General features: G+C 39.4%; 2 protein-coding genes across 10 annotated transcripts; both read right to left on the bottom strand.

The window, feature by feature from the left end:
• Nucleotides 1-9031: 9031 nt before the first annotated feature.
• Nucleotides 9032-52461, bottom strand: MKX (mohawk homeobox). 8 transcript variants are annotated; one of them, XM_048951787.1, is made up of 7 exons: nt 52266-52461; nt 51298-51546; nt 49738-49897; nt 44547-44700; nt 43011-43346; nt 12126-12159; nt 9032-11672 (listed from the first exon to the last, which is right to left on the bottom strand). In XM_048951787.1, exons 2-7 carry the CDS (start codon nt 51477-51479, stop codon nt 11486-11488), a joined length of 1053 nt encoding a protein of 350 aa, XP_048807744.1. In that variant the 5' UTR covers nt 51480-51546; nt 52266-52461; the 3' UTR covers nt 9032-11485. The 8 variants fall into 8 exon arrangements, with proteins under 8 accessions (XP_048807744.1, XP_048807745.1, XP_048807743.1 ...); XM_048951788.1 differs by lacking the exon at nt 52266-52461 and adding an exon at nt 51948-52016; XM_048951786.1 differs by lacking the exon at nt 52266-52461 and adding an exon at nt 51679-51735.
• A 16003-nt stretch (nt 52462-68464) lies between these two features.
• ODAD2 (outer dynein arm docking complex subunit 2) lies at nt 68465-143914 on the bottom strand. Of its 2 annotated transcripts, none has more exons than XM_048951806.1 (20): nt 143733-143914; nt 142374-142625; nt 141207-141364; nt 139790-139985; nt 139132-139238; nt 138555-138691; nt 137474-137590; nt 133622-133839; nt 132567-132680; nt 132218-132362; nt 116467-116613; nt 115940-116149; nt 115553-115789; nt 113711-113821; nt 113048-113202; nt 110043-110285; nt 104428-104542; nt 90698-90886; nt 89905-90126; nt 68465-68893 (listed from the first exon to the last, which is right to left on the bottom strand). In XM_048951806.1, exons 2-20 carry the CDS (start codon nt 142595-142597, stop codon nt 68780-68782), a joined length of 3159 nt encoding a protein of 1052 aa, XP_048807763.1. In that variant the 5' UTR covers nt 142598-142625; nt 143733-143914; the 3' UTR covers nt 68465-68779. The 2 variants fall into 2 exon arrangements, with proteins under 2 accessions (XP_048807763.1, XP_048807764.1); XM_048951807.1 differs by lacking the exon at nt 68465-68893 and adding an exon at nt 89050-89384.
• Between the last annotated feature and the right edge of the window lie 265 nt (nt 143915-144179).

Raw genomic sequence — 144179 nt, 5'->3', positions numbered from 1 at the left:
TACAGAGCTTCAGAGACCCTTCAGGAGTTGTTCCATTGCACCTAACTGGAAATTTCCTAGCTTTCTTCTGGCAATTTTAACTTTCATGTTAAATGTACATCCTTCTCTGTCAGCTTCTATGTTTATCAAGTCCGTTGTTGTCTTCCGTATGGGAACCACCTTTGTCCTTTATGTTAGGCTGGAAAAGTTAAACAGCCTCCAATGGATGGCTGCCCAGTCTCCTCTGCTGGCTGGTGGGATCAGAACTCGCTGTCCTTCCCCTCCACTCTTACGCTTGGAATGTAAACACACCTCCTAAAAACAGCGGAATAAACCAGCTGCTATTCACTCTTTTAACCATCTATTGAGCAGCAGACTACTATGCCATGTTTATAAGGCAGACTGCTGAAATGGAAAATAAGAGTGAGGAGGCAACCTCAAGAGGCCAATCTGCCCCTAAGCAGGATCAATTACACCTATTTAACTCTTGATTAATATGTCTCTAACTTGTTCTTAAGAAAAAACTTCAGCAATGGAAAGTCTACCACCCACATAGGCAACGTATTCCAATGCTTCTCCATCTAATACCTCTTCTTCCATTGGCATAACCTACTCAGTAATGAACCTACAGTCTCTTTTGCTGCAATTAAAGCCCATTGTTTCTCAGCAGTAATTCAAAGAATAACCCCTTCATCTTCCTGCTGGCCACATGTATTTGAAGATTTTCATGTTCTCTACACTTAATAATCCAAAAATCAATCAATTTTTCCTCCTAGATCTTGTTTGTTCCTAATCTAATGACTATAGGCTCCTCCTGTTGGTGTTTTACCTCCATTAAGAGCAATGCTAAACACTTGTGGTTCAACACAACCTCAACAGAACTCACTAGAGTGGAATAGTTGATTTACATGTCTTATAAACCTAAAAATACAATTTCTTGTGACATTTCTTTTATTTATTTGTTTTTTAACAACAGGATGATTTCAGATCCTGTTCAATTCATGATCAGCTGTAAATTTCTGAAGAATTACCAGCTATCTCCCCAAGCTTTGAGCACTTTACTAATTTTTTCCCCTCAGGCCTTCTCTATCTAGTTTATCAATTCTGTTATTTCTCAGGTCATTCCTGTATTTTGTCAGGGTGATTTTGAATAACACTGCCTTCTCATGTACTGTGAAGGAGCACCCATTTGGGAACAAAAAAATAACAAGTTTCTTCTGTGCAGCAACTCTGCTTTGTTCTAGACCACCATGACAAACATGCAGAGGCAGAGGGAGTACATCCTAGCAGCAGCAGAGATATTTTCAGAGCTGTATGTTCCCTATAAACTGGTTTTATGAAATGAATAGCACATATCCTGCAGCCAGGGATCCCCTGCTTTACTCTACTAACCAAGCTATTGTTGAAAATATTGAACAAAACCAACAAAGGACAGATCTCTGTACAAGCCTTTCATCCATACTTCCACATATGCCATAGATGTGCGTATAATCAAAGAATATTAGGATGTTATAATCACAAAGTAAACAAGAGAGTTAGGCAAAGTAGACTATGATAACAAAAGAGAATAAACAAAAGGCTTACCCTTATCCTGGGCTCACCCACAAAACACCAGTAGAGGCGATCTCCAGAAGAGATCCTTCCACCCTGGTAGCCAGCTCTTAAATAGGTCTAGGAGGGGTGGAGCCTTGCTCCACCCGTTCCAGCAGCACAGGTGAATTGCCTTCACCTGAGCTCCTCTGGCTGACTCATGGCTCACCTCAGGTGATCAATTAGAGGTTCAGGCCATGACTCAGCAGTTCCCATACACTCCACCCCTTCATGGCATGAACCAATGATCAGGTTAACTAAAGGGTAAGCTTTCCCTAACACAGAGATCCGCTATATTGAGACGCTTATACAATTTTTATCACGACACGTGTTGGTACAATTCAAGATGAGTGATGATCAGTGGATGTCCATATTCTTCTGTGGGCCAGTGCTCGATGATGTAACTGGAGGCATGTGGTCCTGAGGTGCAGGTCCGTTCTATGTTCCATCAGTCCCATGCAGACCATCACCAGGTATTGCACATGATCTGACAGCAACACTGGAATGCTTGATGGCATTTTGTTCCTTCTGGTGGTCCTGAAGGCTCATAGACTCACAGGGAGTAATACAGATGTGTCAGAGGTACCAGGAGGGGAAGGTCTGCTCTCCAGATACAGGCTGTATTTCTATCCAGGTTCAACACTTCCGCCTGTACTGGGGCACATCCTGGCTGCCTGTACCACACCTTCTGGCCAGATGTCTGTGGCTCCATAACGATATCAGGCACCAAAGGAGGTGTCCTGATCTGCCACAGGGACACGATGGGGGTCCCTTTAGCAATGAAGGTTGGAGTGTTGACCACAATATCAATAGGCCATGTACCCATTACTGGAGGGACTACTGAGCCTCCCACCTCCAACAATCTCCCCCAAGGTGCAAGTAGGCCACACCACTTGGGTCCTACCTGCACCTTCCAGGGCCATTTTATTTTGTGAGTACCCAGATCTAAAGTCTCAGGGGCAGGGAGCAGAAGATTATTTTCGTTACCAACCTGGGGTCTTACCTGATGATCAGTGCCTGTAATTTGGATCCTAAGTGGGGTGGCCCATGTTGTCTGCAACATTTTCAGGGCACTGGGTCTGCCGTCTCGAGGTCTTTCATTCAGGTCCGCAGGTCTTTCATACAGTCTTTTCATCCAACCCTGCAGGGACTGGGAGTCTGTCTTCAGGGCAGCCTTAAGAATACCATTATAACGTTCGATGAGGCCTGCCCCTGCTGGATTATACAGTAGGTGGAATCACCATTCAATGTTATTTTCTTCTGCCCAGCGCTGTATTGTTGCACCATTGTTGTTCTAGTTTTTCAATACAGTCTTTCAAAAGTTGATTTTCATTTTCTAAAGTATTATTTCTTATTTCCGCATGATTTAAGGCACTTTATAGTGGCCACGCCACCGTGGAGGCAGCCACTTGTCTTTCTATAGTGATGAGCACATCCTTGCTGAGTCCCTGAAAGTAATCCACCAAGTGGTAAGGGGAGATAGTGCCCATAACGCGTAAGGGACCCCATTTTTCAATGATAACCACTAGCTCATAATAGGGTGGTCCCACAAATCCAGGGATCTGCCCTGGAATCATTTTCTCTAGAGGAGTATTGTTCTCCCCCTTGACGCATTTATAGGAATTCCAAAGAAAAGACATGATGTAAATTTTAGTATATTTGGCCTGCTTGGCACACCATGAAAAAATTCACCTGTGCTCCTCTGGCTGACTCATGGCTCGCCTCAGGTGATCAATCAGAGGTTCAGGCTGTGACTCAGCAGTTCCCATACAGATGTGGTACTTAGGGACATGGTTTAGAGGACATGGTGGTGATGGGTTGATCTAAGAGGTTTTTTGCAACCTTAATGATGCAATGATTCTATGATTTTTGACCATGAGCCCCTGATAACCTCTCTGAGTAAGAGTTTTCAGGGTTTTTTTTAACACTCTGAGTGGTAATTTCAGCTACAAGTTACGTCCTCTGCTTAGTTATGAGAATAGCATGTAAAACTGCCGAAAGCCAACCAGAGCCAGAGTGGTTGTCAACATAGTAGTAGGGGAATGCAGATGAGCAGGACTTGGCCGCATCTTAGAGCCATTTGCTCTCTGGGTTCATGCAGCAGTGCTTGATGATGAATCACCAGCACTTGCAGTCTTGTTGCTCTGCCTGTTTCTGAACTACAGCCTCTCTGAAGTGTGTGTTCTACGTGAGAGGTGGGAGTCGTCAGAGTGACATTCTAACATCGAATCCATTGGTTTTGTTGAACTCAGCCCAGGGGTTGTGACATTTAAACCTTCACAAATGAAAAGGCAGTGAGTCTTCCTCATGCTACACAGGATTGTTTTTCTTTTCATTCTCACAGACCAGGTTTAAAAAAATTACACTTGGTATTTGGTTTCCATGCTACCATTCTGTTGCTGTTGAGGGAATGGAGCAAGAAGTAGCTAAGTATTAGTTTACATAATAACATTTCCACATGCTTGTATTTGATTTCCAGTTGTAAATCCAGGTTCCACCAGATCCCACTCTCATGCTGGTACATGTCCTCATGAAACAAATATAGGGAGTATTTCATCTTATGAATTGGGTATAGAGTTCCCAATTCAGCTGCCCATTAGGAAACTGAAAGGAGATTGTAACCTTCCTCTATTTTTGTTCCTGAAAGGAAATATAATTGATGCTTCTTGGAAGTTATTTAATATCAATTGCATCATGTAAAAAAATATTTACAGTTACAATATTTACTTCTATTGCAAGTAGCCTTGGAGATAGCAGTTACAGAAATGTGTTGAAATCTTTAATCCTTGCTCAAAGGATGGCTTCATATACACTTCAGAGTGACAAAAGCACCAGCCTTTCTAGTCAAAGTACCCTCTGATCTAGCCCTGGACATCACTCAATGATGCCAGCCTGGGCAAGCTGCCCTCAAGAAGATTCTTCTACTGCCCACACATGTCAGAAGCAGACACCAGTTTCAGGAAAATAGCCAGGGGACTGGAGGACTAGAAAGGGCTAACATTTTCTTGCTTCACATCTCAAAATGTGGAGGGTCACTGACATTTGTTTCCACATTTTAAAAATTTGGTTTCACCATGAACAAAATGTTGTGTCCAATCTTGGATTCTGAATTTTCTGGTTTCCTTTACACCAGCTAAGAAATATATTTTTATTGCTATTACATTCTCTCTTTAAAGCAGATGCCATCTTCAGCTTTCTCTTGCTTTCTCTGTTATTTGCAATCAACAGGCATGAGCAAGCATCACCATGCAGATGCCTCCTCTCCAAGGATGCAGAGTTCCAGTAAATGCTGCACCTGCCTGCTGTCTTAATTTTCTGGCCACATGAAAATTCTCTTCATTAACACAAAAAGTAAGAGGAAAAGTCCCACAGTTGTTCCTCAAGCAGTATTTTTCTGAAGGCAAAACTGGCAGAAGAATGTCCTTCAGCAAAAACAGCATGGTGTTTGCTGAAATGTTCAGCACCAAAACTCGTACTCCAAAATGAAGTATCTAGATACAAATTGATATTCACAGATGACTGTGCAAAATTGCTCTGGTTTTGTGAATACTGAGCATTAGAAGTCCTTCCATACCACACTGGGGGATATTTTTTTGTGTGTTCTGTGGAAATTTTTGATCTGTCAAAACTTTCTTTTTTTATGTGGGATTGGAGAGTGTAAACATATAAACAAATAAATATAAAGAGCCAAAAGAACACTTTTTAAAAGTCAGTAAACATAATTTGGTAACCTCAATATTTTTGTAAGTTTCAATAATTTCTGTGTGGCTTTGATTGCAACCTTTTTTGCAATAATTGTGTTGCATTTCAACACAAAATAAAATCTAGAAAAAAAAATAAAAAGGAAGAAATACAGAGTTTTGATACTCTCCAAACTTTCTTAAAATAAATTTTAAAAATAAATTAAATAGAATATTCCTGTTACAGAAAGCTTCCATTTTGCTGACTAGGCATTTAATTTGCAAAGGTTGAGCTGAAACATTGCTGACAACTCTTCATAACTACACCAACTGCTGTTGAGTACCTGGAAGTTTTAAAATCTGATCACATATTTTGTGACCATTTCACAAAATTAATGGATCTCAGGGTCTGGCTGTCAATTTACTAAAAGGGCATGAAAAAGGAACACATCATTTCTTAGAGTGACAATTATTATCCTCACACCCATGAGGAAGATGAGACAGCTTTGTTGAACATTTCCAAGTCACAAGGATTCTCCTTTGTGAAACATCTCCTCTTATATCCGAACTTTTGCATCCGCAGTGTTGGACTACAATAGAACTTCCTTTTTCAGCTGGATAGAGACATTTCCCCCTTCTTAAGATGATTTTATTTTATTTTTTCCAAGTGCTTCAGTGTGCTCCTCAGCTGGTGTTACAGAGAAAGATAGATAGTGCTGACCTGAGTCCAGCAGGTCTCTTTGTGATTTAGGACTTAACATCTTGTTTCTCTTGTTTCCCCTGACTTGACCTGTGTCTGGTTTGGACATTTAGTATCAGTTAGTTTATTTTCCTTTTGCTGTCGATGAAGAAATGCAAGTGCTGCAGAAGGTGATGCCTGCTCTGTGACATGTGCCCAAGATGCAGATTTCAATTATAGTAACATCAGATACCTAAAGTTCCTTAAGTGCACCAAACTGAGGATGCCACTTACAAAACTGCCCTCTCCTACCTTCAGAGTCTCATAGCAGCAGGGTGGGCAGTGGGGGACATCTTGTTGGTATGATCCTCATCTCATCATCCACTGGTATTCCGCAGTGTTTAGAGTATCCTCAGAGGAGGGTGTCAGCCCTTGCATGTGGACCAAACCCTGGATGAGGATTCCCAAGGCTCATACTGGAAGCTTGCAACAGAGCAGGGCCTGTAGTCCAGTTTTTCACCAACAAGGTATCTTTTCTTACACTCAAGATAATGTGCGTTTACCGTAAAGAAAAAAATGTCCCTAATTTGTGGTTATTTACAGCACTGTAAATCAGGCACATGCCACGAAGTACCAATAAAAATTGTTTAAAATCAGCCTTAAATAGCTAAACTCTCAACAGCAGCTCATAAAATGAGACTTGGCAGTTCCTAGGTAGTTATGGTTAAATTGACGGTCCTTTGGGGAGTTAAGATAGCCAAAAGTAGTAGTAGTTAGGAGTGAAGTGATAGACGGTAGAGCTTGTTGGTTGAAGAGCCTCCACTACACACTCCTGAGACTTCATATGTTCACTGACCCCAGGCTGGGAGAAGGAAGATATTAGACTTCATCACTGAACACTGACTTGTTGAATCGTACACCCTTCACCTATGTAGAACTTGAAACTGCAAAGCCAGACAGAAGTATGAGCTTTGGCATGAAGGATACCATTGCTGTCTGAATGTAACAGGAGACTTTTCAGGCAGGAAGAAAGAAGGAGAAGTAAGTCCAAAACAGGCTGAAAGGAAGGTTAAGGAAAACTGAAGAAGGGACCAACACCACAAATGAAAAAAAACCCATCCATAAAGAAACCAGATCTCAGCTCCTTTTAAAAAGTCAGGTGCGTGAGTTATATTAGCCTTGAGCCAGGTCTAACTTCCGCTGCCAATAACCACTTCCACTGCCAATAACCCAAGCTGACATAACAGCAACATTAAGGAGTTTGGAGATTTTTTTTCTGTTGCATTAGGCATTGATGTATCTTTCCCAATTTTTTTTCTTGTCACAAGGGAGCCAGACTCCTTCCTTCTTGTTAAACAAGAGGAGTTTCAAGATGGGGCCCAAACCTAAACCCTGCCTCAGCACTGTGAAAGCTGCAGGGCTGGGTCTCAGTTCTGCTACTAGTGAAGACCAAGTTCACTCAGTGTCTGGCAAACCAGCTCATCCAACATGAGCTCACATTCCAGCAGTGTCAAAACTGTGCTCTCAGACAGTTCAGCCCTTTCCGTCATGCTTCATCACTTTCCTGCCTTAGGTAGCTAATATAGGTAGATATTTCACCAAAGCGGCTCCCATCTGGCCACGTCCATCTACACACAATAGTTCAGCCATGCAGGGCAGTAGTGTTATCCTCTTTGAAATGTTAACCTGAGACCAGAGAAATCTGAGGACATTGCTGTGGACAAGTGCAGGCATAGACTAAGCAATGGTCCAAAAGTTATACAGACATACTCAAACTGTCCTGAGTCCAATCCGTGCTCTGCTGAGGATCTTGGTGTAGCAGCACAGGCTTGCTGCCATATTAAGGTGGCTACTAATTTCTGAACTGGAACAGTTTTTTACACAGATAGCTCAGAGCTGGCAAACAACAGTCTGCAGTTATGTGAACAAAATCTGGCCTGCAGGTCTTTGGAAATGGTTAGATTTGTTAGATTAGGAACCTGGTTCCCTTTAAGGTTCATTCTGATTCTTCAAGAGTCTCACAGATTGTTCAAAATAAAACAAGAATAAAACTGCAATCTGCCATAATTAAAGCTAGTACTGTGACTACCAAATTGAACTTAAGAGCTTTCTGGAGTACTAGAGAGTCTGACATCCTCAGTCCAGGCTCCCTTCTCCTTCAAGTAGGAGGCCAAGTTTTAGGAAAGCATAGTCACACTAAGGACTGAGTGAAAGGGAGACTTCAGTTGAGAGACTTTATTGCAAAACGTTTGAGATTTCACAGCAGGAAAAATAGTGATATATGTGAGAAAGGTGGCTGTGCTAGGAGATGACTGTACTCTTCCCTTCTACAGAGCAAGTGGGCACCGGGGGCAGCAAAATCTCTGCTGCTGCAACTTGCTTCTTGTCAGCACTAGGATCCTTGCTTTGCCAGAGCTGCCATTTTGAATGGGGAATTTGTGAATATGGTGTGAAGCACTGGTGACTTCTGGCTGCTCACAATTATCAGTAATCCCACCCATTTTTAAAATTAAGACTGCTTTCTGTAGTAGCATCTCATGCTTGGTGTTGTGTATCTACACTGGTGGATAGTTTAGGTGGATAAAGCACCAGGGCATATTCTGAAAAATTAGCTTAATGAAGGGATGATGAAGAAATAGGTTTAAGCCCACATGTGCCTTATCTGTACCTAACTCAAAACCATTCTTTGCACAGTACAGAGGTGCTATTAACTCTTCCACATCTTCTAACCCAACAGTGCAATGGTTACTTTATGCACTCTACGTGTGGGCATCCAAATCCAGGTACCGTCCTTCACAGAAACCCCAAGTTAGAACTTAGATCCAAGACACCAAATAATCAGATGACTTCAGAATACTCTGTATGTTGGCCTGTGGCTTGCTCTCATTCTGCTTGATGGAGCTGCTTCACCGTGAGGCCACAAAGTGAGAACTATAGCTTAGTGATTGTAGCTGTTGTATGAGACATTCCTGTTTATCTTTGCCTGTCTCATGCTTATATCCCATTATAGAGCAATCCTGCCTGTAAAAGGAAACCAGAAATGCAAATGACTAAGGAGAGATAAATGAATATTTAATTCAAACCAGCAAGATGTTGTTTGCAGTTATTTATTTTACTAAAATGGTTACATATGTTGAAACAAAGAAGAGCTATAGTAATAATGTTTGTTTTTCCAATATCATAAATAATTATTGAGTCTTCATTAGCTGTTGGCTCAGCACTGATTGTGATTCTTGTTATTTAAAAAAAGACACACAAATAATTCATTAGAATTTGTGTTTTCAGAAAACTCTAAAGCAGCAGTAGAAAAAAAATAAATTAAAGGAAATGGTAACAAGAAATTATGCCAAGTATTTCTTAAATTTAAATCCACTTGATGTGTATTACAGATTATTCTTTGTGCTTTGATCATTTTAAAGAAAGAACCACGAACAAGTTGTTTATAGTATGGCTTGTCTTCTCCACTTTTGCTCCAGAGAAGTCACCAAAGGTACCATTTTTACATGACAAATGTTGTTGTCATTTATGCAGACAAAAACACTGTGAATATTCCTAACAGAAAAGTTTGTCAAAATCATCGATTTATTTTCACAAAATATTTAATACCAGAATAACTTATAATAGTATGAACAAAAGTGAAGTATTAACTCTCTGCTATTAGTTATAAACTCACATTATTATGTCAAAATCCAGTAAAGTATAAAAAATTAATGTCACGGAATCTTAGACACATAATGATGCAAGTCAGTGAAACATATACTTCAACTGTTCATACAGTCATGACAACATACATTTCTTGCTTGGCACTTTAAGTCAATGCAAATCAGCAATTTAGAAAACAAAGTAAAAATATATATGTACAAAATATTCTCATATCAAATCATTTTCATTGTACACTAAATAAACCCAACAACATGTTATGTTACATCAAGAAGTTTCCTAAGAAGTCGCACCAAGGCTGATATTTGCAATGTGTCTTGACTATTTTAGTGCAACTGGAACAGCCTATACTTGCAAGTAAGTTTAATCATTAGCACAGTACTGCTTCCAGTGAAGTGGGAATTTGGCCATTAAACTCAGTGGAAGCAGGACTGAAGTCTTATCTTGTTCACTGATGGCTCATGAAAGAGGAAAGGGGTGAGGGATAAATAGGAAAAAACCTGACAGGATAACCACAGGAAGAAAAAAATCCAATTCCTAGCAACAATCAGCTCTTTTCCAGTTTTCTGTAACTGATTCAGTATAAATCGTATTTGGCTTTGCCACTGTAAATTGCTTTCATGTACATTCCATTCAAGCACTGTAAACCTCATTAGACTATTGTTATATGATTTAAGAATAACTTGTACACCCTAGAAAACCCTTAAAATAAACTGGGCTTTATGCTAGTTATTATGCTCAACAGCAGTCAAGTATAGAATGTGACATTTAATACATTTTAGTATCTATTTAAAACCCTCCGACATCAAATGATGGGATTTTTCAATGTTTCAAGTCCCATTTGTGTTACTACTGTGGGCTTTGATAGTTTATACTACAGCTTTTTCTCACTAAAATGTGAACTGTCAATCAACTGTCCTCATCTATGCAGTACCTATAAAATAAAAAACATTTAAAACACATTGAAGTAATAATTTTCACCATGGAAACAGTTTTGAGCTCCACTGTAAATAATAAATGGCACTACAGATTCAGTTTTGTACAAGAAGAGTTCCATTTTGTTTACTTATATAAAAACTTCCGTAAGTCACTAGCAAAGCTTTAGAACAATAGAAAATGGACTTTACAGCTAGTCTGGCTAGAACCTTCTCAACTAGAAATCTTGAACAAGCAACATGTCTGGGAGCGTATGTGTAAGTTCAAAATAATCTGAACAATTAACTTATTTCCTAAATGTGTGTGTTCTAGAGTATTGCACTTTTCAAAGGAATGATTTTGGTTTTTTAATATACTGCATATACAGGTAAGAAACATGCATAACAATCTCATTGTCACTTTGACAAAACATACTGTACAATTTTTATAACACTGTTGATTAAAAAAGAGAAAAAATGATGTAACAATTTTATTAAGACTTGTCAATTCGGTCAAGTCTATTATGCACAATTCTCCAGGGCCTCCAGCAGTAATGTGTTTAGCCCTAGGCTGCTTAAGCCCACTTGGAATAATACACAAAGTTTAAGCATTATGGCATTGTCATTTTGAGGCATAATACTGTTGTACTATGCCCACGTTATAGCTTATTTTTTGAAAGCAAGGCACTTACTGTAATAGCAATGCAAACACCTTATGCGCACTTTGATTAACATAAAATAAGTTAATGTTTTGATAAAAACAGGTTTTTTTATAATTTACATGCCTTTCAAAGAAGCAATCAAACATTTCATTTAATACAATGAAAACGTCAGAATCTGTAGGAACACTGTTTTTCAAACTGACTGTACTGTAAAAGGGGACCTATTTTCCACATCTGCCTCATATCTGCAAATCTGATTTTGCTGAAAACCAATCCTGTGAGGAAAACGTCCGCTTGACAAGAAAAAAGGAACTCATCTCTTTAAAACTGCTGGACTAATGGCACTTTAACAGTCTTTACTTCTGATATATGTGAGGATTTCTGGATGATGCAGCTGGTAGTTCCCTGCAGTTTGTCCTTCCCTTGGGCGAGGTTTGTTAGGGCCATGGCTGCGTTGATCTCCTTCCAGTATGTTTCGTCTTTGCTGGTTCCTTTTCTGTTAACTGCGCTAGATTCAAGCAATAACAAACAGTTACATACATAGCTTACATAGCAGCCTTCCAGTAGCTGAAAGGAGCCTACAGGAAAACTGGAGAAGGACTTTTTATAAGGCCATGTAATGACATGACAAGGGGAAATGGGTTTAAACTGGAATAAGGCAGATTTAGACTACATATTAGGAAGACATTCTTTACGTGGTGAGACACTGGAACAGGTTGCCCAGAGGGTTTATGGATGCCCCCTCCCTGGAAGCATTGGAGGCCAGGCTGGATGAGGCTTTGAGCAACGTGGTCTAGAGGGAGGTGTCCCTGCCTATAGCAGGGGGTTGGAACTGGATGATCTTAAAGGTGTCTTCCAACCCAAACCATTCCATGATTCTATGATTCTACACAGTGGCTATGCAGTGTCAGGAAAGCTGTAAAAATAAGCATATGGGGAAATAGCACATTCCCTTACTCACCTTTCACACTTATTTGGTCCGTTCTCCAGAGTTTCTGAAAAATAATTTTAAAAAAATTACATCTATTTTCTTTCCGCAGTTTTTAAACAAACAAATTCATGAAATTGGCACATAGAAAAATGACTCCAGACTAATTCCAAAATTGACACAAAAAAAACCCCTTTGTTTGGACACATATGAAGGGTCAACTTCACTCAAGTGTCTCTCTGGAGAAATCCATTCTGAGCTTGAAGCAGACATAAATCAAAAAAACCCACTGTGGAGAAATTTCAGCCATGGAGAGGCTCCTGTGCCACAACTGTGTAAGAACAGGGTGTGCTGAGGCAGAGTTTGCTGAGCCTCTCCAGCACCACCCTGACAAGACCAGTGCCAAACTCTGCCCAGTGCACCCTGGAGTGGCCCTGTGTTTAAGTTTTATTGGCAATAGTGAGAATAATGCTGATCCTGGAGGTTCACCTACATTTTGCTGGGTGATGGAGTTTTTCCGTACATAAATCCCAAGGACATAAGGAATTACAAAAACTAAAAATAAAACCCAGTTTCATTTCCCTTTAGTGAATGCCTTCTTGTATGCACTAAAAATAGGACTTTCACCCATACACAGATGATGTGTGTGTTTTAAAGGCGACCCCTGCCTAGGCTGCACCTCAGTCCCAAAGGCAGGCTGAGCAGGACACAAGGAACAAGCACACGTGGCTAACAGCCTTCAGAGGTGAAATTGCATCACAGGAGTAAGCTACACTTTCCCATCAAGGGTCACATTTGTTCATTCATTAAGTCCTCGCATTGCAGAGAAGCCAGAAATATTTGCCAGGCAGAAATCTGTATGTGTTAGTCAGTGGGCTTCCTATCCTAACACAGAAACACATTATACGGGAATGAGAAGCTGATGCCTAACCGCAATACCTATGGAGAATGAGTCAAACAAAAGAAAGTGTTTCTGCATGAGCTCTAGTGGCTACATGACCAAAATAAGTCCTAAATCTTGTAAAGTAATGAAGCAAGATTCCCATCTGGTAGTATACCCTACAGCTAGATTTCAACCAGATTATTAATTAAAAGCTGATCTTTTCTTTAAACAGAACTTCCAGGTGAATAGGTCCCAAAGCACACTGCATCCCTTGCTAGCACCATGCTTACAAGTGGCTTTACCCGCCACCAAAGGGTGGCCAGTCTGCTCTTGCAGCCAACACACCCAACACCTTGGCACAGCCACATTCCCTAGTGCTTGCAGGTGAGCAGCAAAGACCACAGGCTCACCAGAAAAAATGCAGGCAGACCATCTGTAATTTCACTGGTCAGATGTTTGCCAAGCTGTTTGATTTAACAAAACTTCATGCTTTTGCAAAACAGCTTTATAAATGTCCACAAATGAATGAGTCCTGGGTTTATATATTGTCCCAAAACATATCTTAAGCATATCTTAAGTCAGTGTCTCTTGACCTCCTACATCATTGCATGGGGGGGGGAGTTTAATCTAGGCAGAAAAGAGAAACCGAGGATAAAAGTACATGCATATCTGTGATTTGCTGAAATGTACTGAATGACACCAAAAGTTTCCTTCTTCATAATGTACTGGGCTACAGACCATTTTTCAGCCCTGCTTCATTTAGCGCTTGCTGTTGTTTTTTTTTTTAAATAGAGACAGTGTTAAAGAGCTTTAGGACTGAATAGGTCAGTAGGTATAGAAATGGAAATGGCAAGTAACAGAACACTGCTGCCAGAGCAAACCTGGATATAAATACACCTCTCTCATGCATCTGTCAGTTTCTTTTGCTGTTGGAAAATATTTCCTATGAACAAAAAAATTGCTTGTACAAACTTCTGAGGAAAGTAGGTGTGAATGGTGACACACATTCCAATTCCAGCATTTATTTGAAGGAGTATTTGCAAATATTTTTTAGTGGTGTTTAGCCAGCTCTAAAAGAAAGCAACTTGCCCAAGGTATAAAAAAGCAGCAGTAAAGCTAAAAAACACAACACAGGACCAAAGAGTTGTCCATTCATTAATTTTACTGGAGATCTTTTTTTATTCCATTCAGATTTTATATTTTTAAAACAAATAATTTATGTCAGAGAAATATGAAACTGGGTTACAATAAAAACATAATTGATAATTTGCAAAGCTCTTGCTAATAGCTGCTGTAAAAGCATGTTAGTACAAAGAAGACTGACAATCCATCATTTCAATGCACTTTTTCTTGCCAAAAATATATTTCTGCTATACCAAACCCATGACAGCATATCTTCTTTGCACTGCCACTGCATCCAAAGAGCTCACATCTGTCTGAATAGACCTTAGTGAAGGAAATTAGTATGATCACCATCTTTGGATGAGGAGAATCATTATGAGAAAGGCAAACAACCAGTTCTGCAAGAAACGTTGGTCCCCTGTTCCTTTGCCTTCTGAGGGGAAGGAGCTTTGCCCACGCTTCCAGGTCTTGCTTGAGATCTTGAAGGTCAAGCCATAGTGACCAAACTGATAAATAAGGCTTAGCTTAGCCTAGCAGAACTGTAGTCTGGAAATGTCTGGCTTTTACTGACAAGAGAGGAAAGGTAGAAGAAAAAATCTTACTGAATTTAAAAAAATTATGTGAATCTTGCCCATTAGCTTAGTCTTCATCTTTTGCAACCTGTCTGCTCTATTTCAGTTACTAACTTAAGCTTTTGACAAATACAACTTTGACACTTCACATACATGCAAAACTATTGCAGTCTATTTTAACTGTATAAGAAGAATGGTGAGACTAGTGAATGAATGTAACCGAAGAACAGCATTTCAGGTATATAAAGTGTTTGTTCTATTATACAGGGTTGAAAAGATGCACCATAGCTGCCTTCCCCAATCACTGTGAAAATCTTTAATCCAGAGTACTTCCTAAACAAACTACAGTTGTGCTCAATCACGTATTGATTAAGGGAAAGCCAGATCTATTAGCTAATGATAAGAGTAATTTGTTCTGTCTCAAAAAGCAGTGTGGGAAAGGATGTTGGTAGGCTCTCAGCAGATCTTGAGATCCTTAACATTAAACACTAGAAAAGTCTTATTTTTGTTAGAAGTCCTGCATTTGCTTAAATAAATTTGTTACCTGCTCTACAATTGGAAAGTTTAAAGCACTGTGAAAATGGAAACGCAATCACATATAATTGGAGTGGAGACTGTCATAAATGATCTCCCTTACTGGTGCTTCATTTTGCTCCCATTGCAAGCATCCAGAGAATCAGCTTTTGCCTGGCCAGGAATGTCTCATTCTTCTCTCACCATCCACCCAAAGAAACCAGCGATGTAGGATATTTGTTCCCTCTTGTTTATAGTAGGAAGTCACTATAAATCATTCACAAATGGAATCTTGTATACCTTTCCAGTAGTATAAGTTTTCAGTATACAGTTTACCATAGCACTCAGTGCCAAGAGTGTAGACACTGGACAATACCAGCTTTGTGATACAGTATGGCATTTTTCAGGACTCACATAATTATTAATAATACAAGTAGCATACATTTATATTTCTTTTTCACCATGAAATTTCTTCATAAATATTCACTGGCTGATTCTGACAGCTCTCTTGCAAGGTTGCTTGCAGTCCCATTTTAGCAGAGATGGAAATGAGTCTCAGAAGTCCAAAGACAACATGGCTAGGCAATGCTTTGACCATTTATGTCAAAAGCATTTCAGAGCAGACTTTTCCAGGTTTTCTCCTATAGTTAAAACATTATCTTTTGTTCTTCTGCTATCAGAAAGGCTCACCCAAAGCAAATAAAACCCAGTGTTCTTGAAAGCAATGTATCCACAAACTGAACTGTAATCCACTTTCCTCCAGAGCACTGCCACTACATTTGACTGTTGTCAAAGTGATATTCAAATAATTAACCAGAAGATACATATATATATAAATACGTACACAGTGCCCTTTTAAACACCATTTCCAGTATTAGAGAAGAAACCCAGTGTATAAATGCTGCAGCACGGGTGTACTCCAATTTAGTACATAAAAAAGCTGCCTGGCTACGTGGTGTTGCAGCACATTCAACTATTTTAGAACAATTCAGACCCTCACAGTTCTCTGAGTCCAGACTCATAACTTTCATATACTTGGATGCCATTAGGGGTGTGCTAACTAATGCTAATTTCAATTACATTTTATCCCTTTGAAATAGGAATTTTGATCTAAGAACACTGCATGTGTGTGGTAATGAAATGACTTCAGCCAAAGGCCCTGCAGGGAATAGCAAAGGAAAGACTGACTGCTTACATGGGACCAAGAAGCATCCACGTTGCTCCCACACTTGGTGTTACTTCTACACTGTTCAAGCCAAACTGCAACAACTGGCACAAACCCTGCTTTGTGTTATCAGGTAACACTGACAAAGCAAAGACGGCTGGAAAGCAAAAGGGGAAAGAATGTGTGAATGAGAGAATGAGACAGAGGACAGAGAGAAAAGGGCACTGAATATTGTACAGTGGAAAAAAAATGGACATGGAAATCAAGATGCTGTAAGCTGGTTCCACATGGCTGTGATATTACTTGAAGCTACTTGAACATGTTCAGATTCCTCATGAATTACACACCACCTACTCTAGCTCAAAACGGGGGGAAAAAAAAGAACTGCTGGCCCCAAATGGTGAATACTATAAAATATTTGTTGGTTCAATAAAAGGTCCTGTATAACTTATCTTCATTTTAAAGTTGGCAGTGTTATTCAGCTGTTTCTCTCTCTGCCTTTCCTGAACTTTCTTTTGTTGGTTTTGGAGACTCTTGCTTAACATGTGTTGACCAGCATTTTCAAAACAAGCAAGAGGAAGAAAAAGAGGAGGAACAGGAAATAAATGGGGCAGCTGAATGAAAAATGAAGTTTACATGTGTGAGTAAATTAGTGGTGAGATGAGGTATTTCTGTAGGTCACACACAAAACACACACACACTGTCCCTTGAGTATCTAGTATTTTCCAAACCACAATTTCAGGGCATATATGACTTTCAGATCTCTGTTTTTCCAAGAATAAAATTGGGTCAACTGGAGCTAATACTCCCCTACTCTTCTACATTGATCCAGCTCCTTTTCTCCAAAAAGATCCCAAAGTAAACCATGGATCACACAGTATCACCAGCATTCTTTCACCTCTGAGAGGGAAACTGGCTTAGTACAGATTGCTCAGCAGTGCAAAGGAGGGAAAAGTAACAAGGATTTATTACCATGACAAGGATTTATTACCATGCCCTTTTATTGGGTAAGCTCTAGGCCTAGGCTCTAGAGAAATTTCCTTTTCAGCAAAGTTTTCATTTACCACTGCTAGTGCCTTCTTCCAGGAGGAGGTTCTGGAGCAGCCTGTAATGGTCACCCCCATGATCACGACACCTCACTTTTTTGGCTTCACATCAGTCATCATCCTTTCAGATAAGCAAGATGCACTGTGACAACAGAAGGTGATGAGGCACTGGGCACAGGTTGCCCAGAGAAGTTGTGGATGTCTGATCCCTGGAAGCATTCAAGGCTGGGTTGCATGGAGCCCTTGGCAGCCTGAGCTGCTGGGTGGGAATCCTGCCCATGGCAGAGGTGCTGGATCTAGATGGTCTTTGGGGTCCCTTCCAACCCATATCTATGATTCTATGATTCTATGATTCTGTGAAGTTATGTTCACAGCGACTGTTATGTACTTTTCTATGTTCTCTAGGGGTCTTTCAGGAACACCTCTAGCCCTGTTCTGACTTCTTCTATTAAGACCCATAGGTTGGTTCTTGCCAGTGTTGGAAATCTCCCTTTGCCATCATGCCCCAGACCAAAGTGTTTCAGGGAAAGCCTTCTCTGAAATCTTCTTCTTGTGCCAGAACATCAGATCTAAGATTGAACACCAAGGGACTGGTTTGCTCAAGTTTTTTTTCCTGAGTACCTAGGAAGCTGAAGACTTTTCCTTGTGCAGTCTGGAGACTGCTGAAGAGGGAGTAGGCATCTAGTTACATTTTAATACATGTGATCTTTATGAAATGAGTGTACATGCCCACAGAGACTGGGATAGGTGTATTTTATAAACCATAAAATAGAATTAAGTTTGCAGATCTACATTAACATTTACATTAATAAGTGCACAGAAAGCACCACATAATAGAAGGCTTGGTCCAAATGGTCTTACAGTCTTGGGCTATGCACCTGCATGTAAGAATTTATTAGTTAGCAAACTGGATACAAACCTGGTGTAAATCAATTCATTGTTCAGGCTGTCATGGCCAGCTCTGTATTTCCCATGGCTACTGACAGTGTGTTCTCTTTGCTGAGATTCAGGGCACTGTGTGAGATTTGTTTTTTCAGCCAGGCTTTAGTAGAGCTTATAATAGGAGTCAGTGCCTTGTGGCATTAGAAGCGAATTGTTAACGAACTAAAGGTTATATAGTATTATGTTCTTTTCAGGTTTGCTGCAAAGCTGACTGAATCAAATCTTTCCTCATTGAGTTGGCATGTAATTAATCGTGTAATGTTGTTGAATACCCTGGTGATAGTCTCCTGTGTGCATTTCATAATGGATAAACAAATATCTGACTTAGGTTTCTTTTTTTTGGTGTTATTTGGAAAGGGATTTACAGCATGTGCTATGCTGACTGGAAGGATGAAGTATTCAGCCCTCCTACTGCAAACCATTGTGGGTTAACATCAAGAAACAGGTTAGGCAGCAGAGAAGGGGGAGGGTGAAATAAAGGAAAGAGGAGAAAGGGAAGGGGGAAAAAAGAAATAAAGGAATGGCTATGGGAGATGTTAAAAAAGGAAGTAAGAAAATGGCAGATGAGAATTTGCTATGAAAAAGAAGAGAAAGGAGTATGGAGGGAGAAAATGAACCACAGTATTCATTTTTTTAAAATTTTAATAGAAAAATATCCTTTTCCCACCCAGGAATTTCAGTGTTGTGCAGGCAGGCACGTTCAAGCTTTTACTCTGGATCTAAAAAGTTTAATTGGAAGCTCTTAAAGCCTAAAATAAGGCTTTAAAAGTAAAAAGCTAAAGTCAAATGCAGCCAGGGTAAGCACTATTACACTCCAGCCCGATTGTTTTTCATTAAAAATGCGGGGTGAAAGGGAGGGTTTCAAAGCCATATTTCAACCCTAGGCTGACACTACAGCAGTAAAATCTGATTTTGTTATGCTAGTTGGCTGTGGGTTTGGGAGCAGACCCTACATATGCAGTGTGAGGTTATGATATAAATGCATGCACAGAGGATATTTTCAGAAGTCTCCTGCACAATTCAGAGAAATGCGTCCCCCGTCTCCCACAGCTCTGCTTGATACGACTCCAGGAGCCAGCTCCTCTCCTGCCCCCCGGGCTGCCAAGCAGGCTCAGACATGGCATGGACTGCACAAAGGCAATTTAAATTACAAGGTGCTGTATTTTCAGGCAAGTGGAAGAACTTCTACAGGAATGCCAGAACTGATTTCCAGAATGTGTTTAGCCAGCAGTACTGAGTAAAGAAAGGTTAAGTCTGTAAGTTAGAGGAAATTCACTGTTTCTTTCACTTGCCTGTAAGACAGAAACAGATAAGTATGATCTTTTTCAGCCCAGCTACTTCCAGCCAAAGCATGGGGTATTGTGTGTCCGCAATGGGATGCACACAACACTGATGTCCAACCAAATACTAAAACCCAGGTACCAAAGTTCCAGCTCAAACCAAGTCCACCGTGTGATCACAGCTACAGAAATTCAAGTATTTTGTAACGAGGTACATAGGCACATATATGTGTCCAACAGTCAAACAAACGGAAGGTCGGTTGTAGGCTGTGAAAGGGGTTCATAGTAACTCCAGACAAATGTTGCACAAAAGATTCTACAGATCAGTGGACTGCACATGAAATTTTAAAAATATATATTTATGTCTATAAGGAAATATTCAGATACTCAGATACACATCTGTATCTGTACCTGCTTCTATACTATGTGGGAATAAAGATGAGAATTCCAGGCAGTCTGCCTTCCCACCAAGCATACTGTAAGATATAACGGTACAGCTGCACGTGGCACTTGCTGTGTTTGCCACCTCCCCAGAGATGCAGAACGGACCTGCCTGGGGCCAGAACCAGGATGGGAGGTAAGACCTTTCCCCCACAACCTCAGCATTACTGTGCAGCTGCTGCAAGACCATTGCAGGAGGGAACACAAGCAGATCGTCAGTCTTACCACCACCCAGCAAATCGTGATGACAACTGACAGCCCCTCAGCTTGTGCCACAACGTTATGTGTGGGGCCAGAAAAGCTGTTCCAACAAGCCTTTTCATATATGTTCACATACCTTGTCAGTCTCTGGATTCTGACCCAAGCCTGGGTCTTCATCTTCAGCAGTGCTGAGCACTTGCAGGTGCAAATAGGGTGAACATGAGCTATGCTTTGAGCGCATGAAGAGACATGAATACATGAGAATCCATGATGTCTTAGGTATTCAAAAGTAAGCCAATATCAGAGTGGTGCAGTGCCACAGTTCCCATCTGTGAGATCCTACAGACGTGATGAAAACAACTTCATTCAGTTTTGTCAAGGACCAGATGGAATGTGTCAGAGTGCTGAACAGCACATCATTAATTACCTTCTCCTCAGAGAAGCTCAGCTGCATTCACTTTTGGCTTTACCAGTATAGAAGGGGCAATGAGCACCTGGTGAGGATCCAAGCTAGGATTTGATGCCCTTTCCAAACTGGGCTATCTCACGTTAGTCAGTAAAGTCTCTCTTTCCTCCTCTAGTTGGAGATATGATGGAAGCCCCTTTATTTTGCACATGGAGGAATTATAGGAACCTACACAGAAAACAGTAGTCACACACACCCTGACCTTACTTAGAATAGATAGCAGAAAGTGCACTGAGTGAACTGCAGGGGGAACAGTTTCCCATGGATTAATTTCATCTCCAATTGCACAAAAAACATTTTACTGTTTGAATACAAATTTTTAGTTAAGTTTCTAGTTCTGCTGCCTTTGCTTTTCCCTTGTGAAGCTACTGCGGCATTTGTGCTCCTGCCCACCACAACTCACACTGTTATTATTTCCATTACAGTATTTCTTCCCAAACCTAAACATTCCCAGACACCTTCTGAACAGGCCCTCAGAGATTCTAGTAAACTGGGAAGTATCTCAAGAAGGGCTGTGTTTCCAGTTCTCCTATTCATTGGGACAGTGCAGCAAAGCAGGCAAAAGGGGGAAGGTTCTTGGAGCAGAAGAATTGCGTGACCAGAATTATTCAGGAAGCTGTACCAATTTGCCAAGAGCTTTTGAAGAAGCAGAAACAGCTCCTTCTTCTCCAAGCATCATCTTGCATTTACAAATGGTTTGAGTCTTAGTGCAGTGCAATTTCAATTACTCAGCAGGAGAACTTTTCTTAGAAGAGCTGATAGACTGCCCTGGCTATCATGGAGATTGGTGCAGCACAACAAATCACCAAGACTGTGCTTGAATCCTCAAGGAACCGCAAAACTTTAGTGCTGCAGATGCTTGCTAATTGAAAGTTGTAAGAGCCATTCACAGCAGAGTCTGCATAAGACAGATGAGGCTCCTGCACTCCAAAGGAGCATGTGTGGGAGGTCCTGAAACAGTAGTAGGCCAGCATTTAACATTGCAAAGGCCTTGGATATGAACAGCTTTGTGGAGGAAGGCGGAATTGCTCTTTTGGCAAAACATGTGAAACCGTCTGTGATAACAGGCATATGAGCAAAGATGACTGAACAAATATTTGCACTGAATGCCTTGTCAGGACAGGGGAATTGCTACTGATAGGATCTTTACTTTCAACGTTACTGCTTCTGACAGTCTTACAGACTCTGCAGATGTTTATTGGCCACTAAATCATTCTTCAAGAATGTTGGCTCCATTCCCAAAACTGAAGAGTCTGAATGTGAAGGGGTTTGTTATTCAACACACACTGCTGCTTTTGGAGACAGCAATTTTTGAGAAACCAGCTCTCAGCAGCAGGGAAGCATCATCAACTGATAACGATGTAGGACTGGGTTCAGGCTTCTCAGAACTCAGGGCATGAGGCAGCCAGCCTCAGTGTGTCACCTACCCCAGTGTGGCACAACACCACGTGGGGTCACTGCCTGAGCTGTCGGTGCAAGGCCACGTCAATGGACCTACATTGCAGCAAGGACTGCTAGGGGAAGGCAGCACTTAGCAGCCCATGCTGACCTTGATATACTGCCTGCAGTTCTTGGTATAGCAAAAAGACTGCATGAATTCGTGGGCCTCTGTAAAACTCGCTCCATGCTGCAGAGATTGTTGCTGTTCCACTTGGCTCCTCTAGCTGTAGGATACATCGCATAGCAGCCAGGCACAGTCATACCCTCTGCTGTTGATCCCAGGAAGAGCAGTTTGCATAAATGCAGTGGCTGAGCTGTAGAGGACCATGAACCACGGGATTTCAAGCTAAGCACATTTGCTTTCAAACAGAGAGCATCTGAACCCTGGGCAGCATGCCCAGACTGTTTGTCTGAAAGAAGATGCTGATTCTCCGAGATCACTGCAAACAGCGCTCACCTGTAAAAGCTTTGCTGGCCAGTGGAAACACCAGCAGCGATAACAACCGTGACAGTGATAACACGTATCTTGTAAATAACAAGAGAAGAGAAAAATCCATGCCTTTATACAAATAAACCAATAAATTACTGAAGCATTATGTATTATCACTAGAATGGACAAATGTAGTATCTGGAAATATTAAATATATTTTTCCTAAAAAGGCAATAATTGTCTTGAGTAGTGTAGTCCATGTCATGATAGTGAATATGATCTAAGAGCATTAAAAGCCAACTGTCTTCTCTAAACCTAATTTTGTTGCCAGCTATCAGCCTCCAGCATCAAAGGCAGCGCTGCCAAAAGCATTCCCTCATAATGCGTTTTCCCCAACTCAAGTGAATATTGTTTGTTTAGAAATGTCAGGTTGCTGATGCAGACACAGCATGCTTCAAGAATATGTAAGATAGGTGCAGAAGGCATTTTCACTGCGTGCTTGTTCTACATTAGCTCATGCAAGTTTCCCTAGAAGTCAGGAGATTTCTGTTAGGGAATCATCTGTTACAATTTGCTGTAACAGGGACTTAAAAAACGCATACACGTTTATGACAAAGCCTTATGGTATTTATGGTTAAATCAAGTGACAAGCTTTGAGAAACAGCCTTTTGGCAAAATGTGAGTAATCTGAAAGATCTGTAGATCAAAAACAACTCCGAAATTTTATCAGCATGCATGAACAGTTCTCTTACCACAAATGAAAAAAATAACTTCACAAGTGAGGCTTTGGAACTGAGGGAAAGTCGGCTTACATATATGCACAAGGACATGCAAAATGTCTGCATTCACAGAATACAATTCCTCACACGGAAATCAGTATGGATTTTTTGTTCATGTAGTTACAAATGAACTTTATCCCAAAGTAACACGTATTTATGTAGCTTGCTCATATGTCTTCCCTGATCTGCTCAACTGCTTTCAAAAGGACAGGCAGCATATGCCACAATCAAATATTTGTATAAGTAGCCTTGCAAGCTCATCTTCCTTTTAAGAGTTAAAATCCTGAATTTCCACTTCTATAAAGAAAAGCATGCAACAGGAAGCCATGGCTACAGACATAAATAACATTCATATTTTTTTTAGTATCTACACTGAAAAAAATGTGAGATACTTTGATTCCCACCACACTGCACAACTCCAGGCTTTGAGCTTTTTGACAGAGGATGAGATTAGGACTCTGGGCAGCCATGCAAGCCAGACAGCTACAACACAAAGATTTCAAGCTCTGTGAATTTATATGCTTCTCTAATTATCTCACAGCTATTATTAGTAGTACTCCTGTTTCCACTTTTAGAACAATAAAAGCTTTTTCTTTCGTTTTGCAAGAGTTTTTACTTCTTACTTTGACTGGAAGCCAAAGCTCTCCTGTAGAGTGACAGTCTATACACCAGAGTTTGCAAAACTGATGCAGACCTGCAAAGGGTCTGCAAAACATACACAGCAAACCACACTCATGTACATAATGCCTGTTTTCATCCCCACTCTGCAACACTGGGCAAACAGACTGTGTCCTCATAGCAAACATTGTTTAAGGGTACAGATTCACATTTCATGTGCCCATAAAATCTACCCAGTTGGCTACCACCAACCATCTCAGTCATGCTGAAAGACAGTATGTTTCACATTAGTCATATCTGCTGAGCTTACTAGGTCGGCAAATTGCAAAGACACATCAAGACTCCAGAACGGGAGCAAGCAAAAGAAAGAGTAAAAGAACTAGATAAGCTCAAGCAAAGACAGCTGTGTTTTCATGACTGAAAGTTACCTGAGCAACCACTGAATTGAGGATGCGTGACCACCAGCTCACATTCAAGTGGAGATTGAGGTCTTGGAAAAAGGTGGACATTGCAGGGAAAGTATGAACACGTATTAGGCACATAATGAATATATACACTGTAATTGCATATAGTCATGCATGCAGAAGCAAAGGTAGAGAGCTACTTTGGGTGTTAACCCTCATTCTTTCACACACTATCATAAAGGATACCTGCTGATTACAATTGCAATTCAACTGTTAAGTTACTGGTTTAGCTTCTTGACACAATATCATCCTCCTTTCTATCGACTTCTTTCTCTTCTTCCTCATTTCCAACTTTATGCTCTCTATTCTTTAGGTGCAATGATAGGGAAAGAAAAACCTGAAGCAATAAGAGATTCCATTGCCAGTATTCATCGAGACAACCTGGTGGGACAATACATGGTGTGTGGAGACAGAGGCATACTGTAGCAACACATGACATAGGAGGCTTTGCTTGGCTACTGACATCAAGTTGTCACCATAAGGATTTGTCAGAAAGTTGACATTTTGATTGCTAGTCAAAAAGAGAAAAAGGCAGATTGGGAAATATGACTTGTGGATAACAGGCACAGGGACTTTGGAAAGTTTCCCCTGCATATAAAGTTGGGCATGTGCAATCTCCCCCTCAATTATGTGTAGGTTGGCTTAGACAAAGCACTTCACATGAAGAAAAGCATCCCTATAGAAGTGTCTCAAAGCAGAGATACTGGCAGTGGATGAGAGTCATTTACTGTAATCACTGAATGTAAAGTTTGGAGAAGACTTCTTATATTTTGCTTCTTTACACAGGACTCCAAATGCTGTAGCCTGTATAATCAAGGGAGCAAAATGCTTTCTGTTCTAATGGCTGGCAATGTAAAAGCAGCAAATTAGCATATTAAAATGAAGTCTTAAATTGTACTACACTTTGAATACTGGTCCCTTCCCTTCCCTTCCCTTCCCTTCCCTTCCCTTCCCTTCCCTTCCCTTCCCTTCCCTTCCCTTCCCTTCCCTTCCCTTCCCTTCCCTTCCCTTCCCTTCCCTTCATTCTTTCCTTCTCTGTATCTCAGATTAAAAAAAGGAATTGTGGAAAAAGGTAGTAGGAGAATACATTTTAGAAAAACGGGCAAAAGCTATAAATGGAAATACTATCTTTACAAGAATGATGAAAATAGTATGTAGATATGTAGGGGTATGAAGTCGGCTGCCTAAATGTTATTGTACTTGCTCAAATAATTTATAAAAGTATATGCTTTTCTGTTTGAAGGAAAAAGAAGAAAAATTTCTCTGATGATACAAAGAAGCTTCAAATGAGTTGACAGCTCCTTCTCTAACCATTGCTCTTGTTCTCACAGATTCGTGCAAGACGCATTACCTTACAAAACATGCCTCACTTCTAAGCAGCAGAAAGGACGCCCTCCTTTGGGCAAAGATAGACTTTTCATTCATTTGGACAAAATAAAATAAAATAAACAGAATGAATACCCAATCAACACTCGTTAATTTGAAACACAAAGAACTCTCCCATATTGAAAGCAGATTGCTCTGTAAAAATGCTTGTTTTCAAGGTCATAACAGTGCTGGCAAAACTCAAAAAAGTTATAGTCCAACTTGCTTGTGTTCAGCTGTGTTTACTTAGCCTCAACTTGACAAAAGTCTGCCTCTGATTATACATAGCAGTCATCTGCCCACAGATAAATAGATATTACACAAACGTTTGGAGAGAATGACATTTGGCTACCATTATTTTTGGAATAATTTACCCTGCATCCTGAGCTTAAAACACCAAAATGATTCATAATGTTTTTTTGGAACCAAGTATTTCCATTTGACAAATAAATTGACCTCTGTGACCCTTGTGTACTTTACATTGTGCACTTCAGTGGAAAAAACAGAACAAAAAAGAGGTAATTTTTGTGAAATCTTCTGTATATTTGGAAAAGGTAGATTTATTTATTCAGGCCTTCCTCTGCCCAGAGCCAGTGGTACACCTGGGCAGAGCCCAGCCCCTGCACTGCAAACAGCTGCACAAGACATCCCACTAAAGCAACCTGCGAGCAAATGCACAGAGCTCAGCTACCTGCAGAGAGGGCACCTGCAGCTAAAGTCCGTGCACGTAAACCTAACAGCAGTGCCAGAGACGCAAATGTATTTTCTATTTCAAATGTACTTATTTCAGACAAAAACTGTATAGTTTTCTGCTTATTATTTGTAGGAGGAAAAATGAATACATACTGCTCATGCTCCCAGACACCAAACTGAAATTCTGCCTTATCTGAGGCAGATAGATCATAGAATCATAGAATGGTTTGGGTTGGAAAGGACCTTTAAGATCACCTGGTTCCAACTCCCCTGCTATAGACAGGGACACCTCCCTCTAGACCAGGTTGCTCACAGCCCCATCCAGCCTGGCCTCCAATGCTTCCAGGGAGGGGGCATCCACAACCCCTCTGGGCAACCTGTTTAAATGTCTCTCTACCATCACAATAAAGAATTTCTTCCTAGTATCTAGTCTAAATCTCCCTTCTTCCATTTTAAAGCCATTTCCTTTTGTTCTGTCACTGCATGCCCTTATTAAAAGTACCTCCCCAGCTTTCCTATAGGCCCTTCAGATACTGGAAAGCTGCTATAAGGTCTCCTCAGAGCCTTCTCTTCTCCAGGCTGAAGAGTCCTAAATCTGTCAGTCTGTCCCCATAGGGGAAGTGCTCCAGCTCTCTGGTCATCTTCACGACCCTTCTCTGGACCTGCTCCAACAGCTCCACATCAGATGTTTAATGACATTTATATTTTACAGCAGACCTACAATTTCTCTGATGTGGATAAAAATTGTGTCCAGTTAGAAATGTTACTTAGCTTAGAGCACCTTGTGCTATAAATTATCCAGAAATAAGGTAAAAACTTACAAATAAATTATAGTTCCTTCTCCCATTTCTCCCCTGGTGCCTATTCCTAGTTCTCACTCTATAAACCCCCACCAGTTCCCAAACACTGACTGCCCCAATAGTGCTTCCATGTCAAATCCTGGAATTATCAAGAGCAATTCGAAGCCCATTAAGAATACTGTCACTGCTGTATATTTAAAGTGGAAGATTTTTCTTGAGAATGACAACAGATGGGAGAATAAAACCTAGACAAGACAGAGAGACAGACAGATTAGTTTCTGTAAAGTTAGCATGCTTTCGGAAATGTCTTTTCAATTAGAATACCAAAATTAAGAAAGGCTCTGATGCAATAGGAACCATATGTGTTTGACATATCCAGCTTCTCTATCTTTGACATCTAAATATTCCGTTTAAAGAAAATTAAGACATTTGTTTATGAAGAACTAGTTTATGTGTTTACAAGACTAAGCTGAATGTTTTTAGATGCAGTGATTATACACTAGTCATTTCCTCTCATTTTCCCTTGATTCAGGAAGGAATATTGCTGTGAAGATGGAACGTGTTATGTATGTGAACAGCTGAAGGTACAGAACGCAGATTTCTGTCACGTGGAACTAACAGCTAATTCCTTCTGCAGAGGCTGTTTTTCTACAAAGGCCATGTATTAGGAGCTCATCACGCTGTGATGCAAAACCCCACTCCTTCAAAAGTGTGCTAATGGTCACAACCCAAAGAAGAGTTAATTCAGATGGAATCCAGGAAAATGAGGCAGCACAGAAACCTCATCAGCAGTCCAATCACATGACAAAATGTGAGGCATCTCCAAAGCCACTGCCTGCCAAAAAAAGAAAGGCTGCTGCAAGAAAAATACTTTCACAGCTTGATATCTAGGTCTTGTGACTGCTATCCAAACAAGGAGTAAAAGTGGTACTATATAATGTGGCAGGGTAAACAGAACCACCCACTCGTCATCACCAATCATGTTTTTAATTCAGATAAATTCTGTTTCTTTAAAAAATGAGGGGGAAAGAAAGAAACAAAGCCTTTTGCTCAACTTGAAAATTATACATATAATCTGATCTGGCATGACATATTTTAGGTTCATATATATCATGAACTACATAGGAATGCATGATCTGCCATGCCAGATCAGACTATTGGTGCATCCCAGGCAATATCCTTTCTCTGCTACTGACCAATGTTCATCCCAGGGGAGCACAAAAGCATTGCTCTCAACCAGATATGCAGCAGGTTAAGAATATTTTCTATCTGCTACTTACAGATGATGAACTGAAAAATTTTCCAACAGGTGATCTGAATATTACAGAAGTAGACTTGGGAGAAGTTCAACCTTTCAGGAATGCTGGATAAGAGAAGCCTCTGCATTTTGCTGACCTGTCTTACACTAGCCTGAAAACTAGTTATAGTTTTCATAAAAGGTCTTGGTAGGAGTCTCCAAAGCCCAAACTGGGAATGATGAAGCCAAGGTATGAAAATGCTGTATTTCTTCATCCAGCTTTGTTAGGAGTGCAGATATACCAAGAAACAGCCACACACACCACACAAACAGATGTCCTCTTGCCACCAAAATTGGGGTACTTAGCTATAAACTTAGTTCAGGTTTTCACCGAGTCATGAGCAATGGATCAATATGCCTTGTGTTTTAAGCAAGGTCATACCCTTTTCTAGATGTGCCTTTGCTCCTAGCCTGACTAACACAGAAAAAAAAAAATAGCCAAGAAATAGTAATTAGATTCAAAGGTGCTTTCCAAGTAGAGTGGTAAAATATCTCTTGAATGCATATCCACCCTTATCCGTCAAACACTTTGAGAGGGAAAAATGTCAAACCTTATTTTGAATTGTGAAAAATGCTTCTATCACTTCTCTGATTTATACTAGAGCTTCTTTCAACTGCACCCGAGATTCCTAACAATATTTCCATCATATCCACTTTACTTTCTTACTTTTATCCCTTGATCTCCTTTCTTCCATCAGTCTTCCCTTTCTTCTTCCTTTTTTCGTTCTTGCTCTCAATTCTGCATTCCCCTTTCCTCACCTACTCTCCCTTCTTTACTATCTTCCAAAAGTTTCTATCCAATATTTTCCCACCTGTATTTATTTCCTGATTGTACATTTTCCTTTTTCCCTTCTCCTTCTCTCCTTTCTTCTGCCTTTCACCTCCTAGAGCTAAAATGATTCTCCAGCAATAACCTACCAGAAAAGCGAGTTACATCTTTTAAGTCCATTGTCAGTGCTAAAGGGATGGAAAGTGTCTCACAAAGAGCTAAATGACTATTCCAGCCCCTGCCTCGGACAAACAAGTGTAGCTGCCACTGACAGCTGGAGGAGTTCAACGCCTGAGTCAAGTAGTTCCCCATTTTCTACCAAGCACTGCTTCGTGTGGGAGTCCTGCTATAGCAATCTGTCCCCACACCAGGGCACGCCGAGACAGACAGAATTACTTGTGGTGGCCGCAGGGTGTTGGTGATGAGAAAAACAACTCAGATAATGTAAGGCCTTTCTTCCCTCTTGACGGGAAACGTGCATCTAACAGAAGCTAAAATTTTGCTGAAACTTAAAAGAGCAAGGAAGAAATTGATATGAATGTGGACACAGATACACACCGCTTCACACCCTGATTCTGATGGGCGTCTAAGAAAATATCAAACCATAGTAAGAAAAGTTCCTGGTCTAGCATGCACAGTGTAATTAATACTGTAGCTAATGAAAATCTTGTGAGACTCCTCTCTCTCTTGGCTTCAGGGAGAGGAATGAGGTGAAAATCACTCCTGGTTTAATGTCCCTGGAAGGGACAGAATTACACCATGCAAGCAATTGAGTCTGAGAGGATAAGACTAAGCAGCATTGATTCCCTGAACTTTTTGAGATCTGCCCATCAAAACAGTAAATGTTTGCTTTCCGAGATGAAACAAGTTAATAGAAACATGCACTGGAAATCGTATTTATGGCCAAAACTCCAGAAAAAAGTACTAGGGAACACTTGTTTTTCATGGTAAATTTATCGGCCCTGTGACACAAATGCCTTGCTCCCTGCCCAGCTGCGCGGCATGGGCAAGCTCAAGCTGCCTGCACGCGGCCCAATTCAACTTGCATGCCCAGTCTTTCAAAGATTCCTCTGTTTGCTTTGTCTCACTCATTTTCACATTACTTCTGCTGGTTTGCGTGTGTTTTTGCTGCCACTCGCTTCCCACCCTCACTACTCTCCAACCGCTCGCCAGGCAGGCGCAGCAATTCCATGTAAGGAGCACGGCAAAGAGAAGCATGCCTTGATTTTTTGCACACAGTAACTCGCACGACATTTGATCATACACAGAGATTAAGTCATTCATGAATAGGGCCCAAAGGGAGGAACAGCTCCAGAAAAACAACCCTCCTCACTGGTAGTGCAGCATCCAGAACTCCGCAGTCATCACTGCCACACTTACAGTTTGTAGTCTATCTGGCAAAGCCAGGAATCCAACAGCAGGCTCTGTGGTTTAAATAAAATGTATCTACAGCAGCTTGGATCAGTGTTTAAAAATGTTCCATGTTATTTTAGTCCAAGGACAAGCTTTTAAAATTAAAAGAAAACTTTGGCTTTAATTACAAATTAAAAGTGAAAGTTGTTGAAAAAGAATGCAAATTCCGAGCAAAACAGAAACTATTTAAAATTTAAAACTCATTCTTCTCTCCCCCACTGTATGACAAAACTCCTTGTAAATATTTAAAACAAAAGCTTGAAAGTGATTCATTGGAGGACAATATCTAGGGTGCTTCTGCCTCGCTGTCGTGGATCTTTGGCATAGCTTGATTTTTTCCTACATTTATGTTTTCAAGCTGAAATAAATGTCAGATTTTGATGTGTGTTGCAATGGCCAAAAAAGAACCACAACAATAACTTTCACCCACTTTTTCTCTAAATGTTGTTATTATATATGTGTGATGCAGCACATCACTACTCTATATGTAAATGCAAAGGGTTTATTCTCGACCAGCTATGAGCAACGCGATCCCAAAGTAGTTAGATACTACAATGGAGAAGCTGCCGCTTTTGGGATGATTTTCAGCAACAATGGCCCATCTGAAAATCATTAGTGCATAGCAGTGGATTTTCCACATGTTCATACGCTGGACAAGCAGGTTGCCCTTGAAGTATGGTTCCCTGGGGGAAGAAGGAAAACCCAGAGAAAAGTATTCTATTGTCAGATCACGGTTTTGCTAAAGCCAGACAAAAATATGGTCAAACATTCACTTGGCTGCTCTGCTGGCAAAACTATAGGGTACTGAAATGGAGACAGCTAATGAAGAAGGCAAAGAATGAAGCTCAGGAAGAAGACCTTAAAGGAGGATAGATTTTTTTTCTTTTGAAAAATCAGAAGTAAGGTTAAATAAGCAAATTTCATTACTTTCGTATTACTGACCTTTATTTTTATAAGGACAAAAATGTTTGGAAAGGGTAGCCTTTTCTCTATACAGTATCTCATCTTTTAATACAACCATGTTTGAAGTACCAACAAGAAAATAGTGAAGGAACCTAAATAAAAACAGGGATGAATATAACTAGGTAGTATTCAATATTTAATGCCCCATTAATTGATAATTTGGCTTGAAGGAGGAAGAAAAGTTGGCAAAAAGGTATGGAATTCTTTAGCTCCTTGTTTTACTTTAGAAAAATTCCCAATGGGTTTCACTTAAACAAAGAACTTTAGTTTTCCACTGGAAAGACAAAAAGAAAATCTTGGTCTAGCATGTCCTGCCACATGCTTTAACTACACAGTAAAAGAGTACTTACTTGGATCCCAGGCACATTTCAAAAGTGTAATATTTATTAGCTGCTCTGTTGCCAAGTTCCACTATTATCATTTTATTATAACTAAGGTATATTTTTACTAACTAAATTATATTTAGGGCTTTTGTTTAAGCATTTGAAGGTATCAGAGTGTCACATACAGACGGCATACAATATATCAAAAGAATTTGTTGATTTTCTCCCTCCTCCTCTCCTTGATAAACAGTTATCCTATATATGTGATCCTGGGGCATGTGACTCTCCTAAACCCATAACCCAGCTGTAAAGACACATGCGGGTCAGTGGGCAGTGCAGTCCTAGCTCTGTGCACTGCCTGCTGCACCTCGTTACAGCCCCCTCTGCTCAGTCTCACTCAGACCTGACTTTTTGCCAAGACCTCCTTTCTCATCGGCAGCAGACGTGGGGTGATGGCACACAGATTCCCCATAAACAAGGTGGGGACATGGTGAGAGTGCTGAGATGTGTCCAGAGGCAGTTGGAACAATGGGATGGGAAGAGGACATGGCCATAAGGATGGGCCCACCAAGGGCTTTGGTAGGCTCATTAGAATATGGGTTTCAGTTGATCTGGGCAGGGATACGGTGTCTCCAAGCAGCTGTGATTCCCACAGAGAGATGACAGAGCTCCTCAAACCTCAGCAAGTGCAGCAGTACCATATGGCTAAATAAAGCCTTTATTTTTCCTATTTTGTGCAAGGAATGAAGGAAGAGCAGTACCCAAATATGAGCACTGACATTCTCCAAGGGTCACAGTCTTTGATCTATGAGCAAAGATGACATTGAAAGCAGCTGGAGTTCACCATAAGAAGTTTGGAGAGCTTTGGAAACACACAAATTTTATGTGTCAAACTATGCGGTATGCACTTGAAAATGAGACGAGGCCTTGGTGAAATGGCTCTTTGCTTCATCCAACATCATGCATTTCAAAAAGCTTGATTTTAGAACATCTGAGTGCCTATCCATTGATTACCAAGTCAAACTACAGGCACTGTGAATCAGACATTTGATATAATTATTGGCTCATTTTGAAATAACGGGGCAGCGAGTCAAGGAAATTAATCTGTAAGTACTTTGAATGGAGCACAGACTATCAAGGAATACTGGTGATTTTTCTCTGTGGAGATCTAAAAAAACTGTAGCAAAATATAATTCTTACATGTGTTTGTTGCCAGAAGAAATTATATCATTCACTGTCTAATGAGATAAGGGCTGAAAACAGACACCCAGCATTTTAACTCCTTTAAGATGTTTAAACAAGCATTTCTTTGGTTTAGCAAAAGTCTTGGCCAGCAAAAATGGCCATCACATAAACCATCAGCTTCACTGAGACCACTATTTATAGGTAAACATCATCTTCTCTTCATTAACAGGACTTCAGGCTTTGCAGTGAGCTGGAGCAAGCACAGAAGATACCTAATGACTCATTGGCAATGCAGTTGGGAGACTAATTTTCCCTGTTTTTGCTAGCATTGCCACACTGAACTACAATGCTTCAAGCTGAAACAGAAAATGTGGCGAAACAGCACAGTCACACAGAAGTTACCACTGGAATACAGCATTGAGGGAACGTGTGTATGCATCTATAGATAGGTATTCACATACAGAAGTATGAATATATTTCATAGATGTGTGAACACGTGTATGTGAAAGATTGTCAAACATCACTACAGTTTCTGGAGCTGGCCAGAGCAAGACAGCCTTTATGGCTTCTCCCCATACAGTGCTTCAATACTTTGCAAGCCCGTGATAGCTGCACCTGCTGGCATTGCTGAGGGGACAGGCGGCAAGCTCACACAGCGCACACATAACACCCATGAGAAGGCAGTCCCAGGGCTCAGGGAATCAGCTGGCAGTAGCCACAAGCTACACACCAGCTAAACTACAGAAAATGAAAAAAACCAGGACACAGAGCGTGTCTGTGTAACTCCACCACCCAGCCCTTAGGCTGTGTCGCCTGCCCACCACTGCCATAAATCCAGAGTGTGTACAAGGAGCACAGATCTGGCCACACCAAGGCAGCCCCACACCTGGCTCCTTAAGATGGAGCGGCAGCTTGAGGAGTGGGGCCTTGGGTGGACATCCTGCAGCCAAGGGCACAGAGGGGCCTCTGGTATGCTGAGGCCTCAGCGCTGACTGCTGTGTCTAGCCCACAAAGTACATCCAGTGCAGGAGAACGATCCTGCTGCTGTTTTGCAATGCATTACAAAATAGTTTGGCGAGCAGCAGGAATTTGAGGCAATTCGCTCCTGAAGAGCCAGGTCGTGAGGAGCCTTCGTTTTTCCAGCAAATTGGATTTAAGTTGACAAATAGGAACTGAGAGAAAAAAAAAGCCTGACAAAGTAAAGGGGAGATGGAGAAACCGACAACATTTAACTTGATCTTCAATGGTGTAAATCTGTCAATACCCACAAATGACCACGAGGCTTCAGGCCAGCTTCTACTCTGAGATACCGTAACTAAGACGTTTGGCTGGTACCTCACATTGGAAAGAAAGTTTTTACATTTAGAAATGTAAAACATTGTAACATTTAAAGAATTTTGGCTACAGCCCACTAGCCAGCCTTCCGCCAGCTCCAGCTAGAGGATTATTTTGAATGCTGCCTTGCCTTTCATGCATCTGTTGCCTAAATCAATGTGGAGGCATGAGGGAGGGACTGAAAACTGGCTTTAGAAATAGTGGTATATTTCAGTGTCGTAACTTAAAGTCTTGGCAATCTCTTTTAACTTGAAATGTCAGTGCCATACCGAATGATCTGGTCATCATAACCTCAGCTTCTGGCCATCAGCAAAAGAACAGAGATAAAGGCTCCAACATCAGGTTTCAAGGCCACAGCGAAAAATTAAGGAAAACACATTTTATGGCTCATTGGAATTTCATTTTACCTATTTTTGTGTGCTTCTCTTCAGCTGTTCCAGCCCTAGCTGTTTACCTGATCTCTTTCTGTTCTAATTGTTTTTATTTTTTCAAGATTTTCTACAATGCAGCTTACTTCTCCAACTTACTTCCCTGCTTTAAACTCCAGATCCTCTCTTGCAGCTCACATAAACCTCGCTTAGTACATTACATAAAACGTTTGAGTGCTTTGACTGTTAGGACGCATTTCTTCTTTAGCATATCTAAAATGGCTATCTGATGCCATTGCATTCCATAAAGCATAAAAGACCTGTAATAGCATTTAGGCCCCATTGACAGTTTCCACACTTACCCCTTGTTTCTCACACCCAAATTTCTACACTGAGAATGAAGTGGATTGAGCAAAACAGAATCCAACTCTGCTTCTCTGGTTTTGAATACACAGAAATTATCTGATTTCCACAGATGTGGCACATTCTGGGGAAACAGGTGTTTCTACAAGCATTCCCCCACCTCCATCACGATGGCAAGAATCTTACACAGAGCACCCACAGACTCTCCACATTTTCAGAGCACAACCAATTCTGAATGTCAGAGCATGGACTCATCTGCATCCCACGCAGAGACAAATTCCAGGTTCTCTCAATCCTCCTGTCAAATTATGCCAAAGTTTCTGGTATTCACATTATGGACAAATGACCTAAAAAATTTCAGTTAAACACATAAAGGAGTTTTTAAAGTTGTGGAATTACTTTCAAAAACCACAAACCTTCAAGAGGAAATAGGATTTGCTGGATCAGATAAGATTACTGGTCTATCTGGTCAGGCAACATCCAGCTTGTAGCTTCTTAGAAAATAGTGATGGTGAATAAAACTAATACTAGTTCAGTTTAATACTAGAATTGTTTTAAAGATATTCTGAGAAAATCTGAATCAGAAATCCCACTCAGGACAAAACAACCTGATCTTTTAATTTCTCTTTTTTTTTTTTTCTTTAATTATGATCAACAGAAAAATTCTGGTGCTTGCATTGATGCGGACACAGCTTTTTATGCTACCTGAGAGTGAACAAACTCTGCTGTGGAGCAAGATGCTATACAAGTTCATGCATTTTTCACCCACATCAAAATATTGTCACGGTAAGAAAAATGCATGTGCCTGTGCATGTAAGCACAGAAAAACTCAAAGCATGTTTTTATTTACCATCTATACAACTGAATACAAGCACGCTGCTTTTCACCAGTCTCATCAAGAGCATAAAATATTTCAAACTCCAGGACTCCTAAGAAGCTTACTGATTTATTCAGCAGTCACCATGCTCCAGATTTACAAGCCCAGTCAAGATGACTACGATTGGGATGTACCTGCTCAAATCCCTTCCCCAGATGGGAGAACGAATGCTTCCCATGCCAAGTTTCAGTCTGGATTGAATTTTTACAGCTGGGTCATAAATTTGTGGATTAAAGGGGTTCTAATGGAAACACAGATACAGCCCTAACTACAGCAACATGAACAGCAGTGCCGAAACACTGCGCAGACAGCCCATGCTCCAAGCTGGATGCACCAGGTTACCCAGTGGCGCGCTACTGATCCTAAGCCAAGGAGGGACAGTGGTGCATGCAGGAACCCCGCGTCAGGCATGAAGTTTCTGTTTGGGCATTTTTTCAGAGAGAAGTGAAAAACTTTAATGGGCTCCCCATTCTTTCTCATTTGCTGCCATGGATAGTGCAATGCCGCACTGCAGGCGCGCAGCCTGCCTGCACCCTACCCTTCAGCACACGTTCAGCATATTGCATATGGATTACTCTGTTAACACACATCACCAAAGACAGAGGTTGCTTGTGAAGAAGACAGATTTATGATTTCACATGTAACTCACTGGGCAAAAAGGATGGATTTTGTCCCTGTAATTTCTCTTCTCTTACGTGCAGGTGCCACAGGATGCAGGGTAGGCGCATTTCGCAACTGTGTCGGGTCCATTTCACTGAGCCGTTTTTCCCAAATTGCAGGTTCCCACACACTTCAAACATTTATTGAATTAACTGTTAATTTTCTTAATGATTTCCCTATTATATTCATAATTAATCATACAGTCTACAGCTTAAGCTGGAAAACACTCTGATTAATGCTCCTGTACTTTTTCACACACATTATTTCCTGAAACATTTGCATTTGGGCTGACCCCAGGTTTTAAGACATTTGAAGCATTTTGAACAATGGGAAAATGGGGATATTTCCTTCTCCTTGAATACACACCTTCATTAAATTAATGAGTCCTGATGCTTGGCCGGGAGCATTTGCTAAAAAGGAGCATTAAAATATATGGTTGTTGGCGATTTGTGATAGCACAGCACATTTTCCTTGCTGAGAGACATCCTAGGCAAGCACAGGGGTCTCCTGCTTTTTGGCTGCTGCTGTGAATATCTGCACTGCGGAGATAATGGTCTCAGAGCCACACTAGCAGGCTGCTGGGAGGACAAGGGCAGCAGAAACTGTGGCCATGGTATTTGGTCTCACTGAGTTTTTGGTGAGATGCTGTCACTTTTTCAAGGCATTCACATGAAAGCATCTCAGTCTCTGCGATGCTAATGCTGTTGGGAGCCATAGGGGCTGTGCTGCTGCCCCAACATAAGCTGCACCGCGGACAAATGCAGCACACAGAAAATACTCTGTAACTACAGCAGCAACCAAACTAATGGCAGAGGTGTGTGTGCACCTCTCCTGGGTCTACACAGCAATCACACCCAACTCTGCCCATGAACATGGTGCTGGCAGAAGCCCAGCACACGACCCATTCTCCAGAACTGCTAATACTTTGGGTTTTATAAAAACAAAAAGCACAGCAGAACACGGTCCTCTTCCACACTGCCACCTGAGACCTTCTGGTTGAAACGGGTACATTTCCACCAAAAACAACTAAAGTCAGTTTTGATGAAGCACCATTTTCCACTGTTGTGTGGAAATAATCCTGACACATTCCACGTGCAAGTGCCGAGAAATCAAGAAACTAAAGAGGAGTAGAAAGAAAACTAGAAAAAAAAAAGTGTATTTGATTTTCTCTGTTCAAACTGAAAAAAACGTAAGACTTAACATGAGGGGAGCAGGAAGGATCTTTAAAATCCTCAAGTTTGGGCTACCATTATATATATCGAATCTGGTGCTGTCCCTGTAGCATAGCAGTTTCCTTTTAGTCTTTCTTTAGGAAAAGCCATTAAGGAAGCAAATTAAAGACAATCTGTTCCTCCATTCTCAATTCCACACTATTTCAGCGTTGATGAATCTGGTTGTGTAATAATAAAATTCCTGCTGAAATATGACCTTAACTGTGCAACCTCCACACTGCAGTTACAGTGCTTTGCACACTTAATACTCTGCTCTACATTCCCCTTTTCAGTTTCATTTCTGGATAACATTAGGATCTGCAACAAGGACCTCCTTTAGCTCTCCCTGGTTTACATTGATTTTAAAGCATCCCCGAGGTCCCCAGCACCATTCAGAAGGAACTTGCAAAAGTCACTAAAGCTCACAGCTTTTGCTGGTCCCTTGAGTTGTCTCTGAAAACAGGTTCCATTGTGTTCACATTATGCTTTTACATTTTATGGCTCGTTTTTAAATTACATGTTAATTTCTACAAATGTTAAATTGTGAGGAGAAGTTGGCAAGGACCACACATAACCACAAGGCCACAATACAGTCTGCGTGTCTGCAGAGCATTTCTGTGAGCACCCTTACACCTAAGTGCTGTGCAGGAATGTGAGCCCAATCCTTCATTGCGCCCAGTGCTCTGTTCATCGCAAGAAGCGCCCTAGGATCCTGCTTTATAAATCACAGACTTTGCAGGATTCCAAATTAAAGAAAAAACAAGGAAGGCAAGAGGAGAGAAAAAGGCAGCAGTAATGAAAACATCACAAGCTAAACACACTCCTGAGTATAAACGCCTAAAAATAGAGATCAAACATCTTCAAAAATCAACCACTCATTCAGGAGTTTTTTTCAAAGCCACCCTCCTTCACAGGCCTGCAAGTCTTTGGTTTCCTCACTATTTTTATTTGTTCTGGCTTTTCTGCTGCGCTAAGTAACACATAAAGTAGAGTCAATGAAAACCTGCTGACATAAAAAAGTCTGAAAACTCCCTGTCCTGCCATTTCATCCCTCTCTTTGTCTCATTTTAATTTTTGCTTTCCTCTATCCAACACAACTCACCAGACAGCGATATCCCAGAAAAGTTGGGATTTTTCATTTCCTTGAACTCCAGCAATGCAGAACACTTTGTTTCCGCAGGTAACAAACGACACCGGCCTCGCAGAGCACTGCCCATAATTACAAAAATAAGTCAACGTGCTGGCAATCCATAAACCAAAGTATGATGTGGGTGCTTCAATCCAGGCGCACTACAAGGATTATTAAATCTTTTTGCAGTATATTTCTGGAGTACTTGTTGCAGTCTGACCATTGTTTCTATGTGCATTTGTGCATCAACTAGAGATAGGCACGTCTGGTTTTAGTTATTGGTGTCATACAGGGAACCTGCAGAGATGAGATAGCCTGCCAAGGAATTAATGAAAACTTCTCTAACATGGATTTCTAACTAAACAAAAGTACTGAGTGCCTTTCAGTGGTCAGCTTAAGGCATATTCGAGCAATGATACATACTTACACATTATACCTGTGCAAGGACTAATATGAACAGAAATTTTCTGCCTTAAGTGAACACATTCACGTATGTCACTTTATATACATATAAGCGTATCAGCTTACGACAGAAACGCTTACATATGTGACATGTCTGAGTACGTTCACAGGTCTGATTATGCTCCCAGTCTTTTCTCAGTGCTCTGCTCTCTCTCAGTTGGTGCAACAAATCTCCTCACATCGTGCACTGTGTCCCCTTGCATCCAGTACCACTTCCATTTGCGTCGCACACCATATCCTCCTCATTCTGCTCTGCATCCCCCCCACCTCGCATTGCATCCCCTGCATTTTACACCACATTCCCTTCGTCCTGCACTGTATCCCCCACACCCTGCTCTGCATCCTGCTGCATTCCATATCCTGTCTCAGAGAGGACAGGGCTGTAGAATCTGCGACACAGATACCGCAGGGACTGAGCCTTGGTGTTTACTGCTCCTATTCCAGCACTAAAAATGCTCCCTGCGATCTCACAGTGCAGAGGTACAAACCAAGGCTGATCTCCCGACACAGCATTACGCAGCCTGTCCTTGATCTTTGCATGGGATTTCACAGTTGCATGAATGCAGAGCAGCATATGGGCCAGTGTTTATAAGCATGTTAATGACTGAAATGGGAAATGGCACTACCCATTTTCCTTATAAACTTTAAACTGCAATTTCTTGTTTCTGTCACCGGACACTGCTCATACCCAGCTAACGCAGCACAGGCTGCCGAGCCGCCTGCAGCCACGCTAACTGCAGGCCCAGTGGGCACCAAAGTGGCTGAGAGCAGAGAGCAGCCTACAGCACGGATCAGCCCCCGGCAGTAAACTCCCTGCTCATGAAGTGCTACAAAAAACCTGCTTTTCCAAGAAAGCACAATAAAGATTTCCCTTCAAAACAAACGACTTTCTGCTCGTGGAAGCACCGCAAGCTTGCCAAAGTTTTCTCCAAAATTAGACGTCGCTCAATTTTCAACGCACGCTTTTTGACATCTCACTGAAAACGTCTTTATAAACTAAAACATCTATCAAGAACTTCAAAAATCTGCTTCAGCTTCTTTCTGTTAAAAGTCCACTGCTTCATGTAACAGCACTGCAGAGGGGAGCTCCTTCTAAGTGCTGACACCACACTTAAAAACTCCCTTGCTGCTCAGAGGGGCACAGTTGGACACACTCTGCTGTCTCACCCAACCAGATGGGATTGGTTACAGTTATTTTGCACAAATTGCTGCACAACTGCATGAGCTGCCATCGCAGGTGCTCAGACTACACAGAAAAGATTTAAAAAAATAAAATGTCCTTATTTATCCCTTCCTATCTAACAGTCAGTTGGGTAATTCGCTCTATTTCTGAACAGGTTTCATGATAACATGGAAATATCTACATTTAGTAATGAGGTAGTCAATTCCTGCATGTTACAGCATCACCAGTGGGGCTATAGCCTTATAACTGACAAAAGCCTGCTTTTGTATGTTATTTCCTGAGCGCACACATGCATGTGGGCAGGACATACCAAGTAATTGATCTTTTTAATTCTGTTGTCAGGCTACTGCTTGTCTGCTTTGGGAGCACAAAAAGAATAACATTATATCCTGAAAGCTGCTGCTCTTTTCTCACCAGAGGCCATGACGCTTAACAGAGATGTTTAAAAAGTGACTTAAATACCATCTCATGAGCAGTCTCAGGAAAGCCAGTTCTAAGCTTTATGGACAAATGCTGTTTTTTGGTCAGCCAAGCCCAGCCTGCAAACTCACTGCCGTCAGAGCGTGCCCATCTCAGCCTTCTCTTTGAAGACCATATTTTTCAGTGCAGTTAGAAACTTGGCAAGAAGAACTTAACCAGTAGCAAATTTATTACAATTTTTAAAAAGTCACTGTGTCCTTTTTTAAGTTATGGTATAAAAGTACAGAAAAACAGAAGTTTACATATCTGAGCTGCTGCATCTGTTCTTGAGTAACTTTTCACTTAAAAATAAAACTTGGCAGACAATGTGCCCATAATGCAGACCAAATGCATTTGGTATGTTGAAAAAGAAATATCTTAAATGAGCAGAGAGAATTAATTTTGAAACGTATTCATCATGCATGCACTGTTCTTGCTCCCCATAAGATCCTTTTCCTCTATGGGTCCTCCATTCCCCCTTGGTCATTCCCAGACTACCCACGTGCACCAACATCCTCCCACCCCCACCACAGCATTAGACCTTCTGGAAACCTGCTATTCCCCCATAGGGACACAAACCATGTTAAATATACTTGGGAAGAAGGAGCACACCAAGGCTGCAAACCTGAGGGGCTGTGGAGGTGATGGGCAGTGAGCCAGCCCAAAGGGGAGCCATGAGAAGCCAAGTACTGCATCTACATCTGTGCTAGTTAAATGCAAAGCCCTCCAGCATCTTGCATCAGTGTCCGTCCATCCATCCTCCAAGCAATGATTCTTGAGAAACGGCCAACCTCACAGGCTGCTGCAATGGGTGTAAACCCTGAGATGCTGGTGGAGGCCTCCAAAGCTTTAGAGGAGCTCTCCAGCACTTGCTGCCCTTCAAGGACCTAAGCAGTTCCAACACTGCCCTAATTTATGGTAATCTGCCGGCATGGACCAGGCAGTGCCACATTCTTTCCTCTGGCCAGCAACACAATGGACGGTATAAATCATCCTTTTATGCTGTTACTGATTAGATCTAAGTTATAAATTACATGTAACCTCTCCAGAACATTAAATCAAGATATTTATTGGCCAAGTTTATGGCACCTTAGTCCAGTGCACTGTGTCTGGAGAGTGATGCAGAGATTGGTCTGAATTCATGCAATCATAAGAGATCCAAAGGGCCACATGATTGAGAAGGCACCCTGAGGACAGTGAATAGAATGAACAGCAGGGGAAAAAAAGTCATGTGCACTCCCCCAATGAGCATATGGCCACAAACACCCACCAGGAAAACACAAAGCTCTCTACCCTGTGTCTGGGGCTACACAGCACATCCCTCTACTTCTCCAGCCCTCCCTTACTAACAAAATGCTCAGGAGTTGTCTTCCTCATTAGGCTTGCCTTAGTGCCAGCAAACAGACCTGTGAGCATCCTTCAAGTCTGCCCTGCTCTATTTAAAAGGAAGAAGCAGCTTCATTGAGCAGTCAGTAACAGCATGGAGCTTCAGTACAGCAAAGTAGACAGCTCCAAGGAATGGGAGAGGTTGGACAAGAGTTATCCATTCTCAAAGGTATGGACAGGAGTTACCACTCCTGTAACAGAGGATGGACAGGAGTCATCGGCTCTCATAAAAGGCCCAACTAGGCAAAACCCATTCCAGGTGAGAATAAGCACCAAAGCCTACTGTATCAAAAATGATGTAGGAAGATCCCTTACCTGTCCGGTAGACAAAATTGCCTTCTGTCTCTGACGATGATGGAGACACCAATTCCTCCTCAAATTCATTGGAACTAAATGAACCAGAGTGATTCCTTTGCCTTGTTTTTTCCATCATAGCTGCGTTAGTAGCCATGACATGTCTCAATGAGTCATTCAGGTAACGATTCAATAAGCTGTTTTTGTATTTGGGAGGTGACACATAATCCTCATTGGCACTTGTTTCTGGTCTCACTCCTGTTTTTATGACTGAGCTTTCAGTTTTAATCACAGTGTGATGAACTGGTTTGTTGTATCCCCCTTCATTCATATGGTTTCTTGGAGGATTTTCTCCATCTGAAAACAAAGGAAGAAAGATACAGTAACATACCAAATGTCTAATATTTAACAAAAGGCATTCTCTTCATGTTTAAATTGCTATGAATACAACTAAAGCTAGTAATTTTTTTGTAATTTTTTACTTCAGTGTTAGAAAGTGATTTTCATTTTCTTCTGTTCGCACATTGCTCACTGTAGTTTCCAGAGTTCTCAGACATTCCAACTATTATTATCAACTGTAGAAACAGTCTCTAGGTCTAATTTGTTCATAATGAAGGTGAGGCAGGTAGAAAAAAAAAAAAAGAAAAATGAGAAGTACCTTAAACCAGTGGTAAGTTTCTCAAAATATGGATGAATAAGCTTAATTCTTATGATCATAGCTTCTCCTGAATATTATGGCATATTTAAGCATATTTGATTAAACTGTACTTTTTTGGCTGTCCTGCAACCAATCTTTCAAATGAAAGTGCTGTCCAAAGAAATGTGAGTACAAACTGAAATCGGAACAAACAGAACTGAAGCTGAGCACAATTTGAAATGTTTTCTTCTAAAAATCCACATACACATCTCTGGCATCATTTTGTAGCTTTTTTCCCTCACAACAGGCAGAAAAAAAGCCCCCATACATGACTAGTAACAATGTTCTATTAAAAATGTGGGTTACTGTTTAAAAAACTCCTACATTTGTTAATTTGGGCAGGAGAAATTTCCTGTGAATCTTTAAGGCAAATGTTTGTGTGTGAAATACAGAAACAAAACACAATAGTATGAAACTACACACAGTATTATCTACAGCGGTGTATACACTAGGGTAAAAAAAGCCCCCTGGAAGTTAATAAGATTCTCTTGATTATGTGACATCCATGCATCCCTTCCCTTTAGAATAGTAACGGTCCAGAGACTTCTCATTTCCCTAAACTGACAAATGAAAGCTTTTTTTAAATCAGAATTGCCTTGCAGAATTGAATGCACTATCAATTCTTTTTGTAGTTGGAAAGCTACACAAAGCAGACAAATAACATGCAAACCTACACAACCCATCTTGCAAATGTTTTGCAACTACTCTTAATAGTATTTGGAAGCCAGAAAAAAAGTCTGATTCACAAGCAGAGGTGGCTCTGCTGAGTGTTATAAGAAACCAGAGCTAACCTGTGGTATTTGAGACTTTCTAAATGCATTTTGATCAGTGTAAAATTGATAAAAAAAGCACCAACAAACCTTCAGAGCACGAGTCATCACTGCTCACGCTCAGCCTTTCGGCATTCCCTTGGACGTATTTGTTGTACAGTTTTATTCGCAAAGCCCAGCTGAGGTCTGGTTGCCTGACCGTGTTCTTAAGGCGACGTCTTGCATTGGCAAACCAGTTTGAGACCTGCTTAAAAATTAATGTATTAGCTTCCCTGGAAAACAATGGGAATAAATAAATCTGGCCCACACAGTGTACACAAGCTTTATGTATGTCCCACGGAAAGAGCAGATGAGGAAAACACCCCGGGGGCACTGGGAGTCTGAAACTGCTGCTGAGAAGCTCAGGTTCTGCCTTTCCACCTTTCAGCAGTGTCAGCAAACCCTCAATAGGTTATTAACAAACATTTAATGAAGGTGCCCACAAATATTCATCTTCCTTTCTTTCTAAGGATAACACCCCAAACTTCCCATACAAATCTTTGATATATTACTAACATCCTAAATTAAAATTAATAATTGATGTTAGGTAGTTTGCATTTGACATTTACATGGGCTACAATAAAACTGCTGAAGAGCTGTTCTGCATTTGGTTATCGGAAAGCCTAAATTCTTTCAGGACACAAAGAGAGCGGTGAGGATATCGGGGCGGTACGGCACTGACCACAGCACACACTGAGTTACACAGAAATCAGACATTTGCTCTACAGAGCAGCAGCTTCTGCAACTGTGAAGACCAGCAGAGATACAAACCTTGCACAGTCATTGCTAAAGGTGGGAAGTTATGCATTTTCTTAGCTCCCAGATGCAGAGCATTTTCTAGAGTGTGACACAGAAAAGGACACATGGTGCTGTCCCTCAGGCCTACACAGTCAACACAGAACAAAGCACATCATTTGCAGCGACAGGTTAGGAGACCAAAGCTGTAGCTGGCAGCAAAGAGTAAGTAATATTGACTCTTCTCCAAGGCTGCTTGTTTATATTCATCACATTGACACAGCAATCATTATAGTAAACCAGAAAGGGTGGCCTGGCACCCATCCACCTTCTGATGCCATGAACAAACTCGCTGCAGACCTCTCAGCTGCAGCACGAGCCACTGCCTGCAGTGCGGTGTAGGGGAGCTCAGAAACCAGACACGGGACAACAAGAACAGACCAGCCTGGAGTCCAGCATCACCTCACTGAGCCAGCAGCTCCCCACCATCTCGCGAGAGAGATTTTGTTTTGCTGCGTACCATCATACTTTGAAATATTTTATCGATATTTCATCATAGGAAAGGAAGAGACGATAGTATTAGAGTGACTCAAACATAAAAGCAATTAAATTTAGCGAGAGTGATTTTTGCCTGGTACTCTTGGTTTATTTTGGGCTTGTTTTTCCTGTGCCAACTCGTTGCATCCTGCATATCAGTGTGACAAGATGAGTCATATTTCAAGTTTTCTGCTATGAGAGGAGGAAGTCATAGTTACGTGATCACTGTGGAATAACCTTCAGTCAGCATTTACAGGAGAGGCTTTCTGGTAAAACACAAAGCAGCGAGCACTCACTCCAGAAACTCATTCCAAATTAAACAAGGCATGCTGAGGATGAAAGAAAGTTGGGTAAATCCACTCAAGAGCCAGCCATCTTCCATGAAGGTCCTACATTATATTACTGTGATCTCCAAACATCTCAAAACCAAACCAAAACAATAAAACCTGCAGTGATTTATATACAAGGCATAGTAAAAAAAGGTTTATCTCTGAAATCCCCAGGAACTAAGCATCCTGAAAAACTGCACAACTGAACCCATTTCTCTTGTCAGCAACAATCATACAGCTATTCCATACAAATGAAAAGACCAGAAAAAGCCAACAGGGAGAATGATAATAGAAAGTGCTTCCTTGCATTCATGCTTTACATCAGCTCAGCTGTTTCCAGAGAGCATCAAGTACTTATATCGGCATCAAGAAATATTGACCCTCTGGCTTTGCTTCTGAAGAGCCTCCTCAGACCAGTTGTGATTTGTTCTGCTTCAGTGCTTAAGAGTGGCTGAGGTTTCAGAATGGGAACAAATCGAGCAATGCTCCTCCCCCAGTAATCCTGATATGCCTGTGTGGATCCCAACACTATTAAATCCACAGCAGCGCATGACCCGTGTATTAATCCTAGTATTGCAGAAAGCTGCTCTTCTACAATACAGCTATTCATGTTTCTTTCTGGAAGGAATAGATGGCCATTTTTCTTTTTTATTTCACAAGAACGTCTAAAACAAAATTTAAAATAAAATAAATCAAGCACTGCGGTAATAATGCAAATGAAAATGTAGCACGTTAATAGCACATTAATAGGAGAAATTATTGGATTCTGAATCAGAATCTAATTGGAGTAAAACATAAAATGCTTTCTCAATTTATATTGCTTTTCTGGTTTCCTGCTTTGGCAGTTTGGGAAGCAGAAAACTTTCGGCTGTTGGACTGCAAGCTGCAATAACATTTGCCTTGAGGACTCCTGAAGACCTCGTTGGACTGCTCAGGAAGAAGTCAGCCCAGAATATGCACAGGGTTTTGCTACTACTTATTGAGAAACAAGATGATTTATGATTGCTGCAAAATCCTACCTCCCTGAATGAGTCTGACTTCCCCTCTGAAGGTGGGAGAGCCCCTCTGTCACGCTGCACCAGGGAGCACGGGGCTAAGCCAAAGTACTGGCGAAGGAGGAGAAATTGATTTAAAATCAGCCAACTGGGTGACAGCAGAACTAATGAAAATAAAATAGTGGAAAATATGGCATTCTGATTCTGTCCTAATGATACAGTGAAAAACAGAGCTGTGTGTTTACCTATTTATCTCACAAAAGAATTACCTATATCCATGCCATAGTCTGCAAATGTTCTTTTGGGCAGATAGCACAGACTGGAATATGGTATGTACTGGAGTAAGCTTTGTCAGATGAAAGGAAAGAAGGGCTGCAGCCTCACCACTGATGCCACATGGACCAACACCACACCCCAGGCAGCTACTGAAGAACTTTCCTAAGATTGGCATACAGGTGAAAAACAGGACAGGTCCCCAACCATTCACTGCCTCAGTGACGTTTTGGTGGAAGCTTGGAGGGATTTTCAACAGCGCCCTTTGGAGAAGAAAGCTGCAACTTGAAATCTGAGAAATGGGGGAAGAGTAAGGCGCGAATTCAGCATGAAGATGCATAACCCAGAGGGAAGACACCACACTGATTCCTGGTTCTCCGGTAATGTTCAGTGTTATTAGTCTAGAAAAGCAATCCCCAGAGACACTGCCTAGGGGGGAGGGGGGGGACAAAGCGTTCCAACAGATACTGAAGCCTAAACCCAGACTGCTCTTGGCTATAGCAGCCCCACCTGGATGAGCTCGGGCCCCAGGGACGTTGTTACAGATGCACCCAGTGTGGCTGAAATCACCAAGAATAGGAACACTGATCTGGACTGCAGCCTGGCTCTCTCTGGGCACATGAAAGCAAGCAGGGGTGGGTGCTGTCTTGTTCCACCAGGCTCAGGGATTGCTGCTGCTGCCAGACCTACTTATTTACCTCTCGTGCAGATGCTACACTATTCCTGAATTAAAAAAGCAGTGCACCCAAGTGATGGAAGAAACATCTGGGGCTTCTTTTTGATGGCGTGCTTCTGTAAATGAAGATGGATGTGCTGCTTCGCACAACTCTTTCAAATATTCCATTTTGTAGAAATAAACTGCTCAACTTCAGCTTCGGTGTAAATCCAGCAGAGCCATGGGGGTCTAGCAGGGATAAATGCAGCACTCTGTAACTCTTTTTCATTTCATCCTACACCTGCCATAAATCATAGTGCTCCGTGGAGCAGTGGCCATGGTTCCCTTGGTGCTGTTACAGAGACAAACACAGCACATCCCAACCGGGACCTACTGAGTACTGCAAAAACCACCACCAGACACTTTCCCATTGTATATTCATTCTGTGGCTTTTATAAAGAAAGAAGAGAAGTCCTCAATATGTCACAAATGTGAAGTTCTCCAGACACGTATTCTGGATGTACGTTTTAAATTTCATGTAAAAATATGGGAATATTCTGAAAGCTGGAGTTCAATAAACTGCTCCTATTGAATTGCAGCACTGCATGGACAGTGTTTATCCAATCATATTTTTAAAAGTCTGAGCAAACCTTACATGCATGTTTTTACAAAGCAAAGTTATTTTAACTGTATCTTCCAGCTACAACTGGCATTTTCTGAGACATTAATATTATTTTTGTCGAAGTAATGGTGTTTTGGTAGTGCAGCAGTTCCACAATGAGGTACTGAAGTGTAAAAGTGTCCCCTTTCGCCAATGTTATGAGAACGGGAGCTCGAAGCCCTGCCTTTTCTGCAGGAGCTCAGAACCATAACTCCAGATTGCCACCTGCTCTCCCACTCTGATATCATCAAGTGCCCCACAGCTGACACATCAAAGATTGGGTAGAGCACTGAGGACTCATCCTGCCAACACGCGTTTCCCGTTATTCACCCAGCAGCAGTACGGGAATGAGACCATTCACAATACATCAATCCTTGCAGCGTCCAGAGCCAGGACAGCATCGCTCAGCGACCGGCAGCGTCACACCACACGTTTGCACAGAGCACCAGATGGCAAAAGGGAACGAAGCCATCAGATTTACCAACATCTGCAACCAACTGCACCCCTCCTGCTGTGGCAGCAGGGCTGTACCTGCGAGCACAGCTACCTCTGGCTGCACTGTGTGGCACCGAAGTGCTCCATCAGTCGCTGAGCACTGCGTGCCCACATGGCAGAGTGGGTTTGGGCTTGACAGGTGGTGGCTGCTATCGGAGCAGTGTGATGCTTTCTGTTCCAGACTGTTTTCAAGAGGGAAACGAGTTGCTCCCTACAGCTTCCTGAACAAGCCCTGCCGTGTGCTGACATCTCCCGTTACCGATTCTGGGGTGAACCTGAAGTTTTTTAAAGCCCATGCAAAACTCTTTCCGTTGTACTCATGGATAAGATAAAGGATGCAGCGCCTTCTCCCAGCAAGGGAGGAGGGGAAACGGGTTTTGCTGCCCTCAGCCCTCACAGACCACGTGTGGGAACTGCCACCAGCGGGCACGGGGCGATGCTGAAGGGCGGCAGAGGGAAGGACGCGCCCAGCTATCCCCGGCCGCGCCGATGACCCCGACCGCACCTGCGGCCCCAGCATTGGCTGCCCCCGTCCCTCCCGTCCGGGCGGAGGGTCCCTTACCTGCACCAGGGTCATCTGGGAGCCAAGGGCCAGCAGGATCTTCTCGGTCTTGGTGGGGTACGGGTTGTCGCGGTGTTTGTAGAGCCACTGCTTGAGCGGCCGTGCCATGTCCTGCAGCGCCTGCCGCTTGTGCCGCACCTTGCCGCCGCTCTGCCGAGCCCTGCAGCCGAGAAAGGGGCTCAGGGGTGCAGAGGGCAACGGGGGGAACTCTGTCCCGAGATGCGCCGACGGGGAGCGGGGGGGAAGCGTGGGGATTTCGGCCCTGGGGCGGTGCGGGACTGCGGTGGTGCTCCGGAACGGGGCAGAGCGGGGCCCGAGCTCGGCTCTTTCGGCTCCGGCCGCCTCCGCGGCGTGAAGCCGCCCCGAATCCCTACCCAGGGGGAGACACGCGCGGCACCGAGCGCGGCGGTGAACGGCGGTCATGCGGGAGCGTTTCCGAAAGGGAAAAATGGTGGGGAAAAAGAGAAAAAAAAAAAAAAAAAGAAAAAGAAAAAAAAAGGTTAAACGATTAAAAGGGGGAAATGAAACTCAGCCACCGATAGGAAAAAAAAAAAAAAAGAAAGAAAGAAAAAAATAATAAAAGATTTTTTAAAAAAGAGTAAAGAGAAAAAAAAAAAAAAGGGAGGGGGGAGTTGCGGGAGGGGGAAGGTGTTTGGTGTTCGTTCTTTTTAAATAAAGCATCGGAAAGCAAATGCACAGAGCGCGCCCGGGGGCAGCAGAAGGGCGCGGGGGCAGCAGGGGGCGCCGCGGGGCCGGGCCGGGCAGTGCCGGACGAGACTCCCCGCAGCCCGGAGCCTCCGCGCTCGGCCGGGAGCAGCGCTTGCCTGGGACGAGCTCCGCGCTGCCGTCCCGCAGCGCCGCTACCGCGGGGAGCTGATGCAATCGTTAAGGTGGAAATGAGGAGCGAAAAGAGCTCCTCGGAACGGTTCGCGCTCGGTATCTTCTCGCCGCGTTCCTTTAGTTTCTAAAGCTGACCCGAAACGCTCGGTCGGCGGCCGCCGGTTCAACCCTCTGCTCTCCGGCCGAGCTCCCGGGTCCTCCCATCTCCTCTTATTCCACCTGTCCCACAGCGAGCCAAGCAGCCGCGAGCGGCTCACGTGCCTTCGGAGCAAATCCCCGCTCTACCGCGGGCCGTTATTCCGCTTTAAATCCCCGCTCCGGGAGCGCACCGACACCGGCATCTCCTTCCTCCCCCTGCGGCTCCGAACGCCGCGAGTACGGCGGCAGCGGGGGTGTCCCGCACCGCCACGCGTCCAACTAAAGGCAGCACTCAGCTGCAGCCGTGCGCCTCGCGGCTCCGTTTTGGGGTTTCGTTACGCGCGGCTCCCAAGCGAAGGGGACCGCGGATCGCCCCGCTCTGGTTGTGCCCGCGCCGGGGGAGGCTGTCACGCCGCCGGACGGACGCGTTCCGACAGCTCGAGCGTTTCTGCATCACCCATCGGCGGAATTTGCCACCGGGGGAGACCCGGGAACGTTGTGGCGGGGGCGAAGGGAGCCCGTCCGACCCCCCCCCCCTCACCAGCGACCCCAACCCGTGCCGGGGCCGAGCGCGGGGCATACCCCGTCCTCCGGTTGCGCAGGCTGAGGCTCTCCTTGATGGACGGGCTGTCGGGGAGCAGCACCTCGGCGTGGTGCGGGCCCTCCACCACCCCCACGTAGGGCCGGCCGCCCCGCTCTCGTTCCTTGGCGTCCTCCTCGAAAAGCACCTGGCCGCTCAGCTTGCTGAAGACGATGGTGTTCATGGTGGGGGGGCTGGGGGCCGCCGTCGGGCTGGCCGCCGGCTTCGAGGTGCGGGGGCTCCGCTCTGCGCTGCGGGGAGGCGGCAGCGGTCACCCGGCGGCCGCGCGCACCGCCCCGGGCAGCCCCGGGCGCCGTCTGCCCACCCCCGGGAGCCGCCCGCCCTCCGCCCGCTCCCACGGCCGCGGCCCGCTCCGCCCGCACCTCGCCGCAGCCTGCGCCGCGCTCCTCGCTCCGTGTCGCAATAGTTCGGAGCGCGGCTTTCTGTGTCTTTTCTCTCTTTCTCCCCCTCCTTTTTTTTTTTTTTTTTTTTTTTTTTTTCCTTTCCCTTCCCCTCCCCTCCTCCGGAACAATTTTCCCCTTCCCCCTCCCCAAACGTATCGGGGGGGAGGAAAACAAATTGTTTTTAACGACCACCAAATGCGCAGCGCCAGCGCCCGAGTGAGGCACAGCCTCCGCGCAGCAGCCCGCACCCCGGGACCGCCGCTCCCCTCTCGGGGCGGAGGGCACCGCTGGTCGGGGGACCCCACGAAGGGCAACGGCCCCGCCCGGGCGGCGCTGCGGAGGCGGTGCGCGGGGCGGCGGTGGGAGCGGTCCTCGCGGTGCGCGGCGGAGGGCTTCCGGCCGAGGACACCCGATGGGGCAGCGCTGCCCACGGGGCGCAGCTGGCGCCGGTGCGGGCGGAGCAGTCACGCGCAGCTCATTAACGCCTCCTTTAACGGAGCCGAACCTGCAAACATCTCCCTCCGCTCCTCTCGTCCCCTCCCTCGCCCCCCCCCGTCCCGTCTCACAGCGTCTATAAGGTCTATGAGGGCGAACTCCGAACCGGAGGCAGCTCGCGCCCTGCAGCATGCGCGGTGCTGCCCGCACGCCTCCGCAACCCCGAGCCCGGTCCCTCCGGGTTTCACATCTCGGTTCCAGCTCGCAGCAACGCAGAATATGGCCACGGTCAGTGTTTACACGGATGTCATTCAGACGCTGTTTGATCAGCGCCGCCCGCTCCGCGCTGCCCCCTCCCGCAGTGCGGTCCTCCCCTGCCCGTCAGCCCCCCGGGGAATTCTGTCCCGACCGCTCCCGATCCCACCTGCTGGGGCAGGGAGTGCTTCTGCTGCGGCGTTCAGATGGGAGCGTGACGTCACGGCCACACTCTTTGACATCACACAGCCACGCAAGCCGTGAAGGGGGTCTGTGGGCACTCTGGTGGTGGGGTCACCCACCCCGTGGTGCTTGCAGCATGGAGATGCGAGAGGCAATGTACTGAGCACACCCCGTTGTCGCTCAGGGGAACAAATCACTGCCCCTCTCTGCCGCCACTGTGGGGAAAAAAAACGAACATGTCACTGATGGTCCCCATCTAAGAAAAATCCAAATAGATAGAAATGAGAACACAGGTACAGCCAATGTGCAGTGCTGTCATGACTCTGGGGCAAAGCATTGCACAGTGGCTCCATTACTGCCATGCCTGAGTGAGCTGCCTGTAACTGGGAAGTGCCGTCGTGGTTGTATTACATAGAGAGGGCTGAGAAAATGAGAAGCTTTGTGAGAGCCAAGCATTGCCATGTGGGGAGGTGATCCTTCCACCTGCAGCTGTGCTGCTTTCCCGTGTTCCTCTGCTCCCAGCTGCCCACTGTGGATGAGGGTGCTCAGGAGGGGGAGCCTCAGTGGAAGACACTTATTTCCACCTCTGGGATCTCTGGGTACCTTTGGGCTGAACTGCAGGAAGAAATCCCACAGCTGCGCCTCCACTGTTCCCAGTATGCACTGTCCCATGCCTATACCCATGGCTAACGCAGACTGCATGGGGCTGCATATGGACAGTGGGACCCTTCGTTCAGACAATGTGTGGACAGCCTCTACCCCACTCAGACAAAGGGGTTCCCCCTCCATCTCCTGCTGATGCCACTTAGTGGGGCTGCTCTGGCAGCAGGGCCGCAGGTTGCTGTGGTCCTGGCACATCCCCACCTGCACCCAGAACAAATCACAGCAACCAGAACTGAGGACAAGGATCAGCATTTGGAAAGCAGTGCTGGAAATAACCAAAACCTATGCAGAGCAAGTGCTACCATGGCAGGGAGCAGTGGCAGGAGCTGTTGGCACTGCAGCGCCTTCTGAGCCTCTGACACAACGACATCTCCCATATCGTCGCATGTAAACCTCACACACATCCTCCCCCTCCATATTTTATTTCCTAGATCACAGTTGAAAAGCTTAAATGAAAACAGGACTTCTATTTCCAGAGCTTGTTTAACATTACTGATGTGATAGGAGCTGCAGGCTTTGTGTTTTTAATTAAGGTGACTCACCCTGCTGATCACGGCACAGGCAATGGCTGCTCCAGGCCGGAGCAGCACCAGCAGCACGAGGTGTTCCGGTCCCACTGAGGGCAGGTGACACTCCTGCGGCAGCTGGCAGAGGGGTTGCTTTGCTCCCTCCCTACTTCATGGGTGTTTTGTATGCTTTCAGCAGTACTCCCTTGACAGTGCATTCTCACAGCATCCCCCTCCAGCTGTGGATTCCTTCCCAGTAAACATGTGTGTTGGAAATTCCAAGAATTTCCCTGTGTCCCTGGTACATGGTGCCATGGCATGCTGGGCGGCTGAATAACTGCGTGTCGGGCGAGTGTGGGATTGTTTGGGATTATGCAAAATGGGTCTTATCTACAGTGCAACACAGCTACCCGCAGAGGCAGCACGGCTGCAGAGAGCACTGCCATCCGTGGGAGAATCATAGGGCTGGCACTGGAGATGCATGAGGACCACCTGATGACCAGAGGTGGCTGAAATGGTGCTTCCAGGAATGGAGCTAAATCTCATACCAGTGAAATCACCACAGAATCATAGAATATAGAATCATAGAACCATAGAAGGGCTTATGTTGGAAGGGAACAAAAAGGTCATCCTATTCCAATCTCTAGATGCCACCTGCAAGATCAGATTGACCTGGGCTCCATCCACTGGCTGTGAACACCTCCAGGGAAGGGGAACCCATGCTTTTCTGGGCATATATTTCTAAGGAAGGACCTATCCTTGGGCACCTCACAGAGTCAGTGCCCATAAATTACACTGCTGGGTCATTTTGCTGGGCAGACAGTATCTATGGTGGAGATCATTTTGTTGTCCCTCTGGAAAGCAAAGATAGGCTGTGAAGTTGCCTCCTGTTCATGGAGCTTCCTGCATGCACAAAGCTGTGGAGCAATGAGATTTGGGAGGTATCTCAACAGCATCAAAAGTACATGAAAGATAAAATATGGGCTTTTTTTTTTTTTTTTTTTTTTTTCTGTATGGGTGTTTGGTTTGGATAAGTTAATAGGAAGATGTACTGAGATGGAAATCTGTGTGCAGGGCACAAACACACCAGCACAATGTGTGACTGAGCCCATTTCTGCTTTGCTGGTGCCTTTTTTTGGTGTAACTCATAAAACCATAGAATCCTTTGAGTTGGAAAGGACCCTTAAAGGCCTCAGGTCCAACCCTCCTGCAACAAACAGAGACACCTACACTAGATCAGGTGCTCAGAGCCCCCTCCAGCCTGACCTCGAGTGTCTCCAAGAATGGGGCATCCACCACCCTCTAGACACTGTATTATTCTTAGTATGTGATATATCAACATAGTCAATCATAGCAAAACATGAGTAGTTTCGCTGCGTTACACGTCTCATTCTTTTCCTGACCACACTTGTTTTAACTGAGTTTTGAAATCTGCATTTTGCATTTGCAAACACAGCTCAGTGCTTCACCACTTTCCCTGGTCAGAGGATGATGGTGTTGTTCTGCAGTGTCTCATGTGGCTGACGGCTGCTCTACGTTTGAGAAATGAATGTGGATTTGTTTGGATGTAACGCCAACTGCAGATCATGCTGCAGAAACTTCCTATCTACTTTGAAAATGTAGGGATAAACTTTGAAAAGTTGATAACAACAATAATAATTATGGTAATTTTTCTTCAGCCACCTGTGCAGAAATAAACATCACACAGTGTTACTGAATTCCTTACTATTTATTCCTGTTTTCCCATCTAGCATCACTGGAAACTCTGAAGTCAGGTATTTTACTCCCAATAATCTTCAGCATGACGGATTCAGAGGTCCAGTCATTGTTTTAAATAATCCTCTGCTCAAAACCATGGGGAGCTCTGAGCCCCAGGTGGGGGAAGAGCAGCTAGTGGTGGCAGCAGGAGCCCCAGCTCCTCAGCAGCTCCCAGGTGACTGAACATATGACTGATGCCAGCAGGGTGAGGAGGTGAGAGTGGGCTGTGTTAAGGTTAGGGTTTTAGGGTTAGGGTTAGTTGGGCTTAGGGTTAGGTGGAGGTTACTGCAGCACGGTGGGACCCTGCTTCCCACTCAGCCACATGCATTTCTGCGCGACCTCCAGGATTGCACAACCTCCGCGCCTCTATTCTGCAGCTGCAACGTGGGAATAATAACACTTCCTCTCCTTTCCCTGCTTCCTCCTCTGTTTTTGGCACGCAGCTAATGCGAGAAGGCTTGATCTCAGTTGGAATCTATCAGTGCTACTGACATGTTAATAATACTCGCGGAGACGTTTCCTCTCTGCCTCGCACTGACAGCGCTCTGCGCAGGGCTCCCGGCGTGTCAGCCCGCGCCGTATTGCCTTTCAACCCCAGATCTGAGGCTCTTTCCGGAGACAAGACAGAGAGCATGCACAATTCCTTCTGACTTTTAGGATTTTAAGCAGAGAGACGCAGCCATAACACGCTTCAGTTTGATGGCCCTCCTGTTGCTGTGTAGAGCTCTCGAACACTCTGAGCTGCTTGCACTGCATAAAGCCTCATATGGGTCACAGAATCATAGAATCATTAAGGTTGGAAAAGACTTCTAAGATCATCTAGTCCAACCGTCTGCCTACGACCAATGTTGCCCACTAAACCATGTTCCTTAGTACCACACATCTACATGTTTTTCAGCACCTCTGGGGATGGTGACTTCACTACTTCACCACTATGGTGGCCCGACCACTGGATAGCCTAATATCCAGCCTGGTGCAAGTTGAGGCCATTCTCTCTTATCCTGTTGCTGTTACCTGAGAGAAGAGGCTGACCCCAACCTCTGCACAACCTCCTTTCAGACAGTAGTACAGATGGTCAGGCAGGGCTGCAGGGGTGCTCTGCCTGGAAGTGATGCAATTGAGAGAGATTTGTGTCCTTGAGGGAAACCCCAAAGGCAAAGCACCACATCTGCAGGCAGTGTGGGTCACTGCGGGCTGGTGGGACCCTGCTTACAGTGCTCAGCTTGGGCTCACCCTACAGATGGAGCCTGAGAAAGTCACAGAACAAAATGGGATTGAGGGAAAGATTCTCTTGAGATGCTTTGCAATTAATGTTTTTGGCCCAAGTTTGAAAATGTCCTTCCTTATAACTTGCAGTTATATAAAAATGTCTCCCCAGTTGCTCTCGTTCTTACATAATTGATCATTCATAAATCTGTGATGACTTAGATGGTTTCTCTGCGTTTTCCAGTAATAATAAATACAAATGTTTGTCCAAGCAGATTAAAAAGCCAGGCAGATCCTATTAATCTGCATAGCCGGTGCTGATAGCTGTATTCTTTTCTTTTAGTGGGACTGAATTTAAAGCTCTGTGAAGAGTTTTAAAATACACAAATGCCATTCCCGAGGGGCCAAAAGCCAGCAATTCAGCAGCAGCTCAGTGTTGGCCATGCCAGCGGCCTCCGCAGCCAGTGCCCACCGAGGGGCACTGAGCTCACACACCGTGTTCTCCTGTCTGTGTGCAGGGAGTGGGTCCTGCAGGGTGCAAACCGCGCGGTGCGGCACTGCAGCTCCTGTACAAACAGTTCGTATTTATTATTGGTGAGGCTGAGGCATGCACGCCAGTGGAGGAAATAGCTGGCACATCTTCATTAATTCCTTTTGGTTCTAAAGTAGTTTTCAGGAAATAATTCTGCAAGCCCTTGGCTCCGCACACAGCGCATTTATTCAGAGCTGGCAGGGGCAGCGGGAGCCGTGTAGTTCACAGAGCCCCGCGTTCCTCTGCGTCCTGGAGGTGTTTATCAGAAAGGGCTCTCCGGCCGATCGCAGCCCCACACATCCATGGGGCAGTCCCAGGGCACACACTGGCAGCTCCAAGCACCTGTGGCTCAATCCTTGCCCCCATCCACCTGTGAATAATCGTAGGGAATGCCTCGATGCCATTAGGGGCACTGCGGAGGAAGTGCTGCCCACCTGAGCATGTCAAGTGAATGTTGCCTTTGTCGGTCATTTGACTGTAACTCTTATCTTTTCCTCTGTAGCGGGACTATTTGACTTGCAACCTCAGGAATACTTTTGCTGCCGCTTTGAGATCTCGCCATGACTAAAACCAGAAGTTTAGCGATATGTTCAGGCTTTTTTTTAATGTCTGAAAAATTAGACTGAAAATCTTGAATATCAGTCTCCCTCATGAGATGTCCTGATTTCACGCATTACAGCGGGGCCAGAAATAACATGAGAACAGCTTTTCTCACAGTATTTCGGTAGTTCTTTCCTGGCCATTGCCAAAAGCAGGATGTGAAGACATGCATGAACATTAAAGCAAACTCCTATTAGAACAGTTCAAGTTCCTCCAGCATTGTGGTAAAAATTTGTGTCAATTTTTATTCTATTCAGACTGTTTCAACCCTTTCAATACTTCAAAAATCCATCAGTGTTTTCTCTTAATAAATCATTCTGCTAGGTTAAATGTGATTTGTGGGTTTTCATCCTTTTTTTTTCTTTTCCTTTTTTTTTTTTTTTTTTTTGTTTTTTTTTTTTTTGTTTTAAACACGCTCCAAGAAAATGACAAAGCGCTCTGACCTAAATTGCGCATTTGATCATGTGCATAAATGTTGGCTCTCCCCCTGGCTGCCCCTCTGGCTTTGCCATTTCTCCTCTATGTGATGTACACGTGCAGTGCAGTGAGTGTTTGCTGGGCTGGAGACAGGAGCTGCCCCGAGTGCCTGGTGACGATTCGCGGGATCGTGCCTTGTGGTGTAAGGACAGAATCAGCCTCAGCTTTGCGTATTAAATTGTTTCTTTCAAAGCTGTCAACAAATTCAGGTGCCAGTCACCTCTCGGAGTTTCCACAAAGTAGCAAAAGGGTATGGAGTTACTGCTGTGCTGCCAGGGTAAACAGCGGCCATGAGAGCAAGCAGAGAGTGGGGTCACAGCCTGCTGCTGCTGCGCCACGTGTCTGCACAATCGCACAATCATTAAGATTGGAAAAGACCTCTGAGATCACCCCATCCAGCCATCCCCCTGCCACCAATGTTGTCCACTTCCCCTTGTCCCTTAGTACCACATCCACTTCCGGGGATGGTGACTGCACCACCACCCTGGGCACCCTATTCCAGTGCCCAAACAGTCTTTCTGGGAAGAAGTTTACCCAAATATCCAATCTGACACCGTGTCCATGTCCATGTGTGTGCTCCTCTGGGCAATTCACACCCAAGGCAATTAGCCCCATCAGGCTGGGGATGTCCTTGGGCTGAAACTCCAGCCTAAAGGAGAGGCTGTGTGCACCAGTCCTGGTGATACTGGCAGGGTCATGTCCTTCTGCATGGGAGAGATGCTGCAAGCATCTTGGAGTGGTGCTCCAAGCATGTTGGTGTGGCACAGCAGGGCATCTAACCCTCCTGGACTCTGCCTTCTCCATCAGGTTAAAACAAAGCATAGCCTGGCATGTTGTAAGGCTGTGTTTGCCTGTTTTCTCCTTGCCCGTTCTGTAAGGAAAGAAATTCAGGGACTAGTGAGCAGCACTTCAGACACTGCTAACAGGAGTGATGCTTTTTCCAGTGAGGATCCAGGTGCCTCTCTCATAATGTCCCATAAACCAGGTTCTTCAATGAGAGGAAAAGTGTACAGCACCATGGACTTATCCAGGCAGCACTGAGAGCCCAGATCTCAATGGATCTGAGTAGTGGCTGGTAGCCCAGAACCAGCAGTGTCACCAGGAGGTTGGCCCACACACTGCCCTTCTTAGGAAAGCTCTCAGCCTATTAGTGCTGTGGTGAAGTGAGTCGGGCCATGGTTAAGTACAGAGAGAAGACCTCTGCTTTTGTGCTGAGAATCTCGCTGAAGACAGCTGAGGTACTGGTGCCTTTCTACAGGTGGGTCTGGCAGCCACAGTTCACCAGGATGCTTACAGAATTCTAGTCTGCACTTTGTGATCCAGCCCTGCTATTATGTATCCTGGATCTCAGATCAAGAGGGTACTTAGGAACAGACAAAGCAAAAGCCTATCTGAGGATCTTGCATTTCACTGTTCTACAGACAATGTCTGGGTTAAAACCACTGAAACGACCCAAGATCAAGCAGATCATGCCATTTCAAATCGAGTGCTCTGAAGGGATCCTGTTCTGGATACACTGTCCATTCTCTGCTGGGAGTTAAACGGAGATGTGTAGCAGAAAAGGTGGGAAGAAGGTCCTTTCTGTGAGATTTATGATTCTTCTTCAGGTGCCCATATGACCTCTTTTGCTCACTGAAGAAGGATATTTATTGACTATCCTTCAAGAGCCTCTATCTGCCTCTGTGCATCAGGATGCAGATATTTGATGAGAAGCCCTCTGCAGTGCACAGGCAACATTTCTGCCTTTACAGAAGAGGCTGGAGCCCTTGAGGAAGGCATCCTCAGCAGCTTCTGGGACTCAGTGAACTCATCCATGAGAACTGTTCCAGTGTCATTGTCACCACTGTCCTGTAACAGGCTGTGACAATGATTCCAGCACCCAGATAGAATCACTTCCTCCAAAAAAAAGGCTCTTCAGTTAGTGCCTGTGTTTGTGTGGGAGACTCTCCATGGACTGAGCCATAAAATACCAGTTAAGGTAATTCTCTTTGGCAGCAACACTAGATAGTTTGCAATGAACATTTTCAGTCCAGCCAAAGAATATGATTTCTCACAAAAAAAGAAAAAAAAAAAAAAAGAAAAAAAAAAAAGAAAAAGAAAAGAAAAAGAAAAAGAAAAAGAAAAAAAAAGAAGAAAAAAAAGAAAAAGAAAAATGAAAATACAGCTTTTTAATGTTTATACTCATGGATTTGCTTCAAGCAGTCACTGTGCTTATGCCCTCCCTTGGAGAGACTCCTCCACCCTGTAACCAGGTGGCTGATTGTGCAGAAATGCTTAGCTCCTTGGAATGGACACAGTCATGTCAGTCATCTCCAATGAAGGTAGCAGTCACAAACACATGGGTTTGCCAAAAGTCTTCAACCAGTTCCAGGAAGCCTTCATTTGTTTGCATTGCTAATCTAGCACAGTCTGGGACTGCTTGGGGAGATATCGAACCTTTTGTAAATTCTCTCTCATACCACTTCTTTTGAGATCTGCAGGATAGAAGCCATCTGAGAAGGTTTCGGGAGACTGACCGAGTTATTGGGCTGAGACAGAAGGAGCTGTTCTGAGCCGGAGGCAAGGCAGCCCCTGGAGCCTAGCGTGTTTTCATTCTGCAAGTCTTCTTTTGCTTTCCTTGTGGTTCAGCTTCTTGCCAGGGGTGGGAAATAGAAAACCTCACTACAGAGGAGTCAGGACAGACTGATGGGGTCCCCTTCTGAGTGTTTCCCTTTGGCATTCAGTGAGTGCTGGGGCACCAGGAGGGCACTGAATCACAGGTCATGTTGCAAACAGCGCTGCAAGAAAGGTTTCTATAAGTATTCTTGCAGCTCCCTTTTCATAGGAGAGTGAGGAGGATGACTGATATCATCACAGACTTTCAAGTTGTTAGGGAAAGGAGAGCAGCATGAGAGTAGTGTATGAAGCATCCATCTTTGGATTTACCACCTGCAGCTGCAAGAGGAACCTGTGCTTGCCCATAGCAGGTTGGCTCCCATCACACCCTCAGCCACGAGGACTTTTCCTACATCTCCTAGTAGGACTTTTCCTACTGTCTCACACCATCATCTGGGGAGCAGTTGTTTAAGATCACAGTTGGCCATTGAGAAATGTTACCTGCCCAGGCTAAATGAGAGCCAAGGCCAAGACTTCATGTGTTTTTCCACAAACATTATTGATTAAAACCTTGAATGAATGCCTGCAGGTGGCAGCCACCTTTTGTAATGGCATTTCTTCCATATTCTTAGCAGTTTGCTAAACTGCTACTAGTTGATTGTATCAACACAATTTTCTTACTTTGTTGGACTGCTTCATTTTAGAAAGGTATATCTTGTGGACTTCTGACAATTACTAATTTTCTTGTTGGATTAAATTCTTAGACAGCTTTATTGTTTCATGCTGTGGGGTTTTCCAGGGTTTTCTTTGGCTGGCTCAGCCTTTCTAAACTGCCACTTAGATCTACTATGCAAACGCATGCCTCTGTGCACCCGGCACACTCTGCCAGGCCATGGGGCCCAGCATACCATGCTGCTGGATGCCTATGGATCTCCAGTGCTGGGACCCTTCAGTCCCCCTATGTTGCTTTCCATATTCTTGAATATTTTTGGACATCTCCACTGCATGGACTTGCTGAATTCACCAAGTTTGGGGCCTGCGGCACTGGGAAACATGATAGAGAAGCTCTGTGTTCGATCTCAGCCCTCTAAGGGTCACAGACACTTGCTGTAGTTAGCAAAGAGCTGCTGGAGTTGAGCATTTCGGTCAGCGCTTTCTGAGGTCCCAGTACCACATCTGTATTTTGTCCTGCCCTGGCTGTCCACAGTATAAAATAGCCATTCCCAGGCCACAGGGCTCCTCTCTCACATTGGCTTTCTCTGATGGGGATTCCCTGGAATGTACAGAGGATCTGGGGGTGCTGCTTGGCACTTGAGCCTGCACTCCCCATCTCCCAGAGCACAGATGACCATGATGGAGTACAGGGTATTCCGCTCTTAAAGCTGAAATGTGTTTCAATTCTTCAGGACGGTGAATGTGGATGTGACGGTCATGTAGGAGAGGAAACGTATGATTCACATTCCCTTCTAGCAAAAGTTAAAGTGGTTTCTATTACACATTCCTACAAAGTTCAGACTGGATTAAGTGGTAATTAGATATCAGTAATTGCCAGTGAAACTGAAATCGTAACACAGCTCTCAATAACAGTGTTGATTTAGAAATGCTGGCAATTATGAATCCATGCTGGTACTTGTACAGCCCTAAGACTATAGAGTATGAGCATGTCCACAGGATAGAAGAACCTCAAAGATATGCAATGGTATAGAAAGAAACATGGGGAGAATTAAGAAAGTTATGTTTCGGGGGTGTTTTTTCTTTATGCTGAGTTTGGAAAGAATTAGGCCTCAGTCTCTTCAGAGAAATCACTCTTCTTTGTTTCGCACCTCTTCGTCCCACATCAGATCCAGTGCTTGGCAGCCACCTCTACTCCTGAGTTGCTACGCTGAATAACATTCACCTAGTCATTACATTCTGGGAAGCATACCAAGGCTGGCCCACAGATGTCCGCTTTTCCAAATAGTTTTCCTTTTACATGACAGCCCACCACAGACAGTTGTGAAACGGGCTGGAAGGAGGCATCAATCTGACCGTAACTTCTGCTTCTGAACATACTCTGCCCCTCAGCTGCAAGTGCATACTGAATATTTCTCTCAAAGAGTTTCTCCAGCTCTGTGGTAAATATTTTCCTGCCTAACCTCAGGCTGAGGTAAGAGCTACATATTCTGCTTTCCAAATGGTCTAATTAGAAAAGAACATCAGCCATGAGTATAATGAAGGTCTGCAGAGCAAGACAAGCAACCATGGGGAAAGGAATTTTCCAAATACTGGGCAAAGAGCTCAGAAGGTGCCCTGCACTGACACATCAATCATGATCAAGCACAGTTATAAAGGACGAGGTGCTTTTAGTGAGAGTGAAGCAGCATGTGCCTCTTCTATGAGCACATCAGAAGCTGTCTTTCCTTCCAGGTGGCCCCCAAGGAATTTTATTATGCCTATTTAATGCAAGGCAACATCCCTCAGTGGGTCTAAGCTTGGCCACAGTCAACTTCAGTTCCACAACCAAAGCTTACTAACCTCTGACCATCCACCACTATGCTCCTTTTAACATTTTTTTGGAGAGTCTGTTTGTCCCAATATGGGTTCCCCCACCCTTCCGTCACTGGAAGGTTTAATGCTGAGTGAAAAACCACGAATAGACTTTGAACGTGTTCTGCCAAGTCTCTTTACAGTACAATACTGGCAGGAGCAAAACACTGGGGCCAGGGAAATATGCAAGCTTCATCACATTAAAGGAAGCAGAGCAGCATGGCTATTGCATCATTCTATGGTTTCCCAGACGTTGCTGTTATTTTTTCATTAGAGCAACAGAAATGCACTTGGTGCTTTTTGCTGAAGAGCCAAGGAGGCCCCAAAAGGCTGTCGACTGGAGGAGAATGCAGCAACTGGAAAGATGAGCGGTTTACTGCACTAATTTTATAGCACAGCCTTTACCAGTCTGTGGTAGAGGGAACCAGCAACATGATCTGAGTTCACATTTTTTTACAAAAGAGACACATAGCCAATGCTTAAAACTATTTGCTTGTTCAAGACAAGTTATTCAAAAATTTTAACTACTACTGAATCAGCCGGCATTTTTCATTTCAGTTCTGTATCATATGTTTTTAATTTTATCAGCATCTGTAGCTTTTTAATTACCGTTTTTATTAAACCCTTCTTTTACTTTTTTCAGAAGCAGTACACAAGTCCCTCGTTATTTAACCTGGGTATTAGAACGTGCAGCTCACAGCTTGGCCAGAGAAGCGAATCCCCGCTGCCAGATGTGCCCTGCAGACCATAGGTGCTCTGCACTGCTCTCCTGCAGCTGCCACGCTCCTCAGAGAAGCTGAAATTGTCTCAGCATGTCCAGGCAGAAATTACCATTGTGATTTTAATGAACATATTTGCCCCCCAAAGCACCTAAGCAGATTCCCAGCTAACAAAGAGGAGGGAATCTTTAAGGCATTCAGGGTCCTGCTGCAATGGGGAGTTTCATGGAAATTAATGTTTTATGACCTAATGTTTCATGGTTCAGCATTAAGATAATGTCATTGTTCTGGCCCTTGTCCAGCATATGCTCAAAGTGACAACATTCAAAATTTTTGACTGGCCAACTGCTTTCATATCACCACATCAAGATTCCCAAATGTTGGATGAAAACACACAAAAATTAGCAAAGATGGTTTTGTGTAGCTTGAGAGCTGCAAAAGTGGCAGGGTTAGGTCACATAATATAATTTGGTAGCCAAAGCTAAAACTACCCTTCATGGTTTTATGAATGTTTCAGGAAGAAAACCTTTGTATACAAAATAAAATTTATTACAGTTGTCATAAAAGAAAGATCAGACAGCTAAAGACAGTGTGCTGCCTGTAGACTGGGATAAAACATACAACTTGCCAATGACAACAACTGAGAGAGGGAGTAGACCTTGCCAACTGAAAGGTGTCTGGCAGATAGCACACAAAAGTTGAGAGAATAAACACAAGCTTAGGCAATGCTGTCCAAGGAGATCCTTTGCAGCAAGCAATGGCTACTGCTGAAATGATAGCCAAGCAATTACACAGAAAGCATAAAGTCAAACTGCACTCAAGGAAAAGATTCCTGAAAGTGATTGATTCTTTACTTGCTTCAGTTCCTAAAGCAGCAAAATGTGAAGCACTGAGGAATATCTCTGCTTATGCAGAGAATTAAACAATAATTGGTAAGATTTTTTCCTTCTGAAGCTGTGTAATGTAGCATCCCCCTACAGTTCCTTCTCTTGTTCTGGATCTTGAGCAGTGTGCGCAAAGTTTAAGTGGCTAAAGAAGAGGCAAGCCACAATTTACAGTTGGGGAGCAGTTAGCTTCTGCCTCTGGAAATAAGCTCTGCAAACTGCCTGCATGAAAACTTGAATACCATTGCTGAAGAAACATATGTTTCCATTGTAGTCATTCTGTTGTCGTGTGTAAGACGAAGATTAGTTTCATATAGATGTTCAAGGAACAATCATACAATTTATTATGAGATGAAATTCTTAAACTAACATGTTATCTTGCTCAACCTCCTGGGACAGATCCCATCTCACCCCAGTGTCAGCAGCTCATTTGACTCCTTTTAGGTGACATGGACTCAAAGAGGTATCACAGTTTCACAAAAGACAGACCCATGAATCTCTTGCTCATTCATTCACCAAAGAAAAATTTTGGTGACGAAGCAAAATAACAGCCCTTAATACATCACAGATCCAGCGCACCCAGGCCATGAAGTTTATTTTTCCCCAACAACTTGGAGACAGTGTGGTGTGTCAGAACACATGCACTTGCCATTAGCATGAACATTAAAAGGAAATGAACATAAATCCCAGATTTAAATGTGCAGTTTGAACATCCTGGGGCAATTAAATTATTGATAATGGTTATCTGTCACCAAGCAATAAATCATGAACTCACAGAGGGGTAAAAGAAAAGCTGTCTTGCTGCTGACAGATGCACAGACTGAAAGATTTGATGGACCTTTCAGGTTCCAGAAGTAATTACATCAAGGTGAAAGATTTCTTCTCTTGCTTTTTTTCTCACCAACTCTAGTATTTCCATACTTGAAGCAATGCTTTCTGCTGACAACCTTTCTTACTTGGCCTCTAGATTTTCTGACATTTTGATGAAAATGAGGAACTTTTGACATTTTGATGAAAGCGAGCTGCTTAAAGGAGCAGCTGGGGAAGAGAGGGCCTGTTATATCACTGCGAGCTGCAGCACAGAGCTCCGTGCTGACGGAGGAGCTCCCAGAACTGTGCACAGTGATGGGTACTCTCAGCTGATGGTAACACCAGTGTAAACAAACAGCGGGTTGTAAAAAGACTGAAAATACAGAAAGAGATCAAGAAGGAGGGAGCAGGACACAGCAAAGGAAGGGGACAGAGGATCAACTTCGTGTATCAAATTGCACTGAAAATAATAGCTCGAGACTCCACATCAGTGTATTTCCTTGGAGGCTTCAGGGTTATGTGGGTAAGGACTGGGAGAGGGATGGAGGCACTCCCTGCCAGGAGCAGCGAGGAGCGAGCCAGCCAGCGCCCGGCTCTCAGCACTGCAAATGGCGGGGCTGCTGCCAGGCCGGAGTGGGCTGCGGGCCTGCAAAGCCTGAACGGGCTGTGGGCCGCCAGGAAGGGATGTGCGTGGGCCTGGCACCCTGCTTTGTGAGCTGCCAGCACCCTGCTTTGTGAGCAGGCTTTTCAGGAGGCTGTGGTGTTGTGGAACTCAGCACTGCTCTGCTGAGAAAGTGGAAGCTTTTCCAATGTACATGCTGTACTGCGGCCTTTAGGGAGCCAGGAACAGGGTTCATTTATTCATTTTCCAACAGCTAAATCTCTTTATACTAATTATGTGGAATTCAGCAGCTTTGGCCAAGGAAGATGTACTTTTTAATACTGATCCTTGGACTGTGTAGAGATCAATTTCAAAACTACTTGTACAGAACTTCAAAAGTGTGGGCATGGTAGAAGAAAATAGCATGAAAATAATTTGGTTTAAGTCTGGGATGAACTGTCTGAGACCTTAAAATAAAAGACTTCAGATTAACTACTCAGGGCTACCAGCCTGAGTGTCAAACTGAGGCCATTTAATTGTCAGGAACCTGACATTTATTGCCCTGACACCTGTATCATAAAATTAGGTTTACTTTAGAACTTGTTCCATATGAAATCTGTGTTGAACAGTCAAGAGTGCCTTGAAAGGTCACAATAAGGACAACTATTGTTGAGGAGTCTTTTTCCCCACAAAAGTAAGAAAAATCATCCACCAGTTTATGTATTTTTTATAAGCAAGACAGTGACAAACTGTACCTATAGCTACTCTTACAGAAAAATGAATTAATAAATAACTATAATTTAAAAAAAATCAAATCTATCCTCTTCCAAATGAATCTGGCAATTTTATACCCATAAGTATTTTTTGGTACAGCAATAAGGCATATGATATTACTACAGCAGTGTCATCAGAACGGTTATATGGATGTATCAGGTCTATAGGGCTGAGCTGGAAAACACATAGACTAATATTTGCTTAGTTGTTGACAGAATTGGTGACAAGCTCACGATCATGCACTCATCAGAAAATACTAATTGGATTCATATTTTGATCTCCACAGTGCCAGCACCTGTCCTTAGTTTAAGATACTCTTTATTACTTACCAAAGGGCCCGATGCAATCCTCCTTTCTCAGGACTCTATCAGTCTTCTAAGAAGAAACTTTAAATGAGCTTTTAAAACAAATGAAAAGCTGGATTTACATTTTGTCTTCATTAGAAGCTGCCAACAGTAAAATCAGTTGCCTTCAGTAGCCATGACAGATAGAGGAGCAATAACGGAATTTTAAACTGCTTCCAAAACAAGAAAATAATTAATTACTATGTGAAGCAGAAAATCATTCAGGAGTACTTGACAAACACGTTATTTAAACATTTGGTTTAAGGTGTTTTTTTTTTTTTTTTAGATTTGTCAGATGACTGTGCTTATAACTAAGACATTTCTGCTCTCAAGGAAATGCCTTTGTGTTATTTGTTGAGTATAGCATGTAGAGTGGTTCTCTTATCTGTACTAACAACAAGAAACACGTGATTATTGAAATGAACTCTGTGAATTTTATGCAGAAAATAAAGTAATTACATCAATACAATGTTGTACTCATTTTAAAAATGGAAAAACAATCAGATAATGTGTAAACAAATGTAATGCTCTACTTCTTATTTACAGCTGGTAAATTTTAATTTTATTTACAGACATGTGTTAATTAAAACACATTTCACCAGCTACCTACAAACTTAAGCTCAATTTTGTTTGATTTTGTTAGAAACAGGAAATTTTGAGTGATGCCCACAGCTACAGCTGTTTGCAGTCCTTATGTAACACCAGATGTAAGATTGATGTGTCTGTATTTTGTCCTCTCCTGTGAGTTGCAGGTGATCAAACAGGCAAAAACATAATGACAGAATGATTAGACTAATTTAGCACAAAGGGAATTGTTCAAGACATTCATCAATTACCTCACAATCACACACGCAATGATGGAGAATGTATTTATTGCAATGTCACAGATAAGCAAAACCACTATTTATCTACAATTAATTTCAAAGACAAAGACAAGCTTATTATTGTAGAAAGCATCTCTTAGACATGACTGGTATTCTTTTATAAGATGTAATACTAAAACATCCAGAAAACTAGCTGAGTGTTGTCTGAACTTTAGGTGTGACAAATTATTAAAGCAAATCCAAAAACCATTTTCCACAGATGTATTTTTTTAAACGAACTATTCTCATTCAAATGAGCTCTGCTATGAAACACCAATGCTAGAAGTAATCACATATTCAAATGTCGTTGGATTGCAACTCAAGGGTGTTGGTAAAAGCTGTTAAAGCATCAGCCATACTTTGCTTTTTCTGTTGCTAGAGCCAATCTGCGAATGTTTGCTATGCAACCAGCTGCTGCCTCCTGCAGAGTTTCATCTGTAGAGCCTACCATAGCCAGTAGGAGCTAGTGAAAATAACAATAAAAATAGTATAAGAAATAGAAATAAGTACACTATTTAAAAAGTATTCAAATCATACTTTGAACATTTGTAGGCTACTGTTTAAAAATACTCAAATCGTACTTTGAACAACTGTATGCATTTACTCACACGTACAAGAAATAAAACATTGAATATTATATTAACAAAAACATTGTATTGTATAGGTACATATATATACACATTTATGCATGGTTTTATATATCTATATGCATTAGCATACGTATAGAGCACCACACTTTATATTTGGTTATATCTGTACCTGTAATTTGATATTTTCTTGTCTGATTTTCTATTTATTTTTTCACGCCTGTCTACTGGTTCTGAATTGGATTTTTTTCTTGTAAGTAGGAATTGAATATATGCAAACCAAAATCACTGTTTCCCCTGAAGGCATACTAATGTATTTGTATATGCTCCAGACTTCTAATAAGCAAGACTGTGTTTTTCTTTTTGGCTTTTATCATAAAACATGTGAAGGATCCTAGCGTCCTGCTGATTGCAGTAGGTTTCCTCACCGTCACAGCAAACCACTCGTGTGAAATTGCTTGACGGATACAGACCTGGAATGCCATTCTTACATATTTGCATGGAAAAACACAAAACAAAGGCCCAACAGAGGCACCAAACTTTTGGAATCAATTCAGCTCTTCAGTCATGTGGAGTAGATCCTTTACTTTGGAAGTCATTCAATTTTTTCAATGGAAATTCCCTTGGAGTAAGGTGCTGTTCCACACCAGCATGACATAATGCAGACCTTGATGATAAAACACTTTTACATATCAGAAAATCGTTAATAATACTCTGGGATCTCTTTTTTTAGAATATTGCAAGCCTATGATGCAACTGTAAATACAATATATGCTAGAAAACAGCAGAAAAAACAGATTCTTTGCTAGTTTAAATCAGCACTTCACAATCCTCAGATTTCTGAAAATCTGCCAAGCATAGTGCGCGTCCAGGTATTTTGAAGCTCAGACAGCTCTAATTAAAACCTATATTTTCAGTCTGCAATACTTAGGATTCTGTGTTCACCCAAACAATGTTGAATCAAACCACAAAAAAATCTGTTATCACTCAACTCTAGTATATATTTTTCATATAGCTAAAATATTACATAAAATTATGAACTGCTAAATATAAAAGCATAAATTGAATGCAGACATCAAATTCATACGCTACCTTTTTCTAACCTTCCAGCAATAGTGAGGCATGGGCCACAGCTGCACACATATGGCATTTGCTTATAGAGATCAAAGCATTTCATACTTGAGGAAGTATTAGTGTTAGCCAAATGTACCAAACAAGCATCTTGCCAGTCACCTTTCACCCTTTGACCCCTATATGTAACTTGTAAGAGTGCCTGCAACATGCACATATCATGTCAAAAAGACTATTATGTAAATTAAGCATCAATCATGTAATTTTCTAGTAATTCTTCTTACTATTATTTCCATTCATGTAACAAACTGTCTATGTCCAAATAGCTAGATAAGAATTCTTAACAGTGTGAACACTTCTGAATGGATATAGAACAGGGAAAATGGCACAATTAGAAGATGTAATAAGAAAACTTTGTACTCCTGTGCTTTATTTGCAGGCAAAATCTGAGCCACGTTCAGTGGCTAGTGGAGTCAGTGAAGCTTCACCATTGCCTTCAGCTGGTGGAATGGCCTAGCAGCATGTCTCTGCAAGCTGCTCAACAAAGCACAAGGGCCAGAACACAAGCCTTACCATGAACCTAGCATTTTTAAGAGAAATATTGCTAAATAAAGATCTTTCTCCCTCCTAATTTCCACCAGATTTCTCATTAGCCTAAATGTTTCTTTGGGTGCCTCTCATCCTTCTTGTATAAGTTACAGACAAAAACTGATATAGATCCTTCACATCCCTGACTCAAAACCAAAAATATGTATGCACATACCGTTCATACGGTGGTTTTGGTAACACCATAAGTTTCAAATCTGGGAGCAAGGAAACTATATGCCTTATGTAATTATTCACTGCATCTTCATAAACCTAATGTAAAGCTTTCTGAAATGTAGTGAATGTGGAACTCAAACTTTTATAATAAATTCAGCATGAGTTTTTATCAGTACATGAGAACAGAAGTTTGTCATGAAATTAATATTTCAGAAACATATTTTTAACTAGAAAAATAGCAAAATAAAAAAAATCCAACAAAAATAAACCTCTGCCTCTGTTATGACTCCATGTTAGGTAGTCCTTGATACTAGGTTACTGATATCACCTCTTAGTCATCTCTTACTTCTGGGCTCAGACGACTTAGGAAAATAAATACTTCTTGTTGCATCCTATGGTGAACTTAATGTTCAGCAATGATGATTGTAGAGGCAGGGTTGAAAGGGGTGATCTCCACTCTTTATTGCAGCTGCTTTTTGGGGAGTCAGGGCTTAGTATCAAAGGACAATACCTTACAGGACACAGATCTTAAGGAATCAGAAGAGATACTTCAGAATTAGTGCAAAACAACAATGCAACAGTAATTTTTTTTTACAAAAACATTAAAAACTGTTTTTTTTTGTTTTTGTTTTTTTTCCCCTCCTCCTCCTTCTGAGTTTGGCGGTTAAAGGATCAATTGCTCTCTGATTTGTTGTTCTTCTAAATCACTTGCCAGTGGTAACATCCATAAGAACTGCCACGTTATACAAAATCCTTGTTCAGGATTTTCAGAACATGACTTCAAAGAAATATTCCTGGAAACAGAGTCTAATACAGTAGCAGCTGCTAGGGATAGAGGATATACAGAAACATTTGTCTGTCAACTTACTCCATGTTATGAGAAGGAAAGTGGAGAGAAGATTATTTAAAATGCAACATATTTAAATGCATGCGAGTAATTCTTACATATTTAGGAATCTAACATCAAAGATTTTGATATAAATGCTGTTTTAAATGAAGCAAAATTTTATCATTTTCATATATTTCTCTCACTTCCCGACTGCCACTTCTCAAACTGTTGTGGATTCATTTCACTTTACTGGTAATTTGGGTCACCCAATTCAGCTGTGGAAATGTATTCACAGAATGTATACACAGACCATGTCCACATATTGCATATATTTGACAAGTCCAAGAAAACTTTTTTCTTTTTAGTTCCAGTACACCAGTGCAATATTGCATGTCCTTCTTCTTGATGCAGTGCCCTTGAACTTCATGTATCCCTTCCCTTTACTGTTCAGGTATTGTTTTCTGACACATGTAAATGTTAACAGATGTGAGAAGCAATAAAAAAGCATGTGGTATAAATGCTTCTTTCTGGCACATAAAAGGCACTTTCCATAGACAGAGAAAGCATTTGCAGTACTATGTAGACTTCTTTTTCAGTTGGCAGGTATCTATATTCTAAGGCAAGAGTCCAAAATTTTTTGCACAGTTAGCACGTCATACCAGCAAATAAGCACAAATACAAGCTGTTTGGAGAACGTACAGAGCATATGTAGCATTTATGGGTTCCAAAAGCAAGAGTTACGCACAGCCAAATCATTTAAATATTCAGAACAATTAAGAAGATTTTGCCATTACTGTCCTAGCTTTAAAACAGCACAGAATGGTGTGGCCACTTCAGAGCAGCAAAGTCAGAGTAGCCCCGAATGCAAGGGGTCTCAAAAGGTCTCTGGTGCAGTTCATGCACAAAACAGGGTCAGCCATCAGATTAGACCGGGTTGCTCTGGGATTTATGCAGCCCAATCTTGAAAACCTTTGAGGACAGAGACTGCATAATCTCTTTGAGCAACCTGTTCCAGTGTTTGTCCGTCTTCATAGGGAAAAGATTTTCCCTATATTCAGTCTCCCTTCTTTCAGTTTATGCCTGTTGACTCTCACCCAAAAGCCATACATCACTGGGAAAAGCCTTGCTACATCTGTTTGATGATTGACCTCCCTGTAGGTACTGGGAAGCTGATGTTAATTTCACTAGAAGCCCTCTCTTCTCCATGCTGAAAAACCCACTTTGTTGAGTTTTTCCTCACAGGACAGGTGCACCAATTTTAACCCTCGTGGCACTCTGCTGGTCCCACTAGCTCTGGTTTAGCCAAGTCTTTCCTGTATTGGAGGGATGCCTGCAGTATTCTAGGAGTGGTCTAATGAGTACTGTGGGGAAGAAAAATCATTTCCTTCAACATACTGACCACACTCCTTCTATTGCAGCCCAGTACTGTGCCTTCTTTGCTTTCAGGAGACACTGCTGGCTAATGTAGCCCTCTGCCTACTGAAATTCTCATGCCCTTTTCCATATAACCGTTCCACATCCACTCAGTCCCTAGCCAGTATCACTGTGAGGGCAAGTGCAAGTCCTCAGCTGCAGGATGTTGCGTTTATCCTTGCTGAATTTCATGATGTTACACTGATCTGTTTCAGCTTTGCCCTGGAATATATGGAAACCACCTTCCTCTCCGGCAACCATGTTCTCTGGTATATCAAAGTTATGACAGTTGCTCTTCAAGGCAATAGTCAGACATACAAGGGTAAGCCAGAATATTGGCTTGCATGTTACTGTACCATGAATGATGCTGCCTGATGCTCTCTGAAAGCAGAGCTTCCTGAGAATATTATCTCTGAAATCACAAAATCACCAATTGAAAACTTTTTTTAAAAAAACAAAATAAATCAAGAGTTGATAAAAGAACTTGTAAACGTATCCTTCCAAAATGGGTAATAAAAGTTAGTAATTCTTTTTTCTATGAAGATGCCTTTTTAGAATTTTTCACTTCTACAGAAGCATAGCATAAGAGGATTTTAAAGAAGAAAGAGATGCAGACAAGTATTCCTCCAGTAAACCAATAAACAAAATCTTGTAAGGTTCAGATGCTCCACGCACTGGGTACAATAATTCCTAAGTCCTCCCTTTCCTACATTCCTTTAGTCACAATCATTGCAGCTTTCAGACTCACAGGTGGGAAGCAGGAAACAGAAGAAGCACTGTTTTCAGAAAGAATATAGTTTGCACATATTCTTTAAAAGGGGGTTGGTCATTTGATGCTTGTGCAAGTTTTCCAAAACAGTGGGAAGAGTGGAACAGTACTATGGAGAGAGGTTCCTTTGCTCATGCGAAACAGAAACATAGATCAGCCTAAGCAATACTCTGGAGTCCTGTGAAAATGAAAGCAAAATATGAAGGAAGAAGAGCTATCAAAATAATTTTTAATGCCAATTTTTCAAGCCTTTTTCTTTTTTAGAAGGAAATATAGACAGGCTCCTTCAACAAGATTCATATCTATACTGGGAAGCTAGTCACAGTTCACATCAAGCTTACAATTCCTGGAAATAAAGACTCTCAACTGCTGCTTCTATCTGCTATGCTGGTGATGACATTTTGCAGACTGACAGCATTTCCAGTTGGTGATAGGACTTGCCATTTCTTTTTTTAAATTTAGATTTAGTATCTGAATTATTTTATTTGCAACATTTCCTAAAGGATACTAATTTTCTAGCACTGTGATTTTCTAATTGTGTAACACTTCTTTTCCAAAAAAGACATTTTTCACATGCTTTTTATAAACCTAACCTAAGAGAAAAAAAATACTTTAAATAAAAGCATATGGTAGAAGCTTATCCAAGAAAGTATCAGTCTAGATCCAGCCAGCAGTTTGCTAACTTTCAACACCATAGTGCACACTGGAAAATATTAAAGCACCTAGTTTGAGTATTACGTTACACGTATTCCTATGAAAATATTTCTCATGAAATTAAATTCTAAATAATAAAGCATACTCCTCAATCAAAGCATAATTAAGGTTAAAGTAAGCCGCTGCTTCTAAATTGAAATTGAGGACCTTTTTCTGATTTTTCTCTTTCAGCAGAAAGGATGTACCATGTACAATGCATGTTCCCCTAAGAAGATGCTTATGCAAGTTCTGCAGTGTTTTCTCCTGATTGATTTTTTTTTTTTTTTTTTTATTTTGTTTGTTGCTTATGCAACACAAAGACAATAAATTTCAGATGCAAAGTCTCTGGGTCAGGGAATGCTGAGCTAGCAGAGGTGGAAAGCCCAGCACTACAAGTCCCAGTAAGTGCAAAAGATGGGCAGGACAAACACGCACGATGTTGACTGCCTTTCATGGAATGCCTCTCTTCTCTGGAACTGAAGTCAGTGCAGCCCAGCTTGCCCACACAGAATGTGAAGGTGCAGGAACTGAAGCTCCTTGTTTGGGCATGGTGAAATCCTAGGAAGATCCCACCTAGTTTCTTCTTCTTCTTCATTCTCTTATTCCTATCTTTCCTCTTCTCTCTCCCCTGAAACACATCTCCATTCTAGCAGCCATGGAAAAAGAATAACAGCCCTTGATAGTAAAGCACTACAGAGGGATGACAAGGCCTGAAAGATACAGGCCAAGGCACACCTGAAAGTGGTGGCAGTCAGCAGATTGGGCAGGATCTGTCTCCTTTGTCTCATCTTTTTCTTACTCCTTCAAAAAAAAAAAAACCACAACCAAACAAGCAAACAATAAAAACAACCAAAACCAACAGTGAAAAGAGTACAGGCGGAAATCTGTATCCTTTCTGCAAACAGGTGCAGAACCTGGTGGGAAAAACTTGTCCGCAGTTTGCAGTGCACTTGGCTATCTATTCTTTTGTATATCTTGTATATCTTCTGTATCTTTTGTTTAGTTACAGCAAAACCAAAAAGGGGCAACAGCTAGCTTTCTGAACTGTGCCTTCCTTGCTCTTGAAGAGAAATCCTCATAGGCAAACACTAACAAAATACAAAATAAATTATAACTCCCATACTATCCAATTATTTTAAAGGAGGAATTACTTCACTTGTTGGCAGTGTTGCATAAAGGAAATTATAATATGGTATGCAACTTAAATATACCTACATAATTCCTAATCTATGTATGTGTACAAAAGATGAACAAAATATTCTACAGCTTATTCAACACCTCATCTGTATTAACTGTCTATTTTTCACAGTAAAATAATTATTTTGGGAAGGGTGCCCCACTTCTGTGCAAAAGCAGCAGATTCTGAATATCTGACAAGAAACAATGTTAAATGGTAAAATGTAGAAGTTTTAATAGTTTTAGAACTTGGTAAACTTGCACTAAAATACACTAAATTGAAAGGCTTATCCATCACAAAGAATATTTCCTGCAATTTCAGATAGAAGTGAATATAAACATATCATAGAAAGGTAATAAAGCTAAATAAAACTAGTAATAAAAGCAACTTTAAATCATTGTTTAAAAGGTGCGATTATATACAACCTATCGGAGTCCTTAAAGGCAGATAATCTGAGTCCACATTCAGCTGTAAGAAGTTTGGTGCAATATTAAGAAAGAATTCAATCATCATGAACATTCCAATGTACAGAAGGGTCTTACAGGATATGAAATTCATCCCACAAAAAGCAATAGGCAGATCTGATAATCCAGAAGTGATGAAGCCCAAGGTCTTACAGCATGTTTTCATTTGAACCACTTCATTTTATCCTTATTTCATGCCGTTTTCAAGAGAAGATTAACACATAAAAGGCCCTTGGTGGCACAGAGAGAATAAAGAACTTTTTCATAACATCAGTACAGTTACATAAAAAAAAAAATACAAAAAACACTTTTTTTCAATTCACTGGAAATTCATTGTGTTAAAACAGGAGCCTGCTTACTTAACAACATGTAATGGACACAAGCAGGCTCATGGACGTTCCTTTCCTTTCATAATGCAGTCTGGCTCTGTAACACATTGGAGACTATTTCTTTATTTTATTGCACCCTGATCAATCTTTCTTTTTATTCCCTGCTCACTTTCAGTACTCATCTGCTTTTTCATTCCTGCTCTTTTCATATTTTTCTTTCTTTTTCATTTTACAGAAGCATAACTTCTGCCTTCCCTTCCTTCCTTAATATTTCTGCGAAGGTAGCATAGGAAGTTTGAGAAAGAACTGCTAATTCAGTTTTGGTTTTCAAAATGTAAAAAAATGATTATTAAGAATACTGTCTCTGTCTATCAATTTGTGAGTCACACGAGGGCTATATAGAAGCTAAGGGAGGTCAGTTGCAAATAAACTCTCAGGAGCAAGTCAGAAAAAAAAGGAGACTTGAGCTGTCCAGGAACCCTCATACACTGACAGATTCTGCCTGACTTCCCAGCAAAACCCTGAAAACATCTTACATGTTGTTCTCTTGTTTACCTACTATTCCTGAAGTGCTTTATTTTTGAAGTCAGCACTGAAAAGGGAAACCGCAGCTTCTGGACTACTGACAAACGCTTTGATGTTATCTTAAGCTGCATCTTATTCTGAAAAGGTGCAAAACCTTACTGTACTACATAAAAATGTTACATCTACTGGTATGCATGGACCGACTTCAAACTCTCTTCTGTATTCAATTCCAACTACTGGTTTTGATTCTATAACACCAACATAGATTTAAGTCCAATGGTCCAAGTGTGTGTCTCTCTGCCTTAGTAGGACTGTAGTGATCAAAACCAATGGGGTGCTTCTGCTAGCAAACCTTACATATCACATTCTGGGGATAAAGGCAGGACAGTCATGCTGTAGACACTGACAACAGCATTTATTTCAAATAAAGATTCAAGTCACTTTTTTGGGGGGGGGGTGTACAAGAAGAACTATATCCTCACGTTTTAAGATCTGTGGTAACTGCATATATTTACGTAAACTGGAAGGTGACTGGCATTGTTCAATTTATAGTCTGTTTTTAAACTAGAGAACATTTGTATAATCAATAGATATCAAGATGTTATAATCACAACATAATCAAGAGAGTTAGGCAAAGTAGACAATGATAACAAAAAGAGAATAAGTGGAAGAGCTTACCCTTCAGCTGGGCTCACCACAAAACACCAAGAGAGGTGATCTCCAGAAGAGATCCTTCCCTACTGGTAGCCAGCTCTTAAATAGGTCTAGGAGGAGCCAGGCTCCACCCTTCCAGCAGCACAGGAGAATTGCCTTCACCTGTGCTCCCATGGCTGACTCAGTGCTCACCTCAGGTGATCAATCAGAGGTTCAGGCCCTGACTCTGCAGTTCCCATACAACATTCCATTAGAATGTTTTATTAAACTAATACAAAAAATTACTGTATACAGTCAAAAAATAATAAACGACTGCTGTAATACAATCTGGATAGATTCTGAGATGAAAAATAGAATTTAATAATGATAACTTAATTTTGATTTAATTTTTCACATTTTGAAGTCCCTCCTAACTAAAGGTAACTTCCCAAAACAAATAATACTTAACATGAAATAAGAATAAACACGTACATAAATTAACTATCCCTTTGGACACAGTTAGAAACTCTTCCAGTCTAGAAAGGCAATCATTTCTCTTAGGTGTAAATATGAGAAGCCTTTTCAAACTGATTATGTGGTTGTTTCTCTTCCTGTATTAACTTCTTTTATGTTCGGGCACTACTATGGATAATTAGTAGAGTACAACTACATTAAACACAGGAAACAAAAGAAAACTAGCACAGCATAAATCAATGTATGGAACATGGTTCAGCTTTACTCAAAGAAATACTAAATTCTGAATGTGAGAAAGCAAGAAATGAGATGGGTTGCTTCATGGATAAAGATCTGTGTGCAGTGTTAATTCACATCTGTAGATTTAAAAAAAACTTCTTAGTCTACTTCTTAGTTTTCTACTTTGCAAGTTTTTGCTTTGGATTACAGAGACAGATTAATTGCTAGAATGCATTTTCCTATCTTTAAATTGATTTTGGCATTTAGAGAACTCTGTATATACTGCACATTTTTAATTTTTTTTTATCATCACTTTCGTGATGTATGAAGGACAAAAGACACAGAAGTAAATGTATGGTATGTAAAAAAGGTGACATAGCAATTTTATTTCTTTATGAGTTTTTGGTGAAGAGATCTCTTGAACAGAATTCTACAACACAAGGGGGGTAAACCCAATACTTAAAATAAGAAGAGGATTACTGCACATGAATAAAAGAGTACGACTACAGATGAGAAGATGAAACACTCCGGTTGGAGGCCTGTAACTAGTGCTGTTCCTCAGGGGTCTGTGCTGGGTCCGGTCTTGTTCAACATCTTCATCAATGACCTTGATGAGGGGATAATGGCCACCCTCAGCAAGTTTGCTGATGATACGAAGTTGGGAGGATTGGCTGACACGCCTGAAGGCTGTGCTGCCATTCAGCAAGACCTGGACAGGCTGGAGAGCTGGGCAGAAAAAAACCAGATGAGGTTTAACAAAAGCAAGTGTAGAGTCTTGCATCTGGGGAGGAATAATTCCATGCACCAGTACAGGTTGGGGGATGAGCTGCTGGAGAGGAGCTCTGTGGAGAGGGACCAGGGTGTCCTGGTGGACGACAGGTTGGCCATGAGCCAGCAGTGTGCCCTGTGGCCAAAAAGGCCAATGGCATCCTGGGGTGCATTAAAAAGAGCGTGGCCAGCAGGTCAAGGGAGGTGATCCTCCCCCTCTACTCTGCCCTGGTAAGACCTCATCTGGAGTACTGCGTCCAGTTCTGGGCTCCCCAGTACAAAAAAGACAGGGATCTCTTGGAAAGAGTCCAGCGGAGGGCCACGAATATGGTGAAGGGCCTGGAGCATCTCCCCTATGAGGAAAGGCTGAGTGAACTGGGTCTGTTCAGCCTTGAGAAAAGGAGACTGAGAGGGGACCTGATCCAGGTCTATAAATATCTAAGGTGTGGGGGGCTGAATGGCGAGGCCGGACTCTTTTCAGTGGTGAGTGGAGACAGGACAAGGGGAAACGGCTGGAAACTGCAGCATAGGAAGTTCCGCACAAATGTGCGCAAGAACTTCTTTACAGTGAGGTGACGGAGCACTGGAACAGGCTGCCCAGGGAGGTGGTGGAGTCTCCTTCTCTGGAGATGTTCAAGACCTGCCTGGATGCCTACCTGTGCGACCTACTGTAGGGAACCTGCTTTGGAAGGGGGGTTGGACTCGATCTCTGGAGGTCCCTTCCAACCCCTACAATTCTGTGATTCTGTGATTCTGTGATTCTGTGACTTCAAGAAGCAAAAGACTAATAAAATACTATTTACACAGTGAATGCTCAGGAAATCCAGGACAAAATTATGTCAGAGTTCGAAATATATACACACTCCATTAGCCTACAATACCTCTGAAGTCCAGAAATTCTCTCTTTGGATTTCTGTAAAGGGGGTAAGCCAATCTGATGACTTTTGGATTCATGCAAGTTTTACGGATAAACGTATAGAGGTAAAAATATCAAATTAACCAGATTCTTCCTGCATACCTGGGCTCAAGATAGGTGATAGGCAAAAAGTTGTGAACTCTCCAGGGCAATTCTGAATTTAGGTGTTCTAAATAACGTTTGGAGATTTTTTTTATCTTTTGCTACAGAGACCAAAATTATATATCTTACCCTTAGTTGAGTATTTGGAACTGTAATTTCTGTATGGCATTATGGAAGCAACTTCATGCACGCCTGTTTACTCAATTCTTTATCATGTACAGTTTCGTATTTTTATCTTTATCTTCAACACAAATGCAGTGAGCATATTGGATACGACCTAAATTCACTTATGATCTATCTTGTTTCCTGCATATTTTGCAGTTTATCAGACTCCTTTTGTAACTGACTCGCGATACTGACCAATACTCTCTTATTTCAACATTCATTTATTTCTCTTCAAAACTTCCAGAGATTAAACATAAACAGTTGCAATTAGTTGCACTGATTAGTAGCTGGTAAATACAGTCAGTTATGATCCTTGCAGATAAATGTGAAATTCAATAAAAAGAGATTTTTTTATAAAATGAAAATGCATGGACTTTTGTAGTCTAGCAGAAGATATATTTTAGCCTTTGGTTGATTGTTGTATAATCACCATTGCAACTGTGACTCGTAATCTGATCAGCCCTCACTGGAGTCAGCGACGCAATTCTCATCAGCCTCATGTGCTCTGGCAGCCTGGTCAAATCTTTAGACTTTATGCCAAAATATGGAACGCTAATCAGCAACATTAACACAAGGGCCCATTTCATCACCTACGCATTGCAAGGGGGCTTTTCCTTCGCATCTTTACCGTGAAAGTAACAGCAGCAAGATGTGCCATATTATTAAGAGATACTGCAGAGTGCTCTTTGAAACGGCAACATAAAAGAGAATACAATGTCTAGGGCTTGAAGCCAGCTCTAACTGAGTGATTGATCCTGCAGGAAGAAGAAGAAAGGAGAGTTTTCATAGACAACAATGTGAAATGTAAAATTTGGTACATGAAGGACTCCCGAATGACAATTCCGTCTCTATTTACACATATGTATTTCTACATATCTACGCATGTATATATTGCCCTTATTATTTCTTATATTCATCTTCTTTGAAAAGCTCCTTACAGACAAGGAAACTATTTTTGATCAGCTGAATGCCAAAAATAATTACCTGGCATTCTGCCCTTGTGCATTAAGCCAAGTACCTCTCAATTAACAAAACTAATTCTAATATCAGACAATGTAGCTACTACTCCATGTAAAATAAAATCTTTCAATGTTTTTTTTCTTATTATTACCAAATTCGAAACAAATACTTCACACAGACACAGGGATGAGACTTAGTACAGGGAGCTAAACAATTGCAAGAAGCTCTTCTGTGTATTTCTGTGGTTTAGAAAAAAGTGCCAAGTCGGAAGGAAAAGACATTCTCTGCATTTTCTAAAGCAAGATAAATACAGAAAAGGAATATAGATGAAAGATGGAACAGCTATCTATGGACTCTGCCAGATTCCTTGGCTTTTTGGCACACCTATTGATGCTGGCAGACTTAGCCAGTAGCAATCTTTTCCATTAAAAGAAGCACCATATATTTTGGTTTAACATACTTTGTTTGTGCATTTTTAAGCTTCAAAAATGTCTATTTAAATTTTTTTAATGATTCCTTCTGCACAGTTGGCTGCAATTGCACTTATTTGAAGCAGTTCATTTATCACTAAAAGAGCTGCAGGGCACAGCTACTGTTAAACAGCTCCAACAAACCTACAGCTTAGTGGGACAAGCTTCTTTTTATAAGACTGAAAGATGCTTAACTTGTGCCAAGTGGAGTTTTATGCCAGCCTCTAGGTTTGTTATCCAAACGTTACTAAATTAGAGGTCTTCTGAAGCATAGGATTTGGGCAAAGATAAGCTGATCTCCCTCGGGCTGCTGTTTTTACCTATTGGGGTAAGCCAGATTTTGACAGAACACTTGCTACATATCATAAACTTTAGCAGTGTAAAATCATTGAAACTTTGAGGCTTAATCTACACTGAAGTCAAACGTCATTACCTTTGGCAATGGTGCAAAAGTGAAGTGTTTTAAATGTAAGTACCCCTACTTTATGAATGGTGAATTCTACTTATTAAGAAGGTAGAGGCTTACTGGTTTCTGTTTCTTGGAGCTGAAACTGTAAGAAAAATGTACACAGCTGGCAGTTGCCAACACAATAGAAATTGCACTGGTGTAACATTGTCAGCTATCATTAATCCTTCTGAAACAAAACAACAAATGCCAGTATCTTACTTAGCTTGTGGAAAATCTTGCATATCTGTGGGTGAAGGAACTGGGTGTAATTTCTGCAGCCAACAGCCATGCAGCAATTTTGCCATCTAGTGCCCTCTTCCTTGACATCTAAGAACTGTAACAACTGATTTATGAAAAACAACAAGCATGGGCCTGGAGGTATGTGCCAAACAACTGTATCTCCAGTCTGAACAGTGGAGCCTGAATAAAGCCAACCATGACTGTTAAAAAGAGGGCTCTTCTAAACTGAAAATAAAAATGTAAATATGCAAATATGCAGGTATATATGTATTGCACGTGGATAATGTTACTGCATAGATACTATATAAAATATTTTGGATTGATTTAAAAAAGTATTTTCTTAAAGATTAATAACATAAAACTATATTCTGTATCAATGTTCTCAACAAAGACCCCCACAAAAAAACTAACCCTCTGATCAAACACAACTAAAGAATTAGGTGTGCAAGTGCATTTGTACTTCAGTTTCTGATCCTCAGATATATATATTATATGCTGAAGAGCATATAATATGGTAAAGAGCATATAATTTGGTAAAAATTCCTAGTAATCATCTTCCATAGTTTATAGTTCACAAAGATGATCTTATGAAAGTCTTTTCGTGTTAAAAAAATTAGCCAAAACTTGTAAGGATTTATGGTTTAGTAAGTAATGAGCAAAATTTGAAAGCAATTCAAAATAAAATACCCAAAATACATTCTTTAATACAGTCATTATAACAAAGTACAGAAGAACTCTTCAAACAGAAAAATGTCATTTCATAGTAAACTTTTATAAATCATGGTTAAACCAGCTATTTTTAAATCTTAGACTGTAACAGGGGAAAGGAAGAGCCTTTGTGTGATTAGCTTTTCTACCATTAATAATAGAATTAAAAAAGTACAAATATTTCATAGATTAATTCGTAGTACAATTTAGAAAATATATCTTAGCTGTTACAGCTTCTTTTCAAAAATAAAAGCTAACAAAATGAAAAACAACTATGCATCACTTGAGGATGTAGCATGAGAAGTAGAAAAAATGTGATGAATTAATTAAGAATATATCTATTCATATGTGTAAGGACATAGATACAACAACGATCATCTTGTACACTCCTAGAAGCACGAGACTCTATTTTACCTCTCTTGTATCAAGGTTTTAAAATTAAGTTTTCAATATTCCTGCTGAAGATCCTACTAGCTGTAACTAATATTCCAGATGGTATTTACTGATATTTTGTAATATTATGAAAACTGAGTGCTCCTACAATTGTGCAAATAATTCAGTGAGACCAAAGAGTAAGGCTAAAGATCAGTTCTATACACTGGCAAGTTGGATGGACACTTTCAATATTAAAAAGTGCCATAACATAAATTGGAAAGTCTGATCTGCATTTCAGATATGCACTGCAATTTGTGGATCTTCTGTCCCAAAAATGTCTACATACAATGGAATAACAGGTGAAAATAGAGTTATACATAGTGCAGGAAAAAATATCATCTTTATATCAACTTTTCTGAATAATAAGAACAGTCTAGAAGAAAAAAGAGCTCAACAAGCTAACATAGCTAACTTTCTGTAGCCTTTGGCAGATAGACAGTAGCACCAGCTATGGCTCTCATATGGGCTAAGTACCTTAATATCTGGGTGACTGGGTACTATCTGGTGGCTCTGCTCTCTTGATTTTCACAAAAAGTTTACAGCCAGCATCTTATATTAATATTTTGCTTATAATAATAGAGTTGGAGTTACAAATCAGCAGTGATTGATCTCGGTTTGCTTAAATTACCACATATAAGCAACATATGTATTTTTTAGATTTTTTCCTGCTATTTAATTCCTATCTGCTCACCTCCACCTTGTTGTGCCCTACATTCAAACAATAGGTTTTCTGAGGTCTTTTTCTGATACAGCCATACATCACTGCCTAGCAAGGTGAACAATTCAACTGGGATCAATGGCTTTAGGTGCTCTGGCAATATAGATAAACAAGTGAATAAGTTTAATAACATTATTTATTAGTTAGGAATTCAAGCACAAACTTTACTCAAAGTCAAAATGCCAGTAGATCCTCATTCATCTCACTGGGAAAATATCCCTGAATGTTTTAGAATATCTGTACACCATCTGATCAGCTGCTTGCAAATGCAAAATATTCAGCAAACAGAATGCGTGGGTTTTAGCCTCATACTTTACAATCAAAACAACTAATATGTTTTACATAGACCTTAATCCATTTTTGCCTACATAGCTGAACTCTCAGCCTGAAAACTTCAGTTTTCTAACAAATCATGTCTCTGCCAAAACTGGAATCTTCCGTTATGGAAAAGGCAGCATTTTGCTTTAAAGGCATTATTGGAAGAGTCACTGTGTTGGTGTCTTAAGATTTTCTTTTCTAAAATAATAAAATGCTTGAATGCATTTTGTGGCTGCTTTTATACTGTAAGTGATTAATATAAAAAAGACAGGTAACTCATCTGAGATTTACAAAGTTTATTGACAAAATTAAAGTATGATTTAATCTCTTAGGGAAAAAAATGAGCTTACTTCACTAGGTCTAAATTCACTAGTGATTTATATCAACAGTATTACCTTATGTTAACTTCTACCTTTGTGTGGGAAAGCATTCTAGCATGGGAACGGCTAGCCTGGTGAACAGTCAAAGAAGAAAACTGGCCGAATGTGAACTTTGAGGGCAATTCTGAGGCCAAACAGAATGATGAAAATCTCTGATGTTCAAACAGAGCTTACATAGAGACAGGGAAGTTATTTTACCTGTTTTAAGAATTTATACTACTATTACTGGAATAGTGAATTCTGTACTGAAATATGCTGAAATTGAGTCCAAAAAAGGAAAGTTCAGAAAAAGATTCAGAGCTGACCCACCAAAATAAACAATAGAAAAGACAGAGATTACATTGGAGATTACACTCATTAAAGTGATGTCAGTGGAATGATTTGATTTCACTACGAGAACATTCATGAAAACAGAAGCTATATAAGGCTTTCAGTTTACCAAGCAACAGTATCATACATGTAATGGCATAAGATAAAACTTTAGGCTACAAATAAGATGCAAATGTTTTTATGGGGAAGGTATTTAACTACTGGAAAAAGTTTTGATGGCTCTACTAGATTTTCCATTGCTGGAATTTTTTAAGTAAAGAGTCAGTGTTTTTCTAAAAGATATACTCTATTCTAAACAGAAATAAATTGAAGCCATGTCTCTGGCTTGTATGAGCAAAGCTCATCAGACCAGACCATTACAATCATTTCTTCTAGGATTATAATGTACAGCGTAGTACTATAATGCATATCTATGATTATTCAACATCAGAATAGTCTCCAGTTTACAGGACTATAATCTTATTTAGGCTTTTAAAATACTGGCACACTACTTTTCTCTGAACCCTTCAAGTTTCCTTGCACTGCAAAGCTTACCGAAAATCAACATTCAGGAGGATAGTAATTTAAATTTAGCTGTCTGAAAGCCAGCTGTTTAGTCTGAGCTACAGACCTAGGTTCTTTCAATACTTAGTGGAGAAAACAAGAAACCTTCATGAGCCTCTACTTTTCCAATATTCTGGGCATCTAATCTCAGCTAGCATAAGTCTGCAGGTGCCTCTCTTTCCATTGGCTAATGAAGGTGTCTTAGTTTAGATTGCTTTAAACACCACACCTAAAAGTGGCCAAATTCAGATGAATGGAATCCATCCCTAATACTCCAAAGTCCTTGTTCAAAATCCCTGGATTCAAGTTAGTTAGATCCACTAATTCAAAACATCTGTCTTTGTTAGGTCATGTTTAAAGTGTGCTTCAGTTACTGTTGGGCAGATAGTGTTTCATCACCAACATATCATAAATACACCTCATCTGTATTTTTCCAAGAGCAAAGTACATTTTGAATACCTCTTTCATATTGCACTATTGTTCGGAAGTCTGTCATTCCTATCTAATAATGAACTGGACTGCAGTTCATGTCCACATGTATGAACTTTGTGAGGCACCCCCTTAAACACAGATATGGGGGGATGCAATTGTGTAAATCTGACCTTTGTACCTGCACTTCCATTATAGTTAAAGGAGACCAGACAGTATTGCTGGTAGAGACTGGGGTGCCTTATCTTTGCATAAATGTCTAAATTAGGAGAGAGATGAAACACAATAAAGGGTCTAGAGATGAAGAAACATAAGGAGTGGCTGAAGCTCCTTGGTTTGTTTTCTCTGGTAACAAGTGATAGAACTTGAGGGAACGGCATGGTCTGCAGCAGGGGAGGTTCAGGCTGGGTGTCAGTTAAAGGTTCTTCACCTTAAAAGAGAAAGCTTGTAAAAAATCTGTGCTGTTTAGCAGAGATCTTTTCTTGAACAAGTTCGATTTCTCTGAAGTTTCAAGAGCACACAACCATAGGTAAAAGTCTTTGTTCCTTTGCAACAGCTTCATGTTTCCATGAAGAATGCTATGATCCCAGGTGATTTTACTATTTCTCTTCTGTAATTGTAAGGGAACTCCAAATGTGAAGCATGTTGCCTGGCACTCATGTGTATCTTGGCTGAAAACTGCTAATCCACTGCCGGATTTCTCTTATTGGTCTGTGGACAGCTATTTCCCATCTTGAATTCAGGGTGATGCCTGTTCCTTACTCTAATGTCTAAAAATTCCCCATGTTCTAGTGTCCCACACATCATTACTTGATCTTTGAAAAAGTTTTACAGTACAGCCATGAATTTTTACTTCAGAAGGAGGAAATATTTTCTGGTGTTTGATAGAAAGAAAGCATTGATTCTCCTGTCACATCATAACCATTGTTCCATTCCTAGTCAGAAGAACAGAATGTGGAACTGAACATAAAAGAAAAAACTTCCTTCATTGCCTTTCTAAACTTCCTCCAAAATCGTCCTTTTGTCTTCACATACACCAGTATTTCCATAACTTCTTGCCACTCAGACTTGCATGAAAAACTGACTGTATATTGGGTGCAGCTACAAATATTTGAGAACGTGAAACTGTTCTTCTTTCACAACTGTGCACATATACCTGTTGTTTTGAAACAAGTGATTAGCAATTATTTTTTTGCAGTAGTAAAATATGAAATATGAGAATCTGCCTCTATATATTTTTATTCCTGGTTTCCTAGATAGAACTTGGTGCGTACACATTGTGTAGAGAATGGTCAGAAATCTCATGCGTTGCAAAGGTCTCTGATGAACTGCTCAAGCATTCAGGAGATGTGTTATTCATGCAGAGTAAATGTTTCCCTGAAACATCAGACTTTCTGTGCACTTGAACATAGCACATGAACAAGGGTTGAGGAACATCCAGGATTCAGAATGTATTGCAGCTTGTCAGAGTCACAGTAGCTACTCCATTAATCCAACCAGTCACAATTACTGAAACATTAGATATCTGGTAGAGGGTGAAAAATATCAAAGGAATCCAGAAAAAAATTCCAGAAGTAAAAATAGGATGTGTCATGGAAACTTCTGGACACAATAACCTTTACGTAATTATAAAAGCATGCTCTCAGTCAGCTCTTCACTAGAGAGACTGGGCAACCCTGGGTGCAACTCTGCCCATGGCACTAGATGGAACTAAATGATCTTCAAGGTCTTTTCCAACCCAAGCCATTCTATGGTTCTATGAACCCCTCTTAAAAGTTTGCAATTACCTAGTACATTTGACTGCCTGCTAGCTGACAGTCTTTGATATGGATGGCATCAACCTTCCAACTAGTTTGACTGAAAAAACACTGCCAAACTTCCATTATTTTTATTTTTTTTTCGGGGGGGGGGGGGGGGCAGCAATAGCTAAACCATCTGGTATATTAGTGCCTTCAAAGGTTATTTTATTTTTACTGCCAGTAAGAAGAATAGGCACTAAAGAAGCAGTGTTCCTTTTCCCACCTAACTGTTTGGTTCATGGACACCTCCTAGCTACAAGAAGATTCCAGTCTACCAAATGGAACAGCTTATGGCATCAGTTGACAGTGGAGCCTTGGAATATTATAGATGGTATTTCAAATCAATTTAAAAAAATCCTTCCCAAGACTTTTGTGTAGTGTGACACCTAGCAGGTATAAAGAGCTGTTCCAGGTCCTTCATGGCAAAAGTGGTCATCAGTGTCTTTGTCTTAATACTCTCCATTAATCTCTTAATACTTGATCACATTAGGATGCATTTTAAAGATCTATTAAGGAGCCAGTTTTTTTTGCAGTAAGACTGTTTTCTCCTAAAAATTGAGATACTGTGAACTACAGAGGAGAATTAGCAAAACTTTGTAGAATTCTGAAATACGTTGAGGTATGTGGAAAAACACTGCATCTCTTAGTCACTTACATTTGAAAACCAGACCTAAAATTCAAGTGAATTGCCTGTTTATGGAATGAATATTCCATTTCTGAATGATAAAGAGTAGAATTCAGACACTTTATCCTACACTTCTCTTTAACTATCTAAACGCAGACTGATTAAATCTGTTATTCTAACAATATTTCTTTTGAGATGCTCATTTCACAAAGTACACTGAAGAACGGGTGACTGCTTCTGCATAGAAAATAGAAAAGACTGGTATCACAAAAAACCAGCTATTTTCCCTAAGTGGTTATGACACAGGAATGAATCAATAAAATACAGAGAAAAGATGGAGTATACTTCTCCGCTATCAAAGGACTGTGGAATTCTGCAAAGTTCAATCATTATTCTCCATCTGTTAGAAGTCAGATGATCTTGATTACCAAATCACTCAGGTTTGAAGGTTATCTCATCAAGGCTGACCTTCTGCTCAAAGTAAGGTCAGCTTTGAATCCAGAAAAGGTTGCTGATTTCTTTCAAGAGAGGTTTTCAGATTTTCTTGGATGTAGATTCCACAGCCACTGTAGGAAAGTGTTCCAGTGTACCCTCCTGGTGGAATGTTTTTTCCTTATATCTAGCTGGAATCCATCAGTTTCAATTATCTCTTGTCCTGGTATCATGCAATTCAGTAAAGAATCTCTCTTCGTTATGAGATAAAACCTTTCAGAAATCATTTTTACAGAAAAATTCTTTCTGGAACCTTTACAAAATGTTCTCCTGCTGAACTCTTAAAATAAGATTTTTCATTATTGCACAGTTCCAGGTAAACTTCATTTCTTAATTTTAATGTTAAATTTTCCCCAAATCCAGTTACACACAGTGTCTTTTTGCTACAGCGGCCAACTATCCATGCTGTTAAAATACATGAATCAAGCATGCTGATAAAATGCTGAGGTAATGTGACTACCAGCTGAGGTCAAAGTCAAGTGAAGCACTCTAGAAATGAATGTTGATGTCATAACACCACCAAGCTGTAATAATTTTGGCACTCAAATACTCTTTACTATTTCACTGCCATCGAGCTTTTCTAGGACAAAGCTCAGAATATTTGAGGTACTCTGCAGCATTTAAAAGCTATTTCAAATGAAAAATCTCTTTTACCAAATCAGATAAGAAAATTTCTATCTCACCTTCACCACTCCATTTTCATGCATGGTGATACAGTTGCTGGGATCCTCTGAAAGCTGATACAAAGCCCGAGCTGTAGCTCTATGGACCAATGGATCATTTGACTTCAAGTAGTGTACTAGAGGAGCTACTGCCTTGTTCTCTCCAAAGGTAACTCTATTGTTTCCCCACAGGCAACAGTGAGAAATGGCCTCTGCTAAGTGATGTCTTAATTTGTCATTGTTCTGAAGAAGGTAAAAACATAATAAATTAACAGAAATATAATACAATAAAAAATTTCATAGAAAGCAGAACTGCATTCTCAAACATCTTTAAGTCATCTCAATTTTACTGTAGCACAATTAAGGATTAGAAAGAACTGTGAGACATGAAGCTAGTAGCACTTTATAAGAAGTGCTGCTAATTTTTATATTGTTTTAAACATGCTTTTAGACTGGCTGGAAATTTTATAAGTGTAGCATCAAAATTTAACACACAGCCCTATAATTATGATTCCCTGTGTGTTTCAGATTTATTGCTCTCTCAATTCTCCATGCTTTTTCCATAAAGCAGCTGTGAGAAGCAATAGTCGGCAACAGTGATTATTAAAATGAAGCTCATCTTCCAAAGCAATTTTAGTACCAGCCACAGAGCACTTTCATGTCCAAAATACAGCTCATAGAAGAGGAATTCTATAGCTCTTCCTTATAGCTGCTGAAAAATCTATCACTCTTGTCACAATCTTTTATTTGGATACAATGCAGATTAATGAAAGAAATTCAGATACTTAATACAATATGTTTAGCTGTTACTTACCGTGTTTACTAGTTTAGACAACAGAGGGACAACTCCATGATCTGTTATAACAGCTAAATTTTCTTCATCTTTAGCTATATTTGTAATGGCTGCACAGACACTGGCTAAAACTTCTTTATTCTTTGATTTTAGCAAATTGACTATAAGCTCCAAGCCACCCACGAAGGACCGAACCATTTCCCCTGCATCCTAAATAAGAATAAAAGGAAACATTATTTTAGAATACTGAGTCTATATCATATTAAAATGTTACATACAACAAAGAGACAACAAAGGGTCAGAAGAATTTTTTAAAATTGCAACTAATTTCTTCACCAAGAAATATGGCTAGAAAGGAAACTTTCTTGACTGACAGATAAGAGGTAGACTGTTTACATACCACCACATAGGCAGAAATTCATTGCCTAAGTAAAGGTATCTAGTGTTATTTTAGATACCATGGGATGTTCTTTATGACCTCAGCTTGTCATTCCAAAAAGTGTGCAAGTTTCCCATACCTGCTATATTGTATTTCCCAGGATGTGCCTCATATACTCTATGGCATCTAAAACAATAGTGGACACCCTTGTTTAGAATCACAGAATCCTAAGAGTTGGAATGGACATTTAAAAGTCATCTAGTCCATCTCCCCTACAATGAACAAGGACATACACATCCAGACCCTGTTGCTCAGACCTTGGTCCAGCCTGGCCTTGAATGTCTCCACGGATGGAACAGCCACATCTCTGGGTAGCCTGTTCCAGTGCCTCACCACCCTCACTGTAAAAGGCTTTTTCCTTCCATCCAACCTAAATTTACCCTCTTTAAGTTTAGGCTCTCCTAAATGTCTTCTGTTTCTCACACTTTCTGACAGCTAAGACATAGGAGTGGTAATATTCTTTTCTTCAGTGCTCTTCAGGAATACTTTAAACATATTCAAGAGGAGGTTACACAAGTCATGACAGCAACTGTGAGAGAATCATGTGCGCTTCAGTCTGAACAATCAACATAAAATGTAGGTAACAGACACAAATACAAAATCAGAAAAATGTCTTTCTAGATAAGAAATAGAAAAGTAGACATAGAACATCATTATGCCTCCATATAAATTAATAGTGTATCTTAATTGTGAATTTAGGATGCAGATGTGGTCCATTTTTTCCATCTCAAAAAAATTACAGTAAAATTAGCAAAGATTTAGGGAAAGACAACAAGAATAATCAAAGGAAGGAAACCGCTCTCTAGAAGGAATGATTAATCAACTACAACATTCAAGGCTGTAAAAGTGAAAAATGAGAATGGATATGATAGAAGCGTATAGAGTCTTGAGATGAATAGAAAGGTCATACAGGAAATCTTTCTTCTAAGACAAAACTGGAAGCATCAGATGAAATTAGTTGATGGCATGTTAGCATAGTTATGATGTTGAAGTCCTTGGAGCAGCATTATAGGAGCTGCTAGAAGTTTCTAAGTTTGAAATTTGCTGGACTAATTCACAGGGAAAAAAAATCATTAAAGTTTATTTAGTATAAAAGCATTTCCTCTGATTTTCAAAGTTCAAGGGCCATAGATCTCTCTAAGGTGGGAGAGAATTCTGGGGAGGGGAGCCACTGCTATGAGTTTGCCACATTCTTCTATCTTTATCTTCTATCATTCTTTAGGCATTCCCAATAGGTCAGGATGAGAAACAGAATACTGGGTCAGTGAACCTTTGACCTAACACAGAATTGGCTGTACTTATATTCTTGTGTTTATTAGTTAACTCAAATTAGCAAGCATATATTTACATGTTAATGTGTAAAACAGAAAACCAGCAGTTTTGGCACTGTGAGACTGAGCTAACAGGTATGGAATTCATTTGGTTGCCTCAGGCAAAGAGGAACTGGCAGTTATCTCATAAAGTGGCATGCAGCATGCAGTACTTCATGTACCCTTAAATGCACACAGGATATAAAACTAAGTTTTGTTTAAGCACAAATTCTTAACTGATTAAATTACAGTCACTGACTAATACTGTACAACAAGATTCATTACAGTCCATGAAACTGTCAGAAATGAAATGTCTCTATTTCTTTGTTCCACCATGTATTACTTTAGTCAATCTCTTTTCACATTCCTCCTGGAAAAAAGAAAAAAAAAAAAAAAAGCCAGAATAGAAAAACATCAACTTCTTTAAATGTTTTATAAATATATTTATTCAATCTGTAGTTAATTCTAAGAAGCATTCTGTCAGCGACCTACAAGAGATTCACAGGATGCCTACTTACAAAAAGCCTGAGACACAAGACTGTGAAGTGCAGTATCATTTTCAGAAACTTAATTGCAAGCATAAAAATTACCAGAGGTGGGTGGAACATCAAGTGCTTATCCAGAGGATACCAAGCACTGCAATATAAGCTAAACAAATCACTACTGTTATCTGAACTGGCCCTTCACTTACTTACATGAGTGAACCTGTATACTAAGCACAGATACCTGATAGTATCACTCCTTAAAATAATCTGTAACACTGACTTGGTAAATTCTCAACCTTTCCAGTATTGGCGTGGGAAAATGAGCAGTTCTCTTAAAGCTCTTTGGTCAGTGATCACACAAGCTAACAAATGACTAAATTTTGGTTAACAAGGATTTCGGTAGAAGCATAAAACCTAACATAACCTGCTGATCCTGAAAAAGATAAAAAGATAAAAAGTCAGAAACTACTGTGGGAAAACCTTCATGTGTTTTTTTTTCTATAGTCATCCAATTTTTATGGAAAACTATTTACCAAAAGTGTGCCATTAGTACCCAAATCTGATCCTTCATGAATGGATTAATAACAAGAACACTGTTTTTATGAACAAGTAGAAACCATGGATCTAGTTGAAGACAACTATCAGATATAACTAGAGAGGATTATCTTTGAGAATTCTGTTGATATTGTTTAGACAGGTGGATGTAGTGGATTCCCTTTTGCTGTTTATAGAGATATATTATTGGAAGAGAAGGCTGTTAAAGCCTCAGAGGACATCCAATAAGTACGTAAGCAGGTGGCATTTGATTCTGTTAGTCTGTATTCTGTTAGTCTGGATAGAGATGCTTGAAATATTCTGAGATTAAAATTGCTATGGCACATTTTCAGGCAGAAGCCTTTCCAACTAATAGATCAAAAATACACCTGATGCTGACTTAAGCACTAATCTTGAGCTCTGAGATAAAACACTTCAGTTTCTCAGTATCTGAGAAGTCCCAGTCCTGAAATACATAAATTATGGTATATACTTGAATCTCCAATTTGCATTCAAGCAATCTGAAGTGCTTTGTGCTGCAAGGCAGTGATGGCCAGAGCACTCTATTCCTGAAGAACCCTGGAGTCTAGTTTGAGAGGGCTGAGAGACAACAAATAATATGCACTTTGAGAAGCTAAGTTAAGTAACACTGGAGCACTCCAATGGATCTCAACAGTGCTGTTCAACTGAGCACAAAACCTTGCCTTTGGCAGAGCTAGAGTCCCTTTCTCCCAAGGGGACCTTCAAAACCATTCTTCTATACATTACTGGACTTCTTAGCATAGGCTAGAGATTTGTAAACCTCTAAATAAGAATACTACTTGCAATCATCAGTTGAATGATAATAATACATTTGCAGTATAAGACAAAAATAAGGTAGTGAAGACACATGGATTCAAAGACTGGTGTAAATGAATTCTCTTTAAGAATGCTAACATTAATTCTAAGAAAGATTTGTAACTATTCTGTGTCTGCTGGGGAAAGGCAGAATCTAAGAGCACTAAGTACATGTTCTTTTGAAAAATTCTCGGTGACATCTTACTGTACACAGGGGCATCAGATGGGCTGGAGTCAAACTCTTATTACACTCAAAGGAGAGTAGAAGTGTCCAGTTAAATGGTCAGAAGTAAATTTGCAGAAGAAATTTTAGTCTGTGCACATCAGTGGTGGAAAATGTGAAAAGAAAGGTCTGCAAGTGGAATTTAATTCATGCATTTTCCTTAAAAGGTCAATAGGAGAACTTTGAAGAAAACAACCACAATCTCTCCTGAAACCTTTCTGGAGTGACAAGTCTTCAGATTTCATGAAAACACAAACACAGACCGTACAAACTTTCCTAGGGCCAGGGAGAGACCTTAACACTAAGAATGGTTTAGATTATATTTATTTCTTTTTCTGGGCTGATTTATGAGCAGAGAAGGGCTCCAACTGTATTGTGCTAGTTTTGCTGAGCAAATCAATCAAATTGCTCATGGACTTAGTAAATAAAAATTCCTACTTTTCTAATTCTGGGTTTATACACCAAACAGAACTCTCTCCTGTAATGCTTCCTTTGAACAAAAAGCAAAAGCTGTGGGAAGACCCATAAGGAACACATTTTCCACCACAGGCAAGGCAGTTCCTGAGGCTGGAAAGGTTAAATCCATACAGTTTGACGGTCAAAACCAGAAGCCACAAAATGTGGATGAAGGATAATATCCAAGAGCAAACTTTAGGCTTAAGTCCCAAAATTAACTGAATGAATAAATAACAGAGTTTCTAACAGATATTAAAAGAGGACTTAGATATTCAATCAAAATAAGGACAACATATATTTGTGACTCAAAGAAGCAGCTGAAACACAGAAGAAAGAACAGCATTCTGCCAATCCTATTGCCACATGAGCTGAATGTAAAGGGAGGTGGGCTTACAGCATGTTTCCCATGGATATGTAGGATACAGGTCTCTGTATCATCGCTGGTTTATATTATGTCTGCAATCACTTGACTAAAAGTGATATTTCTAGATAAGAATGTTTATATCTTACTTGATATTTTAAAACTTGATCAAAAGCTAGAGAAAATGTGGAAAAAAAATCTATAAAGAAATTTCTTACTGTGTGTATCAGAGATCTGAACAGCCAAGTGATTAGATACAGGAAAATAAAATGTATTTTATATTTACTTAAATTCTTTGAAACTTACTGCATAGATGTGCGTGACCTTGTGTCTAAACATTGACTCAACAAATGAGAAAGGCTTCTGTTCAGCAAATAAACCCTACAGTAATTATCTAAGATTTGTACAGGGCCCAGCTATAAAAGCATACGATATGGCTTTTCTCCATGGTTCCAGTATCCCTGTATTATTTGTGTTCTTTGAAAAAGTTTCAAGAAGACAGAAGATAAACTATCTCCCACTGTGATCAACTAGCAAGTAGATCTTGTATGTTCCTACCTGTATATATTTTCTTTCCAGATGATTAGAAACCTACTTGTTAAACTTCTCTTCTGACAAGATTGTATTTTCCACATTTTGTAAAAGAGTACAGACGTATTGAGTGAATGGAATAATATATAAACAATCCAGAAGTAAAGTAAGTAAGTAAAAGAGGGAGTTTCAATAATTGTCTGTGAAACCAGCTAAATGCAGGGACAGAACTTTCTACCAGTGATGAAAAGCAGAGGGAAACTGCAGAAACCACATGTCAGGAAAGTTTCCCAAATGTGATTGTGGGTGTAGTCTGGTGGTCTGTACAAGACAAAGAGAAAAGCAAGAAAGCAAGAAATTTGAAGAACAATGAGCAGAAAGACAGAATAAAATGAAAGCTTTAAAATCCATTGCTATTTACAAAAATTTTCTTCTTTCAAAGAAGTTTAAACGATGATTTTGATACAATTTAGCAAAACCATAGTTTCACTTTGTACAGTAAATTTCCACTTTCTTTTCTTCTACTGCAATGTCTATGTATAATATACAGTTTCCATAATTTAAAGACATTGTCATGTGAAGAAATTATACAAAGCTGTGCTTGTGATTGCAGGGGTCTGGACTCAATTCTTTTGAATTTGTGTTTGAGTATAATTTCATTAATGGTCAGGTAACTATTCACACTAAAAAGTCTAAACAAATTCCATGATTTTTGTTTCCAAATCAAATAGTTACCTCAGGCATTTTCATCTGCATTTATTTTTGTAACATAAGAGAAGAAAAATCAGATATAAAATGTTTTTGGAAATTTTTTTTGTTCTTTTGGGTTCAGGTTAAAAAAAAATAGCAACCTTTAATTTCCACCTTTAAAAATAATCAAAGAACAGCTTTGATGTGAGCTTTAACTCAAAGAGATAGTCATTTCCAGATATTTGTGTGTATTAAGCTTTCGTATTTACCTGTAGTCCTTAAAGCTCACTGCACAAATGTACATGGCATTGTTTCAAAGTCTGGGCTGTACAACTAGCTTAATATCAGATAATGACAATTAAGAAAGACATTAAAACAATAAAAATATAAAAAAAACATAGGCAAAAACATTGTACTGTACCAGCAGGAAATATCTTCATTTAACATCATCAATACTACAAGTTTCAATGCAAAATTTAATCTAATGTAACTGATACAAAAAAATTTGGTTTGTTATACTACTTTTTAAGTGGTTGGAAAAGATAGGAGGAGATAACAGGATTTTTCATTACTTCACAAGACCACATCCTTCTTCTAACTACTGGGCAGCAACATTTTTGTTCTCAGAAAGTAGGATAAATATTATTTCAATGGTGGATTCAAAGAGAGGAGTTTGCAATTTCAAGAAGTTAAAAAAAAAATAAGGAATAGCTGGCATAGATACTGAGGACAGCAAGTTACCTGCCATGCTAGTAAAAGCTTCATCCTCATACTCTTTAATCACATACTTTCAGCATGATCACTATCAAAATTTAGTTAACTTTCCCTGTTAAGAAAATTAACTGTCTCTATTCAGATATTTTTACTTTGGCTTCTGCCAAGAGCAGACATACTGTGAGATAGACAGTTTTTCTTAATTTTTTTTTTTTAATTGAGAGCAGAAAGCACTACAATATTTGCAAAAAAAATTTGGAAAAATCATTTGATCTTTGCAATACTTATGCAAGAAGAACGCTTGGGATTTTTAACTTCTCTTGTTATCATATTATGCATGTTTTGTTTTGTTTTGTAGTTATTTCATTAAATAAATAAAGTTGATCAGCCTCAGTCGAGACATACAGTACTTGAACAGGCACTACTGAATACTTTTGTAATTTGATTCCGTTATTATTTCTTCCAAAATGAATACTGCTTTCTCTATTTGAAAGATTTAAAGCTAAACTGTATTAAAAAATTCATTGTGTTTATCTTTAAAAATACTCCACTTGAAAGTTAAATGTTTCTCCATTAAAAACAAGTAGCATTTCACTCTTAGAACATCGTAAAAAGCTTAAGGTGTCACAACTGATTTGTCAAATTGAAATGCTTTTGCCCAAAAAAGTGATGGTATGGCTGTGTAAATAAACTTTAATTATCTAGAATCATCTTTGGTCTACCTTCACTTTATTGAAGGAAGCAGTCCATTTCTATCCCCTGTTGCCAACTGAACTACTTACCATAACGCAAAATCAACTTAAGATTAAAAATAAAGGAATGCAATAGATAAATTTCTATAGTACAACTGTTCAGTGGAAAAAGGAAATACAACTTACGTATGAATATTTCTATTCATTTTTCAAATTAAACATAACAGTAATATTAATTCAAATGATTTTATATTTAAATATTAATTTTATTCCAGTCTGTAGAGCTGCATGCTTCCACTGTAGTAGAACAAAGAAAAATCTCTTGCAAGATGAGACCATTTTACTACATCTCACAACTCCTCTCTAGAATGCAATCTTGTGAGAAAGTAACAGCAGACTGTCAAAATATATTTTTCTGATCTCTTTACATCTCGGAAGCAGCTGATGTCAGAGAAGGCTTAGTGAAGAGAAGGCTTACACAATTAGTAGTATCAATGTTGCTCCAGAATAGGATTAAAAGTAGCTCGGAAGAGCAGAATAATCTATTTCTGGTTCTCCAGGGATAGGATCATTTCATACCTAAATATTTGGTGGGTATATTGCTATTGATAGTTTAAAGAAACAAAGGTAAAGTCTATTAGCCAAGTATACTGGCCAATAAAGCATGCAATGATTGTTCTCTAAAAGTTAGTGGGGAAAGGATTTTCATAGTCTCTCACAAAATTTATAAAGTGCTTTTGTCTATTCCTTACTGTTCAGCCTAGCAGACTACTTCTACTCTTCCTCTCCTCCTCCCCTTCACTCCTCACAACTCTCTGTCTCATGTAAATGCCAAATCCTATTTTTCTTTTCACAGAAGAAGTTAAACTACTAATATCAGAGTCCTTCGAGGCCACAGTGGCAAAAACATCATGATTTGCTTTAGATTATTTTGAAAAGTGTTATAATAATGGAAGCATGAGAAACTGATGACATTGAATAATTGAAAAAACTAAACATTGTGTCCATTGGATTTGAGTTGAACTGAATCCAAGTAAGTTCTCAAAACATTGAGTCTAAGTGTCTAAGTAAACTTCTTCATACAATTATAACATACTTATGAAATACTGGTGGTAATGTGGGTTAATACTGTAGTGTTACAAGACAGTAATATTAGAATGTTCCAAGGACAGTTTAGCAAAACAATCAATGCACTGACCACACAAACAAATGAATTGTTGTAACAATTACTGTTTGTGTCGTTGCAACTCATGGCATGGTTCCATAAATTAGAGTGGTATTTGAGAAGGCAATCATATCATATTTTACCAATTACAATTACAGACCACTAAGAATCTGAGTGAGCAACATGAGGCATAATATATAATTCAGTCAAAAGCTTCTGGACTAGATAAAATGATTGCTTGAAATGGTCTGGTTTGTATTATGCAGCAAATGAGACACAATGATCTCCATGCTCTTTTTTTTGCCTTAAAATCTACAGCAGTCCCATGTGGTAAGTGAGGGGGTAAAGACAGAAAAACGTGAGATGGACAAGGATAAGCAGAAAAGAGATTAAAAAAAGACTGGGAGGAATATGAGCTTTAAGCTTTTTATAGATTTTTAAATCTGATTAGCAAGTCTAATTTAAAAGTACAGAAGCTACATGACAAGCTGTTGACTAGTATATGTATCTATTATAAACTAAGCTGCAAGGAAAACTGGTCGAATATTTTCCAGTGGAATAGTATTCCATCAGAAAATGCTAATGGAATGGAACCAAAACCTACCATAAGAACACGACTTCTTGAAAAGTTTTGACAGAAACCAGGCATAAAGGCAGGCTAAATTACCAACGTGCCTCTTCATCTTTCTCTTGTCAGCCAGATGGCTGGTGAATAGCCTGCCAGGCTTCTGGTTTTCACAGAATCCCTGACTTCTTGCCCAAAGAGCTGCCAAACAGCTGGAAAGCCAGGACTCCAGGAGCTCCTATGCTTTTTGGCTTCTTAAGTTCTTCAAGCTCTCACTCAGCTTCTTTGAATGGAACTTCACATCTGAGTCTCCCCAGTGAAAGAGACATGGGTTATGCTCTTAGTTTCCTGTTACTTCCCAGCTTTCAGGTTGTGTTTTACATGAATTGGGCTCCTAAGGACCTCAGGGCAATTTACGGGAGTCCCTTCAAGATCTCTAGGATATGTCTACTGGAACCCAAACTCTATGATGATTGGTTCATTACACTTCTATGCAGCTTGTAGCAAAAGTCATTGAAAAGGTTGGTTCTTCATGCTCTCAGCAAGAATGGCAGCCAACTGTGAGCTCACCAAGTTTGACTTTGTAGACATCCTATATCTCCAAGGACTCTGTTTTTCTGGAGTGGCAAGCTAAAAATTCCTCTTTGTCTCTCTTACAGTAACTTTTGAAGTTCAGTTCATAGAAATAGTTTAAAATTTGGAAAGTCTACATTCTGATAATACAGATTTTAGAAGCATTTAAATGAGGTCAAATATAGAGTAAATACAAATGACATTAAAGTATCATAATGGCTAGAGAGAGAAATTGGAAAATTGAGAGAAAGGACTAAAGAGCATTATTATGAACTGCTGAGGTTTCTGTATATGAATGTATGAGGCACAGCAACAAAAACAAAGAAACTGGAAAATGCTGTACATACTCAAGCAGGGAACTCTGACATAGGTTTAGCAAAAGAATAGTATGTTAACAGCGATATATAGATACAATTTTTAAAATATAAGCACAAGAACAGCAGTTTGCATAATGGAGAAATCTTCATACAGAAGTTATTGATCAGTAAAATGTGTAAAAAAAAAATCAACCTTATTAATATAGAACAGTAAATAATTTTAGCATTTGTTAAATATCAGAACACCAAGTTCAATTTGCAAGTTCAACTACATTTCTTTGTTATTCTAATAGAGAAATGTCCTTCCTGATTTTCTACATGCAGTTACATTAAAATTTCAGTAACAAGAAAATTTTATGTAAGAATCCTAAATAGGATCTAAATAGTCATCTGCAGCACATTTTCAACCTGTAGTTTAACTTCAGATCACTCTTTCCAGAGTGTTTCCCTGTGTTCAGGAAATACACAGTAATCTTTATATGTCCAATGGTCCTCCATCACACCCATGAAATTCCACTGTTGGGCTGAAAAGGAGCCAATAGTATAGGGGGAGAGGAGGAAATCACACTTTACTAGAAACAGGAGATAGTATTTTACAAGTACATTTTAAGAAAATAAAATTAAAAAAGATTCTTTCTCTCTTCCCTCAAATCAAAATTCTCAGACTGTTTACTTAAATTATTTTGACAGACTTTACACATACCTTATTTCCTGAAGTTCCTTAGGAGAACCTTTACAGTTGTAGTCAGAACAAAAGTTAGAATTTAAACTTAAGAAAGCAAACACAGAAAAAAAGACAGAGGAAAGGATGTGCCTGACAATTAACAGAATTTTGGGTGCAAACAGTTGAGTACAATGAATGAAAATAACCTCTAAATAACATGTCTTTTTGTTTTTATTTCAAAGCATGCTATTTAAAGGTTAATCTGTGCGGAAATTGGTATTCCTATACAAACTCAATTTGGTAGTGCTCCTATTTCTGGCAAAATATCTTTGAATTCTATAATAGCCTAAATAACATCTTTGTACAGTTTCTCTCAGTTCTTCTGTCTGGGCTGATGTGCATGGGGACAACACTATGAATACTGTTTTTCAAAGTAGCATCATAACCAAGTATTGCTGTTCCAACATCAACAGAGTTGAGTAGACTTTTCTTAGCAATTTTTCATAATCATTTGTGTTTCTTGGATGGTGAACTCATACTTTACCAATGTGCCTGCAGTAGTAACCTTTCCTTTTGGAAGGAACTAATTAATAAGAACCTGCTTCTATTACAATAATTCACTTGAAAAAAAAAAAAATGACAACTCTTTTTAAAGAAAAGTGTACACTAATTTATCCAAAATTACAAGTCTTTTTTTTTTTTTTTTTTCTAAGTCTCACAAATAGCACTGACAAGGGCAGAACAGACTTTCTCAGGAGAGTTCTACCCCCTAAACTATGTCACTGGCAATCTACCTTCAGATTTTCACTCGACAAACAATTCTGAAGACTAAAAATTTTTAAAACTAGTGCTGGCTATCAAAAGTGAGGATGGGCCAATATTATGACAGGCAGAGTTGTAACAATTTATGTACTGTAATGTATAATTTAATCCTCTATTTTAAAAGTCTTCAATCTGTCACAGACGAAATATCACTGCCCTAAATCCTATTGATGTAATAAACAATATCGCTTAGCTACAACATATGGATGCATTCAACAACGTTGCCAATCAAATTCTATGATGCTATTCCATAGGAAGTACTCTGAACCAGTTATTGTGAAGTAACTGGTAATTCATATAACCTAGACCCACAGGCATTTAGATTCTCCTCCCTTGTTTTCTATTAACTTTGTGTCTAGCAATGGGCAAATTATTTCGATCCAAATGCCCAAAACTATTCTTGAGATTTCAGGACTGGGCATTTTTTGACTTTGTACGTTCTAATTGTAAAACAGAAATGGTGGATTTTCTAATTTTGAACAGTCTGTGGCAAGATTAAGTGTGTGAGATACCTGTGTACTCATATTATGACAATAAAAGGCTGAAAGCTACTTGAAACATGCTTTGCAGTTTCAAGTACAGCCTTGGAAAATCCAGAAAACCCATAACTCATTTGAAGTCATATGCTTATTCCTACATTTGAATCAAACATTGCATATACCAGACTGTGCTTTTTGGAAGACCGTGTAAATTGTTGAATATTATTAACTGTGAATGAAGATGAAAATTTAGTTTAGATAGAAATAGTCACTGTATCCCCACAGTTTGGCTGTAGTTGTCATTTTATACATATTTCTTCCCATTTAAAGTCAGAGGACAGGGTTTTATTGGAAGATTTGTTTCAGTGTGCCACTCTGCCTCAGTCTCACACAAAGAAGTCTTTGTGAGGTTGCAGATTAGCATTTGGGCAGGCAGCCAAGAGAGATGAAAGGAGAGTGGCTACACTAAGGATGTACATGGCTTACACTCATCAAATACCCGGAGGAAAAAACAGAGAGAAACAGCCCACATCGTCTGTAATTTCAGTTGCTATACTCTATTCCTCTAGTTTCTGAAAAAGCATTTTTAGTGACGCTCTAGGAATGCATAGTTCTACTCTGACACTGTAGGTCACAGAGTTTTATACATAATGAGTATTGCCTCAGTAACGAGATAAAGCAGTATCTTAACATTTAGTTACAGAAATATCGTTTACAAAAGAGGCAGATATGGCCATACTTTGACAGAAGAGACACATATACAACCCGCCATTAGGTAATATAAAACTTTTATACTAGAATGTATGTTACAACAACAACAACAACAGAAGATAATTCAGAATAACCAGGATGTTTGGAAAGTGGCAACTGAGGTATCATTGTAAAAATCATTTTGAAGAAATAGAAACTGTGTAAGTTATAAAGATCACAAGCAAATGTCCTAGAAATGCCTTCATCTATATAGCTATACCTGTACCTATTTATATAGGTAAATAGCAACCACACAGGCTCAGCTCCGAACAGGAAACACTACCTGCAGAGGATGGTAAGGATAACACTGCTTTGAGTGAATTTCCATTCTTAACATAGTCACACTGCAAATAACAGATAGAAGAATATGTATGTGTGGTACAGTAGAGAGAAAATGAAAAAGTTACATTGAATAGATAATTGAATCAGAAATTGAAGATATTGCTGTACAAAGATCAGTGTTAGTATTCCATGAAACTAATGAGAGACAAAATTCTGCATTTATTTTAACAATTCATTGAAGATGAGCTAGAGATTATACACACCATTTTATCTGTGTGGGAATCAACACAAAATAAATGAATAGCTCAGTCTTCTGTGCACAACTGACTTGCACAACAACCACTATTCACAACTGGCACTTTTTGTTGGCAGTCTGAACAGAAAATCTAAGGATTACATTGGCAGCAAGTCTGAAATATGCTCTGAAACCAAGAGGCAGTCTCTTGAGAATACAGCTGAAGTACCTCATAGTGGTGAACAACTACAACTACCTGCACTATTCATAGATCATGAGTAAAAGCTTTCTGTTTCCAGCACTGTCAGATAGACTTTTTCAGCATGCTTTGTTTGGGAACAGTAAGTTTGGATCCTTCTTAGTTATTAAAATATATTTTCTAAATACACTAAGTGCTTTTAAGGCAAAACAGAATGCTTCTCTCTGGTACAAAATAAGTGCTAGATGGAGGACTTTTGCTGCATTTTAAATAATTATTTCACCAATTATTTAAAGCAGAGAAATTAGCAGAGAGTAAGTATAGTAAAAAGTAATACTTTGCAAACAGCAAAGTATTGCTAGAAGTCATCTATCTAAATATAACCATTATATCTGACTATATATGTAACAAAACTATTACTTTCTCACCTTGGCATTTTCAATGCAAGGACAAATAGCCCAAGCTGCATTTGCTTGAACATCTGGATTAGGATTTTTCAGCAATGACCATAACAAACGAACTCCATCTAAACGGTCAATTATCCTATTGCAGAAATAGAACAGAAAAAAAGAGGTATTTAATTATGGAGTACGCAATGTTCAATTTTAACTTATGTTTGTTTGTTTGTTTGTTTGGAAAATTGCTTTAAAAAGCAATGTTATGGTTTTCCTTAGCATACTATTTTGCTTTACATGAGTGCTTGTGTTTTATTGTCAGTTGATTGCCATTAACATATACAGTAGGCATTTCTTGCTATTGAAGATGAGTGTGCACAAATTATGTTAAGATAGAATACATTTTCTAAATCTCGTGCATCTTGTTTACATTTTTCTCAGTACTGTGACGTGAAATGCTTTCAGAAGATAAATGAATTGCATTATTACCAGAACTCGCATAAAAGTAAAAACAAGCATGTGACTTTTTAATGATCTGCATGCAAAGTAGAATCCGAATTCAAGCATACTGGCTTCTTTCACATAGTAACAAATACTTTCCAAAACAAATATTTATGCCCAAAATATGTACTTAACTTTTTATTCAGTCTATGCTTAATGTATTTACTTTACTGTACAACATATTTCAAAGTTCTATGTTACTAATCTAGCATTAGAAATTAAAATGGTCACACCACACTGCATCCTTTGTGGGTTGTGAATAACGTGCAACTTGTTTCCCAGGTATTCCTCACCAACAAGACTAACACTGAACACTATGTTATAATTACTTAAATGCACTGAAATCAAAGTATCTTCACGACTAGCTGAATTACCATCAGAATCATCACTATGCCATCTGTTTAATGTTTACATAACAATCAGACTTGGGGATCATAGGGTCCAGAGAGTACCTTAAAAGGAAATGAAGGTCAAACAAAACTTAATAGCCTTTACAAACTTACTTTTCTTAAAAAGATATATTAAACCCAAAGCAGATGAGTTGAAGATAGAGAAGAAAAAGTGTACTTTGGTTTTCTAAGTTCAAAAGTAAAAAATCTGCTGTATACATGGAAGTCTACATCTTTAATTGTAAATACAAAATAAGAGAAATAAAATACGGTTTACTTCTAAAAACATCACATAAAACATCTAACCTGTGTTCACTATATGTATATTTGCCAAGAAATTTCAAAACTAATTATCAAACTATTTATGCACTCAATTCTACCATCATTTGAAAGACAAAATATAGTTAAGGATGTGAACTCTGTCTACAGTAACCAGGGACTTCATTTGAAACATTTTTGTCCAAGCTGGTTAAAAAAATCTTTGCTTTCAAAACAATGACTTTTTGCTCAATAGATCAGTTAAGCTGATGAACTATTAATTTTTAAGACCTGATAATTTTAATGCAGCTTATTATACATACTCAGCTCCAAATCAACTGCATATCATTATTTAAAGGGAAAATTCAGAAACACAACAAATTAGAACAGCATGAGCACAAACCATACAATAACACATACATGTTCAGAGTAAGGATGACTTCAGTAAAAACATCCAAACAAGCTCTTAAATCCCTGTGCTTTCAAGCAATTTTTAATAATGCTTTCCTGTAATTTCAGAAAATAGAAATACTTTTTTCCCATATTGGAAAAAAATCCAGAAGTCTATCTTCATGAGTCGAGCAGACTACTCACCATTTACCAACATGCAATACTTCTTCCCAAGAGGAACTAAATATGAATTACTCAACTCCAATCAGTATATAAAAATCAAGCAATAGAAGCCAAATGCTGAGCACAGATTTTTCAATCATGTTTAAGAAAATAATCTCAGGGATGGTTTATCTTTCCTTTTCTTCTCTTTTTTTCAAAGCCTTCTCCTCAATATAAAATTTACTTTTCGGTTTTCTTGTCTTTTCTTCACCTTTCCTACAGTTCCATTTGTGAAGAAATTTCTTGCTTTCAGTTGAAGACCAGAAAGAGCAGTTGTTTTAGACCCAATGGAAAAGTCAATCAAAGTAGAAACATTTATGTCATTATTATAAGTAACTGCTTTCCTTTTCTTCAGTATAAGTAGTAACAACACATGAACATGCAAGTCTCAAAATCAAGAGCCCAGATTCGGAACTACCATGGTTTAACACAACTAAAGCTTCTCAGAATAAACCTGCGTCTCTCATTCAAAATTATGACATCTTGTCATAGACTGATAATTGATACTATTTAGAATAAGGTGTAAATTATTCTGCACCTCAAAAAACCTAATATGTGATTGTATTGGTAGGTGGACGCAGGTGGAGTGAGGAGGTGCCCCTGTCGTGCATTCTGGTATCAGTCAGACATTATGAGAGCAAAGGTGAAGGGATACGGCTACTACTAATGTTTTCAACATCACTTTTTCAGCAGATTAATTACAGGGCATGTGAGCAAAATACTTTTCTGGCTTCCACACAGAACAGTTTATGTACTGTGAATATAGAACACACCTTAGGGGCAAATAATTTTAATGAAATTAATGCCATTCTTAGACTACTTGAGTGCCTAGATGATCCTCTGAGCAATCTCAGGTTACTGTGAATTGCTATTTGCTACTTGATCAGTGCAGGTAGTTCTACAAGATAATTTTTTGAATGACTTTCACTGGCTGTTTACAGATGAAAGTTTAGTAAAAGCTTTTTTGCATCATTTCATTTCAGAAACTTGATGTCATAGCCTCACTGAACATTGTGATACATCTATGCAAAAAAAAAAAAAAAAAAGGGTCACAATTCTCAGAATTTATGTTGCTTTATAAAATACCTGAAACTAAATAAGCTGCTGATTTGATTTAGTTCTCTTCAGAACTCAGATTTAATACTGAGCATTTCCTGTAGAAACATCAAAATGAATGGTTGAATACACATACACACGCATAGCCTACACGTCTGCTTGTCATATCTACCATCTTTTTCTGTTACAGTATTATTTGCCAGACCTTTTGAGAACTCTAGCACTATAGCCTGCCAATCTAGACCACAAACACAAATGTAAATAAACAAAGTTATAGTGACTGTATTGTGCTCACTGGAAAGATTACAGGGTCTGGTAGAATGTAATCTTGTCTTTTCTGAAACCACAATTTAGCATGTTTCTTAAAACTTTCACTATTTGCTATAGGGTGCTTTGTACCAGTGAGTCAAACTCCATCCGTCTGGCTAAAATATAGTGCTCACCAGAATGTCATATATTTACCTGTATTTTTTAAATAGGACTTAATGACTGGAAAGCTGTTTATCTGATCTATATCATAAAGCTGTAGCAGCATTTGTTTTCAAAGTAGGAATATGTACATGCTACTACACACACACTATCAAAATATATAACCTTAACTTGTGGTCCATTATCCCCTTCAAGGATGTGGCATCACAAAAACACATCACATCCAGTACTCAGAACTTGAGCACCCATGAACCAACCAGTGTTCAATTCTGGAATTCATGTCATTTGTTTATTTATCGAATTGAGCAGAAACATATAAATGTTTCTTGATGTTAAAAAAATTCTCAGAAACAAAAGTCTTAGTCCCCAGTTCTGCAATTGGGACAAAATAGTATTACAGACTATTTATACTCCTTGTATTTGGCCACTTACTCTTCTCAAAAAAGAGAAAAGGGGTCTGTATGAAAAGCTACAGCTTCAATTCCTTCTATACTGGTCTAAGGAGAAGGAACAAGAAACAGGTAGTCTTTGTTTCTAGGGGGAAGAAATTGAATACCTTAACTCTGCTATAGGCAGAGCAAAAACCAAACAAATTATTTAGATGTGAGTAATTGTACTGACATCACTGTCTGAACTAAGTGTTGTTTAAATATTTTCCTCGATCAGGATCAAAGTTGTCCTCACCTGGTTGAATCATATTTCTGATAAAGATAACATTATCTTTTCTAGTGCTACAAGTCTGAACTTCCGCTACAATACTTCCAGTAAATATCACAGTCTTGCTTACGTGAGCAATTTTTGTGTAATGTATTAATTAGCATATTTTGCTCCTGGACTAAGATCTTCCTTATTCATTAATGTTATAAAATATTTTTTAAAAACAAACAAGCAAGGAACAAAACTTTTTCAATGTTGAGAACCTTCACTAGAGAATTTTTTCATATGAACTGAATTCAACATTTGAATCCTTCACCAGCTCTTGGCAAACTTTGAAATTTCCTCCCAAACAACCTGCACTCTCTCCTCCTGAAAAACAAGCTGGACTTTGTTTTATCACAATTTTAGCAGCAATTTGTGTTATTTTTGGTGCTTATACTGACCGCATTCCAGTGTGAAGCTATCCATACTGGAAGTGATCCATACATATCCATACACAGAAGTGATAGTCCTGAGTCTGAGATTTCATAATATCAATTTATATTTGAAATTTCTTTGAAATTTCTCCTTTGATTTGCAGTGTTAATTTTGGTAACATATTCCTGTAGAGGTAGAAGTTTAGTATTCTTCATTTGAGATACGTAGCGAAGATTTTTTCATTTTTACACTACATGGCACTTTTACACTACATGGCTGACAGTTTGCACAACCCATGTTTACAGTTGTGTACCATCTATCCTTTTGCCACTGGGTGACAGCCAAAGCATGAAAACAAACACCCTATTCAGGAAAAGAATTCCCTGCACTGCTATATGAATATCAAGTGAAGTATGCAAATCAGATCAGGAAGAGCTTACTAAAACTTTCTTTCTGATCTTCCATCTGTGTAAGGAGGGAAATATGCAGAGAATCTTGAGGTAAATATCCCTGCTAGGGAACAGTAAGCACAGTGAATGCCCACCACAACTTTTAACTGGAATGCTTAATCATAAAAGTCAAGAAACTTTGTAAGCTGTACAAATCTACATAACAAAACCTAGGAGAGTAGCAACTCTTTCAGTAAAAAGGCAGTCTTTTTCTTCAGTCTTGTAAAGAAGTAAGAAGGGGAAAAGAGGGTCAAGGAAAGTATTAGTTCTTAAATGATGAAGGTGGACAAAACTTATAAAATACAAATAATACTCTGTTTCATAAAATTCCATATTATTTTTTATGACAGTGAATGCACACCTTCCTTCTGAAATGGCTTTCTCTAATTTAGGAAATTATTTATTACAATACGATAACAGTAGGATAGTAGATAGTCCATCAACTGCCTGAGTTAAACTCCATGAACTGTAAATATCTTTTCAAACATCTCTACTACATGAACTAACTATTCTGTGATTGCAATGCCATAAAATTCCATTTGAACATAAGAAAAACAAAACAAAACAAAACAAAACAAAACAAAACAAAACTATCTTGCATTGAGGAAGTTAAAAAACTGGAGAAGGTTTCCCAGAGAAGCTGCTGAGTCTCTATCCATGAAGATATTCATCACCTGACTGGATGTGATCCTGGGCAACCTGCTTTAGGTGAGCAGGAAGGGTGGACTAGATGATCTGAATAGGCCCTTTACAACCACACTGGTTCTGTGATATCTGATTACTGAGATACATCTTTTTCTACCTTTAATGTTCACCCAAAAATATTAACAACGTCTTTCAGTAATTATTTTTTCAGTATTTAAAAATATAAATAGCTTACATCATATTCTCAGGTTCTGTTGCACAAGCTCCCACTGCTTTCGTGACGTTCACAAGTAATGCCTGATTAGTTCCAGTAAGTAACTTCACTAGGGGTGGTATTCCACCACATTTACGGATAATTGATCGATTTGCTGGTTCTTGGCAACATTCCCCCAGTGCTCCAACGATATTTACAAGAACTTCTTCAGGTTGATCAGTGAGCAGTCCTACCAAAGCTTCTGTGACTTTATATTCATGAAATCTAGACAACAGCAATAAAAACAAAGTTGTTATTTTCAGTGTTACCATTGCAAGGTAATCCTAAGGAAGTTATTTTGCAGAACAAATCACAGTACAGGTAAAACATCCAAATCAGTTATTGAAAGGTTGACATACAGCACCACTTCTTATTTTACATTTTTTAATATATTTCTCTGATTTAACTTTCTGAGAATCTACAGAGTCATTTGAGGGCTATTTAAAACTTAACATATAGACACAATATCTATCACTAGCTGAAAACACTGAAAGACTGGCAAGTAAAGTGGCATCCTAATTTCCAGTTCTTTTTCCTGCCATATCAACAACAGCTCAAGCAGGAGTATATGAGACTCTCTTACACTTCACTGGAGCCAAAGGATCACCCTTACTTTTCAATAAATGTTAGTCTCAGAAGTTCTATATCTTGCTCAAGCCTAATATGTGCATTTTCTTAATTCTGATTTTTTAGATTCTGATGGCATATGTACAGCAGTTACAATAGAAGTAAGTTTTTCCAAGCTGGTTTCAATATAACAATTAACGTAATCCAGAAAGGAGAAACTCCTTTTTCATGATTTGCTTGTTTTTTATATACTTTAACTTAAAGAAAAAATTTTTATTTGTTCAATTTAATTTGGAAATGTCTCTTTTTTTCTTTTTTCAAGAGGAGACATCCTTAGCATGAAAAAAAAAAAAAGCAACAAAGTAAGTGAAAAATTTTAAATATTTATTTCTCTGGCTACTTTATCTTTGTTGCAGATTAATTGCTTCATAGGTGAAATAATATGAGCAGGCTCTGAGATGGACAGGCTACAGACTGACGGAGTTGCTGGCTCGGGCCATCTTGTGTCCAGAAGCAGTACGGCTGCTCGCACACTAATGAATCTGAGCTAGTCACGCCCAGGCACCTGTATCAGCTCACTGCTGAGTCAGCACAACTTCTCAGCAATTTATTTCTTGTAGAGGAAGTACTGCAGAGTAGTCTGGAGATAATTATTAAGTGGCCCTGCAGGAACCAGTCAGCTTTGCTAGTTCTAGCTTCGTGCCAAACTCAAGTTCATCCCTCCAGATCTACTCTGTGTTTTCACATTATCCTCCCTCACTGTTCTGCAGCGTACTCCCATCCTGACTTCAGATAGGATTTACTGCTTCAGACTCAGCAGTACATAATACATCAATTCAGCACAAGTCTGGAGCAACGCCTGACTAGTAACCTTCACAGAGCTTCATGCCCTTGTGAAGATACATGAGTAACCTGGAAAAAATCTGTTTGAATTTTCACAGAATTATTGGCAATAGCTACACTAATTATTTATTTAACAGGCAAAGGCTCATTCTGTAGCCTTGAGGACAAGAAGCACAACATAGCATCTGTGTCAGTAAAATCTTTTGTCCTCACCATTCAGGGTGGCCTCACCCCTTCTGCTTAATGGAAAAAATCTATTGCTTCTGCTGGCCATGCCTGAGCATTCCCCAGGAGACTGCTTCCTGGCACAGGACAAACCATGCAAGAGACTGCTAGAACTTAAACAATATGGATAACCGTAATTTAGTGATGGAACCCAAGGCATAGTCCTACTTATTCTATTAGTATAGATGGAGACATTCAGTTCACTAAATCGTTGGTCTGAAACCTATGTGCAGATACCCAAAGCCCACAGAAAAGAAGGATACACCTTGCTGAAAAGCCAGGTTACTGTAAAATGAGCAATGCAAAAAGTAGGACAGAAGAAAAGTATGTAGAGACCAAGGTTCTGTATAACAACAGTTTGGTAACTCATACAGAACAATAAAAAGCCAAATTTTAAACTAAGATTATTGGAATTATTTCAGATTTTTATCCAGCATTTACTCATTGTATCTGCATGTCCAGCAGAGTACTAAAATTAGGGCTGCAGGAAGAGGTTACTTCTTACTGTTTCACCTCCCAATCTGTCAATCTTGCATTCCTCTACAGGGTAGGGTATCTTCAGCAGAAAGCCTAATACATACTTCAGTGGAGCAGGCGTTTTACCAAGGTAATGTGCATTAATCTGATGAATTAATTCAAAATGAGAGGGGCTACATATTCTCAGTCATTAAACTGAGATTAAATTCAGATTATCATAAAAGATAGGGAGTGATAAGTCATGATGCCAAATTCTTAGATAATTGTTCTGGGCCCTGATACTGAGAAAATACATATGTATCTATGCTAGGATTCCTAACACTTAAATCTAGTCCTTTAGAAGCTGGGTGTCCAGATTAAGTTGCTTTCCTGAGCTTCTTCTGTCGTTAAAAAGAGAGGATTCTAGGTTAATTGTTCTAGATTCCAATATATTTCTAAAAAAGTGGACCTAATATGTGCCTCAGAATGAGATAATGTGTATTCTCCTATTCAACCTGAACTGTTAAAGCTAAATGTACTGGCTACTCTCCACCAGGTAGCCATGATCCCAGTTCGTAAGACAGAGAGGAGCGGGGATATCAGATATACTCACATGTAACATGTTTTCTGTTTTAGTACACCTCCTGCCTCAATGTTCTATACTCAGAGCCACCAATTGTCCGCAATCACCTTTAAGATTCTAGGAAATTAACACTATTTCCTGGGCACTCTGATGAAGTCACGCAGCAATTTTTTCTCAGTATCTAAGTTGAAAGCCTCACTAAATACAAAACACGGTTTTGTGGAATCACAACACAATATTTTTCACAAAAATAGAAGCCCATAAAATAAAGACATTATAGCGTAACAAAAAAATTGTGAAGCTGAATAGTTACTTTGATACGTTTTCTTCACTGATTGCACATTTCCAGATTGCTCCAGTCACAGCTGCTAAAAGTCTTTTATTTTCAGAGTTATCAAGTAGAACAGACAGTGGTTGTAGACCTCCATGCTGTCTAACCAGGTCACGTGTCTCCTTATCTTCTGCACACTATACAAAAAATTAAATACATATATTATACAAAATACGTAGAGCAGCATCTTCAAAATGTAGGTATATTATGATGTAACTAGTCAAAACTCATACAGAAGAAAATGCAAATATTTTATTAAATTACTTGAATATGCTGACATCTCACTAAGGGAAATCAGGCAGTAAAGAGTTACTAAATATGTAGCAGTGCTTCTGAAGTCGTACTGTTGATGTTGCCTGCAAATAAACATTAAAAATGTTGCTTTTTGCACCACCTCACACCATTGGTTAACAGTGGAATTTAGGTCTTACATACAAGAGGAGCAAGAATGGGACTGCAACATCAAATATGCAGTGAAAACACCCTCATAAGTTTAGCAAAAGAACATCAATTATTTTTGCAAAATAATTTCTCACACTTTAGAGAAATAGTAAAACTGAGGAATATTAAAGATAAGTGAAAACTACATATGAAAATAAAGCACAAATCCTGACTCCTATCTACTGATTAAGATAATACAGTTACCTTGAATATGGCACTGGCACAATGCATTTGAAGCTCCTCGTGTTCACTTCTCAGATTTTTCACAAGGTTTTCAATCATTCCTTCTGTTCTTATTGCAAGTCTGTAACTTGGCTAAAAATACAAACAGTGCATTTTAAACCCTGTGTATTAACAGTGACAATAGTCAATGCAGTCAGTATCACTAATCCCAGTAATAACACAGTACTAAAATTCTAGGCTTTGATATTGTGAAACTTTGTATTCTATTTTAAACTCAAGTCAACTATAATGCCTTGAATATACCATTTATGTTCTCAAAGTTAAACAATTACATAAATTCACTGTAGGGCTGTGTCACAATAAAACCAGGAACTGCAGTGCCTACATTGTAACCAGCTTGCTTAACCAGAATGCAGAATGTTCTGAAAGGTGTTCAGACTTCCTGCTCAGAGCCAGGGAAGAAACAGATTCTTCAGAACTGGATTACCAATACCCATTCATTTCATCCACAGTCATTAACCAGAACAAAAGATCTATTCACTATTTAAAAGGAACTTATAACAATATGGAGACTGACTTCTTACACTGAATGATAGATAGCACAGGTATAAAAGGGTTTTTAACTAAAAAAGAGGAGATTCAGGTTAGATGCTAGAAGGGAACTTTTTGACTTAGAGGGCAGTGAAGCACTGAAACAGACTGCCCAGAGAAGCTGTGGATGCCCCATCCTTGGAGGAGTGCAAGGCCATGCTGATGAGGGCCCTGGGCAGTCTGGTCAATGGTTGGTGTCTCTGATCAGAGAGGGAGGTTGGAATGGGATGATCTTTAAGGTCCCTTCCAACCTAAGGCATTCTGTAATTCTATGGTTCCTATAATAAGGTTAGAAAAACATATTCTTAGCATTAATATTTTTCATTGATCTTTCCCCAATTTTTTACCAAGACACTGGAGCAGAGCACCATTAATTAAGAGAAGGGAAACAGCTGTGTAAACTCATTTAGAGTTCCCCCCAAAGTATGTCCAAATTTGGCAAGGTAAGGAACTCTTTAATACTTTTCCTTCTCATTATTAAAGCTAAGAATGCTGTCACATTGAGCATGTATAAGTTTGTGTAGTTCAAGAAACTATTTTTGAAAATATAAACTTTTATAATGAAAAATCATTTGAAAAATTATATCTGTCTCAAATTCATCAAGAAAAGTTATCTGTATCTTTGACCTTAAGCACAACATACCTTTAATTTCAAATGAGTCCACAAATGGAGAAATAACAATTCATCTAAGATGGATAGGGTGAAAATAATTGTATTCAAATTTAAAAATTTAATACACTCAAAGCTGTGAAACCTGACAAGAAAATCTGTAGAAAAATCACATATGTTCTTTTCTTCTTTTTGCAATTGATCAGATGCATTGTCAGCGTGAATTAAGTGAGATGGTAGAACACACTGCCTGCATCTTACATTGGATCTTCTGGGCAACATTTGCAGGTTATCATTGCAGAACTTGAATGTCCTGATTAACTAAATATATCATCTCAATTTGCCAAACTTCATTCATTAAGCTCCATGGAAAAATGAGAGGCTCGTAAAGTATTTCATTTCTCTCTCTCTATTTTTTTCATAAAGTACTCTTAGCCTTAAAAATAAAAATAAAAAAGTGGTCCTTAATACAACCTGCAATCTTCTCAAAAACACTTTGCACAGAGTGTCTACGTGTAAAATGCAAACTTCCTGATGGGATAAATGCCATGGTAACTGTCCTGGAGAAAATTCATTTCTAAATGATAGTCAAGTGCAATACTTCCTTTTAATAGTTACTTGTCTTAGTGATTAGAAATAGCATATACATAGGTTTTACTTACCTCTGAGGCGCATTCTTGTAATATCCCTACAACTGGGGTTAGGATGTCTACATGTGAACTTTTAAGCCACTTAGCCAATAATGGAATGCCGCCAGCTTTACGGATTGCTTCCTTATTTTTGGTACTTCTGCTGCAGCTCCAGAGTGCTAAAGCCCCACAGCGTGCTTTTTCAGTATCTTTTGCTTGATACGGTATAAGACCAGTCGATCTCACTGACATACAATCCAACAGCCCAACCTAGAAAAAACAAACATATTTTTAATTTTCTACAAGTGTGTTTGATGCTATACTGCTTTTTTCAGTGATGGCAACTACTATCTGAAGAACCATATAAACAACACATCACAAACTTTTTATGAAAAAAATCTATGGGAAATGTCTGCTTACCAGTCTCTTGATTCCTCCATAATGTCTTACTGTACTTCGTGCTCGTTTAAATCTAGCAACATTAGCAATTGTTTCAGCAGCCAAACATTTTAGATCTGTATCTGGAGAGTCCAGTATTTTCACCATGATCTGTAAGCCTTCAAGATCCACAATTGCATGTCTGATCAGTGTATTTTGACTAATTTCTTTTAGGATTTTTAATGAACCAATCTAAATAATGAAATATAATAGACAATAAGTGTTATTTAGGAATACATAAATAGAAAAAATATTTTAAATGTTTAAAATGTTTAAAATGCTGGGTTACGTAACAATTCATCATTCAAATAGGATCAGAAGAAAAGAAGGAAACCAAAAATCAAGGAAAATTATTTTTTCTAAGGAGTCCTTGAAATTGAGAAAATGTAGGAATAAAATGAGAAAAAAAAATCATTACTTTGTATCCTGTACAAGCTAAAAATTTTGGAAAAAAAAAAAATCCTAATAGAAAAGGTATGTTTACTGCTCTATTCAAAAAAGCTGCTTACCTGACATTTAATTTCTTCTGTATCAAGCAAATTAATTAACACTTCAAGACATCCAATGTCTCTGATGGCCAGCTGGCAAGTTTCTTGAGCAAGGTTGAAGTCTCTCATTGCACACAGTGCAATTACAGTAGCTGTTGGATTACCTCCCTAAAATATAGCAAATAATTAACATATATACAGAGTATTAAGTATGAAACTTATCTCTTCTACTAATTCTAGTAAAACTACTTCCAAAGAAGAAATCTGCTCAATTTTTTTTATTCTATGTTATTAAATAATGTAGACATAATAAGAAATGGAATTGTTGATCAAGACTTCAAATAACACATAGATTGAAGTGAGAATAATTAGCACAGATGACAAATGACTAATACAGCCTATTTAGAATGGACTGGCAAATTAGATAGTCAAGTACTGAATATTTGAGGGAAAAGAAACAAAAATTATTCAAGGTTCTTTCAGACTAGAAGAGGCCTTCAGTGTTAGGGATAGCACTGAGCAAGTATATAGGGACTGACCATTCAAAGTTTCCTTTAATACTGACTTTGTCTCTCTTAATATTGAGATATAATAGGAATCAGGTTAAAAATAAATAGAAGAAGTTTGTTCCTTAAAAAAGGTATTAGACAAGTAGAATTAGTTGTGAAAGGATTCTATGAAAACCAATACTTCAGAAGAATGATTTCATGAAAAATAATCAATTGAAGTTAAGTAAATCATAAATATCTCAGTTTTCAACTGCCTGAACTACACACGGGTAGGGCAGGGAGAATATTAGAGAGACTTGTATTTGCCATGTTCCTATCCTGCCCTGAGCATCCACTTATGGGTCTTGGTTTCTTCTTCCTTGGTAGATTATAAGCAGGTTCACATTACTGTAAGTTATGTAGCAAAATTTCCCACATTTGTGGAAATCAAAGGTTAGTCCATCTGGAGTGGAAGAGAAGAGCTTTAAGCAAAGAAAACTTTTCTTGTGAACATTCTATCTCCCTCCCTTTTGCAGTCAGGATACTGGGTACACTGACTTATGATCTGCCCCAGACCAGTCTCTTCAAGTCCAAATTCAAGTTCACTTACATGTGAATAGAAGTTATTGTAAGCCTGCAAGACTGTTGTATGAAACAGACATGAGATGCACTATTCAGTTTATTAAAAAGTAGGTTAAGGCATGATTTATTCATAATGAAAGCGTACGACTGTGAGAAAAAGTAATGTAATCACAGAGCAATCTAGCAAGTCAGCATGATGTGCAATTTGAAGTTAAAGGTACTCAAATTTACATGAGGAGTAAAGTGTGAGTTTTTGACTACATTGTTAATCATCTTTTGGAAGAAATTACTTTGAGTGACATTAAATTTTCCAGCAATGGAAAATTTTTTTCAGTCAAGACTGGATAGAGTATATCTTAGCAACAGCTACTACGCTGAGACTAAGAGAAAGGCCAAAAATAAATCCAACGGTAGGCAGAAAGTTAAATGATGTGATAATAATGGATTATTTTGAACTCATAATACAGATTTAGTGTTTATCAAATCAGGGAGGAATCCAGCTGCACAGAAATTAGGAGGGTTGACCTACAATGGAACTGCAATAGAAGCTGGAGTGTACAAACAATGCCAACTGGTGCTCATGAAGAAGTTACAACTTAGTGCACACAGAAAATTGAACTACTGTCTCAACCTCCCAAATGCCTTTGAATTCCAGAGAAGCCTTGGCTCACATCCAGATCTGAACTGAGCCACCAAGCCCATCTCCTTTAAATGACACCTCCGCAACTGTCAAGGACTTGAGGGCAACACTCCCCAAAATTTGTCAATCGGAGCACAACATTTTGAAATACAGAACATATAGAAGATGAGTAATGCTTGTGAAGTGAAACAAATAGATCTAGCAAAAACATTAACATTTTGCAGCATATCTCTAAAATGTAAACAGAAGCAGTAAAACAAATATGCTGTAAAAAAGTATTTAAATTTAACATGCTCTTCAACATAAAAGGTAGCAGAGAATCACAAATGAGAAAATATTATAAAATCAGTGAGAGAAAAACACTTGACGAAGTTTCAGATTGATAAATTATAACAGGTAAAACGTTTCTGATTATCAATGAAGTATGCGTGGATGGCACTTCATAGCCAATTTTTACTTACATTTCTTGCAACTACACCCATCCACAGAATTTTTCTACAGCAAATTGTTTAAATGCATCTATAAGCATCTGTAACATATAATGTACTGAAGAAAGATTCCTACAATTTTATTATCTTTTTTAGTTTTGTTATAATTTTGATTTCAGTAGAAAATGAAACTTGTGATTAGCTTGAAGAACATATTCTGATCTATTCCTACAGAACAAAATACTGTAACAATTTCTCAAATATTTTCCTATAGAAATAAGTTTGTCCGCATATTAAGGTTTAAATGATCTCTTTTAGTGAAAGTCTACAAAATATGACAGCAAACCAGACAGGATATTCTGTAGCTCAGAAGAATTAACAGTTATCCTTTGGTAAAGTTTCTGGTCTTTTCATACAGCTTAGACTTTGAGATTTACTTTGCTTTAAATTATATTGCTAACCTATGCTGTCTCTTCCTGTAGGGAAACTACATTTGCACATAATATAGTAATTCATGTTTCACTTATCTTACATGCAGAATGCTTGCCATTAGATATTTAATATGGCCCAAATTTTACAAAATAATACAATTTGTTTTTTCCTATATTGAATGTATAGAAGTATATATATACACATGTATTTCATTTTTTTCAGTTTCAAAGCTGATGGTAAAAGCACATAACCTATATTTTTAAAATAAAATCACAATAAAATCTTTGTCATATGTTCTGAAGCATCAGTTCTATTAAATATGACACTGCAATTCCAAAAATCATTTTTTCTTTTTTGAAGTTATCATTTCAGCAGGTCTTCCAATACTTACAAAGTTTAACATGCACAGAAATAGTTACCCCTCCACTTAGTCGACATAAAACCTACATCATATTGCTATAGCATTTGAAATCTGGTACACTGCATAGAAAATAAACTCTACAGGCAATAATCATTTTAAGGTTTCACATAAAGCACAGATTTAGTTCAAAGTCTACCTCTCTTCATATACGTTGGTATAACACACATATACCCACAAAATGAATGAAGGTAGAACTTCATTACTGCTAGATTATAAGTAAAATGTCTTTTGTGAAACGCATGTAATGTCTCTATTCTGATACTCAGAGCTCAGCTGAGAATTACAGAACTGATAGCTATATAAAATTAAAGTAGAACGAGTAGCAAAGCTTCTGTTCTCTTGCTTTTATTTTTGAAGTGTTTCATAGAGCACTATTATAATACTATAATGCATAGATTAATCTACTTAAAAATTCTAATGTATGAATACAAAGGCAGACGTATGAGATAATGATTGTACACACATCTGTGAGTACAATCTTGCTTTCTACACTGGGAGGAAGATTAGAAAAAGACCTGTATGTGACCTTACCAGAAAATGTCTCCATTACACCTCTGAACAGGGTGTGGAGTCTGTCTTTATATTCCTTCCTCAACTTAAAAAGGATTTTCAGCAACGGTGAAAGCTACAGAGGTGTCATACAAAATTTGCTGAGTTATGTTTTCATTCTTAAAAAGGTTTTCTGAAGGCAGCCCTCACTGTTACATGTATATTCTGAATTCTGTATGCCTGTCTAACTTCACAGCTGGGCATCATAACATAAATTTGAACTGAATGGAGACAGCCTGCCAAGCAATTCAGATCTGCATATCAGATGTTGTGTAGTTATTCCACATTCTTTGCCATTTCCAGTTTTCAGGAGTGCTCTCATATTTACATCCAGAACTCAATAATAAAACAAATAAATAAATGAATTCTGACCAGTGCTTGGTTGTCAGTTCAATATTAGAAACATCCTTATTCGGTGATGTTTCCCCAATTGGCTGAAATTATCAGTCAGTCCATGCTGAATGCACAGCAAGATGCAAACTTGTGCAAGGTGCATGAACTTCTGCCTGCATCCAGGTCCCCTTTTCACTTGCTTGCATCAGGCTTTCAGAAATTTTTCCATAGGATCTCAAAGAATGCTGGGCTTTGCTTTGGGGGTATTTATATAACAGAATATATAATAACAGAATCATAGAATGGCCTGGGTTGAAAAGGACCGCAATGTTCATCTACTTTCAACCACACTGCTTTGTGCAGAGTTGCCAACCACTAGACCAGGCTGCCCAGAGGACACCTTCTGACAGCTTCTGGCAAAAATGCATTCCAGTACAGCATGCCCCCAACACACTGCTCAAGGTTCTCAAGTTCTGGTTTCTCCTCAACAACAGCAGGGGCAGAAAGACAGAACTAAGAACTAAGAGCTACAAAGACAATTGTGTGTTCTCCATGTTGTTTGTGGATAAGACACGACAGAGTTACCCAGTATCAGGCCTGATTTATACTAGGTATAAGAAAAAAATAATGTACACAATATCTGTATTTTGAATACACTGTTTCTATCAGTAATGAAATCTCCGTTGAAGAAAAGAAATATTGTGAAGAAGATAGAGAAATTAACATGCAAAGAATCGTTCATTTTTGCTAGTAAGCAGGAGTAAATGTCTTCCTAGGCCTAATTTCTATCATTTATTTTTTCATGAACTTTCATTAGCATGAAATTTTATGAATATATTTTTAATACCTCATTGTCTTCTTTTAAACAATTACCTCAATTATAATGTAATAATAGATAATTAATTGTACAAGATTAAGATTTCAACATCACATATCCCATCCTACATAAAACCCTTCTCAATTAATATAAAACTTTAAATTTTGAAACCGTGATTTCAGTTCAGTAAGGCTACAGGAGAAAGATACAGAAGTTCCTCTGGAGTAATCTCTGGATCATGAACGCTTTTGCAGATGTTCTACCAGCAGTTGGAAACATTAGCTCTTCAAAGAGCTGAGACTGTAAGGAGCTGTATAGGAGATTCTTGGAATATCTAACCCATTTTCATCTGGTACAGTCCAAGTTAGGGGACGCATTGTTCTTTGCTTTTTGTTCTAAACCTCCAATAGCTGCGTTATGGGAGTACAAATAATAAAAGTACTAATAAGGCTATAATGAAACAGATTCTAAAAGTGTTGCCCAATTCATAGGAAAATGTACGTACACGCATGGAAAAATATTATTATTATAAAGAAGTTGCAGCGCATTTCAGTTTCGTGAGACAAAAAATTAAATAAAAATGAAATATATACAACTTCTGACTCAGAAGCATTTTTATAAATATACTTATTCAAAGGTGTATTTTTGTATTAATACATTCAACTTGTATTTGGATTTAGACTAATATGATTCAATATAACCAGAAAAGAAACTCATAGAACAACACCATGGTTAAAGTGGAATTCCATCCCAAACTACTATTCTTACAAAACAAGAAAGTAAAAACAAGTAGTAAAGTACAAAACAGAACTCTTAATTTAAACCTTTCCAACATTTTGATTTTATATTGAACTTGACTATCTCAAATCTCAGATCATTTTGTGATTTATTGCTGGAAATTTAAAATAAATTTTGATAAAGCTTAATGGAAGACTGAGAACTGCAATATAGTATGCATGACATGCTTCAGCAAAGCAATTTTTCTATGCTAGTGAACCTTCAAACACTTTGTTTTGTTCTGGTTTAAATACAAGTTCCAATTTTTCATTTTAGTTTATAAGACATACAAGCTGCAACTTGTTAGAGATGAGTTATGGACAAGTATAACTCAGTTGTGGAATAATTCCCTTCCCCACTTCCTGAATCTTCCAGAGTTCTTGGGCTACAGCCTGGCAATGCGTAAACCATAACGGTTAGATTATAGCTAAAGCCAGTGGAAAATAACAGGCATTAAAAATCACACAATCCAAAACGTTTATGTTGGACTACAAGTTACAGTGCTTAGAAGTTGTGTGATTTTAGTTACAGATTAATTTTTTCACCTTGTTCCTGTGTCAGAGTGGCAGAAGCAACATACACGTTAGGACCTAGGCTCAGTGAGTAAAAATTGTCATGATCTTTCATGAAATTGAAAAAAAAAGTGACTTTGAAACAAAAGAACGTATCTATTATTATTATTATTTTCTGAGTGAACCAGAAGTTTTTGTTAAACAATGTGATTCCTTCTCGAAAATTCTGCCTAGACATACACCTATTCTGTTAGCTTTCCTTTTTGGTGCTTAGCAATTGGATTGAAGAGTCAGTGCAATTCACGTGGAAACATACATAGTGTCTTAACAATCTGCTCATTTCTGAAATTTTCATGTTAGGAGTGTATTTGTTCCCCGGTTGCATCTAGACAATTTCCTAGAGACAATGGACTACTCTTTCTGAACCCAAACAAATCTGCAGAGAAAAGTAAGAAGGTTATACTGTGGGCAACAAACCCACAATCCCATTATGATTTCTAGATCAGATTGCTGCAATATATGTTAATCTGAGATTTAATCTAACAGATCAATCAGAAACTACTGCTGTTGCAAAATGGCATTATTCATGAGATTGTGTAAACACTGAAGTCATCCTGAGTTTTAGCTCTGGCTTCAGTTTTAGCTACCACACACCATCTGTAGTACCTTTGGTAGCCATAACAGAGTTCAGACTTCAGTTTCATCTGTCAGAGTAACTTGAAGTAATCACATCTACGCAGTAAGTCTTAGATTGTCTCCAACTCAAAACATAGGCTTCCAATGACATTCCAGTGTGAAAGAACTCAGATTCAACAACTGTCTAAAATATCCTCTACATAACAGCTCCTTTCAGCATACACACATTGCATGACTTCATCTTCCACCATTCTCTATAAGAGAAGCCACCTTCCTTGGTCTTGGTACTGTCTTCAGCTTCCACTGTCACAAAACCAGACGCAGTCCATATACAAATGATTTACTTCAGCATTTCTAATGAAAGGACCTTGTTTGTGCAAAGTAACAGGTCACAAATTTCCTCAGGCCAAACCTGAAGAAGGTTGCTCATTCACATGTTTTTACCATGACATTCCAAATCTCAGCTACTGCTCAGCTCTCTCTTCACCTTCAGAAGAATCACAGAATCACAGAATTGTAGGGGTTGGAAGGAACCTCTAGAAATCATCGAGACCAACCCCCCCTGCCAAAGCAGGTTTCCTAAACCAAGTCGCACAGGTGGGTGCCCAGGCAAGATTTGAACATCTCCAGAGAAGGAGACTCCACAACCCCCCTGGGCAGCCTGTTCCAGTGCTCTGTCACCCTCACCGTAAAGAAGTTCTTATGCACATTTGTGCGAAACTTCCTATGCTGCAGCATAGAGGTTGCTCTGGAGAGCAAAGACTTACATACTCATAAGTCACATGCAACAGGATAGCCATCCTTTTCAATGCTCATCAGTATTTAAATGCAAAGCTTTCTGCCTCCCCTCATCAGTGTCCAAAAGGTCTGACAAATCCCTCTAGAAATAGTCATATTAATTTCTGTGATCAAGAAAGGAATCATTTTGGAATGGGAAACTACACTGGTAGAATAATTGTAATAGTAACATGTAACAGCATGCAATGTCCTGGACTATGTTGATAATAACTTCCTCTTCCAAGTAGTACAGGAACCCATGCAAAAAAGGTGCTATGCTGGACCTTGTCCTCACAACAAGGAAGGGCTGCTGAGTAATGTGAATCTCAAGGGCAGACTTGGCTATAGTGACCACAAAATGGTGGAACTCAAAATCCTTAGGGTATCAAAGAGGGTGCACAGCAAGCTTGCTACTCTGGACTTCAGGAATGCAGACTTCAACCTCTTCAGGGAACTACTTGGCAGGGAGAAAGCCCTGGAGGGAAGAGGGGTCCAAGAAAGCTGGTCAGTATTCAAGAAGCATCTCGTTCGAGCCCAGAAGCAGACAAAAAGGAAGACATACAAGAATGCCACGAAACCTTTGTGGAGTAATAAGGAGATCCTGGACTTACTCAAATTCAAAAAGAAAATCTATGGGAAAAGGAAGCAGGAACAAGTTACATTGGAGGACTACAAATAAGCTGTCTGAGTGTCTAGGGGTCAGGTTAAAAAAACTAAAACCCAAATAGAATTAAATCTAGCCAGGGACATGAAGGTGAACAAGAAGAAATTCTACAGGTATATCATCAGTGATAAAAAGAAGGTCAGGAAGAATGTGGGCCCTCTCTGGAAGGAAACTAGAGACCTGGTCATAAGGGATACAGAGAAAGCTAATGTGTGCAATGTCTTTTTTGTGTCAGTTGTCACCAGGAAGGACACTAGTAACCCTACACAAGCTGCAGAAAGCAATGGTAAGAACTTGTAGAAGGTAGATCTGCCTGCTGTAAGTGAAGACCCTTCAAGACCATCTAAAGAACCTGAAGGTGCACAGGTCCAAGGGATCACTGAGATCCATCTACAGGTGCTGACGAACTGGTAGATGAAATTGCCAAGCTGCTATCCACCATATTTGAAAGGTCATGGCAGTTTGGCTAAGTTCCCCACTGACCAAAAAAGGGGAAATATAACCCCCATTTTCAAGAAGCGAAAAAAAGATCAACAGAACTACAAGCCAGTCACTGTTACCTCTTGCCTGGCAAAATCATGGAGCAGATCCTCCTGAAGGCGATACTAAGGCAAATGAAAAATTGGTGGTTGGTGGTAACCAATGTGGTTTCACCAGGGACAAGTCATGCCTGACAAATTTGGTGGCCTTTTATGACAGAGTTTCAGCATCAGTGAATAAAGGAAGAGCAACTGATGTCATCTACCTGGACTTGTGCAAAGTGTTTGACACTGTCTTGAATGACATCCCAGTTGTCAAATAGGAGAAAAATGGATTTGGGGAATGGACTACTCACTGGATAAGGAATTGGCTGGATGGTCATACTCAGAGACTTGCATTCAGCAGCTCAGTGTCCAAGCAGAAACCTGTGACGAGTGGCATCCCCAGAGATCAGTATTGGGACTGGTGTTATTTAACATCTCTGTAAGTGACATGGACAGTGGGATCGAGTGAACCCACAGCAAGTTTGCAGACAAAATCAAGCTCAGTGGTGCAGTTGACATGCTAAGAAGATGGGATACCATCCAGAGGACCTGGACAGGCCTGAGTGGCAGGCCCATGCCACCCCTATGTAGTTCAACAAGGCCAAGTGCAAGGTCCTGCACCTGGGCTGGGGCAATTCCAAGCACAGATACAGGTTAGGTGGAGAGCATCTTGAGAGCAGCCCTGAAGAGAAGGATTTAGGAGTGTCAATTGATGTAAGGTTCAACATCATCTGTCTTTGTAATCCAGAAGGCCAACTGTATCCTGGGTTGCATCAAGAGAAGTATGACCAGCAGGTTAAGGGAAGTGATTCTGCCCCTCTACTCTGCTCTAATGAGATCCCACATGGAGTACTGCATCCCCCAACACAAGAAGGACATTGTTGGAGCAGGTCCAGAGGAGGGGCAGGAAGCTGATCAGAGGGCTGGAGCATCTCCTTCACAGAGACAGGCTGAGAGAGCTGAGGCTCCTCAACTGAAAGAAGGGAAGACTCTGAGGAGACCTTACAGTGGCTCTCCAGTACCTGAAGGGGGGGGGGGGGCCTACAGGAAAGCTGGGGACTTTTTATAAGGGCACGTAGTGACAGAATGAGGGCAAATGGTTTTAAACTGGAAGAGGGTAGATTTAGACTAGATATCAGCAAGATATTATTTACTGTGAGGGTGGTTAGATACTTGAATAGGTTGCCCAGTGAGGTTCTGAATGCCCTCTGCCTGGAAGCATTCAAGGTCAGGCTGGATGGGACTTTGAACAACCTGGTCTAGAAGGAGGTGTCCCTGATTATAGCAGAGGAGTTGAAACCAGATGACCTTAAAGGTACCTTGCCAAACTATTCTATGATTCTTCCTTGTTTTTCATTGAACTTTACTTTTATTTTATTTTATTTTTAATTTCTGACCTGTCTCTCAATACATCAGCTAGGAAACACATAGAAATGGGTGATCCTTAGGATAGTAATTAACCTCTACCTCTACATTAGAGTTGGTGTTTATGGTCAAAAATCAACTGGCAGTTATATATTTTATATGTCTCTTGTGATTAGGAATGATTGTACAGTATTTTGAGGAGAGAGCTATGCAAGTTCTTCAGAGCTGCCAATTATAATAATAATAATATGAGAGTTCTCCATTTGCCAATATTTCCTACCCAGTAAATTTATCATAAAAATTCTTTTTCATGACCAGCACTGGCTAAATTGTTAAAAAATACATATCTTAACTACAAAAAATAGTTTTTCCATGTCTTTATCCCACTGTTTTTTCAGCATTCACTTTTTTTTTCCCCCCCAAAAAATTTAAAAGAAAATCTCAGCTAATACCAGAAGATGGGAACAGGAGATGTTCACGTACAGTGCAGAAGTGAAGGTTATAAAAAGATTACTTGCCAAAGCTGACAGGTTAGCCAAATATGTGCCTAGAAACACTAGCAGGTGGCATATGATTATGTCTCATGTGTTTGGTATTTTCTGAAGAACATCAGTCTACCACTTCACCAAACTGCAATAAAATTATTTTTTCATCTTGACCCTCAAGTTGAGTTGAATACTCTCCAGTGAATACTTTCGCAAGGGCAGATTAAAGGTTTATTGTTAGATACTCTACTAATAAGGTCATCTAAATTATTTGCAAACTTGGCAGTTCTGAAAAAAAGCGTTATGCACTTGTAAAATAATTTTATATGGAAATGCTATATATATATTCATATACAATAATTTAGTAGCTAAAATATACTCAAATGCAAGCCTTGCTAACGTGTTAGTATAAAAAAATAACATCTTTTTCCACAGATTGTGGGAAAAAAATAACATAACATGCAACACATTTCCTATACAGATATTTTGCTATTAGATTGTAATATTTGCTTCTATTACACATCCAGGACTGAATTTCACGATTACAGATAAATCCCTTTAATAATATTGCACACAAAATAATTTCTAAGTTAGTTACATATCTACCCAAGTTCCTAACATCTATGTTAACATCCAGCTATCCAATTATAGTTGTACCGTTGTACCAAGCAGTTAATCTTCCCAGGAAAATGGAAGCCAAATCAAAAAAGACAGTTAGTTCCTCAGAAGTGGTGTTTACATTTCTCTGGGCAGTTTGATATTCAGCGATATCTGAGAACATTCAATTTTAGACTTTTTCTATTGCTACCAGAAAATATTTAAGTGGTATTGCAATATGTAAAATAACTAGACCAGCAAGTAATGTTTTAGAGGATACACTGCAACACTAATGCCATTTTTTCTTTTTTTTTTTTACAAGATTTAAAGTAACTTTTAATTAGTTTCACTTGAGATGAATCAGTATTAGAAGACTATTTTATTCCTTAGACTAGTATGTTCAGAGCTATTTCGAGGTTCAGTATTTGAAAATAAAACAAAATTACTTTTCTGCTACTCCCAAAATACAACTGATTTCTTAATCCATGCATTTTTATGAAGCTGATTTAAGATTTTATAATGAGTACAATGTAATCTTAAGTATATGGAACATTTCCAGTATCACTGTAATTTAAGAAAGCTAGATTTCTCAATTTTGCAGTTAGAAATACTGTACCTATCCTCTATTTCATACAAAAATTGAAAAAAAAAAAAAACCTACAAGCCATATCAGTGTTTAACCAAGTGCCATAAATTTATAATTGATTCTTTAAAAAGTTTTGCTGTATACACGATCTGCTAAACTTCAGGAGGGATGAGATTGCTACATAACACTCTTCAGCAAGTCTTTCATTTGCACAACAAAATAATTGGTTATTTTGAAAGGCTGAATGTTTTCTGCCACAAATTTTATGAGAAAGTTTCAGATAACTAAAACCTCAGACCTCAAATACGAGAAATCTCAGATTATACAAAAACTCTGATTGACTACTGATATATAATAGTGTGTATGCCATTGTTGCTGCTTCTCCCTTCCCCCCAGGCAGAGAAATGTCACACTGCAAACCTCACAGAGTGCAAAAGAACTCCCAGACACACACGCTTCTTCCATTTAAGACTGTTTTGGATACTCTGAGTCCAGTGTTCTGAAACAGGCTCCCTGTTTCTGCAACAGGTTGAACCTTTCCTGCCCACACTTCTTCCTTTCATTCACACATGGATTTTCTGCACTTTGATATGCCCCAACCATGAAAATATCAATCTCCAGATGTCTCTCTGCCTTTTCGTTGGGAAGAAAACCCTCTCATACTGTTTATCAACAATATCTATTTAACCTTTCTTTCTAAACTCTTCATCTTAGCTCCTGGCAGAGCTTTCCTGCCTATTTTCATTATTTCACCTGCATTTCTAACCAGTACATTTCTGTCCCAAAAATGCTAGTACTCTCCACGTACAAAAATCTCAGCCAAGGAACCATTGTGTCTTCTTGCAAATTCCATTTCTGTAACTGATAAGTTTGAGCTCCCTAAGAAATGGAAATAAATTCTGCCACCAGCCATAATAGTCTTCTGTCTTAGCTCTGCTTACACTGCAAAGGGGATGTAGCTCTTTCCCAACTCATTGTAACACTTGCATTATAAGAACTTGACTGATAGCTTAGATTTCTTTGATACTTATTCCTTGAGCCAGCTTCCCAGGAGAAAAAATTAGGACTTTTAGATGCATCTTGAGTTGTTTTTGATTTTTTTTGGTAGAGTGGTTTTTGATAATTTTTTTTCCCAGTGATCAACCTCAGCTCTGTTGAAAAGAAGGTAAAGTACTGGTACCCCTCGATCTCCTATTCTAGCAAAAAAGTTGGTGTAAAATATGATCCCCCTCACTCTATTTCTTAAGTTTTTTTCACATGTACAATGCAGTCCTTCCTCCAGAAATCTAATATGCAAGAAACATTATTTTAATAGATAATGTAAAATCGGAACTAAGCTGTAACAGTAGAATTCACTTAGTTGAAATATTAACAATTCTTCATTCCAAATTTACCCGATCTAGTCCCAAAAGATTCTTAACACAATGCTGTCACCAACCTCACTGATCTTCCTTTATTGCCCATTCTTAAGCCAATGAGGAGACATGGCAATCAGACACATGCTCTATGCTCTGTTTCGCAGCTCTGGGAAGCTTGAAGGTAGGACAAGGAGCCAGACCACAGAAGCAGCTGCTTCCCAGTGGAGCAATTCCAACATGGTTGCTCTTTCACAGAGAAAGGCAAAACAGGGAAGGGCAAAAAGTCAGAAGGGAATTTCCACTGTATTAGAATTTTTGTCCTTGTCATTGTCTGCAAGTACAATTCACAGGACCCAGCAAATTTACTTTATACAGGATGCAACTGTCTTTTTAAGATGGTAATCTAATAGAGCCATAAAAACCAGGTATTTTCCAGGTTTTATGGAACTTTTGTGTTTGTACATTAATGTTATGGAGTCTTGCTGAACTGTAAATCATGTTTACTGCAGCAGATATTCAAAAATAGTCACATCTAGAAATGACTGCATTTTCTAACATCTATTATTTATTTCCTTTGATTTTTAAAGTGTGCAAACAACGTATTCATCTTTTCAAAACGCAAACCCTCCAAAATGTATGCGTCTATGTAAATATGTTTGTAGATACTTAAATATTGCAGTCATAAATTTATGTTCTCTTACGTTGCATGTGTCAAGAACACTTGCCTACAAGAACAACAAGATTGCCAAAAAATCTTCCAAGTCTGGCCAGAAGTGCAGTATTTATACTTGAATTAAAATTAATTCCATGTGCAGGCTAAAGTAGCACTCCATCAATAAAGCATTTCAACCACTGTCTGTGGTATGGCACAGAGGCATCTCTTTTCAGCTTTATCTGACACTAGGGATTTCTTGCTTTACGTAGCTAAAAATTGACAGAGAACTATTTTAAGTATATCTTCAAGTGCTTTGTTTAATTTATATCTAGTTTAAATAGCTTGGAAGACTTGGGTGTACATTAAAACACGAACAAGTATACATTTAAATTCTGAAAACAAAGTCTTTTCATATGATGGAATTTTGTATTAAAAATACATCTTACCAGGTACTCACTACAGGATCTCCATTCTAATTCTAGTTCTAAGCCATTAAGTAATTTTGCGTGTTGACATCTCAAATAAAATACATTTATTTCTAAAATGGAGGAGCATGAAAAATTTATTTTCCTATTTGCCCTTCTCATACTTCACTCAAAATGGTTTCAAACAAATGTAAATATGTTTCAGTATTGAATCATGTCCAGTGCTAAAATCTAAATGTATGTATATGAAGGATCTAATGAGGAGAGAGAGTTTGTGAACTACATCATCAGGAGCCATTTAGCTAAAGAGGGTGGTTCATAGATATGCCAATGAAAAGATTTCTAGGCGTTCATCAACAGTAACGAATTTCAAGTATTCTCTCTGGGAGGATCTGAGGGTTATTACTAAAAAGCAACATGGTTATTTCTCTCAACTCTCAGAAAAGTACAAAGACGTGGTCCATAAAACAGAAGCAAGCTATCAGTCAACTGAAAGATTTTAAAACCACATCTTGGACTGAAATCACATGCAAATCAAAAGAAAAACAAACAAACAAAAAAACAACCTGTATCATGGAAATCGTATATGTAGTGTGTTCAGCATTAGCGATAGCTGAACAAGTTACTTGCTGGATGTTATATCAGATTAAACTCATGAAGATTTACTTTAGAGTAGCTAAAATGACAAGAATATAGAGGTTAAATCTACAAAGGATGAAGCATAAAGAATTTAGAGACTTGTATTATCCATCTGTTTCCATGCCTCTGGCTACGGACAGTAGCACAGGTCTCACATACATGAGCTAAGAAAAAACACTGAGAGTGCATTAAAATACTTTTCTCTGATGCTGAAAGGACTGGAAGAAGATCAATCTGTTCTTACTCCTCATCAGTAATTTTGTTGTACCAACAAGTACAACAACACAATCATTTTTATCTGTCGGATGTGTATGCTCTGCAGCTGTACTCAAAAAAAATAGATAAACCAGCAACTTCATTAGTAACTTACATTACTTAAATTCCTGTACAAACTTGTGAAGGAATTTTTCCTGAGAGAAAAACATGACTAGTTCTAGAGTTTTCCAGAAGAGTTGAGGGGATTTGTTTTGTTTTGTTTTCAGACATACACAGAAGTCTAAGAATCTTTACTTGTATACTCCAAAAGATTTTCAACAACTCTATGTAAAAAGTCTTTTTTGTTTTAGAAGATCTGTTTATCATATATTTTCCTGCTCATTGAGATCAACTATCCAGACACAAGACCATGTTAGAACTACTTCAGTCATGCGTTAATCATAGTTGATGAAAGACTTTAGGCAAGTATTCAGTTTTAATAAAAACTCCTGAAAGTTACTATCCACATAAAGAAATATCTTGGAAAGTTTCGAAAAGCAAAATAGAAACCTAATAATTAATAAAGAAATTATACCATCTTAAGTTTTAAATAACACTGAACAGATGGCTTAATCTAAGGGTCTACATAAGCCAAAAACAGCAGATAAAAATGCAGGGGAATAAGGGTGGGTGTTAGGAAAGCAAACAGCTCAAGTATTCAAGCATGTGACATGGCAGGGCTATTGTAAAATCAAAAAATATATATATATATACAAAGAACGAGAAGTTGATACGGTGTCCTCAGATGTAGAGAAGAAAAAAAGAAAGTGGCTTTTTTTTTTTTTTTTTTTTTTTTTTTTTTTTTTAAATCAATACTTCTAACTTACCCTTAAATATTTTGCAAGTTTCTGAATTCCCCAGTATTCTGATGGCAAATCAGTGCTTCCTTCCTGGTGACGTACAGGTTGTTCTTCATCTTCATCAGTCTCTGAAGAACTTTCACTAACTTCTTCAAACATGTCTGATATTTTACTAAAAATGAATGACGACCATCATTCACTTTAGATAGCTTTAAAGGATTATGAACAAGCATATGTTAAATAGATATAACAATCCTGCCTAATAATAGCATTGGAAACACGTGATTATCACTACCAAATACTAAGTATGGTGATAAATATTGTAAATAGAGGAAATATTAATTAAAATTTTGAAGAAAAGACAAGTAAGCCATACCATTTTAAAGCTGATGGAATTTTAACAGATTCAGAAGAAGTACCAGAGGCTTTCTTTTTTTTTTTCCCAGATACAGTACTCTTTCTCTGTTCTTTTTCTCTTGCAACTTTGTCACTAAAATGTAAGAAAAAGCTATGTTTGGATACAGATTATATCAGCACATACGACTTCGTGAATCTGCACAGCAGATTTCATTAAAAAGAAAACACACTGTATCTTAAATGACTAATTTTATTTTATGAAAACAGGGGAATATTATAAAATTTGCATGATGCCAACCTGTATGTAAAACAAGATCAATGAAGTATATGCAGCCAGACCACTGGTTCATCTGTCCTAGCATACCATCTCCAACCATGACCACTAGCATCTTTCTAGGTAATAGCACAAGATCAACAGAGGAATCATTTTTTTCCAGAATATTTCTTAGAAAATTTTGGTTCATGGAAATCTTAAGTGTTCTCACATAAGCAGTTCTGAATTATTTTTTTTTCCCATAAATTTGTCGGCTTGCTTTTTTTTATCTCAAGAAAATGAACGGACTTCAACATCCTGTGGCAAATAATAATAATAATGATAATAATGATAATAATATTTTTAGAGCTTAGATGTGTTCTGTGAAAAAAAATAGGTCCCTTTGTTCTGAACTTTCAGTCTCACTGAGACTCACTTCACTTGATGTCCTATGTTTTTTGTATTAGAACAGACATCTTCTTCAGTCATAACTCATGTTTTCAAAACTCTCATTTTCCTCTAGGTATCTTTTCTCCAGGTAGAGGAGTCCTAGTCTGTTTAGCTGTTCTTGACACTGAATTGTTCCACTGTTTTGATCGTGAGCTCAATATTATGTATCTTCCTTTCCTTGTATTCCAAGAAGAGTCCCAGGCCCAACTGAGGAAAACTTTTGGTGCTTTTTTGGTTCCTAATTTACAGTGCTGTGAAAACGAAATGTACTTTTTTGCCTGGGTTGGTCATACTAAAACAGAAATAACAGTAATTGCTAGCACAAGTTAGGGAGAGCTACAGAAAATTCAATTATAAAGATAACTACTTACCTGCGGGCAGCAGAAAGACCAATATTCTTCCACTTCATAGATGGTTCTAATATCCTCTTGTCAGTGGATCTGCTTTTTTCAGCAGAACTTTTCTTTTTCTCATATTCATTCTTTTCTGTGTAATCATCAAGGTTTGGGGATTGGCCGGAGACCTTAGCAACTACTTCTACATGCTGATCATTTTTCTCATATGTCGGTTCTTTAAAAAATGTAAATTCCTTACAAAAGAAGAAGATAGGGTTTGCCAGTCATACTTCTAAATGAGCAATGGACATTAAAACAATAACTTATCAGCAAAATATGAAGTGAAGGGCTTATTATTTATTAAATGTAGAATTAAATTATAGGTATAAAATGAGATTACCTTTAAAAGAATGAAACGTTAGATTAATCTGAAAAGCAACTGCATGCAGACTAAAAGTTTCAAAATAAATGAAATAAATAGATTTGGAGTTTCTTGAATAGACTTGGGTATTGAGTGTATTTCATTTCCTAGTGTGTTAAATAATTTGCAATACAAGCACTTTTATAGAACCTAATGCCCAGTAAGTTTTAAGACTTGGTCATTCTGCTCTCTATGGATTCCTTATATTAATAAATATTTCCTTGCACAAAGCATTTACAAAAAAATCCCATCAAAAAAATAAACAAAAGTAAAACTGAAAATAGGCTGTAATAAACTGCTAGACTTCAGTTCCAAGTAATTTAATTTGATATAGTTTAGAATTAATATAAATGCTTTCCATTTCAGTTTTTTTCATTTTCTGTCTCTCAAAAGAGACAATGGTGAACAAGACACACGTCAAAACAGAGCTGAGTGGCACCTACCAATCCTTCAGCTGTCAATGTCTGGTACCATGGCTGATCAAAAATATCCAGAACAGCAAAGATTCCTGTCAACTGTTATTTTCTATTGGAACATATTCAATTTTTACAGGAAAGATAGCATATGATCGTTACTCATTATTGTTGCAGCTGTCTCTACCAGATAGGCAAAGACATTCTTTCGTATCTGATATAAGGCAGTTTTAAGGAGACTGTCACAGTATGATCTGTCTTCGATTAGTATCTGATGAGAATGGGCTGTTCCTAGCTTGCTTACCCAACTGTCTCATCATAAATTAACTCTTGTTAATTCTCCTATTCCAAAAAGATACTCTAAACAAGGCAATTTATTGTGATTGTCAGGGAATTGATGCTGTTGCTACACCGGCTAAACGTGTTTTTAAAAGTATATTTACTACAGCAGTGTATGCCAACTCAGCACTTGAAGATGTTAACAAACAAGGCCAAGAAGATATTAAGCAAGTTAATTGGCTCTGCAATATATGTGTACATAACTAGCCTTTTGAAACGCCCCTCAGAAAATAAACCAAAACTGTTTCCAGTTGTACTTTATTTTATACAGGTGATCTTGAAAATAGTTTTTTTGTCCTTTTTATAGTTCTAGTGCAGAGGTGATTTTCCTTTAAACACAAATGTAGTGCTGCACGACAGAAATAACTCATTTATATTCTAATTTTAGAATGCAGAGTGTACTAAACAAGCTCATCGGCAAGGCAACCAGATAGGATATTGCTATTGAATAGGATGGCATGGCTGACACTCTTCAGGGAATACAGAATCAATTATTTATACGACTACTAAAGGAATACAACGTAAATTCTATTTGCTTAGTCTTATTTAACTTTTAAACACTTAACTTTTAAACGTAGTTACAGTATATTTATCAGCTCCATTGCCATTTAGAATTAGAATTTTGAAAAATATTAAAATACCAACTTACTTTACATTTTATGACCATCACATGAAGCCAAATCACTTTGATAACGCTTTAAAACAGTAACGACTTAAACATTCATACATTGGCCCATTTATGAAATGTAAACCAATATGTAGATATAAAATTAAAGAAATATTTGCATACAGGATAAGTAAAATCCACATTAGAACTTTTGCACTCATTGCACTTTTGAACGAAACAACTTACAAATTTAATTCCATTACCATAAGCTACTGTACCTATGTGTACAATTTAAAATGTACTGTTCTTTCAGAACTGTCAAATTTTCTTGTCTCAAAAAAGTAAATATCAGCCCTAAACCTCCCAGACTGGTACCTAAGCAAATGAAATTTTCCCTGTTAATGTCTTCCTCCTTAAGATAATTACAATGTAATGATTTTTACCACAAAGCTATTAATCTGTTATAAGCACAACAGAAGTCTGAAAAAAAATGTGTTGGTTTTTTTTTTAATAACAGGAATGATGGAACAACTACAATTGTAGTGGCACAACTGATTCTGTTTTAACAAACAAAACATGATGCTTCTAACTCTAATTTAGAGCTCTAAACAAATGGCAAATGCATTTTTGAGTGACTGAAACAACAGTCATTGTGTAAACTGGACACATAACTCTTAGCTCTGAAATTTAAATCAGGCAGTTCTTGTAAAAAAAAAAATTGGGCTACTTATATTTGAGTAACAAAAAATGAAGATAAAAATTCAAGTGGTTTCGATCATGGAAAAATATTGTCATAAAAAGTTGACCTTTTCTGTGAGGATATCATATTTTCCTACTCTGACATTTCCAGTGTTCCATAAGAAATAACATTAGAAGACAAGTAGAATTCTTTATGCAAAATTAGAAACTGACCTCACATGCTGGATCAAACCTCATGACACTGTATGATAGAACTATAACTGAAATAGTGTAGTATCTGCTTTCAAGTAAAGAAAATGAAAAACCAAAAACTTGAGTCCACAATTCTAAAATGTAAGCAATTTTAATAACATTAAGCATTACGAGGGTTAGTATTAATACTACATATCAAGTGCCATATTCGAGGTAAGCACTCTAGCTTTGCTCATGTTGTTCTTCCTGTTGACCTGAGAAATTTTTCATATGCATACAACAGCAGTTCTTCCTTTTATATTTTTTTATTTGTTTCTTTTGTGATTGGGCTGGGTTCTGCTAACATCTGCAAAGGACATGAACAACTGAACCAGTATCAGTTGCATAAAGCTTGCAGATACATTAGATTCCAATGCAGGTTTATTCTGCATTCAGGCTGATTCCAGAGGGAAGGTGAGGTTTCATTGAAGCCATGCTACAGAGGAACAGGCTGTGTAGTTGGACACAAGGAGTACAAGCCCTCTCCACAAGTAACAGAACCCCAGTCAACTCTGTGCCTTTAAGCAGACACTAAGACTTTCTTTTAAGCACACAATTCATGGTTTTATCATAGAATTGTTATTTTCAAATAAACAAAAGTGAAGAAGAATTGTACCTTCCTGAAATCTTGAACACATGTATGTTTTATTCAAGACTACACATTAATAATTATTGCTCATTAAGGTTTTTATTTTCCATTTCACGACAGTGGAGCTAAATTACTCTGAAGCACAAACTGATCTCTCAGAAGGTTTAGACCAGCCATAAAATAAAGTCTGTGATGTCAGTACTTCTTAACTAACAACTATCTGAATGTAAACTGGCAGCTATTGCACTTTAAGTTACATCGCAATTATCAGGAAGGTAAGTTGGTTAGAATAAAAAGAAGTCTGAATTCAAGGTGTGATTAGAGTAAGGATGAAACTTACTACTTCTGTAAGACAGAATAACTCCCTTTTTACACCACAACTTAATTATTCGCAAAAAGCATGTATTTAACTGAGATTTGAGAATGTGCAAACAAAAATAATGAAGGCATCTCTCATACTTCAAAATTCTGCATTTAACCAAAGATTTAACTTTGATATAGAACATCAACATTCAGGTCTATAATGTGATTCCTATCAATATATATTTTTACAAACTAGAATATACGCTTACAATCAATATATACATACCTGCTTAGCCATATTTTCCACAAACTTAGGTGATCTTTCTCTTAAAAATGTGACAATATCTTTATACACATCACTTTTTCTTTCATAGTCAATTTCATCTTTACCCTTTATTTCACCCTTCAAGAAAGAATAAATTGAAGTTATTAACAGTACTGCTTAATTCAATCTGTATCATAAAACACTGCCAAAGAGCACATGGGTCATGCACTGTAAAGAATTAGGTGCAGAAGCCTCACACTTAGCACAGAGTTCATCAGACTTCAGTAAATGACACTGAAAATGCATGGATCACCTCTATGGATCCATCAGATAATTAAGGTCCTATATGCAGTTCTGCAAGTTAAAGTTCACCGTACTGCATGTTGTTCAACTGAAAAAGATTTAGGACTCATAGCAAAAAAACAAACAAACAAACAAAAGCAAACAAACTAAATGTGATCTATTTTTTAATTCTTAGGAAAAGCACTTTGTAAAGTTACACTTGATGGACATCAGTTTCTCTTCAAATTATCAGTCCCTGCTTAAACTAAATAAAGGACTACTATCCCTCCACAAAATCTGCAAAGAGCTAACTGCAATGAAAAGCAGACAAAAAGAGATAAAGAATTTCTAGAATAGCTCCACTGAAAGTAGAAAGAACTGCTTATATCTTATAAGAATACAAATGCAAGCTCATATGTATGAGTGACAATATAAAGCATCATCAGTATTAGCCATACAGTAACATCACATCCTAGATCAGGATCAGTGAGGACCTAGAGATGTACCTAGTCCCACAGTGCTTTCAATAGGGGTAGTGTGAAGGACTTCAGGCACATGCAAAGACCAAACAAGCTCTGCTACCAAAACACATTGAATACACTCCTGCTATAGAGCTTAAAGAAAAAGCACTCTAAATGTATGGGAAAATTTGTATATTATTCCTTCCCAATACTAGCATTACTATTTCTTCTCCATCAGTATAAGCAAACTAACTCTACAAGTCTTACATCTTCAATACTGTTACCCCAAACCTGATGGACTTTTTATTGTAGCACATAAAAATATTTTTTACTCTATGGTATTCCTTAATATTACTTACTCCATTTAAAAACACTCCTGCTGTGCTGCAAGTGATACACAAAGGATCAGTGTCGTGTGGTTTGATGATTAAGTAACAAATTTCCCCGTGCACTTGTCTCCATGGAGGAGCTCTGCATCCGTTAGAGAATGTGTAATCTGTAACCAATTAGCATTAGTGTTTTAACCCAATTTAGAATTATATTTTCTGAAGATTAATATAATACACGTGCAAATCAAGCTCCTTGAACAATATGTTACACTTAAGTATTCACACTCTGTTGGGAATCAGTCATATAAAACTCTGTGCACCACAGCCTAACCCAACAAAGAACTGTGACTATGCCTAACACGTTTCATCTTCAAGGACTCAGTTTATTACCTCTACTTCTAATGAAGACATATGATATTTCTCTAAGTAAAGGCTAGAGAAGCACATTCCATATCTGAAAATATATTTTATTTGACTTCCTATCTTTAAAGAGGAAAAAAAAAAAACAATTTTAATTTATTAATGGAATTATTTTAACACATTCCATGTAACAGTCAAGTACTTCAATAAAGGTATATGTAAATGCTAGATATGATAAAATTTGGACCTGATGTGTATTCCAGTGATTCCAGTACTGTATTCTCTCCTTTCCCAGAGAAATTCTTGAGAAGATTCACTTCATTATTCACAGCAGCTGGGTTTAGTCTTACATCTCTGCAATTAATATAAAACAGTCTAAAATCTATTCATCAAAAGGATGCACACTGAGATATTAAAATGGAATATAATATGCTTTTTTTCTTGTACTCAAAGTTTTAGTAGTAGCAACTGAGGTCTGGGATGGGTCACTTACCATTGATTTTCTTTGTTATACCTGTTAGTTCAAAGACATTTAATTCACAGCTAGAAAGTTCTTATAACTATGAAACAGACTCGAGTGTTTTCACGAAGAAATAATCAGTTCCTTGAAAATACTTAACTGCTACTTTGTTATTTATACAAATTACTTCAATTTGCTATGAAATGCAAAACATATGCAACAAAAAAACTTAAACACTTGTAGGCACACACGTACCCACACCTACAGCAAAATCTTTAGGGAAAAGAATTTTTTGGTAACTTAGCAAACAGTGAAAGTTATTTCAATAAATATAGTTATATTACATGAAAAGCACATGTTGTGGGTTGAAAACAATGTAATTTAACAATAAAATGAAAAATATGCGTGAGCTGACATACTAAGGTTGCCTTTGAAGTGCACTTACTGTGAAATGTGTTTTAAAGAACTGTTAAGGAGTTGCATATCCAGCTGATGAAGAAGAATAGCGATTTTCATTTTCATCTCTGTTTGAGGATCATCATCTTTTTTCATTTTTTCAAGTAAGCACAACAGTGAGGTATCTTCTCCTTCAACAGTCCCATATTCAGGGCCAAGAATTTTAACTATAGGATCCCTGTTAGCTGTAAACATGAAATAGAATCCATATAATGGGGTGCTACTTTGAAAAGAAAAGATTAGTTAGTGAGACTAACACTTTTTATCTCAACTGCTGAATAATTTTATGTTATTGATTTACAAAATTAATTTTTAAAAAAATCATGACATCAAGAGATGATTATTAAATAGTCCTTTTTATCAAAAGTCTGCTTTCCTCTAAATATGCCCAGTTGATGATCAAAACAGGAAATGAATGGGCTTAACTCACTGAAAACAGATCATTTGGGAAACAAGATTTAGTGTTAAAGAAAGTATTTAAAGTTTTCTAGCAGCGTTCCCAATGGCTCCATTACTTCTTCAGCTGTGCCAGCTGTCCTTTTTTTTTGGTAAAGAGTGACATGACTGCATGTCAGTGGGTTTTACAAAAACAATTTGCCCTCGTCTTGAAAATGAAGTCCCATGCAGCTGTGAATGTATCAGCACGATACTCTGCCCATATTATTCATGGTTGATCACTATCAGCGACAGGACCTCGGCTCAGATGAGTCTTAAGTTTGATTCAGTTTGATTCAGTGTATTTACAGTTTCATATTGCAGATCCAATTTCTATTAACAGTACTTAGAAATACTTCTGATCTCTTTTACTTCCTGTGAGAGGGGGATATCCAGTTTAGCATAGGGATCTTTTCAGTTGGAAACACGGGACTAGAATATGACACCACAAAAGTAGCTGTGCCCATGTTTTTAAGTTTTTGTGAGAATGACCTGGATGTGTACACTATGAAGCTTGTGCAGGTAAGAATGTCTTAAGCATATGAGGTTTAATTTGAAAATCCTTACAGGATGTAACATTTTAAAAGGGCATTAAACTATGGACATAGGAAAAAAGTGCTATTAGCCTCTAATGATACATTGTTCTTCTGAAACTTAAACCTACTGTCTGTTGCAGTATAGTCTGCATTATTCAGTATACATGATTTTGAATATGCAAATCAGCAGTTTAATTTTATTTCATATTTCTCTGTTACTGATTACTGTGAAGTAAAAGAACAGAAACTTCATTAAGCCCTGGATCAGCACTTTCAGCCACGTTCTTGAGTCAACGCCTTTTCAAACACCTACAATGAAGACATGCATTTCTTTTTTCACATTTCATAAACACAAATCCAAGGAAAAGAGATATTTTTTAAGAGAGAGGAAAGACTGGGGGGTGGGGGGGAAGAAGAAAAAAAAAAAAAGGAAACCTTCAAGGCACGCCTGTGCTTCCTTTAACTTTTTATCCACGTTAATTTGTAGCAAATGGGACAGCTGGTCAAAATTGCGAACTTTCAGATTTGAGGCTGTGAGGAGAAGTAAGGGTTGTCCATCTTCATCTTTGGCTTCAGACTGAACGGTTGCTTCACTGGAAAAAAAAAAGTAAATGATATCTTTTTAAAGTAGGAACAGCAAATTTTAAAAGATGAATCTTGAATGTTATTCAAGCTTCACATGATAAATCATTACAATTTCTTTAAGATGTATTTCAGTAAGCTTCCAGGATAAACCAATTTATTCACTGCAGATCACACCTGTAACTCATTTGCTTTACCCTGGTAACACCTTTAAATATAATTTTGAAAGGCTGAGTTTGTGACTGAAATCTTTTCAGACAGCATCCATCAAAATCTCTCTGAAAGTCCCTTCTTTAGGCTTAGGTTACTGTGTTTTACAACAAAGCTTGCTACTTCTTGTCTCCTCCTCCTGCTTTTTTAAAACTCCAAGAAATATACAGGCATAAATACTGACCACAAGAAAGAATCAAGCAGCATAGAGAAGCTTATACAGCTTATCTGGCTGTATTTTTACCATTTTGTTAGATTGAAGAAACAAGCATGTGCCTCTGGACTATTCATTTTTCAATGTTAATTTTGAAATTCTAGAAGAATTCTTAAAGTATTTGAAAAGTAGGTCAAAGCAGTATAACTGCTATGCTGATCAAGACTGAAATTGTGTTAGTATATTAAAACTGCCTGCTCATAAAGATCTTGGAAACTATAGTTCCCAAAGAAGCTGAAATTCAAGATTGTGCTTGTTAGTCCACTTCAGAAGCAGCATTAAAACCTATACTTCTAACATTTTTGAGAATCACAGAGTTAATCAGTTAGACACCTTGTCAGAAGTCATAAGAATAGATACTGCAGTTTGTACTGACTGCTAACCAGGAAGGTCTGTATCACAATCAACACAGAACAGTCACAAACTCTCCAAAACAAAAACAAAAACATTTTTAAGTTAAAAATTTCAATATATAAAGGTAAAGAATCTCACCCATGTTAGCATCTGAAATACACTAAAGTTTTACACTGAATTAGTACAATTTCACTTTGTTGTTCACCTCCAACATTTCAAACCATGCTATAGCTCAGACTTACTCTGTCTCATAACCCTCTCCAAACGCTGAACAGCCCAACTGCGTTTTCCACTCTAGGGGCTCCCTGAAGACAAATGCTGCTTCCTGAGGGTGTCTAGTGCTGAAATCCTCTGCAAACTTAACAATCTGATTTAAAAGAGATTCATTCAGAGGAGTGATTTCAAGCGTGCCAGTTCCAGAACCAGCAGCAGTCCACTGTGCAGCTCTTGCCAGTGCCGCTCCCATGGTCTTGGCTTGTCTCACAGGTGGACACCTTATCAAACAAACACAGAATGACTAAACTGAGCTCTTGAATGATAAGGACAATATGCTGTAATTAGACACAGCTGTAGGTTTCCTGGTTTCCTGCAGGAGAGTTTCAGTGTGCCTTCCAACTCAAGTGATTCTATGATTCTGTAACAAACGTACTTAGGAACCAGATTCTTTTACTTTAGGTAAATTCATGAAGGGGGGATTGAAGAAAAGAACTTGACAAATTTCTTTAAAGTGAAGAGGAAAACTGGTGGGAAAAGGATAAAAAGAAAAAAAAGGAAAAAAAACTTTCTAATTTTGATTATTTCCTGGCACTATTAGTAACTCAGGGAGCTGACAGCAGATCTGTCAGGACTAAAAACATTCATCATTCATTTTCATAGAATCATAGAATGGCTTGGGTTGGAACAGCCCCTGCCACAGGCAGTGCCACCAACCACCAAATCTGGCACTAGACCAGGCTGCCCAGGGCCCCATCCAACCTGGCCTTAAACACCTCCAGAGATGGGGCATCCACAGCCTCTCTGGGCACCCTGTTCCAGCACCTCACCTCCCTCTCTTTAAAAGAACTTCTCCCTGATATGCAATCTAGACATTCCCTCCTTGAGCTTAAAACCATTCTCCCTTGTCCTATCGCCACTTACCCTTGTAAAAAGTTGATTCCCCTCCTTTTTATAATCTCCTTTTAAATACTGTCAGCCTGCAATGAGGTCACCCGGCAGCATTCTCTTCTCCTGCTGAGCACGCCCACCTCCCTCAGCCTGTCTGTGCAGGGCAGGTGCTCCAGCCCCCTTTGCACCCTCTCCAACAGCTCTGCATCGTTCCTGCGCTGCTGACCCTAGACCCTGGACGCAGCGCTCCAGCTGGGGCCTCACGAGGGCGGAGTACCGAGGGACAATCACCTCTCTGTCACTGCTGGACACCCCTCTGTATTCCAAAGGACAAAAGGTTCTTGCAAAGTTGACGCCGCTCTTACAAACAATATATGAGCCCCCTCTGCGCGAGGAGACCCACATACACAACTCCCTCAGTGACTATCCCCCGCTTTTTTAAACGGAGGGGATTAAAAGAAGTTCCACACCCGCCCCTCGAGCCTGTGAGGCCATACCTTGCCCTGGACGAACCGAGCCGGCCCCCGCCATCGCCTCTCGGGCCGCAAGCGAGGCGATGCGTTGCTATGGCGGCGGGGCGCGCGGCAGCCGTTACCCGGAGCAGCGGGCAAACAGCGCGAGCGGTCGCGCCTCCGGGCAGGGGGCGGGACGGGCCGAGGGGAAGCGGCGCTGCCCGAGCGCGGTGCTGCACTGAGGACGGCCCGACGGGCAGCCGTGGGTATGCTGAGGGAAGCTGAGGTAAAAAGGGCAGGGAATTTCCCAGCATAGAGCGGGAGAAGCTGTGCATGTATGTCTGTATGTAAAATAATGAAAGCAGGAATGTGTTTTTGGTGTGGAATTGAATGAAGTCATTCAGTTGGTCAAAGTTGCTTCGCACCAGCATTTAAAGGAAGACCACTGACTGCTTCGTAGGTTGAAGTCAAGCCGGTGCAACTCAAACCTTT

This window comes from Lagopus muta, chromosome 7 (assembly GCF_023343835.1).
Source record: "Lagopus muta isolate bLagMut1 chromosome 7, bLagMut1 primary, whole genome shotgun sequence".
Taxonomy (NCBI): domain Eukaryota; kingdom Metazoa; phylum Chordata; class Aves; order Galliformes; family Phasianidae; genus Lagopus; species Lagopus muta.
The sequence above is the reverse complement of the archived record's forward strand: the minus strand, read 5'-3'. Positions and strand labels throughout refer to the sequence as shown.

Bases quoted from the DNA above. Each gene is read 5' to 3' on its own strand.
- MKX (XM_048951787.1), bottom strand. From the start codon at position 51,479: ATGAACACCATCGTCTTCAGCAAGCTGAGCGGCCAGGTGCTTTTCGAG. The intron at 49,898-51,297 runs GTATGCCCCGCG...TCTCGGCTGCAG, and splicing joins CTGCGCAACCGGAGGACGGG to GGCTCGGCAGAGCGGCGGCA. The intron at 44,701-49,737 runs GTAAGGGACCCT...ATTTTTAAGCAG, and splicing joins CCCAGATGACCCTGGTGCAG to GTCTCAAACTGGTTTGCCAA.
- ODAD2 (XM_048951806.1), bottom strand. From the start codon at position 142,597: ATGGGAGCGGCACTGGCAAGAGCTGCACAGTGGACTGCTGCTGGTTCT. The intron at 115,790-115,939 runs GTAAGCAGACAT...TGTTTTTTCTAG, and splicing joins ATGGAGGAATCAAGAGACTG to GTTGGGCTGTTGGATTGTAT. The intron at 110,286-113,047 runs GTAACTATTCAG...GCTGTTGTCTAG, and splicing joins AGTGAAGAAAACGTATCAAA to ATTTCATGAATATAAAGTCA.